Below are 114337 nucleotides of genomic sequence, written 5' to 3'. Positions count from 1 at the left end.
GGGAAGCAAAGGCGAAGCCCCCCCCCTCCTCCGCCTTGCCTTGCTGGCGCCAAGTGCCGCTGGCTGGGTCCTGGGATCCAGAATCGCGCGGCGCCAGCGCAATCTCTCGTATCTCTCTTGGGGAAGTTAGAAGAGGAAGCCGGGAAGATAGCGCGGGTCACAGCCGCGGAGCGGACGCCCTGGCTTCTTAAAGGGACAGCCTTCCTGATCTTTGGCAAGCGACCCCTCCTCCTACCCTTTGGCAGAAGAGACCCCCACTTAGAAGACCCCACGTTTAGGGTAGGAGAAAAGCAAAACCCTGGCAAACTCGGTTGGATTCCTGTCTCCTTGCAGAAAAGGGGAAATTGTGGCAGGTGCTGTCCCAAGGACCTTTTGGTTCTACCTGGGTCAAAACAAAAACGGGGACCTTGAGAACTAGAAACCTGGCTTGGCTGGCAGAACAATTCCTGGGTTCAAAGAGAGCTAGGAAAGATGGAAAGGTTTGGAAACGGTGGCCTTTGCCCACTTATTATCCATTTCTGTAATAAGAAGAGACGGGATGCTTCTTTAGGGCTGCTTAATGGGGGGGTGCGGGCTTTGATTTTTCCCCTTCCTGGGGGGGAGGTCAGAGGGGCAAGTGAGAACAAACCAGGATAAAGAGAAAAAGCTGGCTTGCCATCAGCCCAGAAACGCAGACGCTGCTCGCTTGTCCTTTTCAAGATCAGCCAGATTTCCAAAAGGGGTCAGCAGCTGGAATCCGAAGCCCCCATCCCTGCCCTAAAATTTACCCCAAGGCCTCCAATACTGACTCTGTGCCATTGCACTCAGACAAGCCCTGAATGGCCGCACATAAACACACCGGGCACTGCTAGCTGGATTTGTGTGCCCCAGAGTTCAGGGGGAGGGGGGAGCAAGCTTAAGAGGACCCAGTCCCAGCTTCTTTGTTGGTGCAAATCTAGTCGGGGGCTCCTTCCATCCAGCATATTCAGCCCTGACCTCAGCTCAGTCAAAACACGTCTGGACCTGAACCCAGCACCGGGAGATTGCAACCTCAAAGCTGGGGTGCAAAAGGAAGAAGGCCCCAGCCTTGACCCTCGGCAGGCCCCCTGCTAACCGCCCCACCCCTTCAAACCAAAGAAGTGGGGGGCGGAGGGCGGTTTGGCAAGCCTGGCTAAAGTGGGGAGAGACATGCCCGTTGCTGCTTCTGTTTTGGGGTGCCAAGCCCTGAACCGGCCTCAGATTTTGGTTGCTGTCCCCCAACACTGCCTGAGTAACCAAGATCTCCCCCAGGCAAACCGAGGTTACTCCAGCCCCCTCCCCATTTCCTCTCCCTCCCCCAGGGGCAGGGCCGGGGAAGGAGGAGGAGGAGGAGGAGGAGGGAACATCCAGCAAATAAAAAGATCAGGGCAGGAAACTTCTGGGTCCAGCCCTCCCGTTCTCCAGCCGACGGGCTGCATCCAGCGGAGACCTCAGCCCTCCGCTCTTACGCAGTGAGTTAATCCTTGGGGAGGGGGCGCTCACACCTAGGCAACCCTTTCACTCCGGGGCTCTCAACTTTGCAAAGGGGGGGGGTTAAGATATGGAGGCGAGCTGTACTGGAGGGTGAACTGGGGCATCCCTTCCAGGGACGGGGTTTTGCCTGGACTGTATCCTAAAAACCTGGACCTGGGTGTTTCTGCATTCACACGTATCTGGGGGGGGGGGTGGATAGGTGATGCATCGGTGTCCTGTTCTTCCCAGGTTGTGGGAAAGTGCCCTTGTCCGTCCTGAATTCAGTCTGTCCTCGGGGAGTGCTTGCGCGCGCGCGCGCGCGCGTGTGTGTGTGTGTGTGTGTGTGAGAGAGAGAGAGAGAGAGAGAGAGAGAGAGAGTGAGAGAGAGAGAGAGAGCTCCCTCCTTTGCACTCTTTTGCACAGATTAGTGCCGAAGCCTCTTCTTGTCGTAAGAGAAGGAGTTACTGGTGTTGGTGTGAAATCCCACAATTGTGTTTATTTTTGGCTTTCTTCTCATTTCACCTTTCCTCCTGGACAGAAAAGGCGTCCGGCTTTCCTCCTCTGCTTTCCCCTCTACTTGTGTGAGAACAACAACCCTGCAGGATAGGCTGGGCGGAAAAGGGAGGGAAACTTTAGAGGACATCTAGACCACCCCCCTCTGTTGGGATTCAGAGCTTGCCACCCATAGCCTCAGAACAGAGGCCTCCAGTGCTGTTACTTTAAAACCGAGAGAGGGGAGAGAAATTGGACAGCCATCCAGAAACAAGACGGATCTGAATCCAGGACTTTGTTCCTCACTGTGCCCAGAACTGAAGTTGTGCTTGTATCGGCCTACCTCGCAAGGCTGTTGTTCACTCGGAACAGAGCAGAAGTAAAATAATGGAACAATAAAGTCATCAATGATCAGGTTGGCGTTCCGAGTAAAAATGCGACTCCAAATTTAAAAAAAAAAAAAATTACTCATTACTCTCAACCACCGATCCTGCTAAGAACTGAATATATATTTTTAAAATAAAAGATGAACAAGATGTGAGTTCAGGCACCTTTTTTCTTACAAAAAAGGCACTGAACCAGACCTGCACAATTCCAGCAACCCTTCCTTACACGTTTTAATCTCCAGTCCCCCGATCATCTTAGTTGCTCTTCTTTGCACTTTCCCCCCCCCCCCGCCCCCAAAGTCTCAACATCTTTTTCTGTAACGTGGGGACCAAAACTGGATGCATGATTCCAGGTGTCTGTGGCTTTGCGAAGGCTTTGTAAAGCAGTGAGGAATGTAATCATCATCCTAATGCCTGCCGACCACTTTTAGCAAATAAAATAAAATATCTGATGCCTGGCTATTTATGTTCTCCCTCCCACCTCCAACCCCCCTCCCCCCCAGACTCATGTTCCGGTCTCGAAGAGCCAATTTGGTGCAACAGCTCTGGAGATTGCGCGGCATGACCCCCGGCCTGGATGACAACCACGGGGCCCTGAAGCCTGTGGCTCACGCGCTCTTCAAGAAACTGAAGGACAAGGAACTGGAGCTCCTGCTGCAGGCGGTAGAGAACCAAGGTGCCCGAGAGTCTGGCTGCGTTTGGCTTGAGCCGCGAGGCATCAAGTTGGGCCCGTCGGCATCGCTGCTTCTCTGCCGTCTGTACCGCTGGCCGGACCTCCGCCAGCCGCAGGAGCTGAAACGGCTGTGCTTCTGCAAGAGCACCGGGGGCGAGGGGGGCGCCCACTGCTGCAACCCACACCACCTTAGCCGGCTTGCTGCACCTGGGGGGTATGGGGTGGGGGAGGGAAGGGGAGGGGAGGTGGGGAGGAGAGGCTGGAAAGATGCAGGGAGGAGGTGTCTCACGGGAGGGTGTGCAAGGAAGTGAGTGGGACAGGTGATGTTGCTAAGCCCAAGGTGTGTGAATTGGGCCTAGGACAGAGTCCTTGTTAAGCAAACCTCGTGGGAATTGGGCCCTTGGTGGTTCGATTTTTATTTATTGAGCGTACGGCACCTGTAGAGGTCATGCAATCCCTGATATAGAAATTTAGTTTAGGTAAAGCATCAGCAAATATATCTATATCTACATCTATCTATCTATCTATCTGCTCTATATCTATCTAGCCATCCATCCATCTATCCATCCATCCATCTGCTCTATCTATATCCATCCATCCATATGATCTATCTATCTATCTGCTCTATATCTATCCATCCATCCAAATGCTCTATCTGTCTGTCTGTATGTCTGTCTATCTCTTCTATATCCATCCAACCATCTGCTCTATCTATCTATCTATCTATCTATCTATCTATCTATCTATCTATCTATCTGCTCTATATCTATCCATCCAGATGCTCTATTTATCTGTCTGTCTCCTCTATATCCATCCATCTGCTCTATCTATCTATCTATCTATCTATCTATCTATCTATCTATCTGCTCTATAGCTATCTATCCATCGATCCATCCATATGCTCTATCTATCTATCTATCTATCTATATCAATCCATCCATCCATCTGCTCTATCTATCATCTATATATATCTTATCTGTCATCTCTCCTAATCTGTCTGTCTGTCTGTCTATCTATCTATCTATCTATCTATCTATCTATCTATCTATCTATCTATCTATCTATCCATCCATCCATCCATCTGCTCTATCTATCTATCTATCTCCTCTATATCTATCTATCCATCCATCCATCCATCCATGGGGCCAAAGCTGACAATAACCGTCTCACTTAGCAACAGAAATTGGGGGCTCAGTTGTGGCCACAAGCCGAGGAGCACCTACACTTCAAAGCTTCTCATGGTCTTTCTCCATCTGTCCCTTTCACAGACAGCCCCCCTCCACCCTATTGCAAGATCTCGCCTTTTCCTGCATCTCTGAAGGGCACCAGCATTTTAGAAAACAACTGCAGAGGATGGCAAGGTAGGTAGGATGGAAGGGGAGGTGTTTGTGCTGTGTTTGTGTGTGTGCGCCATGGGGTTGTTTAAGTTGCAGCTAACACGCAATGGGTGCTGGGGTGATTGGCCTCAGCGTTTACCCAGATCAACAGATGCAATTAATTGAAACTTTTCCCACATGCTGGGGTCCCTCATTTTGGTCACCAGGTTACAAAAAAGACGTTCAGATTCTGGAAAGAGTGCAGAGAAGAACAACCAAGAGGATCAGGGGACTGGAAGCTAAAAATACGAAGAAGAACAGTTGCAGGAATTGGGGATGTCTAGTCTGGTCTAGTTTAATGAAAAGAAGGAGCAGTGGGGGGGGGCACGATAGTAATGTTTCAATATATTTGTGGGGCTGCCCCAAAGAAAAGTGGGGGCAACTCTCCTCCAAAGCCCCTGAAGGCAGGACAAGAAGCAACGGGTGGAAACTAGTCAAGGAGAGAAGCAACAAGGAGAAACTTCCTGACAGTGAGAACAATTAACCAGTGGAACCACCTGCCTCCAGAAGCGGTGAATGCTCCAACACTGGAAGTCTTTAAGAAGACACCCAGCCATTTGTCTGAAAGGGTGTAGGGTTTCCTGCCTGAGCAGGGGGTTGGACTAGATGACCTCCAAGGTCTCTTCCAACTTTGTTATTCTCTTATTCTGTTATTCTTCCTTCCTTCCCTTCCCTCCCTTCCTCCCTCATCACTGGAGGTTACAAGGTCCTTCTTGAGCGGGGGGGGGGTGGATTAGAAGACCCCCAAGATCCCTTCCAACTCTGTTATTCCGTTATTTCAACAGGCCATTAGATGGCACCCCCCCCCCCAAATTTTTTGCCGAATTTTATTTTGGTCATTTCCAAAGGCACACCTTCCTCTTCCCCCCACCCCACCAGGGAAAAATGCATCCTTCAGAGAGGTAAACCAGGGGGACACAGAGAGAGAGAGGAAGGAAAAAAAAATAGAGCAAAGGTTTGTTTGTCTGGGCGTGCCACGTTTTGTGGATTGTCCCGGAGAGGGAAAGGAACCAGGAAGCCCACGTTGGAGGCAGCGTTCCTCATTCTTCTCAGACAGACGGACGGTGTGTTTATTTCTAGCAAGAGGAAGTGGCCGCCAGAGAGAGCGAGACGCTCACAATCTCTTTGACGTACAAAGCAGGGTTGACCGTTGGCATCCGGCCACCCAGTCACTTCCAAGCCGCCTGGGCGCCCGGTCTGTTTCCCTCTTCTTCCAGCCGAAGACAGGGTGCCCCCAAAAGGTCCCACGCCTACGTGCTGCCCTGAAGCTCCGCCGCCGGTCTTGAGACCGTCTCTCCCCAGGGACGGTCACTATTGCGTCCAGTTTGGGTCGCCACGATATTTAAAAAAAGATGTTGAGACTCTGGAAAGGATGCAGAGAAGAGCAACGGAGATGTTCAGGGGACTGGAGGCTAAAACGCACGAAGAACGGTTGCAGGAATTGGGGATGTCTCGTTTAATGAAGAGAAGGACCGGGGGAGGGGGGACATGATAGCAGTCTTCCAATATTTGAGGGGCTGCTCCAAAGAAGAGGGGGAGGGGGTGTCCACCTCTTCTCCAAGGCACCTGAAGGCAGGACAAGAAGCGATGGATGGAAACTAATCAAGGAGAGAAGCAACCTGGAACTAAGGAGAAACTTCCTGACAGTGAGGACAATTAACCTGTGGAAAGGGTTGCCTGCAGAAGTTGTGGGTGCTCCATCACAACTTTGAACGGTGACTAAATGAACTGTTGTAAATTGAGGACTACATGTATTGTCCATATATGATAGATGGATAGATAGATAGATAGATAGATAGATAGATAGATAGATAGGAAAGAGATGATAGATAAGAAAGAGATAAGATAGATAAGAAAGATAGATTAGATAAGAAAGATTAGATTAAATAGATAGATAAGATAGATGATAAGAAAGATAGATAAATAGATAGAAAAGAGATAGATTAGATAAGAAAGATAGATAGATAAGAAAGATTAGATTAAATATAGATAAGATAGATGATAAAGAAAGAAAGATAGATAGATATGATAGATAGATAGATAGATAGATAGATAGATAGATAGATAGATAGATAGATAGAGTGAAAAATGGTCCTAAGCCACTTTTTTCAATGTAACTTCAAACAGTCACGAAACAAGCGCTGGCTAAGTCCAAGACCGGCTCTAAACACGCTTGTCTCCTTCTCTCCCGCAGACACCACCCTCTCCCGCTGCTCCCTGAAAGACGGCTACTGGTGCAAACTGGCCTACTGGGAGTACCGTCTCCGGGTGGGGAGGCTCTACCCCGTCCACGAAGATCACGTCTGCGTTTTCTCCAGCCTGCTCCAGGGCAATGGGCTCTGCCTGGGCCAGCTGGCATCTCGAAGCCGCAGCCAGGCTGTCCGCAGGACCCAGGCTAAGATCGGCCGTGGTTTGTTACTCAGCCAGGAGGCCAGCGGGGTCTGGGCTTACAATCGCAGCGAGCACCCCCTCTTTGTCTCTTCCCCCACTCTGGGGCCCGTGGGCAGCTCGACCCCTCCGGTGCACAAAATCCTCCCCGGTTACTCCGTCAAGGTGTTCGATTACGAGCGGGCCATGCACCTGGCCGCCAGGCGCCCAGCCGCCGGCGAGGGTCCCCATGATGAGCACACGGTCCGGATCAGCTTTGCGAAAGGTTGGGGTCCCACTTACACCCGCCGGTTCATTACATCTTGTCCGTGTTGGCTGGAAGTGCTGCTGAACGCCCCGAGTTGAAGCAGCTGGGAAAGAGTTTCAACCAAAACAAACAAAACAACCAAAACGAAACACAGAACGGGTTGTGGGAACGCACCATGCCCAAATTCATATTTTGGAATAGAGTAGAGCTGGAAGGGACCTTGGAGGTCTTCCAGTCCAGCCCCCTGCTCCAGCAGGAGACCCTATCCCATTCCAGACCACTGGCTGTCCAATCGCTTCTTAAAAACCTCCAGGGGTGGAGCACCCACAACTTCTAGTGGCAAGCCTTTCCACTGGTTAATTGTCCTCCCTGTTAGGAAGTTTCTCCTTAGTTCCATCTTGCTTCTCTCCTGGATGAGTTTCCATCTGTTGCTTCTTGTTCTTTTGCTGGAGAAGTCTTAAAGTTTTCAGGGGATCCTCGCATCCCTTTTTCTGAATTTACCTATTGCTTTTGCCACCTAAATACAGGCAGTCCTCAACTTAACGACCAGAATTTCCCTTGCTAATCAAGGCAGGTTATTAAATGAGTCGTGCCTAGTTTTGTTTTTGCTACAGTGGTTCACTGCAACACACACACACAAACACAGCTGGGAAGCTCACAAGCGGTGACCACGTGACTCTGCCACTCTGTGACCGTCATAAATACATGCCAATTTTGACCCTGGGGGGGGGGAATGCTGAGATGGTCGTAAGTGCAAGAACCCTAAGTCCTTTTTAAAAGCACTGTTCTACTTTCAAACGGTCGCTAAACGAAACAAGTCGTAAGTCAAGGGCTGCTTGTACCCTCGGGAAAATAGCCCCCAGCAGGCGAAAAAAAGATGCACTTACAAAGCAGGAGAGCCCACTTTTTTTTTTAATTTTGGGGGGAGCAAGAAGTCTCTGCCAAATTATAACGCAAGGATGGAGCAGAGCAGGCATCTCCAACCTTGGCAACTTTTAAGATTTGTGCACTTCAACTCCCAGAATCCCGCAGCCAGGAGGAATTCTGGGAATTGAAGTCCACAAGTCTTAAAGTTGCAAGGTTGCAGACCCCTCAAGGGGAAAGCTCTCTTGACTCCTTTACTGTCTGTTTTTTCCCATCCGTTCTTTTTCTTTCTTTCTGTTCCGTTTTCTCCTACTCTACCATCCGGCGTTCCTAAGCTTCGCGGTCCCAGCAAGTGCCTTAATTTTAGAGTCAGCCCGTTCTTCTTCCTCTTTTCCTCTTCTTCTTCTCCTCCTTCTCCTCCTTCTCCTTCTCCTCCTTCTTCTTCTTCTTTCTGGAGTTGAATGTTGAAAATGGAAAGGGGGTGGGGAAAAAAAGCAGATGAATGACGTTAGGAAAGGTGAGATAGATTGGAAAGTGGTCAGAATTGGTTGCAAAAAGGTTGGGGGAATAATAATAACGTTCAGGTTGTGGATGAAGAGAGCGTAAGTTGCTTTGTGGTTTGAGAAATGTTCGGAGTTCGGATTGTGATCAAGATGCGGGGGGGGGGGAAGGAACTGGACTGTTACATTTTTTTTCCCTTTTGGCATTCTCTCTGAGATTAAATCGCTTTAAAAAAAAAGTAAATAACCGAACGATTTTTGTGGTTATTGTGAAAGAAAAACAGAGTAAAATCAGTGTTGTTGTTTTTTTACTCAAAATCTTAAATGCAAATGCATGGATACAAACGTCTATTCACATAAATGTTAAATATTCTTACCCAGGAATCTATTCCATCGTTTTACAATTATCCCGTGCTCTTGAACATGTACAAGAGCGATAACCGATTGGATTTTTCCTCTTGGCTATTTGCCTGAATCAGTTTCCCACTTTGCAAGTTTGTAAGGCGAAAAACCTGAGGAATTTTTAAGGGGCAGGCTCCTGAGTATATGCAAAGGGCAATTCTTCTCCTCTATAGTGCAAACGGTGTTCCAGATTCCAAATGCATTGCATTTGAGGGCTTAAGGGGGGGAGAGGTCAAGGATCAGCAGAGGCTAAATCCCTTTGGCCAATATAAATAGACATTTAAATACTAGACAAATAAATATGTTTGTTCAACAAAAGCTGGCGTTTGCAGGCCTGCCAGCAGAGGGCGCTCGCTGTATTGTGCTGCTAATAAAACTTCAGTTATTTCTGGTTTAAGGTTGAGTTCATTTGTCCATCAATCCCTTTTTTGCTTTTCATAAGGGTTACTTGGCAGGCAGATACCCAACAGGTTATGCTTCCCCCCCCCCCCACACACACCTACAGGAACAGCTGGGGAATTGAATGAATTTATCTGCAAATTTTCCTGCATTCAATAAATCAGTTCAAACTTTCCTGCAATCCGACCTGCATTCAATCAAACTGAAATATCCAGTCCTGGGAATAGGATAGTTTTGTAACACGGGTTAAATTACTTGTGCGAATTGTGTTGCTTCCTTCTGGTTGGGGTGGGGAGGTTGTGTTTAACCGGTTGCGCAAATCCACCCGTTGCCCCTTGTCAACCCCTTTTACGCCCATCAAATTGCACATCCCTGTTGTGTAGACCCAACCGGGAGCGGTTTATGAAACCAGCCACGGTTAACAACAAACCATGGATTCCTGCAACGTAACCACCATTTGTAGTCGCATCAATGCCAGGCCTGGCCACAAGCTGTTTTGCAGGCAGCCCCCGACGTACGACAGTTGTGCCCCAAATTTCTGATACTAAGCAATACAGCTGTTAAGTGACTTTTGCCCCATTTTACAACCTCTCTTGCCACCGTTATGTGAATCAGTGCAGTTAAGTAATTTAAATACGGCCGTTAAGTGAATCCATTGACTTTGCTTCTCAGAAGGTCACAAAAGGCGGGCGGGGGAAATCGCGTGACCCCAGGACACTGCAGCCGTCATAAATCTGAGTCAGTTGCCCAGCGTCCGGATTTTGAACAGGGATCCCTGGGGGACGCTGCAACAATTGTTCCGGGTGCAAGTGGCTTTTTTCAGGGCTGTCGTAACTTCAAACAGTCACTGGGACTGTTGCAAGTCGAGGTCCAGCTGCAACTGGCAGATGGTTCTCCTGGCTCTCCTTGTGGCCTCCCGTCCCACGGAAGCCCGATGTTGCCAACTGGATGCAGCAATCAGCCAGGCCAATCGTGTGAATCTGCCTGCAGCTGGGATCTAGCTAGCCCAAACCCTGCAGGATTTCAGGTGGGGCTGTGGTGAGAGAGGGAGAGAGGGAGAGAGAGGAAAAACACACCACCCCAAAGCTTTCATCTGGGGTCTGTGATTGACAACTCGGGCACCGCCTTCTGCCTACCTGCGGCTTCCCGTGTCTGTCAACTCAGCCCATCTCAGCTGCAACATTCAGCCCGGGGGTCGGGTTCCTGTTGTGTCAACCACTTCAGAGCCGGTGGGGAAGGAAGGGGGGCACAGGCTCACCACACGCCACCCCCAAAACCGCCCTCCGCCTCCAGATCCCCACAGCCTCGCAACCCAGCCCTCGGTTTCCCATCCTTTTTTGCCAAAGCGAGTGGTTTCGTGCCCACTCCTAACCCTCGGCTTTTGTTCTCGGCTGAGATTGCAGCCCTTGGCAGGATTCGCATTCGGTTTTCCCCCGGCTTGTGACGACACGCCGCCAGTGGCCGAAGATGGGCTAGCTGGTTTGAGTTGTGCAAGGGCAGCACAGCTGCCATTCTGGATATTATTATTTTATATTTTATTTTATTATTTTTGTATTATTTTATTTTAGTATTTTTTCTATTATTTTATTTTCTTATTTTTGTATTATTTTATTTTTATTTGTATTATTTTATTTTATTATTTTTTCTATTATTTTGTTTTATTTATTTTTATTTTATTATATTATACTATATTTATTTTATTACTTTATTTTATTACTTTATTTTTTGTATTATTTTATTTTTTGTATTATTTTATTTTATTATTTTATTTTGTTTTTATTTTATTTTGTTATTTTATATTTTGTTTTATTTATTTTATTACTTGATTTTTTGTATTATTTTATTTTATTTTATTTTATTATCCCCTGCCCCTGGTAAGGTAGGCTTCGAAATGACACTCTGCTACGTTTGAATCAGCTCATGAGGACTAGAAGCTTGCTTCCTTTTGGGGAGGAAGCTGGCCTTCTCCAGGAGGGCAACACCTGGCTGGGAGGAGGAAGAGCATGGGCTTGACAATGTAAGCAAGTCCAGGTTCCTAATTTTAAGGCTTTCTTAAATCTCTAAATTCCACCTGCCTGGGGTACAAAATCAGCCCCAGAAACCACCCTTATTTTTTGCTATGACAGTGCTTTTATCTGGGAAGTGTGTGCATGGGGGGGGGGATTATTAGCCAAGACTCCTTGTGTCTCTGGAACTCCCTGCCTCAGGAAGAAGGAAGTCTCAATCTTTGTTTGTTTGTAAACAGGCTGTGCGGAGAGCATTCTCCGTGTTTTTAATAAGGTGGTGTATTTTTTTTTTTTTAAAATCCTGCTTCCATTGGGGAGCTCCAAGTTTTTAATTTTTCTACTTGGGTCCCGTCTTCATGTTGGCCCTTGCTTGGGATGGCGGGGGGGGGGGGGAGGAGGAATTTAAAAACAATCATGAAATAAGAGAATGGTAATATTCACATTCACACCCCACATAAACACAGACCTAAATGGTTGTGGGTGTGAACCCTTGGGATGTGAAAGAGGAACATAAGGTCAGTTTGCAGAAGGAAAATCTCTCTATCTATCTATCTATCTATCTATCTATCTATCTATCTATCTATCTATCTATCTATCTATCATATAGATAGATAGATAGATAGATAGATAGATAGATAGATAGATAGATAGATAGATCATCTATCTCGTCTATCTATCTATCCATCTATCCATCTATATCATCTATCATCTATATATAAATCTTAGCTATCATCTATCTCTCCTAATTTGTCTGTCTGTCTGTCTATCTATCTATATCATCTATCATCTACATATATATATCATCTATCTTTCTATCTTTGTCTATATTAATCTCTATCTCTGTTCTATCATATATCTCTTTTTCTCTCTTTTAATCTGTCTGTTCTATCATCTATCTCTCCTAATCTACTTTTCCCTATATATATATATCAATCTGTCTGTTCCATCCCTCCCTCCCTCTCTCTCTCTCTCTCTCTCTCTCTCTCTCTCTCTCTCTCTCTCTCTCTCCCTACCTACCTCCCTCCCTACCTATGCATCTATCTATCTATCCATAAGTAGCCGTAACTCAAGGGCTCCATGTAAAGGCAAGAGAAGAGGACTTGTGGAAGGGAGCAGGGCACAAGTCTGGCGTCCTGATGCCATCCGGGTGGCCTGAACTGCCCCCGATGTGACGCTGGCAAGCTGACACCCAGCTTCCTTGCACCCCCTCACACAGGTGACTGGGTGGGGCCACACAAGCACAACCTGTTCGGCCGCAATCAGGCAGGTGGGGAGAGCAACACAGTGTTCTTCCCGGCTCTCTGCTCACCTGGTCTCACCTGAGCCCCACCCGATGTGCAATAGGCTTTTCCTCACCCCCTCCCTCCCTCTTGATTGGGTTCCAGATCGCCTTCCCTCTTTCCAAACTAAACAAGACCCTTTTTGCGCCCCGGACCGGGTGCAGAAGAAAGCAACCAAATCCTGGAAATTGCCAGTTGCAACTCATTTCTTTTTTTAAAAATAAATAAATAATAATCTATATTTTTTTTTATTTTATTCCAGGCAAGGTTGCAATGAAGAACTCCAAAGCAAAAAAATGCCACAGAAAGCCGAAAAGAAAAAAAACAGAGCCCAAACACACAAAAACATTGAAACCTTTGGAAAAAAAAAGTGCATCAAAACAACAACACATGCACACACGTTATGCCCTCCAGTTGAATACTGGTGAGTTGTTGTTGTTAATTGCGAAGTCGTGTCCGACCCGTCGCGACCCCATGGACAATGTTCCTCCAGGTCTTCCTGTCCTCTACCATCTTCTGGAGTCCATTTAAACTGGTGAGTACATTGCTGCAAAACATTAATTTGTGCTTTTTTTTTAAAAAAATTGATTCTTCTTGGACCCCACGCAGCAGCTCACCCGAAACAACACCCAATTTTCACGGCTGCCAAAGGGGAGCCTTAAAAATACGTGGATAAATATTAGGCATTTCGGCGCGGTTTGGGAAAAGAAAAACACGGTGCAGGGTTCCTGAGAGAGTGCAGAGTGTTCTTTTCCCTTTTGTTTATGTTTTGTTTTGAGCAAAGGATGGAGCCAGGATGGAGAGACTTGATTGTTTTCCCTTTCTTGACAGTGAGGACAATTCAACCAGTGGAACAGCTTGCCACCAGAAGTTGTGGGTGCTCCATCACTGGAGGTTTTTAAGAAGAGATCGGTATGAAATGGTATGGGGTCTCCTGCTTGGGCAGGGGGTTGGACTAGATGACCTCCAAGGTCCCTCCCAACTCTGTGATTCTGTTAATGTTTACACTTTGGGCTGGACTCACTCACCCACGGGAATCCCGGAACCCAGGTTTTCTTAGGCCCCACAATCCGAAGTCAAATCTGTCGCCTTTCGAAGCCTCACCCACCCTTCCCGGGGGGGGGGGGTACCTAGGAAAGCATTCTGCCCCACAGCTATGGGGGATCCCGAGAGTGAGGGAGGCGCCCTGAACGTTGATTCTGCCGCTAAGCATTCAGATTTCTCTTTTTAAGAAAGCTGATCCTGGAAAAAAGCTCCTGTTTGGGGTGATTTTTAAAGAGAGTGTTGGGGTGTTTTTTTTTTTGAAGGTGGGGTGGGGCCTTGGGGCTGTCTGGGCTTGGTTGTTTTCTTGCAGACGTTTCATGACCAAACTAGGCAACATCCTCAGTGCTAGAAGGAAGTGGGGTTTGCAAGGAGGAGGAAGAGGAGGAGGAGGAGGAGGACTCTACTCCTTGGTGCTCTCTCAGCTTGCTTGTTTTCTTGCAGACTTTCATTACCCAGCTAGGTAACATCATCAGTGCTAGAAGGGAATGGGGGTTATTTACTGTTATACAGAGCTTGATCCAAGAGGCCGGGTCTGTGTTCAAAACCTCCCATCAATCAGAAACGAATTGAGTTAAGCAAACTGGGGGCTCCTCTGTGTGTGTGTGTGTGTGTGTGTGTGTGTGTGGTTGGGGCTTGTTGTGAGAACACACCCCAAAGGGTCAAACCTTTTCCTGACTTTCGGACCCCTTTAAAGCTCAGTACATCCCCCCCTCGCCCCCCTTCTAGCAAAATCTAAGAGGCAGGCTGGACACGGGAGGGAGGGGGGAAGGGAGGGAGGCAGGATTGCATGGAGCCGGGTGGGTGGGTGGGTGGATGGGAGGGAAGGAGGGAGGAAAGCCCCCCCTCCCGTCTCACCCCCCCCCTCCCCAGCGGGAAGTCCCATCTTCCGTCATCTTTTCCACCCGCACATCCTCTTCCGCAGTCGCCCGTGATTCAGCCCCTCCTCCCTTTGAAGTGACCCTCCCCCTCCCCCAAGCGCCCTCCCCCCACCCCGGCAGCCGAGGCAAAGGGGCTTTCCAGCCAAAGCCGGGCGCCCTGCGCGAAAGGGACCAAAAGAGAGTCCCCGAAGCCCTCGCTTCTTTCAGAACAGCGCTTCTTTCTCGCCCCCCCACCAGATTTCGAGGTGGGGAGGGGGGGGGAAAGAAGAACAACCCCAGCCCGCCGCCAATGGGAAGCCGCGGAGGCTCCCCGCCGCCCAATGAGAGCGCGGCGGGGGCGGCCGGCCAAGTGGGGCGCCCGGGCGGGCGAGGCGGCTCCGCAGCCAGGTGAGGCGGGGGGCGCTGCAGGGCAGGTGAGGGGGGCGGGGCCGGGCGGAGGTGGGGAGGGGTCGGGGAGAAGGGGGGGAGGAGTTGGGCTTCCCTCCCTCCCTGCGAAGGCGGAGGTCGCCTGCGGCCGCGGTGGCCGAACTGGAGGGGGCGGACAGGTGAGGGACTGGGGGGCGTGGCCAAGGAGGACAGGTGAGCGGGAGGGGGAAGAGCGAGAGGAGGGAGGAGGAGGAGGAGGCATCGCGCCCGACACTCCGCGAACCAGCCCGGCCGCCGCTGCCAGCAGGAGCGCGACCCTCTCTCTCGCCCCCCCCCGGCCCGCTTGACCCGACCGCCAGCCGACCCAGCAGCATCCGCCCAGGCGGGGTGAGTGTCTCCCCCTCTCTTGGGGGGGCGCCCTTGGCCCTTCTCCCCAACCTTGGCGTGATGGGGGTCTCCGCTCTCCCAGCCGGACCCTTCCCCTCCAACTCCGCCGCCTTCCTCTTCCTCCAAGCCGGAGCCACTCTTCTCTCCTCGCCCTTCGTGACTGGGGATGATGGAGGAGGTGATCCGGCGCATCTGGAAGGCGGGCAGCTCCGGCTGGCCCCTTCCGACCCGTCTCTCTTGGTATTTGGGGTGGGGGGAAGGGGTCTCTGCCTCTGGCTTTTGACTCTTATCTCCCTGGTCGTCTGAGGGGGTTTTTGGCCTGGGGGTGGGGGCTCCGGGGGTGGGGGCGGGGGCCTGTCCGTTTCTCCCTCTTCTGCCTTTTCTCTCCCCCTCCCAAAGACCCCCTCATCCCCCTTCACGTTTCTCCCCAGTTCCCATTAGCTTCCTCCTTCCTCACCCCTTTTTCCCAGCCTGCCCCCCCCACCCCTGCTTCTCCCCCCACCCCCTTCCCCCAAAAAGCCGAGGCGTTTGTTAAATGAGTTTGGTCCCATTTGACAAAGGTCCCGTTTGTGGAAAACCATCCAGTGTTGTTAAATTCCTCCAGTGGTTCTTAAGTGAATCCAGGTTTTCCCCCTGGATTCCGCTGGTCGGGAGGCCATAAAAAGAGGATCACGGGACCTTGGGATGACGCGACTGTCGTAAGTACGAGTCACTCGCCCAATGTCTGAATTTTGATCACGTCACCATGATGTGGCCGCAATGTTTGCAAGTGTGAAAAACAGTCCCAAGTCCACTTTGTAATTTTAAACAGTCACTAAACGGACTGTTGTAAATTGAACAGCAGTTGTAACTCAGTTGGCCTTGTTACACTCCCTTTCCTGGTTTATTAAACCCTGTCCTTTCTCACCATACCTGGTTAGCTTCGCTAACTCACTCCTCTCTGCAATCTACAGGGTGCCACGTTGAGTGATACCCTCTTGCAAAAATAAAATATAATAATAATAACAACAATAATAACATAATCCACATCTGCCTATGTAAGGACTTGATAGCCAAGCAAAAATGTCAGATCCAGTCGGAACATCTGACTGTGCGATGATCAATAATAATAATAATAATAATAATAATAGTTCTGTAATACCATCAAACATCCACATCTGCCTATCCCAGGTCCTGGGTAAGGACACAATAGGTAGACAAAATGCCAAATCCAGTCTGAACATCTGGCTGACTGTGTGATGATCCAAAATAATAATAATAATAATAAAATGGGTGGTAACGTGTTGCAGAGCTAAAACTCCCCAGATCTGTGTTTTTTTTTTTTCCCAACCGTCCTGCTGAGTCTGGCGGGCGTTATCATCCCGCCGTGATAATTTTGTGGCTTTTCAACTCTGGTGGGCACTTTGAAGGGGATGCCCACAACAGGGTGGGCACCTGTTTTTTTTTCCTCCCTTCTTCCCTCCTTGCCACCCTCCTTACCCGCTTCTTAGAAGCAGAGACGAAATGGCTTCTAATTGGCCAGGTGTAATTTTTTTAATGATTATTATTTTTAATCTATAACTCCGGAGAAAAAGCTGGATGCGCCCTTTGGAAGGGCAAAGTTGTAGGGGTGGCCAGGTTTTAAATCTTCCCCGCGATGGGTGGGTGGAATTCTTACGGAAGGATTTGTGACTTTCCCAGGGCAAAGTTTTCGATTGGACTCTGGCCCATGGGGCACACCCAGGCCCCACTGATTAGCCTGCCCTCCTTCACAGGGGTGTGTTTCCGTGAGGTCATCTTCCCCGCCGAACTGGCTGGGCCATTTCGGGCAATGGTTGGCACCAGCTGCGAATTGCTTTCGATGGGCGAACTGCTTTTTGTTTTCTCCGACCCTGGCGGTTTTTTAAGACGAGGCTGGACAGCCCATTGGTCTGAAATGGGATAGGGGTCTCCTGCTTGAGTAGGGGGGGGGTTGGTCTAGAAGACCTCTGAGGTCCCGTCCAACTCTGTGATGCTGTTATTCTGCTATTGTTTTCCTTCCTTCCTTCCTTCCTTCCTTCCTTCCTTCCTTCCTTCCTTCCTTCCTTCCTTCCTTCCTTCCTTCCTTCCTCATCACTGGAGGTTTTTAAGAAGAGACTGGACAGCCATTTGTCTGAAATGGTATAGGGTTTCCTGCCTGAGCAGGGGGTTGAGCTAGATGACCTCCAAGGTCCTCCCAACTCTGTTATTCTGCTATTCTTTCTTTCTTTCTTTCTTTCTTTCTTTCTTTCTTTCTTTCTTTCTTTCTTTCTTTCTCTCCTTCTTTCTTTCTTCCTTCCCTCCCTCCCTCCCTCCCTCCCTCCCTCCCTCCCTCCCTTCCTTCCTCATCACTGGAGGTTTTTAAGAAGAGATTGGACAGCCACTTGTCTGAAATGGTATAGGGTCTCCTGCCTGAGCAGGGGGTTGGACTGGATGACCTCCAAGGTCCCTCCCAACTCTGTTAGTTATGGTGCACACGAAGAAGTGCCAAATCGTTTTACAGTCTAGTAGGGAGGAGGACAAGGAGAGAGAGAAAAAGAGAGAGAGAAGCAATAAAACCTTGTTTGCAGTTTGCGGTGACCATTCAAACTTACAACGGCAGTGGAAAAAAGTCACTTGCCGGCTCCATTTTCCACACTTAAGGAGCGTGGCGGCCTTCCCCCCCATGGTCACGCCATGCAAACTCAGAGGACTGGCAACTGACTCACATTTACGACGGTTGCAGCGTCCCCGGGGTCACCTGATCCCCTTTGGACAAGCATAGCCAAGGGGGAAATTCCAGATTCACACGAGAGCCTTAAAAACTGAAGTGACTCGCTTAACGACGCTAGCAAGCCAGGTTGTAAAGTGGGACCAAGCTCCCTTAACAAACAGCCATCGCCCTTAGACTTATATACCGCTTCCCAGTGCTTGGCAGACTCAGCCTATTTGCCTGAACCACCTGGGTCCTGCTTGATATGTTTGTTTGGTTCCCCAGCTCTAACCCACAGCCCTGAAAAATTCCCTAGTGGTGCCCCATCCAAGCACGCACAGGGGCTTCCAAGGCCGGCTGGCACTGTCCCCCCCCCCAGGTCTCCCCTGCCTTCGCCCCCTGCACAGACTACAAGGGGAAGGCCAGGAGCCACGCGTTGGCACACCTGGCTTCTCTGCAAAGGTGAGTGCGGCGTGTCGCTAAGACGGCACCTGCTGACTGTCCCCAGGTGTCCCTGATGTGCAATTCAGAAAGGAGGGGGGGCAAATGAATGGGGGGGGGCGGCTTGCAAGGATCTAGAGAGAGTGCTGAAGGCGGTTGCTTCTGCTGGCACGTTTATGCATGCGTGCAACACCCCCCTGGGGAGGGGGTGGGGGGGGGGGAGAGGCCGTGCAAAGCTTGCAAGCTGCTGGCTTATCATCCAAGGCATAGCGGGAGGCCTGTGCTGCACCCATTTGAACCCAAGACCGGGGATATCCTCGCTCTCTCCCTCTCTCTCCATCCTCGTCTGGAAGTCGCTTTTTTTGTTAAAAAAAAAAAAATTCAAATTGACGTTGGGATTCCTGCTCTGCCAGACAAGCTTCAGCTTCAGGTTTTGTTCTTATTTTTTAATTTTATTTTATCCCCCCCTCCCAAGACTTCAGGTACTTAAAAAGGTCCTCTGGGGGGAGGGGGGGTTTGCAGGGGGGACGGGACAAGTGGGGAAAGGGCAGCGGGTGTCATCTTAGAGCATGTAAGTTCTTTAGCTCTCAGTGGTCTGTCGAAATACCCCCCCCCCATATGAGAAACAGCAGGCGCACAAATCTATATATACAGTGTTTTTTGAAGCTGTGACAAAATATAATGTGCACTAAAGGAAGTTCTCTTGGAGATATGAACAGACCAGGATAAGACTCTATCTATCTATCTATCTATCTATCTATCTATCTATCTATCTATCTATCTATCTATCTATCTATCTATCTATCTATCTATCTATCTATCTATCTATCTATCGTAGTCTGTCTGTCTGTCTGTCTGTCTATCTATCTATCTATTCATCCATCCATCCATCAATCTATATCTGTCTGTCTACCTCTCATCTATCTATCTATCTATCTATCTATCTATCTATCTATCTATCTATCTATCCCTCCCTTTTTCCTCCCTTTGCTTTCCCCTCCCTCCCTTTCTTCCCTCCTTCTTCCTTTCCTTTCCTTTCCTTTCCTTCCTCATCTATCTATTACATTTATAGGCAGAAATTCAACACTGCTGTAGAATTTCCCAATGCAACCCCCCCACACACACACACCCCGGTCCTTCCACCTAAGGAGCTTATTCTGAACAGGGCTGAAGTGGTTGCAGGCCAACCCAGACTCATTTCGCTGATACAGAATGGCAAGCAGGCCAAAGGGCTCAACTGGACTGGCCGGCCTCGCCGTCCCCAGTGCAGCAGGGGTTCCCACGTGGCATCCATGGGCTGGGAAGCCAGGCTGGAAGCCCACCGCCCATTTATCCAAGAAAGGGTCTCAGATTGTCAATTTGGTCATTTTATTTTTTTTAGCAAGGAGCCAGGATGTATGCACCCCAAAACATGGAGAGGTGGGCAGTTCAAAAGCCCCCCCCCCAGTTCCGCCAGCCAGCACGTCCCCCGCCACACAATTGCCCTGCCTGCTGGGAGGCAGCGATGCCTCCTTGGGGTGGCTGATGAAACCGCCACGAAATCGTCCTTTGGCCCCACCCAGCGCTTTGCCAGCGAGGCCCCCCCTCCTGGCTAGGGGGGGACAGGGAGAGCAGGCGGGCGCTCCATGGCAACCCCCCCTGGCCCTTCCCCACCCTCTTGCCTTGAAACCGGAGCCTCTTTTGACCAGAAAGCCAAACCTCCGGGGAGGTCAGGCGCACAGCCGGGCACGGTGCCAGCCAGCCGGCTGGCAGTGCCAAGAAGGAAGAAGGTGAACTCTGGGCTGGGGGAGATGCTGGGCACCGAAGGAAGGGGGAGGCTAGGGAGGGGAAGGGCCGAGGCCTCGCCCCACTGTTCGGGGGGGGGGGGAGTTGCTTCAGCAGAGCGGGAAGCAGAGTTCATGCCCGTTTAGGCCCAGCCCTGGGTGCCAGGGGAGCTGTTTTAGCTCTGAGAATGGAGCCATTCGGTCCTTCCTTCCTTCCTTCCTTCCTTCCTTTCTTCCTTCCTTCCTTCCTTCCTTCCTTCCTTCCTTCCCTCTACCTCCCTTCCTTTTTTCCTCCCTCCTTTCTCCTTCCTTCCTTCCTTCCTTCCTTCCTTTCTTCCTTCCTTCCTTCCTGTCCCCTTCCCTGTAATCCTCCCTCTCTCCTTTCTCAGTCTCTTTTTTTCCCTTCCTTCCTTCCTTATCCTTCCCCTCTAATCTTTCCTTCCTCCCCCCTTCTTCAGTCTCTTTTCCTTCCTTCCTTCCCACCTTCCCTCCTTCCTTCCCCCCCTCTAATCCTTCCTTCCTTCCCTCCTCCTTTCTCAGTCTTTTTTCCTTCCTTCCTTCCTTCCTTCCTTCCTTCCTTCCTTCCTTCCTTCCTTCCTTCCTTTTCCTTCCTGTCCCCTCCCCTCTAATCGTCCCTCCCTCCCTCCCTTCCTTCCCCTTCCCCTCTAATCCTTCCTTCCTCCTTTCTCAGTCTTCCTTCCTTCCTTCCTTCCTTCCTTCCTTCCTTCCTTCCTTCCTTCCTTCCTTCCTTCCTTCCTTCCCCCCTTTTCCCATACAGGGAGGGGACCCAGGGCCTGCCTGCCACCCCCCTCTAGAGGAAATGGGTGTTCCCAGCAAAGCCAACTTCCCCCTCCTGAAGGGGAGAAGAGAAAGCGGTGACGCGTCGGAAAGAGAAGCAGGTCAGGCCGGGCTTCTGGCTGCTGACTCTCTTACGGAGACTCTCTCCGCCAGCCCCATGGGCACCGGATGGGGTAAGCACTGAGGCACCCTTATTAGAAGGCAGCAAAAGTTCCCCCCACCACCTCACGAGCTTCCCCGGACTTTAAAGATGCTTTTTTCCGCTCTGAACGTCAGAAGCCGCCTTTCCAAAACCAACCTTTCCTTCCTGCTTCCTTTAAGGAGGTGAATTCGAATTCGGGGCCTGAGGGACGGAGCAAGGAAAGTAGCCAGATCTTCGTTCTGTGTGCTTTGTTGGCACACAGAACGAAGATCTTTAAGCCAAAAAAATATAGGATTTTTTTTTTCGGGGGAGGGGGGGAAAAAACTTCAGTTGTAGTTTCAGCGCAGGGGTTACTTCTCTGTTGCTTTTCAGCCTGGAAAAAAAAATGTCATTTTTTAATTTTCTTTTTCTCACTGCTGCTCGCCCACCTGCTGAAGGTTGCACGCTGGGGTCAAAAATCCCTAAAAAGATGTGTATGATTTAGAGCTCAGGATTTCAAGGAAGGATTTTTCGGGGTGTTGTTCCCCGAGGGGGTCTTTTCTTTGAGAGAGACCCCCCCCTCCGAAGGAGAAATACTACAATGGGGGCTTGAAGGAAGATTTCTAGATTTTTCAAAAGAGACTAAAAACATTAAAAAAAAGAAAAAGAAAAAAGGAGAAAAATGGCGATGCTGACCTGGCGGGAAAGATTCGTAGATCTTTTAAAAAGAAAAAAAAAAACATTAGAAAAGGGGGAAAAAAGAGAAATAAAATTGAGATGCAGACTTGCTGAGAGATTTTTTTTAGATATTTTGAAAAAAAAAACCTGTTGGCAGCATGCGTGCTTTAAAAGTGAATGGGTGGGGAAGGGTCTTCAGTTTTATTAGCACTGTTTCCCTTCTGCCCTTTCACCCCGACCCTATTCAAGAAAAGAACTCTGTGCGTGCTCAGAAACAATCTTGTTTATGGCTTGATCATGTTGAGAGCCATTCTCTGCCTTTTTTTATCTATCTATCTATCTATCTATCTATCTATCTATCTATCTATCTATCTATCTATCTATCATCTATAATATAATAAAGTTGGAAGGATATCTATTATCTATCTATCTTCTTTCTAGCTATCTATCTTCTATCCATCCACCTATCTACTATCTATCTATCTATCTATCTATCTATCTATCTATCTATCTATCTATCTATCTATCTATCTACCTATCTATCCACCCACCCACCCACCCACCCACCCACCCACCTAGGCTATTGGTACTCCATCCCCCCCCCCAAAAAGAGAATAAGGATGTGCAGCTAAAGGACCCTTTGGTGACATCTTAGCTGGGGACGATGGGAGCTGGAATCCAACAGCTTTGGAGAGACCTGGATTTGAAGGCCATCCAGCCTCTCTTGCACACAAACACTCCCCCTCGTACACAGCCCAACCTGTTGCATTGTTGCTCCCAATTCACGCCCACTCAACCGACCAACCCCACTCAGCTGCCCTGAGGGATGAGGTCCCACCCTGGATAATTTTCTATCCATTTCTCTCTCTCTCTCTCTCTCTCTCTCTCTCTCTCTCTCTCTCTCTCTCTCTCTCTCTCTCTCTCTCTCTCTCTCTCTCTTTCTCTCTCTCTCTCTTTCTTTCTCTTCCCCCTCGCCAACACTTTGCCGTCTTTCGGCGAGGACCCGGGGGATAAAAAGTTCAGCCTGGCCTTCTGGGCAGAACCAGGGAGGAGTGTGCCGAACTACAAGCTTTTTGAGCCCCTGATTTAGTTTGTGGATTTTCTCGCCTCTTTAGGAACGGTGTATAGACTATGTTTGTCGATGTTGGGCACTGTAAGAGGTCTGGACTTCAGTTCCCAGAATTCTCCAGCCAGCCGTGGTTGTTTTGGGGTTTTTTTTTTTCCTCCCGCTCTCTAGAATGGAGAGATTGCAGAGATAGGGATTGCGGAGAAAGGGATTACAAGAGAATAAGCAGGGACGCCATGGGAATAACAAATCGAAAGGGATGGGTTCTCGACAGGGAATTCTGGGAGTTGAAGTGGAGCCTCTTAAAGGTGCCCCAGGTTATAAAAGGCTGGCGTAAAAAGACAGGAACATGTGCATGGGAAACATTCCTGCCTCTTAACATTGTGGGAAGTTTTGCTGATTGCTCAAATTTTTCCAACCCCTTTCCTAGAATATTATTTTAGCCAACGTTCTTTTCATTCATTTTTCATTCCGTTTTCTCCTAAGGCGCTTTGCAAACCCCTCGAGAGAGTTTTCATTGTCACTACCATCCTTCCATGCGACCTCACTTCTTCCGGAACAATTCTGTCCCGCCTTACAAGGTTGTTGTAAGATTACTCTCTGGGCTGAAGGTTGCATGCAGAGATACGGGGCTAAAAGCTGTGGCTGTGTTGGGAAAGAGGGGAGACTGTTGGAGGCTGGAAACATGTGCCTAGTGGGGGGTCCCATTTCATTTCTGGCCTCACCACACCCCTGCAAGGTAGGACCAAGCAGAAACATGCCAGTGACTTGTGTCTCACGTTTAAGACTGACTCAGATATTTGGGGCTGGATTATTCACTTGAATTACAATATCCCTTTTCCCGGACTTGGAAGTCTTACAGCTCCCATGATTCCAAACCGAGGATGATGGCAGCTGTAGTCCACCACAATACCTGGCTAGCTTCCTCTTTCTAGTCTGCAAATCTAGCTGGGTCTCTAACCCACTCTTTTGCCAGCAGCTGCCTGCTTTGTTTTTTTTTTTTTCCCCCTCTATTTGACCCTGGATGCAGCTTGGCTCACTGACTCAATCTGCCTATAGTGCTGATTATCGGCTCCAGGAAGTTTTTTTCCCCAAATGTTTCTACAACGAGGCCAGAAGGGAACCCTCACCCTATAGAGGTGACATGGGGGATGTGGTGGGCGTAAAAAGAGGGACAATCTCCACTTAGTCACTATTTCAGGCAGGAAGTGGGGAGTTCCCCAGAAGTTGGGGAGGGGGGAGAGCACCCTTCTGGGGATGGGAGGGGCTATGCATTGGTATGGGGGAGGGGTCTTCAGTCCGGAGCCCTAACCATTGCAACCTCCCCCTTGGATGCCTCTCCCGAGACAAGACCAGGCTTTCAGGTCTCCCTCTGGGGTTTCCAGAACTCTGCGCATGCTCTGGCTAGCTCTCGCTTCCTGGCCACTGAGTCCTGTTTTCTCTCTCTCTCTCTTTCGGGCTGAGAGTTTGCAAAAGCCAAGGATAATAATAGCTTGGGTTTGCAACAGAAAGTGCCTGCAGGAGATGCCCCCGCCCAGGCTGAGTCACTGGCCTTCTCCACACACCCCCTCACGCGCACCCCCCCCCCATGCGTTGCAGCCCCAGCGTCCCTGATCCCAGCCCTCCACGCCCTGCCAAGTCTTGTTTTCCTCCGTGCCCGGCTCGCCCACCTTATCACTCGGCCGGAGCACCTGGATGCCAGGAAGCAGCGCCTGTTGCGAAGCTTCGGGGGGGGGGGACAGCTGGGGGGGGAGCGCACTGGGTGGAAGGACAGAGAACTGCTGCTTCTCTTGCCCTCTTTCTCTTTCCTTCCTTCTTTCTCTCACTCTCTGTCTCTCTCTTTCTTTCTTTCTTTCTTTATTTTTTTCTTTCTTTTTTCTTTTTTCTTCTTTCTTTCTTTCTTTCTTTCTTTCTTTCTTTCTTTCTTGTTTCTTTCCTTATTTTCTCGCTTCCCTTCCCTTCCTTCCTTCCACCTGCCTATCTATCTATCTATCTATCTATCTATCTATCTATCTATCTATCTATCTATCTATCTATCTATCTATCTATCACCTATCTATCTCACCTGTCTGTCTTTTCTGTCTATTTAGCTCTCTCTCTCTGTTTCTTTCTTCCTTTATTTATTATTTTGTTTCTTTTTTTCTTGTTTCCTTCCTTTCTCTCTTTCCTTTCCTTCCTTCCTCCTTCCTTCCTTATGCTTGCCTGCCTGCCTGCCTGCCTGACTGACTGACTGCCTATCTATCTATCTATCTATCTATCTATCTATCTATCTATCTATCTATCTATCTATCTATCTATCTATCTATCTACCCCACCGTTGTCCTTTTCTTTCTAACCCTCCTCCCCTTCCCTTCCTTCAGTCTATCTGTCCATCTATTCGTCCATCCATCTATCCATCCATCCATTCCACCTGTCTATTTCCTTCCTTACTTTTGTCTCCATCTGTTTATCTATTCCTTCTTCCCTCTGTATCTATATATTCCTTCCTTCCTTTATTCCATCTGTTTATCTATTCCTTCCTTCCTTCCTTCCTTCCTTCCTTCCTTCCTTCCTTCCTTCCTTCCTTCCTTCCTTCCTTCCCTACCTACCTTGATCTCCATAAGCAAATCTGGGCCACTTTGCCAGAGGAGAGAAGAGTGCTGGGCTTGGCTCAGCGGAGCCTCCAGAGTCAGGAGCAGACTATCCCCCAAATGCTAAGTGCTTGGCAACAAATCTTTTAAACTTGTAATAAGTGGCCAATCCACTGAATCCACATTGGGCATCCTTTCTAAGGAACCATAGCCCTGCAGTGTAGGCAGAGAGGATTTCCGGGTGCATGGAGAATTGGGAAATAACTTTTTGGGGCCCAGCCTGGAGATTTTTGGGCACCGGGCGAGATTCGAACTCAGTTTGAAGAAAACTGAATAGGAAAAAGGGGGGGGGGGAATGTGTTTGCAAATTTGTGCCTAGGAAACTTTGTGGCTCTGTTTTCAGCCAGTTGTGTTGTTGTTGACAACCGCCGCTCCTCTTGCTGCGAAAGGGGTGGGAAAGTGACACAATCGCTGTCCTCCGGAAACTGACCCCCCCTTCCTTGGTTCCCCTTTTTTCCACCCGCCGTTTTCTAGCGAAGTTTAGCTCCATTTCCCTCTTTTATTTTTCTGCTTTCTCGTTCCACCGTTTCTCGTCCTCCCTTCCACTCTCTCCTCCACGCAGCTTGTATAATCTTTTTTTTCTTCCTTTAAATTTCCTTTTTTTTTCGTTTTCCATCGAAAGCGGAACCAACGTGAGCAATTGACTCCGACATTTCTGTCACTAAGCGAGACGGTTGTTTGGAGGGTTTCGCCCCCGTTTTACGACCTTTCTTGCGACAGAATCTGTTGTTAAGTCAGTAACAGGGTTGTGTTAAGTGAATCTGACTTTCCCGAAGAGTTTCCCGGGTCAGAAGGCTGCAAAAGGGGATCGCAGGACACCACAGCCGTCGTAAATATGAGTCAGTCAACAGTCCTCAACTTACAACAGTTCTTTTACTGACCGTTCCAATTTACAACGGCCCTGAAAAAAGTGACTTTCGACTGTTTTTCACACTTACGACCATTGGAGCGTTCCCTCATGGTCACGTGATCAAAATTGAGACGCTTGGCAAACCGACTCATATTTACGACGGTTGCAGCCTCCCGGAGGGGTCACGTGACCCCCGTTTGCGACCTGCTGACCAGCAAATGGGGAACCCAGGTTCATTTAATGACCGTGTTGCTAACTGAAGCGATTCACTGAACCTTCCAACTTTATTATTGTTGTTGTTGTTGTTATTGTTATTATTATGTGTGACTGTGTAAGGAAAGTCCTAAAACGGGGCAAAACGGAGCCTCTGTCTCACTTAGCAATGGAATCTTTGGCCTCCATCGCGTTCGTAAGGCGAGGACTGCCTGCAATCATCCCATTTTTTAAATTATTATTATTATTATTATTATTTTCCCTTTCCAGCCTTCAAAGCCAAATTGCCAGGATGCCTGTTCTGGTTGGGCCACTCGAGAAAGTGAGTCAAGCTGGCATTTGTAGCCTGTCACTCGAGTCGGGCTGCTTCGCCGGGCAGGCTGTGACAAGCCGCCCTCCGCCCTGCCCCGATAAATGCCAGGATCTGGCTGAGAGAAATGGGCCGTGCGCGGCAAAGGAATTTCGTCAAATTGGCAGCCGGTTTCCTTGTCTTTCCTCATCCTGCTGGTTCCAGGAGCGGCGCTCGCTTCACCAGCCCTTTTGATCCCAGGAGATCTCCCCGGGCGCCCAGCTCCCCTTTGATGCCGCTGCTGGGGCAGGAGGGCTGGCAACGACTTCAGCTCCCAGAATGCAGCAGGCCCAGCGGGGGCTGAGAATTCTGGGAAAGCCGAGCCCTGTTTGAAAGATCCCTTTTGAATTTTTCAGGGGCTTGAAACAAAGGTAAAGAGAGAGAGAGAGAGAGAGAGAGAGAGAGAGAGAGAGAGAGAGAAAAGGAGAAATGAAAAAAAAAAGGGGTGGATTCTTCCTTTCCTCTCTTTCTCTGCCTTCCCCCTTCCTTCCTTCCTTCCTTCCTTCCGTCCGTCCGTCCGTCCTTCCTTCCTTTCCTTCCTTCCTTCCTTCCTTTCCTTCCTTCCTTCCTTCCATATTTATCCCTCCTTCCCTCTCTTCCTTCCTTTTCCTATTCTTCCTTTTTTCCGTCCTTTCCCTTCCTTCCTTCCTTCCCTATTTATTCTTCCTTCATTCTGTCCTTCTTTCCCTCCCTTCCTCCCTTCTTCTTTCCTTCCTTCTCTATTCTTCCTTCTTTCCATCCTCCTTTCCCTCCCTCCCTTCTTTCCTTCCTTCCCTCCCTCCCTCCTTCCTTTTTTCCGTCTTTCCCTATTTAGTCTTCTTCCTTCTATCCTTTCCCTCCCTCCCTCCCTTCCCTCTTTTCCCCAGCCTTTTAATCTCATTTTGAGATCCCCAGTTCAAATCACGCTTGACAGTTTTATCTTCTTTCTGCAAAAAAATCCGCATAAGTTTCCAATCTTGCAATATATGTATGTGTGTGTGTGTGTGTGTGTGTGTGTGTGTGTGTGTGTGTGTGTATAGGTCTTTGGTTATTCGGGTTTTCTCCCGTGTAAAATTGGAAGTGTCTTGGCGATGTTTCGACGAAGTCCCATTTGTCATCTTCAGGCTGGTGTTTTCAGCTTCGTGCTTCGAGGAGCACGAAAACCTCATATATATGGATAATGCCGCTTAGACGGCACGTCTTGAAATACGAATTGGTGCTCCGACAGTTGGGTTTCTGCGTCCCCCATGCGAGGGGTGGGGAAAGCACTTGCCACATGCTCAGAGGCCTCTTCTCCGCTGGACTATTTCCCTATGGCATTGCCAATGCAGGAACAGAAATTATTTTGATATGCAATGGATCAGAGATATCTTCGAAGCACGCTTGTTCCAGGGGTGCTGTGGAAGATCCGGAGATAAAATCCTGTCTCGGGGTGTGTCCGGTATCGGATTGCGGGGGGGCAGGAATTTTCTACCTGTCCCTCCCCCTTCTTAGCTGAAATCAATCAAAGTTTATATCAAATTTGCTTTAAAATTGGCTTGATTTATCCTGATGTCATGGTTAAGTCCAGACCATGATACCCTCTGAGCATATCTAAAGTGCTTCACACACCCCCTCCTCCAAACAGGAAGATCTAGATTTGCAGCATGCTTATTCCTAGACTGACAATCACTCCTTCAGTGACCGTTCAGTGACATTGAAAAAAGGGACTGACAAAGTTGTGAGTGCTCCAACACTGGAGGTTTTTAAGAGGAGGCTGGACAGCCATTTGTCCAATATGGTATAGGCTTTCCTGTCTGAGCAGGGAGTTGGACTAGATGACCTTTGAGGTCCCTTCCAACTCTTATTCCAGTCTAGTCTAGTCTTCATTTCTCTATTCTATTCTGTTCTATTCTATTTTATTCTTATTTCTATTTTTATTTTTATTTCTATTCTATTCTGTTCTGCATTCTATTCTATTCTGTTCTGCATTCTATTCTATTCTGTTCTGCATTCTATTCTATTCTATTCTATTCTATTCTATTCTATTCCTATTATTATTCTATTCTATTCTATTCTATTCTATTCTATTCTATTCTATTCTATTCTATTCTATTCTATTCTATTCTATTCTATTCTATTTTATATTCTATATTCTATCCTATTCCAGCATGGGTGAAGCTCAAACAGGGTGTGTTGAAATGGTCAAAAAGGCGTTTTAACAGGGTAGATTTGGAAGCCCTTTTCCTAAGTTGCTGACCCCCTTCCCCCTTCGCCCACAGTGAGGGGCTTTTACCGGTGGCGCTGGGGGCAGGAGGGGTTTTGTTCTGCCTGGGGAGGGTGAAAGGGTTAAAAAGAGGGGGGGGCAGAGGGGCGGGAACGTGGGAACGGTGCTGCATAACCGGGGGTGTGGGCGTTGCCCGGTTTTGAGGTGGTAAGAGAGCCGGGCTGTTGCTGTGCCACAGCATTTAGGTGTCATTGATTTGGGTTCCTGTCGAGACGCCGGGTGGAGGAACAGCCGTGGCGAGGGGTGAGTGAAGGTGGGGAGGGCACCCCGGAAAGTTTTTTGAGGAGGGGGGAGCAGTGTTGGAGAGAACACCCCAAGATTTAGGATTAAAGTCAGCCAACAGCAAATGCCCAGGATGCATGCCTGCTTGGCACGACGCTGAGATGGCCGACAGAAAAACCAACACGGCTTGATTCGGGGTGCTGCCCCGTTCTAGGACCCCCTTGCATAATTTTTCCTCTTCTCCCCCACCCCCAAATATTTTGTTTTCCTTTTCTCTTCAACCACCCCCATTTTTATTTTTATTTTTTTGCAATAGCCAATTCTCGAGGTTGGCTTGGCATCCATCCTAGAGAATTTGGCCGTCCAGGGATTTGTCGAGAGGGGACAAATTGAGTTGAGGGAAGAGGGGATTCAAAAAGAGAAGGGAGGGGTCTTCCCTTCTGGGAGATCAAGTCTGAGGGATCTGCTGACAGCGATCTAGGATGATCTTGGCACAGCAGGAGAGGAAAGGGAAAAAATGTATATTATTTTTTGACAGGCTGCAGCCCGGCCCGGCAAGATTCAAACCAAGGCAGGGTTGAATTTCTAGCCCGGTTTCCCAAGAGTTGGGAAAGTTTTGAGTTTTAAAACGCCCACCATCCTTCTAGTCCTCAGCGTTTTAGGAAGGAAAGCATCCAAAGATCGGTATGTTTTGTTATTGTTTTTTCCCTTTCAAATTTCAGAGAACCGATAGTGACATCATTTTTTCTTTTAATCATAATCGTTTCCGCTTCATTGTTCCTTTTTTTGTTTTTGCTTTTTTTTCGAAAAGGGGCAGTGGGTGAAAATCCAGAATAGCGCTGAATCCGAAAGGCGTAATCTCCGGTTATTTGTTTTTCCTCCTGTGCGAAAAACAACCAATCTCAAATGATTAACTTAAAGCTTAGCTTGACCTAGCACATTTCATAAGACCAGGTCAAGACCTAGCTAGTTAATTTATTAACCTGGGTTAATTCATCCTGGTTTGTTTGAGGAACAGCCTGTGCGTTTGGTCTGCTGGGTTAATCGGCGCTAAAGCCTTCTGCTGGAACTTTGTTTACTGGAATGGCCTGTGCGTATTGTGGAGTCTGTAGCTTTTGCCCAGAAGAAACGGGTGACTTTACTAACCAGGTTAAGAGGGTTGTCTGAATGCAACCAGGAGGGAACGCCATGCAGTAGTGCTAGCAAGCGTTCCGAGTATCGAAGAGAATCAGGAATGTGGCAAAACCAAACTTAGTTTTAGGCTTCCAATGATTGTGAAAGCAATTTTTGGGATGGTAATGATAATTAACAAAAGAGATCCAAGCTTAAAACAGAGTTTCTCAACCGTGGCCTTTTTTTTTTTTTTTTTACAAAATTTTATTTATAATACAATTAAAAAAAACATTGGATATAACATGACATTCCGGTATATACATTCTTATCAAATTATTCCACATTTTACCATCGGTTCTTCATCTCTGAATATGCATCTAAATTTTATATACAATACTTATTCTAAAATTACATATATTTCTATCTTAACACTAGCCTATAATCCCAACCGTCCTCCTTGAATCCCTCCAGCAGTAAAATTTATCCCAGGTTTCGAAATAAACTGATCTACATTTGTCTTTCAATACCATTGCAAGCCTGTCCATTTCCGCACATTGTAATATTTTACATAGTGTCTCTTCCTCTGTGGGAATTCCTTTGCTCTTCCATTTTTGCGTGAACACTAGCCTAGCTGCAGTCAAGACGTGTAACAGCAAATAGATTGTTCTCTTATTGTATTTCTCCATGGTTATTCCCAACAGGAAAAGTTCAGGTTTTAACTCTAAGTCCAACATTAATATATCTTTCAGCCATCTTCGTATCCTATTCCAATACTCACAAGCCTTTGGGCATTCCCACCACATATGGTAATATGATCCTATTGCTGTTTTACGTTTCCAGCATAAAGGTGAGATATTTGGACCCATTTTGGCTAGCCTTACGAGTGGGAAGTGCCATCTATAAAACATCTTGTAGAGATTTTCCTTGTACGAAGTAGTTAGAGTGAGTTTCCTATTTCTTTCCCACAATTCTTGCCAAATATTCAGATCGATACTGAATCCAAAATCAGCATAATCTCCTTGACCTGATCTTCATACATTGCCTGATCTAAAAGAAAGGGATATATTTTTTTAATCATTTTATCCTTGGGCCCTAATAATATTTTGTCTAGTTCTGTTGGTTCTATTTTTATACCCCACTCTTTTTTGTCTTTCCTATATCTTGCTTGTCATTGGAGGCATGCCCACCATTCTAATTCCATCCTTGCATCTTGAAGATGTTTCCTTGATTTTAATCCTCCTCTCTCGTCTAATATGTTTTTATAAGTTATCACATTCCCTAACTGGATAAACCTTGGGTGTATATACATTTCTAATGTTGAAATCCAATTGGGAACTTGTCTATAATTCTGTTGCCGGATTTTGGTCCACACATCTATTAATGCCTGGCGTCTGATGTAGTGCCTCCGGAAGTACTGGTGAACTTTATGTTTCTCATCTCATAACATGGTATGCCATCCAGTCTGCATGTCCTGACCTTCCAATTTTAATAATCTCCGTCAACGGTGGGTGGACTTTAACTCCCAGAATTCTGGGAGTTGAAGTCCAATTTCTTAAAAGGGCCACGGTTAGGAAACACAGACTTAGAGGGAGTTTCAAAAAAAGTTAACCTCGTTTTTCTGACGTCCACTTCCTCTCTCCCTAAATGTCTAAATATGCCAAGGTATTTTTTTCCCCAGAGCTTCAGAGCGGCTCAAGAGAGGCTGTTGAGCAAATCTTTGTAAACCGAGGATGATAGCATTAGAGGGCTGACTGGCTGGGGCTGCTGGGCTTTGTAATCCCTCAATTGGCATGTATGCAATCAGTGGGAGAGGCCTCGCTCATCCTCCAAAGTGCAGCCATCAAAAGCCGAAGGAAGAGAGCCTCAAATTGCCATTCCTAAACGAGACGGCTATTACGTAAATTTGGCCTCGTTTTTACGACCTTTCATTCCACCGTTATTAAGTGAGCCCTGTGGCTGTTAAGGGAGGAACACGGTTGTTAAGTGAAACACGGCTTCCCCCTTGACTTTGCACGTCAAAAGGTCGCAAAAGGGGGATCATGTGACCCCGGGATGCTGCCAACGTCATAAGTACGAGTCAGTTGGCAAGCGTCTGAACTTGGATCACGTGACGGCGAGGAGGCTGCGGCGGTCGTAAGTGTGAGAAAAACAGTTCTAAGTCTCGCTTTTCGCTGCTGTTGTAACTTTGGTCACTAAAGTTGTAAGGCGAGGACTATCTGCACAAGACGGTATCTGGAAGAATTGCTGCCGTGGAAATTGTAGCCCTCTAGTCTCTCATTCAATTGTAGCCCTCTAGTCTTTCATTCATTTAATTCCAACTTTGTGAGACAGTTTGGTGTTGTGGTAGCAGTGCCTTGGGTGAAGCCTTCGGTAGAAAGCAGGAGATCCTGAGTTCTAATCCTGCCTTAGGCATAAAGACGATAATTGTATGCCGGTCTCTTTCTCTCAGCCCTGGGAAGGAAGCAATGGCAAACCATTTCTGAAAGATTTAAAAAAAAAAAAAAACGAGCCAAGAAAATTGAAGTTTGTCTAGACTCTAGAGACAGTCTCCGAGAATCAGACAGGATTGAAGGAAAAAAGTCACTTTACTTTTTATCTTTTATGGCTGCCGGGTGCGGTGGCTCTCGTCTTCCTTCTCATGAAGACAGAAATCGTATATATATTTTTGACACCTCCCTGAAAAATTCAGCGACTGCAAAAATCACAGCCAAGGCCTTCTGAATTTCTGTTCTTTCATGGAGCAGTTGATATTTAGACAATTTGCAAATTTAGTGGGAATACAAAAGCAAGTTTCTTTCTTTCTTTCTTTCTTTCTTTCTTTCTTTCTTTCTTTCTTTCTTTCTTTCTTTCTTTCTTTCTTTCTTTCTGCTAAACGTTGATGTTTAAAAATCCCACTTCATCCCAACTGGATGGGCTTTGGGGGGGGTCTCACTGAAATGGGCATGAGTGGAGAGAGTTAAACCCAGTTAAACTGGACCTCGGTTCCAACTGGATAAATAAGCACCCCATTATTTAAAAGAGTATTTGGAGGGGTGAAATATCCTTTGGCTGAAACAGAGTTGAAGCTGGCAACTCTGGCCTTTACCACTAAAACCAACAAGCTGGCATCTAGCAGGGTTGACTCAGTTGGCAGTTAGAGAAGAGACATGCCGGGCTAATGTGTGGGTGCCTGCCATTGGTTGTTTTGCTCTGGCGTCCAGATGCCCCAATTTCTCCCCACCCTTAATCTTGCCCAGATAAAACCTCAGCAACCGGTTCCCAAAACTGACACGGGAACAAGGTCTTTCCCCCAGAAAGGGATGGTCAAGCTGAAAGAATCAATTGCAAAAAAATGCATCTCTATCATTTGGAGGCTAACAAGACTTTTTTTTTTTTCCCTTGTGAGGCGTATTATAAGTGCCATCAAAAATCCGCACGGATCTGAAAAGTTCAGGGTGGGGAAAAAAAAATCTTGGCCATCCTAAGACGCTGAGGACTAGCTGCATGACTCAAAAATGGGCTTTCTGCTCCCATGGGTTGGCATCTTCCCATCCAGCGTCTTTTCCTCTCAGATTTCTTCTTCTTCCCCCCACCCACCCACCCCCACCAAACTGGTAAATCTCATCCAGAAGAGCTGTGCAATTTCTACCAGACCTAAAAAATATTTTCTTTTTTCCTTTTCCCAAACTTAGGGTCCTCGTTACCCCAAGGAAAAACTGCATGTTCTCCTAAACCGGTTTGGGCATGCTGTTTTCCTAACCCACATCTTGCCTGGCACCATGGTGCCCCCCTTTCCCCCGGGGGCCTTGCAACAGAGGGTTTTATGGGCGGTGGAGTAAAAGCACACCCCGTTCCAGTTTGGCATGCTAATGCCCAGGTGATACCATCTCTCTCTCTGTGTGTGTGCCCTGTGCCCCATTTTGATGCCAGATGGGTAGCGTTCCCAGCAAGACTCCCCTTGTTTTCATTGGGCATCCAACTCTGAGGATTTGGGAGGGGCAAAATCTTTGAACTCAACCCATCTCCTTTCCCAGATACCAGATTTACATTCAAAGGAGTCTTGGAATTGACAGGAGGGCAGGAGAAAGATCATTGTACTTTAGAAGGCGTTCATATTGTATTCCAAAAGGATCTTGCCGTGTGCAAAGAGAGATTCACATATGCATGCACACCTGTGCAGGAGGAAGAAACATTGTTTGTTTGTTTTTTTAAAAACATCTCTAATGTGAAATTAACGTATTTGCAAGGTGAAATTGACATATTTACAAGGCGAAAATGACCTATTTGCAAAGTGAAATTGACTTGACTTCTATCCAGTTTTGGACCCCGAACACCTGCGTTTCATTTCCTGGTGATTAGTAACTTCGAATCCTTAGGCTTATGGTTCTGTTGTGTGTGCTTTAGGAAGCTGCCGTTGCCATCTCTAAGCCATGATTGGAGGCTGTGAATTTAGCAACTCTGGCTAGGTCAATCATTTTTTCTTTCCTTCTGTTAAATCGTGTCTGATTCCTGGAGAGAGCTTGGACAAATCTTTACAGTTTTCTTGGCAAGGGTTTTTTTTTTTTTTTCAGATTTGCCATTGTTTCCTGCTTAGGGCTGAGAGAAAAGGACTGGCCAAGCTGGTTTTGTGCCTAAAATGGGATTAGATCCCAGGTCTTTTGGTTTCTAGCTTGATGTCTTAACCCCTACCTCAAACTACCTCTCGCCCACACATTGTTATATCGTTAAAATCACTGTCACAATCTCTCCATCTAACTTTCCTTGAAAAATGCGTTGATCAAAAGAGGCCAAATGATTTTGATCAGGAATAGCGTGTGATAAAAAGATATAAATCGATTTCTCCTTCCTCCCCCCCCCCCCGCGCTGTGCCTAAGAAGGAACCCTTCTCATCCAATTCCAACATGTTTTCGTGTTTCGTTTACAACTTCCAATCTTTAGGCTTCTTAAGTTGAGTTAGGTGGGCAAGGTAGAAAAAAAATGACAGTCCTTCATGAGATCTGGCAGCATGTCAGGCCGAAGAGGACACAAAAAACTAGTGAGAACGCATCACACTTCCTGAGAGGCATGGATGGTGTTGTGCTAGCACAGCGGAGCACAAAGCTGTTAGTTCCTGCCTCTTCCCCCATCCGCACGGTTGCAAGGTCGGCCAAAAATTCAAAATTCAAATAGGTTGAGATCCGAAGACGGGAAAGTGGGGATACCCTAACCAGGTCTTTGGGATTCAGTTTAGGATTGAGTAAAACCTTTGTAAAATCTTGCAAACTCTTTGCAGCAATCTTTGTTGCAATCCGTGGTTCTGGGTATGTGTTTATCCCCTTTCCTCCAGCCCGGCGAGGTAAGCTAATACAACGCGTTCCTTTGCAAGGGGTTTAGAAGTACAAAACCGAATCTGAAGAATGATCTTCGAGGTTTGGTGATGAGGCAGCCTCGCCACGCCAGCTCTGCTGGCGGCTGGAGGCTCAATTCAGTTTCCCAGGAATTTATTCTTTCCCCTTAATTAAGTTGGCGGGGCTTCTGCGGCAATCCTCCGTGCCAAATTTGTGTTGCTGGAACAAAAGGTTCACCTCTTCCTGCGTTTACAGAGACACCCCAACCGCCCAGTTTGCAAAACATACGTGCTGGGTTCTAGGGTCTGGAGATCTCTTGAGGACTAGGAGCTTGGGGAACAGGCCCAGCAGCCCACAGCTCAACCCATCCGAGTGAAAGTTGCGAAATTGTCTTTCGGAGGCTTCTCTGGCTGAGGGTCCCCCAAGTCCTTCTTCTCCCCAATTGATCTCCTGAACCCACCCCAAAATGGCTTTATGGCTTCCTTATAACCAGGTTTTCTTGCTCTTCAGTCTTTTAGGCAGGGGGAAAACCTATCGCGCTTCCGGTGCGGGGCTGAACGTGGCCACAGGGTTGGGGGTGATGGAGACCCTGGTGTGACCCTCTCCCCAATTTGCAGAGCAGGCCACTGCAAAGGCCGGTTCCGATGCCCCAAGAGACTGAAAAGGGAGCCTCGATGGGAGGAAAGCGGGGGAATTTTCAGAGATGCAACTTTGGGTGACAAATCAGAATGCAGAAAGTCCCCATTTATTTAGATTTCCTGTAAATGTCTCGTGTCTAGTTTCTCGGCTCCCCTTTTTCAGTTTTTTTTTTTCTCGGCCTTATCATGTCACAGCATCTCCCCAGGGTGGAAAAAAAAAACCCACCTCCCATCCCCGCATCCGTCTTTCCACCCACACTTTTTTCATTTCAAATCTCTCCCCCACAACCTCTGAGGCTGGATTTTAGGGAGAGAAGGAGAGGGGGAAAAAAGCTATCGGCACATGCTCTGGAGCACCAAGGCTTTGCATCTTCCCACCGGGACACGCTGTTCTCGGTTGTGAGCGAGCTCCGTTTCCCGACGACGTCTTTCCTAAATTTGATTTTTGGCCATCGGCGAGGCATGCCACTAGGCCTCACCGAGGAGGCTGCCTGCTTAGCAAGCTTCAAAGAGTTGCTTCTTAACGGGTCACCTTCCAGCCGTTCTTGATTGGACGCTGGCCATATTGGGGTCTTCGGTCAGAGTGTGGGACACACACACACCGGAGTAGCACACCCACAATTCTTGGCGGTCCTTTTTTACAGCCTGTCCGTTGCCATCTTGAAAACTTTTGCAGAAAACAGGAAAAGAGGCTTGAGCCCACGTTGAAAGGACGAGTGGGAGGGAAATAAATCTGACTTGGAAATTGCTAGAGGTACATTTTGAGATTTCCTGTTTGCTACCCTCCTTCAATCTAAGATTCCTCTTTGGCTGTTTTCGTCAAGGTGGTTTAGCCTGGTGATTAAACTAAACCCAGTTTGGGCTTCAGCTACCTGAAAGATAGTCAGAAAAACGCTGGTTGGTTGGTTGGTTTTGTTTTAGCCATAAAATATTTTACTCTTCCTTTGCACGGAAATTCTTCTTCCCCTTTTTTCAAACTCTCCGATTCCTGGATTTTTTTTTTTTCTGCTGTGGATCAAGAAGGATTTCGACAGGCAGGAATGGAAGCAAACTTTGATCCGATGTAGGTTTCGTTTTTCGTACGGGTTTATTTCGGCCGAATTGCAGGAGAGAAAAAAAGAATGATACCATCGTTCTCATTTGAAACAACGTCAGATTCTTTTCCAAAATCTCTAATCCCGGTAGCACAGACAGGAGTAGAGTATCCTGTGGGCACGTGCAGAGTGTTTTTCTCTTGCCAGCAAGAAATGGCACACGGGTTTTTTCAGCCTTAAAAAAAACTAAACTGAACTAAACAAACTATTGTAAGTCAAGAGCTATCTGTACTTTAACAATGCTGGCTTGTTTCAGGAGACTGAAAACTGACCCCAGAGTCCAGGCAATTCCGGGAAACAATTCAAGCCAGATCTTGGATTTATTGCAAAATTAAGGCCAAGCCTGCTGGTCTCGTGCCAACAGGCAGATATTCACCAGGAGATGACATTTTATTTTTTTGGGGAGGGGGGGAAGAATGAAACCAACTTTGATTTCATGGACGGTTCTTTTCTGGACACCCCAAAACGTCTTTGGGGGCGCCTCCTCCCGGCTCGTCCCTTTTCCCTGTTTCTGTTGCTAAGCTTGGGCAAGAATTGGGTCAGGATTCTGAGTTCCTGGTAGGCAAAACTGTCCGGTCACACAAACAGGAAGGAGCCCCACTTCCTGCAGACTCTCCAAAAGGACCTTTGATTGATGGCCTCTTTTCCTTTGCAAAACTCCAGGCAGGAATTCCAAAGGCCGAGCCTCTGCGCCCAACGTAACCAAAACCAGGCAGACATTCCACAGGAAGAAGCTGTGAGAGCCGGGCAGATGGAGGGGAGGGGGGGCAGCACAGGCAGTTCAATCTCTCTGCAATCCGGCATGTCTATTTTTTTAAAATTTTTATTGGCATCCTGGGCTGAGCCTGGCGTGAGTTCGTGCCAGCTTGTGGTGTGCGTCGGGTTCCGAACAGAACGCCTTGTGCAAAAAAAAAAAAAAAAAAAGCCCACAATCTCAGGGGATTAAACTCAGGGGAAGCCAAGGACGGGCACGCAATGCCCCAGGCTTCCAGGGCGGGTGCCAACGGTGGGGAAAGAGTAGCCGGGCTGCCAACCAGCTAGTCTCAAAGTCTGAGAAGACTTGGGGGGGGGGAGAGAAATAAAATAAAACTTTCCCCTTTGCTTCCGTGCCCAGCCAGGGCTGCAGGCTGAGCTGGCATAGCTGGGGGTGTTCACCCTGCTCGGCGCCGCACCTAAACCTTGGGTCAGAGTGCCCTCGCTTCCCTACCACGCCCGGCAGTTTTTCAACCCAGCCTGCCCACCCCTTGCCCAGCCGGTCGAGCCTGCTTGGCAGAGAGGGGAGGGGCGGTCCTGTCAAAGCCCATTCCTGCCCCCACCTACCCACCCACCCCTTTCTTCCCCCTGTCCTGGCAAAGGCAAACAGCCCTCCTGGCGGGCACCCAAGATGCCAGGGAGTGGCCACCGCCCAGACCAAGCTGGTTCCCCCGGGCGAGAAGGGGCATGCCTCAGTTTTTCCTCCGCCGCCTCCCTTCCTTCCCGTCTGCCCCCCAGAACGCGGCCCCACCTCTCTCTCTCTCTCTGCATCCTTGCCCAGGGCACCTGAACAATCTGGGCAAAGGGTAAGGAGAGGAAGAAGGTGAGCGAGCCAACCGGGGGGGGGGACTCCCATCTTTTTCCAAGCCGGAAGGGTTTACTGGCGGCGCACACAGGGCCTCTGAGCATGGGCGAAGGGCGAGAGAGGTCGCCGAGTCGGCCTGCGGGTTCGGTCAATGGCGGCGGCTGTGTTTTCTCTCCCTCTGTGCCGGCCTTTTCATATTTGTTATCGGTTTTATAAAGTAATATAGTTCGGATTTGAAATGATTGGAGAGTGGAGGCGGGTGAAATGCCAGCTTTATAGCTTTGGAAGACCTCGAGGTGGAGGGAGGGAGGGAGGGAGGGAGGGAGGGAGGGAGGGAGGGAAGGAAGGAAGGAAGGAAGGAAGGAAGGAAGGAAGGAAGGAAGGAAGGAAGGAAGGAAGGAAGGAAGGAGGACCATATTTATTAGGGTCTTGTGTTCTTCAGAGAATTAAACATGAGCTATCCATGAACTTATTTGGAAGGAAGGAGGGAAGGAAGGAAGGAAGGAAGGAAGGAAGGAAGGAAGGGAAGGAAGGAAGGAAGGAAGGAAGGAAGGAAGGAAGGAAGGAAGGAAGGAGGGGCACTTTTATTAGGGTCTTGTGTTCTTCAGAGAACTAAACATGAACTATCCATGAACTTGTTAGGAAGGAAGGAGGGAGGGAGGGAAGGAAGAAAACAGGAAGGGAGGGAGGGAGGGGAAAAAAAGTGGATTCTCAACACAGGTTTCACCTTCTGGGGGATCCAATTGAATCTTGGCCTAACCATTGAGCCAATGCTAATTCCGATAGGATGTACATTTAATGGTTTGCTGTTTTAATAGGATTTTCATGGTCAGCTGTGAGTTGAATGGGAATTGAAGCCCACCCCTCTTAAAGCAGGCTGGCTGGAGAAATCTGGGAGTTGAAGCCAACCCCTCTTAATGTTGCCAAGGCTGAGTAACATCATCTTAGCTCTCCTGCATGGCACCATCCCCCCCCCCCCCACATTGCTCTCCTCTTGATGCTCAGCCCTGACATGGCTGGGCACAGGGGATCCTGTCGCAGCAGCAAGAACTCCATCTCCCATCTTCCCCAGCCAATTCGAGGGGAAGAGGGGGAACTACAGCTAGTATGTCATGACATACAACTCCTACGTCTCTGCCTCCTTCGCCCCAGCGGAGGTTCAAAGCGGCTTGCCTCCCCCAGAGACACCCAAGGCAACCGGAGTCAGGCGGGACCAAGTTTATCTTTCCTAGGAAATCGGCTTCTTCAGGTGGTTATCGAGGGACTTGATCTGCGCCCTGTAACCTCTAGCGCAACCTCTTCCTCCTGCGTGGAGGTGCAGGCTCTCTCAGTACGCACATCCTCCTTTGCTTGCCTGCCTCTGGTTGACGGCAGGACCCGGAACGAGTCCTCATTCACTGTCAGCCCAGCCAGACAGGAAACACGACAAGAGAAGCTAATCTTATTTAATTGAGTAAAAGCTACATCCACAGAATCTTGACACACAAGCACAACAGAGCCCAGATATCTGTGGTTCAGCCACGAAATGGTCTAGGGTTTCCTGTCTGAGCAGGGGTTGGACTAGAAGACCTCCAAGGTCCCTTCCAGCGTTGTTATTCTGTTATTCTGCTATTCTTTTCTCCTTCCTTCCTTCCTTCCTTCCTTTCTTCCTTCCTTTCTTTCTTTCTTCCTATCACTGGAGGTTTTTAAGAAGAGATTGGACAGCCACTTGTCTGAAATCGTGTAGGATTTCCTGCCTGAGCAGGGGGTTGGACTAGATGACCTCCAAGGTCCCTTCTGTTATTCTGTTATCCTTCCTTCCCTTCCCTTCCCTTCCCTTCCCTTCCTTTTTTATCACTGGAAGTTAAGCAGAGATTGGGCAGACATTTCTCTGAAATGGTTTAGAGTTTCCTGCCTGAGCGGGGGGTTGGACTAGAAGACCTCCAAGGTCCCTTCCAGCTCTCTTATTCTGTTATTCCTAGTCTGCTGAATCGCCCCACTGATATCGCTGACTCTTTCCCCCCCCCCCTGCAGGTGAGGCAATGGGTAGCCCTGAAGATGACCTGATCGGCATACCTTTTCCGGAGCACAGCAGCGAACTCCTGGGTCGTCTGAACGAGCAGCGTCGCCGAGGGATGCTGTGCGACGTCACTCTGCGAGCCCAGGGCTCTGAATATCAGAGTCACCGGGCCGTGTTGGCCGCCTGCAGCCGCTACTTCCAAAGGCTTTTCGCCGGCCCCTGCATGCCAGTGTGCGAGCTTGATTTTGTGGGCGCAGACGCCTTGGGGGCCCTGCTGGACTTCGCCTACACCGCCACCCTGACCATCAGCACGGGCAGCCTTTGCGATGTCTTGCGCGCCGCACGCATCCTGGAGATCCCCTGTGTCATCGCGGCTTGCGTGGAGATCCTGCAAGGAAATGGCTTGGAGGCGCCTGTGCCGGATGACGCCGCACGGGAACGCGCCCGGCGATACCTGGAAGCTTTCGGCACGCTGCCTAACATGGAAGGCGACCTGGCCGAGCCCTCCGCGTGCCCAGCTCCCCGCCGTAGTAAGAAAACGCGCAAGTTCCTGCAAGCCAAAGGCTCGCGACTAAACAACCACATCACGGAGGTTTCTCCGTCCTTGTCTCCGGCGTCAACAGAGACTCAGGAGCGCCCCAGTCCGCCCAGCCAGGCATCGCCTGCCCCAGCGCTGGGCCACCCCCGCGAGGAGGAGGAAGAGGTCATGCCCCCCTCGCGTACCTTCCCCTTCCCGTACGTTCCCAGTCTCTCTCTAGAAGACCTGGGTTCAGACGATGAGCCCACGGAGCAGGACATTCTATCCTACATGCGTCGATTAAACCAGGAGGGTCTGTCCGTGGGTCTCGACCCCCCAGACAAGTTGGTACGCAAGCGGCGCTCGCAGATGCCCCAGGAGTGTCCCGTCTGTCACAAGATCATCCACGGGGCAGGGAAACTACCTCGCCACATGCGGACCCACACTGGGGAGAAGCCGTTCGCCTGTGACGTGTGCGGCGTCCGTTTTACCCGGTAACGGTTGATCTTGTCTCGGAGCTATCGCTTCCCCACGTCCCCAAATTAATTCCAGTATTAAGAGGCTGGGTATCAAGTATTGGTTTCAGACAGACCAAGAGGGTATAATTTTGGGAGGAAGGAGGGAGGGATGGAGAGAGGAAAGGGAAGGAAAGGAAAGGAAAGGGAAGGAAAAAGGAAAGGAAAGGAAAGGAAAGGAAAGAGATAAGGAGGAAGGGAAGGAAGGAAGGAAGGAAGGAAGGAAGGAAGGAAGGAAGGAAGGAAGGAAGGAAGAAGGAAGGGAAAGGAAAAGGAAAGGATGAAGAAAGGAAGGAAGGGGAGGGAAGAAAAAGGGTGGGAGGAAATGAAAGGAAGAAAGGGAAGGAAAGGAAGGAAAAGAGAAAGGAAGGAGACGGAGACAAGAAAGGTTATAAAACAGGGCAAGTCACACTTAACAAATGTTTCCCTTAGCAACAGAAATTTTAGGCTCTATTGTGGTCGTAACTCGAGGACTACCTGTAATTGCATCTCAAAAATTAATTCCCTCTTGCTCACTCCCATCTCCTTGGCTCCCTTTCCATCCTCCTAAAGACTAAGCTAAATGTGAAACTCCTAGCAATGCACTCCCCCCCCCGAATTTACACCCCCATCTCTTCTTTCCCCAGGAATGACAAACTCAAGATCCACATGCGCAAACACACTGGCGAGCGCCCCTATTCCTGTCCCCACTGCACAGCTCGCTTCCTGCATAGCTACGATCTGAAAAACCACCTTCATTTGCACACGGGCGCCCGTCCCTACGAGTGCTGCCTTTGCCACAAAGCCTTCGCCAAGGACGACCACCTCCAGCGCCACCTGAAAGGCCAGAACTGTCTGGAAATCCGCACCAGGCGCCGACGCAGGGGTCCCGATCCGGAGCCCGATTCCCTGATACCCACCGGCGTTGCCTTGTCCACCACTCAACTCGGTTTGGCCAACGGGCGCATGGAGGAACTACACAACTACTGGCCTGCTGGGGCGGCCGTGAGATCGCCCGCCCCCAAAGAGGAAGAGGAGGAGGAAGAGGAAGAAGGCGCTGACGAGGGGCCAAAGGAGGATGGCCCCGTGGCAGCTGTCGAAACGGCCTAACCTCCTCACTGCAGAACTCGTTTGTGCACTATTTCTTTTCATCCGCTCGGCCAGACCGTCAGTGGCGAGATGATATACTATTCCCGGACGTTGTCGCCGAGACAAAATGCACTAAGACCCACTTCCCCACTCTCCAATTCCGTGCCTTAAGCAGCCTATAAAGCCAAGGAGAGTGGGGTCAAGCGGATGGGGGGGGGTGTATGGAGGGCACCAACGACCAATTGGTGCCTGTTTGCTCAGGGTGTCTAAAATAAGCATATATTTGCAGGGAAAGGAAGCACGGTTGAGTTTTTGCTTCCCCGGCCGATGAAAAGCGAAAGGGCTGTGGGGCAGGGAGGGGCAGCACTTGAGGGGGGGCTATTTTGGGGGGACATTGCTTCACATTAGGAAGGAGAAAAGAGTGAGAATGAGGGGGGGCGATTTCTTCTTTCCCTTCTCTGTTAAGGATATTGTTTGGGTCCTTTTTTTAGGATCAGGAAGGGAGAGGAGAAATAAACCCGATTCCCTTTCCTGTTCAGAGTGCAGAAATTCAATTCGAAACCAATTCTCTGGCGTCCATTTGGATGACCCGTCAGAGCTTAGTTGCTGCATTTGGGGGGGGGTTCCCTCCACCCCCCCCATTTCAGAAGGTTAAAAAAACCAAGAGAAGGTCTTTTTACCCCACCAGATCATTCCGAACGAGTCCCTCTCAGTCCCATCATCCCCAGATGTGCTGCACAAGGGAGACAGGTGTGGTGCCATTGTTTACCCCATGGACGTATTACAGTTAGTCCTTGACTTAACAGCCATTCGTTTTAGTGACCTTCAGAGTTACAACGGCATTGAAAAAGTGACTTTTTCACAATGGGCGCCCGTTGCGCCATCACGTGATTCCAAACTCGGATGCTTAGCAACTGGTTCATATTAATGGCCATTGCAGTGTCCCGGTGTGTGTGTGTGTGTGTGTATGTGTGTGTGTGTGTGTGTGTGATGTGATCACCTTTTGTGACTTTCTGACAAGCGAAATCAGGGGGGAAGGCGAGTCTGTTGCTAACTCAGCAAGGCAGCCATTCCCTACACAAACGGGGGCAAAACTCCCTGAACACCTTGTCTCGCTTAGGCACAGAAATTACGGGCTCCGTTGTCGTCGTAAGTCAAGGAATACCTGTACAGCTTGGGCCGAGCATGCTGCATCCAGTCGGCGGTGTGGACCCAGCGCAGAGAACCTGAGTCCAATTTTTTTTTTTCCATTGTGGGAAATTCAAATGGATTCAAGTTGATCCAAATTTGGGCCAATCTCTGCGCTGCTTTCTTTTTCCAAATCTCCTGGCCTGGACTTGGCCGCCCCCTGGTGGCTTGTCTTGCACACTGCAGAAGGCTGCTCTCTGCACACTGGCTCAGATCCTTTATATAGCTTTGCCCCCCTCCCAGCAATGAAGTGGTGGGGGGGTTGCAATGAAGCTGCAAAACTCCCCCCCCACACACACACACACCTTCCCCCAGCTTGTTGCAAAATGATTAGCACATAAATGTGGGAGGGGGGGAAGGCTTCTCCCTGTAATCCCCCCCATTTCCTGAACTAAAGGTACCCCCCCCAGGCAGTTTGCACAAAACAAATATTTTTTTATTTTTTAAAAAAGAAATGACCCCCCCCCCCTTTTTAGGACTTTTTTGAGCAACCTCTTTCCTTAAATTCCTGACTTGATTGCACTAAGATACGCCTTCAGAATGGGAAGTTTCTCACTCCTGTTTTTTTTTTTTTTTTTTTTTGCACAAGGGATTTTTGCATTTTCTTGGAGAATAAGAGAGATAAAATTGGGGAGGGGTGTGTGAGTGTGCGCGCGTGTGGAAAACCTGCAGGAAGCTCCCGCCCTCCGGAAGTATTTGCTGAGAGTTAATCTGTATTTAAGAGAGATAATATATTTTTACCCCCCCCCCCCTCTGATTCTCTTCCTCTTCAATCCCAATCTCCCCCCCCCCGCACTTCCACAAAGAGAGGAAATAACCCAATTTTCCTTAGCTTTAAAAGTGCCTTTGTGTTTAAACTTGAATTAGCTACTTGAAACCAAGAAAGAAAAGAGAGAGAAAGAGAAAGCCGGTTCCTGGTTATTTTCTGCAACGTTCCCTGTCTTAGTTTCCTCTTTTTCCGTCTTGTCGAGTAAGCACTCCGTCTCTTACAGCGTCCTACCTGGCAGCGGTAGTGCTAGTTGTGGGGGGGGGACAAAAAAAAAAAGCATATTTACTTGGACCATTTGGGAAAAGGAGACCGTTCCTGATTTGGTTTTATTTTTTTTTTAAACTATTGTTAATTGTTGTTAGTGTGCTGGAATTCAAGGGGACTTTGGATCTGTGCCGAGGGCTTGATAATAAAATGGAGAGCAGGGAAGCGTTGTGGTATGTGGGTGTGTGTCGGTGTATCTTTTGCTCGCTTTTTTCGTGGCACCTTCGCATCGCAACCTTCAAGGAAATTGTTGATTTGAAAACAAAACAAAACAGGCATGGCGAATGCGCAGCTGTGTTTGAGGTAAATCTCTTTGACCTGCTAGATTTCTACCATAAGATCCATCTCTACTTGACCTGCTAGATGTCTGCCATAAGATCCTTGAACTGCTAGATTTCTGCCATACACTCCTATTTATAAAATTCCTTTTTGATTTTGGGTGACCTCAGGGAGGTCAAAGGACCCATCCTGAAAGCCATCACATCTGAACTCTAAATCTAAAAACGAGTCGGGGACTAGTAAGTACCAAGAACGGGAGACCACCAAGAAATCTACATGCTGTAAAACAGATCCGAAAGCTTTTTTTTTCCTCCAGATTTTGCCAAAAATCTGAATTCTAAAAGATCCTCAAAGTCTCCAAGAACGTAAAGATTTGGGAGGGGGGTGAGAATAATTCCATATTTTGTCTCGTTGGATCGCTCCATTGAATACTGTCAGATAGATACCTTCTTTTTTTTCATAGACAAGGAGATTGGTCTATAAGGAAAAGGTCATTTTTTTCAGATTCTCTTTCCAACTTCGTCCGAGTCAGTTTTGACTTCTTCTAATTCTTCACCACTGCTTATCTCGGCCTCGTTTTGATAGCTGAAGTCAAGATGGCTGGGAAAAAAAAAAAAAAGGAAACACGCATGGATCTTTATTTTATGTTATGTTTTTTATTTGTTTTATTTATCTTTGATATTTTCTTTTTCAATTTATTTTTTACTCGATTGCGGCGGGATAGCATCTCCTGCCAGCGAGTCCCCGACTTGTAAAAAAAGAGTTTAAAAGTTAGTCAAAGACGCTGGCTTTTTTCTTGACTCAAAAGGAACGAGGGGGAAAAAGCATACGTTTTAAAAATATTTTTTGCAAATATATTTTCCTAATTTATCTTCACAAGCCATGACGTGGCCTGTCGGGGACCGACCCAGCAAGTCTGACACCCCCAGCCAGAATTTATGTACTAATTCAGGGGTGTCCAAACTTGGCAACTTTAAGACTGGTGGACTTCAACTCCCAGAATTCCCAAGCCAGTTATTGGGACTTCTTTCCAGGATTAAGCCACAATTCAACCAATGAACCATGATTAAACCCCGATTCAGCAATGATTAAACCTAGATTCAATGCAGAAATCCTACCAATACTTTGGCTGCACCCTCTGGCTGTTTGCTAGTAGAGTACAGAGAGAGAGAGACAGCTTCCCTCACCCTTCCACCCCTGCAGTGCGGTCCTCTCTGTTGTAAACGGTATGGATCAATTGTGGGAACGGCCGATGGTGGCGTTCACTTCTCACCTTGTGCCCGAACTCGACGTACTGCTCTCGTCTGAACTGGAGGATGAGTCTTCCTCGCTCTCATTACCCTCCTCTTCCTCCTCCTCCTCCTCTTTCAATTGTGCCAAGATTTTCCTTGCCAGCTGTGGAGCCAACGCGCGGCACCCGCCTTCTCCTTTCACCGCCCGCAGGATCCGTGTCTTCAGCAAACGGCGCTGCTTCTGCCGTTTCTCATCCGGGACGCCGCGCAGCGCACGGACCGCGTTTGTCCAGAGCACCATCGCCTCCTCGTCACTTGAGTCTCTAAATGAGGGTTTGAAAAGAAAAGCGCATCCTTTAATAGACGGGTCCCTGGCACGGAGGGTCCTGCGCTGGGTGGTTTCCTTGCAGACGTTTCATGACCCAACTAGGGAACATCATCAGTGCTAGAAGGGAGAAGGAGGACCGTGGGGGTTCTTGGTGCTCTCTGAGCTTGCTGGTTTCTTGCAGACGTTTCATGACCCAACTAGGGAACATCATCAGTGCTAGAAGAGAGTGGTATGTGGAGGAGGAGGAAGAGGAGAAGGAGGAGATGGAAAAGGAGGAGGAGGACAACAACAACTGTGGGGTCCTTGATGCTCTCTGAGCTTGGTGGTTTCCTTGCAGACGTTTCGTGACCCGGCTAGGTAACATCATCAGTGCTAGAAAGGAGTGGAGTTTGCAGAGAGGAGGGGAATGAGACTGTTCCACTTAACAACTGCCATAAGTGCAGACACTTACATTTCCTCGTCTATGTCACCCTGGTACGTGAGGGGGGCCATACAGATGGAACAGGTGTTATTGAGGATCCTGTAACATTCAGGGCAGTAGATCCCTGCCAAGGATAGAAAAATGACAAGTAACATGTGAATCCATCCACACATCTGCCCTGTTCTGGCCCTCTAGATGCTTGCTAAGCCCCAGCGCCCATCATCCCCAACCCAACGGGACTGTAGTCCACAGGGCCTTTAAAAAAACCCCATATTCAAGACATGTACAGGGTAGTCCTTGCTTACCGCCTGCCTTGTCTAGCAACCCTAGAAGTTACAACGATGTAAAAAAAATAGCTTTGTGGCTGATCACGTTTACCATTTGCCTCTAACGGTGTAGGGTTCCCTGTCTGAGCAGAGGGTTGGACTAGAAGACCTCCAGGGTCTCTTCCAAATCTTTTACCAATCGGTTCTTTACTGGCTCTTATTTCCCTCCTCTGCTGTCATTCTCCCTTGGCTCATTTACTTCCACACCTCGGCACGCTGGTGTGATGCACGTCACAAAGTCCTCGCTGTCAACCCCTCTCTGGATTTTTCCGCAGCCCATGCAGTATGCTTCATGGACCCCCAACTTCTTGACCAACCACCGACACAGGCGGAATCTGCAACGGAGGGCAAGGACGGGCGTTTGAGAGAGTGTGAAAAAATTCAGAGAAGAGCAACTAAGATGATCCAAGGCCTGGAGACTAAAACATACGAAGAACGGCTGCGGGACTTGGGTTTGGCTAGTCGAAAGAAAAGAGGAAATAGGGAAGGCAGGATAGTGGTGTCCCAGTATTTGAGGGGTTGCCCCAAAGAAGAGAAGATCACATTGTTCACCAAAGCATCAGAGGGCAGGATGAGAAACAATGGTTGGAAACTGATCAAAGAGAGAAGCAACCTGGAATTAAGGAGAAACTTCCTGACAGTGAAGACAATTAACCAGTGGGAGACAATTAACCAGTGGAACAGCTTGCCACCAGAAATCACTGGAGGTTTTTAAGAAGAGGCTAGACAATCACCTGTCTGAGACAGTATAGGTTCTCCTGCTTGAGCAGGGGGTTGGACTAGAAGACCTCCAAGGTCCCTTCCAGTTCTATTCTATTCTATTCTATTCTATTCTATTCTATTCTATTCTATTCTATTCTATTCTATTCTATTCTATATTCTATTCTATTCTATTCTATTTACAGAATTATGTATGACTGCCCTGGTAAATGTCTTACTTCGACGCAAAGACGAGTAAAATATTTTGATGGCCTTCATCTGCAGAATTTTGCCGTACAGCCTTAAGCACGGCGCTCATAAGCTTGGTCCTTCGAGTCAAAATCGTATTGTAGAGGTAACAGATCCGCTCCTAAATTTTGGGGGGAAAAGTTTCATTTTTTTCAAACCTCAGAGACTGCCGGTTGCAAACATGATACGTGATGCAACTCTTGGTTGCGTGGGTTTGCAGCTGGCTTTGAAGAGTCAGCGGCCACTTTAATTCAAGTTTGCCCTTTTCTGTAGCTTGCGCAAAAATAAAACACCACCTTCCTGATTGCGAGGTGGGCCACAGGAGAGGGGAAAAGCGGGGACAACTCACCCGTTCCCGAGAAGGATAATACCACGCACAGAGAACTCGCCGCATACGTTGTATGTACGTGCCAAAGATGGCGCTGAATAAACAGATCCCGTACATGAGACCTGGGGAAGAGGGAGACATGAAAAAGGCAGGTGAACATGCATTCTGTGTCTCGAGCAGGGGGTTGGAATAGATGACCTCTAAGGGCCCTTCCAACTTGATAATTCTGCGGTTGTCATTATGGCAGGGGAAACAGGCTTCAGTTGGGACCGGATTGGAAGCAAGAGAGGGGATAGGAAGTTTGGCTAAAAGGGAAAATATCTTAAATAGTTTGGCCAAACATCCAAGGCGCTGTATCTTCAGCCGGCTTTATGCTGGGACAAAGCAAGGGGTTTGTCCTCGCTCTTACGACCGTCGTAGCATCCCACCGTCCCGTGATCAGAATTCAGGCACCCATCAACCGACATGTATTTACGACGGTTTTGGCATCCCAGGGACACACCATCCCTCCTTTGCAATCTTCCCAGCCGGCTTCCGACCAGCCAAGTCAATGGGTTTGTTTAATGACGGCCTGATCCACTTAACAATGGCAGTGATGCGCTTAAGAACCGTGGCAAAAAAGGGTCATAAAATTGGGGCAACTCGCTTAACAACTTAGCGACGGGAGATCAAGATCCTAAACACGGTCGTGATTCAACAATTTCGCCGGGTTGACATCCTCGGCGTATTCTTCTTGGCTGCCCGAAGAATTTGATGACGGCGGGGCATGATTGATACATTTCCTCTCCCCTGCTGAGAATGATGGATTATGGTGTCTCGTTCCATGCCTGGCTGCTGCGTCTTATTATAGTCGCCCCACTTCTGTGAAAAGTGTTCACCAAGGGGGTTTTAAACTCAGCAAATTGTGCTGCTGGAGTGCGTGAAAACGGCACATTTGTCATTTTTAAAGGACTTTTTAGAGCTTCCAAAGGGAGCCTGTTCACATTTGAACGGAAGCACCATTCCCAAATTAAAGACTTTCCTGCTTTTTAATGCCTGCCTCTCTGCCTGGCGCAGATAAGAAACATTTCCATTGATCCCCTTCGCACTATAAGTCACGCAGTCACGTCCAACCGTCAACTCCGGCTTTTCACATAATCCCCAAAGCCTTGCTCTTTTAAATCCCTCTCTTTCTACCGGCGGTCCTTGACTTACGACCGCCCCAAATTTCCATTGTTCAGTGAGACATTTTTTTCAGTGAATTTTGCCCCCTTTGATGACCTCGTTAAGTGGATCATGGTTAAGTTGTTCAGCAAATCAGGCCGTCGTTAAACAAACCCATTGACTTGGTTTGCCGGAAGCAGGCTGGGAGGATCGCAAAGGGGGGATCATGTGATCCTGGGATGCCACAACCATCGTAAATACAGGTTGGTTGTCGGATGCCCAAATTCTCATCACGGGACGGTGGGATGCTACAAAGGTCGTAAGAGCGAGGAAAAAATATCCCTTGCTCCTTTCCGGCATAAAGCCAGCTGAAGATACAATGCCTTTGAGGTTTGGCCAACCTATTTAAGATATTTTCCTAACTTTTAGCCAAACTTCCTCTCTTGTTCCCCATCTTGCTTCCAACTCTGTCCCAGAGTTGTTAAGTTAGTAACACCATTGTAAATTAAATTTGACTTTGTTTGTCAGAAGGTTGCAAAATGGGGATTATGTGACCCCGGGGCCACTGCAACCGTCATAAATGTGAGCCTGTTGCCAAGCATCTGTGACTATCGGGATGTGCAATAGTCGTCAGTGGGAAAAACAGCCCTAAGACCTTTTTTCCAGGACCGTCGTAACTTTGAACAGTCGCTAAATGAACTTTTGTAAGTCGAGGACTATCTGTAAAGTCTCTCTTTTAAAGCTGTCTCGTTCTTCCCATCCCCACTTTCTACTTTAAATTTTTTTTTTTAAAAAAAAAAATCTCTTGGGGGAAACAACCAGTACAGGCAGAGGATCCGGTCAGTTTCATTGAAGACGGAGAAGGAAATTCAGTGAAACTGGCAGGGTTTCTTCCTCGGGGAGCAGGAAGGGAAGCAATTCCTGAAGTCCAGCTACCGATCACAAGGTAACCGTCGTAGTCGGGCTCCGATGGCAGCAGACGGCATTTTGGGGACACCACGCTGATATTCCCCTCCTGAAGCACGTCGAAGGCGGAGACCAAGTCGCGGTAGAGTTCACTGGTGTAGCCGGAGCCGTTCACACCGATAGTGGTCGACACCGGAGCTGCAGAGAAAGAAAATAGGGTGACCTCTCTCATTTTGGGATCATAGAGCATGGGGAGTTTGGAGGGTTTTTTTTCTTGGAGTCCTTTCCTTTCCTCCTATTTGTCTTCTTTTCCTTTCTTTTCCTTTCCTTTCTTCCTCTCTCCCCTTCTCCTCTAATCTTCCTCCCTCCCTCCATCCTCCTCTCTTACTTTTACTTTCACTTTCCTCTCCCCTCTTTCCCCTTCCCTTTCTTTTTCCTTCATCTCTATCCCCTTCCTCTTTAATCCTTTCTCCCTCCTTCCCCTCTTACTGTCACTTTGCTTTGCTTTCCTCTTCCTTCCTCCCTTTCCTTTCTTCCCACTCCCCTTCCTTCCTTCCTTCCTTCCTTCCTTCCTTCCTTCCTTCCTTCCTTCCTTCCTTCCTTCCTCTCCCACTTTTCCTTCCCTACAACAATCCTACCAGGTAGGCCGAGCAGAGAAAAAGCTGCCACCGACCCCAAACCACAGAAGCGTGCACCCTGATGGAGTCCAGAACGCACAATGCCCTTCCTCCTCCTCCTCCTCCTCCTCCTCCTCCTCCTCCTCCTCCTCCTCCTCCAGCCCCTCCGCCTTACCTCTAGCCACGATTTCGCCCACCAGATGGTAGCGCACCAAGTCGAACAGCCAGTAGACAAAGAAATCGGCCAGAATCAGCAAAATCACCAGGATAAACTGGCGACAGATCGAGACCAAGGCCAGAGCATAGGCAATCTGCTCCTTGCGCGGCAACACCAGGGAGGCTGCGTAACAACGCAAAAAAACCCCCTCATTCTCATTGTTTGCTAAATGGATCCCTCGGCTTTCAAATACAGGCAGTCCTCCACTTACAACAAAGTTCGTTTCGTGACAACGGCCCTGAAAAAAGGGACTTAGGAGCATAGGTTTTAAATAGTATGCTTTATTTGTGTGTGATGTACGTGTGTACACTTTGAGAGGAAGCAACTAAATTTCATTTTTAATGGGTGCCATCGTGCCCACAGGGGGAAAAAACCGACAATAACGGTTATAAAGATTAAAGGTTATTTTTCCCACGGCTGTTGCAGCATCACGTGATCAAATTCAGATGCTCAGTCGCTGACTCGCATTTATGACGGTCGCAGCATCCCGGGGGGGGGTGCCAGGCGATCCCCTTTTGCGACCTTCTGAGAAGCAAAGTGAACGGGGAATCCAGCCGTGTTGCTAACGTCACAACGTGCAGTGATTCTTTTAACAACCGTGGCAGGAAAGATGGTAAAAAAAATGAGACAAAATGGACTGAACGGCTGTCTTGCTTAGCCACGTAAATTTTGGGCTCAGATGCGGTCCCAAGCCGAGGACCCCCTGTAGTTTGTGACCTCCACACGTCTGAGACACAACGACAATCGCACAACACGTACCTGGCCGGATGAATTTGGCGCTTTCCTTCGGCGATAAAGGCAGAACGGACGGGCGCTTGCTTTTCCTCCGAACAGCGTCCATTTCGAGAAAGGAGTTGGTGATGTAGATGTTGTCAAAACTATCCTCGTGTAGATAATGTTTCCGGTACAAGAGAGCCCTGGAGAAGTGAAGAATTCCTCGTGGGGGGAAAGAAGACCCATACCAGCAAGGTCAAACTTCCCCTTGCTTCAGCTCTGGGGCCCATCGTCCCCAGCAGGATCCCCTGCTCGCATCCTATAGAGGATTGGAGACTAAAACATATGAAGAACGGTTGCAGGAATTGGAGATGTCTAGTTTAATGGGGGGAAAGGACCAAGGGTGATGTGATAGCATTGTTGTTATATTTGAAGGGCTGCCCCAAAGAAGAGGCAGTCAAGCTCTTCTCCAAAGCAACAGAAGGCAGGACAAGAAGCAACGGATGGAAACTAATCAAGGAGAGAAGCAACCTGGAACTAAGGAGAAACTTCCTGATAGTGAGGACAATTAATCAATGGAACAATTTGCCTTCAGAAGTTGTGGGTGCTCCACCACTGGAAGTTTTTAAGAAGAGACTGGACAGCCATTGGTCCAGAATGGGATAGGGTTTCCTGCTTGAGCAGAGGGTTGGACTAGAACACCTCCACGGTCCCGTCCGATTCTGTTATTCTGCACTCCTCCCCTTCCCAGCTCACCCGAGGTACATGTAGAGCATGACCAGCGTAGACATGTAACCAAAGAGTCCCACAGCTTCCCGCGCCGGTTGCAGACGCTCGGACACTTCCTCCATGATGTCAAAGGCCACCTGCGACAGCTTCTTGCTGGCGTTGACGTTCACCTCGTACTGGTGGATGGTGGTGATGTTGAATTCGAACTCGGCTCGCACCCGATTGAGCATGGCCACAACAGCTTGGAGTGGGAGAGAGAGAGAGAGAGTTTAAAAAATCTCTGGAATGGCTGAAAAATCCTTTTTTCCCCCCTTCCTTTCAAGGGCCACCTATCCTCCCAGGTAGGAGGGTGGGGCCTGTAAGAAGAGTGGGTGGAGCCTAAAGAGGGCGGGGATACATACAAGAGGGAGAATGCCGAGACTGAAAGGGAGAGACGATGATCCTCTGGACTTACGTTCTGCAACCTTGCGACGCAAAAACGGCACTATGTACTCCGGTATGATGCAGAAAACCAGGAGGACTGTGGAAGGAATGAGAAGAACCAGAGGGCAGCGTGGCTGGTATGATGTGGTGAAGGCAGATCGCTCAAGAACAGCCAAAATTCTCTGAGCTTGGTGGTTTTCTTGCAGATGTTTTGTTACCCAAACTAGGTAACGTCATCAGTGCTAGGAGGAGGAAGAGGAGGAGGATAACTATGGGATCCTTGGTGCTCTCTGACCTTGCTTTTTTCTTGCAGTGCTAGTAGCACTGATGATGTTCCCTAGTTTGGTAATGAAACGTCAGCAAGAGAACCATCATGCTCAGAGAGCACCAAGGATCCCACAGCTCTCCTCCTCCTCCTCCTCCTCCTTCTTCTCCTCCTCCTCCTCCTTCTCCTCCTCCTCCTCCTTTCTTCCTTCCTTCCTCCCTCCATCCATCCCTCCATCCCTCCCTCCCTCTCTCCTACCCAGTTGAGTCATGAAATGTCTGCTGGAAAACCACCCAGCTCATAGAGCACCAAGGACCCCATAGTCGTAGCCCTCCTCCTTCTCCCCATAAACCCCTATCCCTCCGAGCACTGATGATGTTACCTAGTTGGGTCATGAAACATCTGCAAGAAAACCACCCAGCTCAGAGACCCCCAAGGACCTGCCCCCATTTCAACTCTGAGCAACACATAGGAGCCAAAATTCCCTCTGCAGCCAGTAAAATCGGGCACGGTGATGAGATGGCTCATTTAACAACAACCAGATTGCTTAGCCACTAGTCAAGGACTACCTTATAATTTGGTTCCGATCTTTTGGGAAGTAACTGCGTCCTCTCTGATCCCAGAGAGCCCAAATCTAGGAAGGGAGCTCACTGTTAGCCAGTCCGCAGAGGTACTTGAAGAGAAGGACGACGTGGCACAGGAAGGAGAGGAAAGGAATGGCGCGTTCACACTGGTCCTTCGCGTTGTCAAAGATGCGGGCACATTTCTGATACGGCCTGCCCATCTCTTCGTTGCACACCTCACCCATGTGAAGAAGGAAGTACCAAACGTTGCGCATGCAGTGAGCTGCAAGACAGGAAACAGCCCATACCGAGCCCGGGATTGACGCGGCTAAGTGGAACATTGGTACACTGATTGGTTTGCCCCACCGGATGACTTTTCCTGCCACCGCGAAAGGAATCGCAGCCACTCGGAAATCCCTTTTGGAAATCCCTTTTCGTCTTCTTTTTTTTTTTTTTCACTTGTCAATCTTCCAGCACTCACCCACGTGCCGCACCGCATCCATGACAGACCGGAAAAGTTTTCGGACACGGTCTCCAACCACTTTGGCCTTCCTGGCAATATCCTTGATTTTCTTTAAGGCATCTAGGCAGAAGAGGAGAGGGAAGGGGACAGGTGCTGAGCGTGTTGCCTTCTTGGGACACCTCACTGTGCAAAGGCAAGATCATTCCTGGGAAATCAAAGAGGTGTTTCCTGGACATCGGCACATCCCGCACGCTATGTTCTCTGCAGTAGAGTTCATAGCTCCCAGCAATTCTAGAATGGAATGGAATGGAATAGAATAGAATTCTATATTCTATATTCCATTCTAGATTCTATACTCTTTATTCTCTCTGTACTCTATATTCTACATTTTATTCTACATTCAACATTCTACATTCTACATTCTATTCCACACCCTACATTCTACATTCTATTCTATTCTGCATTCTTTTCCACATTCCTTATTCCACATTCTATAGTCTACATTCTATTCTATTCTACATTCATTCAGCCGTGCAGATTCTCTCACTGATCAGAGGTTCGCGAGCTCGTTGCAGCATTTCTGCCGTCTGGTTGAGGGCCAGCTCGGCTCCACACGAGACGGTGTCAGCGCTCCGGTTGAAATTCCGGACAATGTTGGCAAAGGGTCCTTCCATAGCCATTCCAAACGCTAGGAGTATGAGGACCATCTTGCCCTCTTCTGTCGTAAGAGAGAAATAAGCAAAACGTTGCGGAGTTGAGTCCATTCTGGATTCACATGTGCCCCCCGCAACCTTCCGTGACCCCTGAAACGGCCACTCAAAGGGAATAGGGGACACCACCTCCCACAAATCAGCCCCCCCAGTGTCTTATTCTAGGGTTCTGCAAACTTTCAGGCATTATTGTGAAACCTCCCACCATCTTTCTACCCCAATATGGCGTCCAAATTTTCTTGCTTTCTCCAAAGATGTCATTCAGAGAGTTCCAATGCTGGATTCTCGTCAGATTGGGAAGTTAGTGTCCCGGCCTTGCTCCTTCAGCAAAGAAGCCTTTAATTTTTTTCTTTTCTTTTTAATGACAGTCCTGTTGTAGTCCTCGACTTACAACAGTCCATTCAGTCACCGTTCAAAGTTACAACGCACTGAAAAAAGAGGACTTAGGACCATTTTTCACACTTGTGACCGCTGCAGCATCCGTGTGATTCACGTGATCAAAATTCAGACTAGTATTTATGACGGTCGCAGTGTCCCAGGGTCACGTGATTTCCCCCTTTTGTGACCTCCTGATGAGCCAAGTCAGATTCACTTAACAACCGGGTCATTAACGTAACAGCTAGAGGGATTCATTTAACGACGGTGGCATGAAAGGTGGTAAAACGGGGCGAAATTCAACCGTCTCTCTTAGCAGTGGAAATTTGGGGGTCAATTCTGGTCATAAGTGGAGGACAGCCTGTATTTCCTCTTGGGGGGGCTTGGGGTGCAAAGGGCACTTACTCGAAAAAAATTGAGGCAGCATCAGCAGGACGGTCACCCGGACTTTGAAGGAGAACGCCATGCCGAGGCCGAGGGCCAGGGCCAGGGTGATGGTGGACAGCAGGCAGTACCAGATACTGTAGCCTTGGCCAAAAATGACCAGGGCCCCATAGGCTGTGGAGAGGGTCATCCCCAGGCCGAAGCCCCCCAGACTACGGACCGTAGCCCGGCCAAAAGTGTCCTCTTGAATCCGCGCAACCTCTTTTTTCTTCTTTCCTTTCTTCCGTCCCTTTCTCAGCCACGGGAGAAAGAGAGTCGGCCAGAAGCTCATGGCGGCTTGGCTGAGGGCCCTGTCGAGCTCTCGAAAGGAGCCGAGAGGCACCCAGAGGCTACCTAGATGGGTTGGAGAAAGGGTGAAGATTCGAAAGCGGCGGGAAGAGGGCGATTTCCCTACCCACCTGGCAAAACCAGGTTGTCATTGGCAGTTGGAAATGCCAGTTAAGGTCAGATTCTATCAGCTTCGTAGCCCCACCCCTTAATCTGCCTCTGTTTTGCATTGACTCCACCCACCGGTTGCTAGATTGGTTTTTCTCAGGGTCCTTAGCCCCGCCCATATTTGTTCTGGCTCTGCCCCCTCACCAGAGGTCTTTCTCAGCTCTGCTTTTAGCCCCACCCACAGCCCTCCTTGGCTCCTCCTATCACCTGCTAGCTTGCCACTAGGCTCCACTCCTTTTCTACCTTCGCTTCTTCCACTTCGGGCTTCCTTTGGTCCCCTGTGCCCCAAATCTGGACCTTGTGGTGCCCAACGTCCACTTAATCAACTCAATTTCATCTAGATTAATCAACTCTTTGCAGCTTGGAGAAAGCGATGGGAGAAGAGGTAGATCTCCAGGTGGTGCCCACTCCACATTCATTCCACCTGGCCACACAGAAGTTGGGTTTGGATGGCTCAATTTTCTCGGAACCGTGCAATGGGTGGAGTGGGAGGGGAGGTCTTCCCCAGTGGAAGGTGCACCATTCAACAAATAAAAGTCACCAACACCTCGCATGCTGAAATGTAGCAGCTCCTTCCCTACTAGCTTTCTCTCTGCAGGGAGATGGACGGATTTTTGATAAAGCAGCCCCTTGCATGACTATAGCTTCAAGTAACATAGAACAGCCTCGTTTGTGTTGCTTCTGTGATGTCAGCCTTCTAATCATGACCTTGCCGGAACTTATCCGTTTTTCTAGAATTCAGCTCCATTTTGAAGGTGACCATTTGTGCCTGGGCAGCGGCTTCGGATCGGTCGGTCCACCCACCCAGTGGTCAGATTATGGGAGGCAAATATCAAAAGCTCAAAGGGCAGAAAAGGAAACATTTCAAGTCACCCAACACGAGTGAGTCCAGGGGGAGGGGGGAATATATATATATCATTTCACAGACCAGATTTAAAATAAGCAGGGAAGATTGCCTCCTCCATGGTTCTAGTCCTCAAGAGAACATTGAGTAGCAGATCCATCCTTTGGCGGGTCAGACGGAAACGAAAGATGGTGATTGCAGACATTGATAGTTACCTATGAATGTGATCTTTTGCAGACCAATTATGGCTTCCGTCCCTAACACATCATAACCAAGATTATGATGGTGTTTTCTTTAAAATTGAAAATATTGCTTTTCAGTGGTGTCTTAGCCTGCTGTTTGTGCCTTTCTGCCACATGATTTGCAAATGTTCTACCCCGGGAATAATAATATCAATGTAATAATAGTATGATTAATACAGCTAATAATCTGACACTATGAACTGTATTTATCAATACATTTGATAACAATAACATGAATATACATATCCTTGATTTACAAGATAGAGATAGATAGATAGATAGATAGATAGATAGATAGATAGATAGATAGATAGATAGATAGATAGATATTGTGGGAAATCAGCCCCCCTAAAGAAGGACATATTAAAAAGGCAGAGAAATATATTTCCTCAAAGGATCTCAAAGAGGCAGAAAAGCATGCTCAGTTTTTCTTAATAGCCCCAAGTCTCCCTCCCCCAAGCAAAAACCAGCTCTGTAGAAATGCAGATGTAAATAATCCAGGAAGGTTGGAAGCCCCCAGCTAGAAGATTAAGAAGCCAAAGACCTAAAATCTACATACCCCATCCAAGACAGGACATAATAGGATTAACCCACAGATACCAAAAGAGCACACACAGACTCAGGTCAAAGTTCATGCCACAGAAACAGGAGACAAGACAAGACAAGACAAGACAAGATAAGATAAGATAAGATAAGATAAGATAAGATAAGATATTATTGTCATTTTTTTACTGTGGGCACAACAGCTCACATCAAAAATGAAATTTAGTTGCCCGCTCTCAAAGTGAAACAACTCCAAACAAAAGGCTCCAGAGGGTATAAACACCCACTCCCTGCATGGGCTCTCTCTCTCTTTTCTTTCAGAGCCATCTTCCTGTCTGGCTCTCTTCTCCAATAAACTGCAACCTTCTTTCTAAAGCAGTCGCCATGTTGTTTATTCCCGGCTTGGACTGAACCCCGATGAAGACTTTTCTTCCAACAATATAGACAGTATTTCACATCCTGCTCGAAAAGGCATCTAATCTCCAGCGTAAAGAGAACCCGGATACCTTTTAAATAAGGTTTTTCATTTGCACGCTGATGGTGACTTTCGTTTTTTCTGCACAGCCCTGAAGCACTTCCTCGGCTTTTTCCTACCCAAAAGCTTCGTTCACTTCCTGTGGAGTCAACCTGATGAATTTCGGCCTACCAAGTTTTTTCTCGGGGCTGGACTTGGGATTTTGTTTGCTTTGAGTAAGTCACGTCATCCGGGAGAGTTGGGAGAGAAAATACAAAAGAAAAAAAAATGGAAACAGAGTGAAATCTATAGAATCACTCAATTGCTGGGACTCTGAATAAATCTTGTTAAAGAATACTTGGAGAATCTGGCTCGGAAAAGAATCATTTTGAGGTTTGGGTTGCTGGGGGGAAAAAATAAATAAAATTGGATACCTGCTGTCTTTGCCCCCACCCCAAAGGATCTTTCTTAAAATCTAAAATTCTTGTTCTCCAGGTCTCGCCAAAATCCTGATCTTTCCCATGACCATCAGGGAACACACCAAAGTCGAATTGTTGGGCTGCATGACAGGTAAAAACTGTCAATTACAATCATGTTTTAACTCATTTGTGGCCCATTACAGGAGTGGGCAGGATTGTTGTAAATCAAAAATCAATAAAAAAATAAAAATAAAATAAAATCAAAAGCTGGATCTTTCGATGGATGGAGAGAAGCAACCTAGAACTAAGGAGAAATTAGATCAGTTAACCAGTGGAACAACCTGCCTCCAGAAGCGGTGGATGCTCCAACACGGGAAGTTTTTAAGAAGAGACTGGACAGCCGTTTGTCTGAAATGGGATAGGCTTTCCTGCCTGAACAGGGGCTGGACTAGATGACCTCCAAGGTCCTTTCCAACTCTATTATTATTATTATCTTTGTGCTGTGCCCTCTTTTCCCCAGGTGTGGCTGCCGTTGGATGGGGCACCTCTCCGCAATTCCGTTGTGCCAGCCTCTTGGTGATCCCAAAATTCTTGGGGAAGGAAGGACGGCTTTATATTCTCACCTACATGTTAGCCGCTGTCTACGATGGTACCGAGATTTTTATTCATTTTATTTGTTGGTATCCCCTGCCTTTATGGGTTTTTTTAAATAATTCAGAGCTGCAAACAGACCTAAATCTTCCTCCTCCTCCTGTTTTCCCTCCTTCAACAATGGCCCTGCAAGGTGGGTTGGGCTGAAAGAGAAAGGGACTAAACGAAGGTCACCCAGTCGGTTTTCATGTCTAAGGTGGGACTAGAACTCACTGTCGCCTGGTGATTGGCCCAAAGTCACCCAGCCAGCTTTATGCGTAAGTCAGGATTAGAACTCACCGTCTCCTGGTGATTGGCCCAAAGTCACCCAGCTTCATTCTTAAATGATGGAAAGAAGTGCTTTAAGATGGATTTGCTGCCCAGACACCCTGATCAGAATCAGTGTTATATATTAATTTTTGTTGTTGTTGTTTTTCTCCTGGGAAACGGATAAAAAACAGGGAAGAAAATTTCCACATTAAACGCCGAAGACCATTTATCCAGCCAAATGCATCTCCCTCTGAGATTGTACCTCTCAAGGCAAATGTCAGATTATATAAATAGAGACGCAGTCACAAAAAGATAACTCGGTTCTAGAAAAAAGAAATATAGTATTTTTATGAGCGTTCACTTTAAGCGGCAATTGCAGCATTGAGCTATTAGGGGGCAGCATTAAACTCCCGCTTTGGCATTTTAATATTGTATCTCCGTTTTGGGGGCATAGTTCCACGATCAGCCATCAGAGGGCAGCATTTCCTCACTTTTGAAAATAGCGTCATTGCAACTTTCCCCCGCCCTCTTTTAAGCTTCAGTTGCCAATGTGGACTAGCCCCTTTTCTGCCCTTCACTTGGGAAATTTGGAACAGCTGATCCCCCTACTCGATAATCTTTTTTTTTTTAATTTTTCCCACTGTCCCCTTTGGCAGGCCCGGTGGCAAATATCCGTCACAATCTGGGTGAAGTGGTGCGATCCATTAGCTGCACGGTGGAATTACAGATTGAAAACGCCAAAAAAGCTTGGAAAATTTCATTGGCTCCGATGCGGAAGATCCTCAAAGACATGGTGGTGAGAATAACACAGGGCTGACACTTGCCAAGTAGCTAGCCCTCTTCAGGGATCTTTTGTGAAAAGGCTGGGGAGTGGTAATTGAATGAAGGGGTCTTAATGCCGTTTCCATCCCTTGCTGTTAATGTTTAAATTTCAAAACGACATCGTAGCAAATCCGTCGGTGCCCATTTAGCTGCCTGGTGGTGCGTTTTGGGAGTTGTGTCTGCTATTAAAATGCTCTTCCGAGGCTCAGCTTAGTGCATGGATTAATTAAAAATCTTTGTCAATATTAATTGCCCTTTTTTATGCTAAAAGGATACATAAAAGAATTGACATCTTGATTTTTGCTTATCTGCCCAGCATGCTTGGTGGGTCAAATAATACCTCCTTTAAATCTGCATGGTTTAGCACTATATCTCAACCTTAGCAATTTAAGATGGGTGGACTTCAATTCCCAGAATTCCCCAGCCACTATGGTGAACTGAAGTCCACCCTGTCTTAAAGTTTTGCCAAGGTTTAGAAACACTGGCTTAGACTATGGTTGTGTCAAACCCTGGTAGTACGAAGAGCCAAGGCAAAGAGAAAGATCTCCCCAGAATAGGTTTCTAGTCCTCATGAAGTCACATGAGTGGTTTTAGGCCTTCCGCTTGGCCCTTATTGCTATTTCCCACACAGAGAAGCGGGAAAACTTTGAGAACCGAGTCCCAAGAGGTCTCGCGCTCCTTTACGGAGCTGAACAAGCAAGTGGCTAGCCGAGCCGGCACGGAGAGCCGTTTGGTGCGTGAAGCCGAAGGAAGCGCCTCGACCCAGGAAGTCTACGAGGCGAAGACGCGGATGCGTTGCCAACGTAAGAAGCGAAGAGCAGCCAGAAACTGCCTTTAAACTGCGTTTAAGCTGAGATTTCAAGCCCTAGAGAAGGGGGTCTCCAAAACTGGCCCCTTTAAGACTTGTGGACTTCAACTCCCAGAAGTCCTCAGCCAGCCAGCTGGGGAATTCTGGGAGTTGAAATCCAGATGTTTAAAGCCATGCAGGAAGAAGGAAGGAAGGAAGGAAGGAAGGAAGGAAGGAAGGAAGGAGAAAGAAAGAAAGAAAGAAAGAAAGAAAGAAAGAAAGAAAGAAAGAGAAAAAAGGAAGGAAGGAAGGAAGGGGAAGAAAGGAAGGAAGGAAGGAAGGAAGGAGAAAGAAAGAAAAAGAAAGAAAGAAAGAAAGAAAGAAAGAAAGAAAGAAAGAAAGAAAGAGAAAAAAGGAAGGAAGGAAGGAAGGTAGGTAGGAAGGACAATAGAGCTGAAAGGGGCCTTAGAGGTCTTCTAGTCCAACCCCCTGCCCACCATACCATTTCATACCAATCTCTTCTTAAAAACCTCCAGTGATGGAGCACCCACAACTTCTGGAGGCAAGCAGTTCCACTGATTAATTGTTCTCACTCGTTCAGGAAATTCCTCCTTAGTTCTAAGTTGCTTCTCTCCTTGACGAGTTTCCATCCGTTGCTTCTTCTCCTGCCTTCTGGAGCTTTGGAGAAGAGCTTGACGCCTCCTCCTCCTCTTCTTTGGGGCAGCCCCTCACATCAGAAGGGGGGGTGCCAATCCCCCCTCCCTCTCTTGATTGTGATTTCCCCCCCCCCGAAAAAAGCATCTGTAATTTGAAATCTGTACAACCCATATTCCTCATTGAAAAATTGAATTTTCCAATTGATCTGGAGGTGCGAAGGGAATGGTTTTTTTCCAAACCTCCCGCGCTGGCTTGGAGACCCTCAAATTCTTGCGCAAATGTGGGAATTCCTCTTTTCTTCCAGGCATCATCCAGCAGGCAGTCCGGCGTTGCCGAGCCTGGTTCCAAACCAAACATCGGTCTTGCATGCAGACAATCGCCGTGCCCCTGGTGAATCACCTCCTCTGCCTCCCCATGAAATTCAGCTTCCTTTGCTATTTGGCCAAGGGTGAGTGAGTGTCTTCCCCGCAGGTAGAAAGTTAGCCTTGCAAGGAAAGACTTGTCAGGATTCCTTCACCTTGAAACACTAGCTTTCTTCCTGCAAGGACATTGGAAATGGGGGTTAGGGTTAGGGGAAATCCATTCTGTTTACTCCTCTCCCCCCCTCCCGGTCCTGTGAAGTGGTACAGACTCACCCACCCCCTTGAAAAAAATATATATATTTGCAACTCGGCTCGCTTGCTTGATCTCTTCACCCGTCTTCCCTCTCTTCTGCAGTAATGAATACTTGGTGCCAGGACAAGATCCCCGTGGAAGGGAATTTTGGCCAAACGTACGACCGGGTGAACGACTCGGTGGAAAACTTAAACCAAGATTTCACAGCCAGCGTTGTCATCCAGGTCTGTTCGGAGGGGTTGATGTCGGCTTCAGCCGCTCTGAGCAACGCCTGGGGGTATCTCACCCACCTTACAGCTGTTTCGTTTAGTGACCGTTCCGAAATTATGACAGCCTTAAAAAAGCGACTTCAGGCTGTTTTCCACACGGTCCTGTGATCAAAATTCGGATGCTTGGCAACTGACTCGCACTTATGACGGGGATCACGTGATTCCCTTCTGACAATGGGGAAACCTGATTCGCTTAACAACCAGGTTACTAACTTAACAACTGCAGGGATCCCCTTCAGAACGGCGGCAGGAAAGGTCCCGCAATGGGTCAAAAGTCCCCCAAGTGTCTCACTTAGCGACCAATGTGGCCGTTGAGGCGAGGACTGCCTGTAGCTGAGTCCTCCTTCCTCCTTTCCCCCCAGGAGGAGCGCCAGGAGATGCTGGTGGGGGCCAACCTGTCCTCCCACAAACACCTGGTGGACGACGTCAATGAACAGGTGTACCAGAGCAGCAAACAGCTGGGCACGGCGGTCACCATGCTGCGGGTGCTGCTGTCCTGCATGTTTATCCTGGTTTTTGCCTCGTGAGTTGGGGGGGCGTCTTAGAAGGTGGGGGCTAGGGCAGGGGAAGGGGGGCTGTGACCTGCGTGTAGAAGGAGTCTATTCAAGCGTGGGAAAGAGACAAGAGACCTCTCTCAACTCACCTGTGGGGCTCCCCCATCCATCCCCTACAGCTGGTCCTTGGCTTTGAGCAGTTTATTTAGTGACCCACCTTCCTTCCTTCCTTCCTTCCTTCCTTCCTTCCTTCCTTCCTTCCTTCCTCCCTCCCTACCGCCCTTCCTTCCTTCCTCCCTCCCTTCCTTTTCCCTTCCTTCCTTCCCTATCTATCCATCCATCTCCTTCCTTTCCTACCAGGTCTCCTTCCTTCCTTTTCTCTCCCCTTCCTTCCCTATCTATCCATCCATCTCCTTCCTTTCTTCCTTCCTTGAGAGAAGCAACCTGGAATTAAGGAGAAACTTCCTGACAGTGAGGACAATTAAGCAGTGGAACAGCTTGCCACCAGAAATCATGGGCGCTCCATCCCTGGAGGTTTTTAAGAAGAGGCTAGACAGTCACTTGTCTGAGATGGTATAGGTTCTCCTGCACGAGCAGGGGGCTGGACTAGAAGACCTCCAATGACCCTACCAGCTTCTATTCTATTCTATTCTATTCTATTCTATTCTATTCTATTCTATTCTATTCTATTCTGTTCTGCTCTATTCTATTCTATTCTTTTCTTTTCTCTTTCTTTCTTTCTTTCTTTCTTTCTTTCTTTCTTTCTTTCTTTCTATCTATCCTCCTTGCTGAGAAAAGTTTCTGGACACCTCTCTTTCTCTTCCCAAGGGCTTATTCCTATACCAACAAATATAACGAAGATATCCGTTTCGATAACCTGTATATCTCCCGTTATTTCCGGCAAATTGATGCCAGACGCCGGAAACAGGTGAGCTAGTACGAAAGAAACTGGGGTGGGGATGGTGGGGGGAGAAACCTTAGGTGGGAAGGAGTCCCAGGGCCCTTAGGTGGGTGTGTCAGAGGGATGTTTCCCTTAGCCATCATGGCTAATGGAACTTCCAGCACCAGCAGCAGTCTATCTTGAAGTCTCCGGTGCAGAGGTTGCTCAATGAGAGGCTCCGGCATCGTTCCCTGCTGGGGAAGCCGGCTGAGGCCACTGGGTTTTGTAGTTCAGCCACAGGGGAGGCTCCCGTGTCCCGTTTTTTTCCTCCCCGAACGTGCAGAAAAAGCGGACGCTTCTTCCCCTGCGCCGTGCGGAGGAGAGCCGGGTCATCGAGCCCCTGCGCCTGGCCTTCCAGCCGGCCGAGACCAAGTCTGTGGTCAGTGCAAGCGAGGGGGGGGGGCAGAGGGCAGCTGGGGGGAGGCGGGGAGAGGGCAAGGGGAGACTGGCAAAGTGGGTGGGGGTCTCAGAGTGACGGCCCTACGGTTGAGGGCAATGTCAACCTGATATTCACTGACAGCCAGATCTCCCTCTGCCTTCGTTCTCCCTCTTCGTAATTTCAGATCTCAGCTGACTGATTTTTCCTTTCTTCCTTCCTTCTTTCCTTCCTTCCTTCCTTCCTTCCTTCTCCCTTCCCCTAATCCTTCTTGCCTCCCTCCCTCCTTGCCTCCCTTCCCTTTTTCCTTTCTTCCTGTCCTCTTCCCCTCTAATCCTTCCTTCCCTCCCTTCCCTTTTTCCTTCCTTCCTTCCTTCCATCCTCTCTTTCCCTTTCTTTCTTCTTCCCCTTCCTTCCTTCTTTCCTGTCCTCTTCCCCTCTAATCCTTCCTTCCCTCCCTCTCTCCTTCCCCCACTTTCCTTTTTCCTTCCTTCCCTTTCCATCCTTTCTTTTTCTTTCTTTCTTCTCCCCCTCCTTCCTTCCTTCCTTCCTTCCCTCCCTCCCTCCCTCCCTCCTTCACCCTACCTTACCCACCTCTCCCCTCACATCCCCCCCCCCAGATGCTGGAGCTGCTGGGCTGCCTGCCCCCACTGGTCTTCCTGCTGATGGCCTGTGCCCTGGATTCCCTGCTCTACACCATCTTCAGCACCATCCGGAACCACTCCTTCATCCAGTATTCCTTCCGCAGTGAGAAGCGACCTTCCACCTCCACCCCGCCCGGATGGATCCGCACCCGGGTCCGGAAGGGCGGCAGGTGGTTCTCCTCCATCCCTCCCCGCCCACAATGGCCCAGCCCTCAGTCCCTGAACAGAGGAGAAACCATACCGGAGTGACTCTATTGGGCGGTTCATTTCATGAAGTGAATTGACCTCCGTGGGGAAACCGTAGCAGAAGGACAGAGTTGGGAGGGACCTCGGGGGTCATCTAGTCCAACCCCCTGCTCAGACAAATAATTGGACAATTTCTTCTTGAAAACCTCCAGGGAGAAGGAAGGAAGGAAGGAAGGAAGGAAGGAAGGAAGGAAGGAAGGAAGGAAGGAGGGAAGGATAACAGAATAACAGAGTGGGGAGGGACCTTGGAGGTCTTCTAGTCTGACCCCCTGCTCAGGCAGGAAACCCTATCCCATTTCAGACAAGTGTCTGCCCAGTCCCTCCAGTGTTACCAAGTGCCAAGCTAAGCTCTGGGAAACCCGAGTTCAAATCCCCCCCATTAGGGATGACTTTGAACCTGTCTGGGTCTCCCTTTCATTTCTCCAAGCTGCCCAGGTTGAGAAACCATGGTTTAACCAAAAAATGGCTTAACCAAACCTTCCCCACAGGCAGCCACCACTTGGAAGTCAAGGTTGGCGGGGAAACCCTGATGGCCCGTCTCCTTCGGAGCACCATCGGGGCCCTGAACACGTCCTCCGAAATGGTGATGGAGACCAACAACCTGCGTAAGTGGGGGGGCAAGGGGGCGCTTGGCCCCAGAGGGGTGGGAGGGGACGGCTTCTGCTCAGCCAATCAAACGTTTCGAGGGTGGGCTTATGGACAGCTGTTTGACACCTGCATTTTGCTGCTGGACTTCCTCTGCTGCTGGAGGCTCTACCACCTGGGCAGTTTTAAGATGGATGGACTTCAACTCCCAGAATCCTCCAGCCAGCACAGGTGGACTACAACTTCCAGAATCCTGCAGCCAGCACAGGTGAACTACAACTCCCAGAACCCCACAGCTAGCACAGTAAACTCCGACTCCTAGCTGGGGAATTCTGGGAGTTCCACCTATCTTAAAATGCCCAAGATTGAGAAACCAACAATGTTTGGTGACCGTGATTGGGCGGGTCTAGTTTGTATTCCTTGTCTGAAGGATCTCAGCCCGGCCAGAAGCAGAAAGCCAGGATCCCAGACCTCCCTTTTTACTTTGTCCTGCCCCCCCAGAGTGTTTGCCAGAGCCACGAGGGATGAGCCGGGACGAGTACGTGAAATGCGCCACCCCACTAGGCGCCTTGGTGGTGTTATGCTTCCTGCAAGTCTACGTTTTCCGTCTGCGGAGGGTCATCGCGGCCTTCTACTTCCCCAAGGTGGGGGGGAATTGACCAGGGTCCATCTCTCCCGTGTTTGCCCCTCGATCAATGCAAAGCCCCCCCCCCAAAAAAAAGGTGAAGGGGACACTCCAAAAGGATGGGATGCTGGTGCAACAGCAGTGGTGGGATTTGAGGTTACAGAAATGCATCAGTTGGTGTCTTCTGGATCCTCTATGTCTTTGAGCTATAAGAAGGGCAGAGTTCAACTCCCAGAATCCCCCCAGCCAGCACGGGTGGACTACAACTCCCAGAATCCCCTGGCCGGCGGGTGATCGGATCCTTATTTTTCCCCCCTTTCCGACAGCGTGAGAAGAAACGAATTATCTACCTCTACAATGAAATGCTTCGTCGGCGTGTGGCTTTCGTCCTTGTGCAACGCAAGCGCATCATTCTGCAAGCGCGGAGGCGCAAGAGAGTGGTGAGTGAGCACGCCAGCCCTTCGAGGTAGGCCGCCTGAGGAAACCAGCCCTAGAAGAAGCGCCGGTTTTTTGTAAGCGATTCGCTGAACCATTGGGGGCAAGGAAGGTCGTAAAAGGGGGCAGAACATAGCAAATGTCTCACTTAGCAACGGAAACTTTGGGCTGAACCACGGTCGTAAGTTGAGGATGTCCTGCCCTTGGTCTGACAGCCTTGACTGATGCTTCTAGGCTGCTGAGCCAGACCTGCTGACCTTCTGCCCAGCTATTTCCGGCTGAATTTCTGCTTCTGCAAATATTTTTGGCACGTGGAGCTCGGCTTCCAGCACGGAGCGGCATTCGAACTCCCCACCCCGCCCTGTTAGCTGGCAAGCAGTGTTTTCCTTCCTTTCTCCTTTGGGTCCCTCCACCCTTGGGCAGCCCCGGGACCTTCAAAGCTTCCTGTTAGCCTCCGATGGGTGTCTCCCTCCCTCCGCAGGGTGGGTTTTCGTGCCCATCCAAGCCGCTGCCCTCATTGCCAAATCAGGTTGATTGGACAGCCGTTGCCGATTCTCACAGTCAGCCTCCTTTTGGGACTGGTCCAGCTGTAGAAGAATCCTCAATTTACGACAATTGAGCCTGACGTTTCTGTCCTTCAGAGAGTTTTGCCCCGTTTTATGACTGATCCTGCCACAGTTGCTAAGTGAGTCACTGCTAAGTTGCTAAGTGGGTCACCCTGCTGTTAAGGGAGACAGGCTTCCCTCACTGATGTTGCTCGTCCAAAGCTCGTGAAAGGGGGTCACATGACCGCAGGGCACTGTGACCGTCATAAATATGAGTCAGTTGACAAGCGTCTGAATTTGGATCACGTTGACCACGGGAGATGCGGCCACGGTCATAAGTTTGAAAAAGGGTCCTAGGTCACTTTTATCAACCCCGTTGTAACTTTGAATGGTCACTAAATAAACTGTTGTAAATTTAGGATTATCTGTGTAGAATAGAATAGAATAGAATAGAATAGAATTAGAATATAGAATAGAATAGAATAGAATATAGAATAGAATAGAATAGAAAATAGAATAGAATAGAAAATGGAATAGAATAGAAAAGAAAATAGAATAGAATTAGAATATAGAATTAGAATACAGAATTAGAATACAGAATTAGATATAGAATATAGAATAGAATAGAATATAGAATAGAATAGAATATAGAATAGAATAGAATTAGAATATAGAACAGAATATAGAATATAGAACATAGAACATAGAATAGAAAATAGAGTAGAAGCTGGAAGGGAGCTTGGAGGTCTTTTAGTCCACCCCGGCTCCAGCAGGAGACCTTGCTCCACTTCATAAACCTCTTTCGGAGGTGCCCATTGCCTTCCCATCTCAAATCTTCTTTTGGGGGGAAAATTAAGAGTGAATTTGGAGCTCGAATTTGTCTCCCTTTCAGAGGAAGCCGCTGCTGAATCGGATCGGGCGCTGCTGTCCCTTCCTGAAACGGATCCTCCTCCGGCGGTGCATTCTTTGCAACCGGCCCGAATCCCACCATTCGCTGATGTGCTCGAACCCCGAGTGCGAAACCGTTTACTGCCAAATTTGCTGGAAAGACATGGGTAAAACCTGCTTTGCCTGCCACCCCGAGGACCTGGTCTCGGAGGACGAGAGCAGCGAGGGAGAAACGGGCTACGCCGATTAAATGGTGGTGTTTTTTCCTGCCTTTTGTATTAAACGGTTGTTTATATATATATATATATATATTTGGAACAGGTAGTCCCCGTTTAGCGTCCGCCTCGGAGAGCGGCTGCATCATTGTAGTCGCAACGATGTTGAAAATTTCACTTTGCGACCCAGTCCTCGCTTGAATGACCTTCATGGCTCTGTCAAGCAAAGCTGAAATCAGACCCTAAGCACAGTCCTGGCTCACACTTAGCTTTGCTTAAGAATCAAGGCGCTAGTCCTCACTATAGTCACTAAATCAGCATGGCCTGCATTTTAAGTAATTATGAAGTTTTAAAGAAGAGACCGGACAGCCACTTGTCTGAAGTGGTATAGGGTTTCCTGCCTGAGCAGGGGGTTGGACTAGATGACCTCCGAGGTCCCTTCCAAGTCTGCTATTCTGTTAATTCCAAGCCTCTAAGGCAGGAAAAGAGGAGGCAGGGAAGAAAGGAATAGAGGGGAAGGGAAAAGAGGGAGGGAGGGAAAGAAGGAAGGAAGGAAAAGAAGGAAGGAAGGAAAGAGAAAAAGGAAGAAAGGAAGGATAGAATAGAATATAGAATATAGAACAGAAGAATAGAATAGAATATAGAATAGAATAGAATAGAATTCAGAAAGAATGGAATGGAATGGAATAGAATACAATAGAGTAGAATAGAATAGAATCTGGAAGGGACCTTGGAGGTCTTCTAGTCCAGCCCCCTGCTCAAGCAGGAAGACCTCCTATACCATCTGACTCTGCTTTTGAAAGACCCATGGAACCCCCCCCCCCGACCTTGACAATCTCTCCGTCTTGGCCAGGACCCCCCACACACACCCTCTCCCTTTCAGCCTTCCAACGGGGGTCCCCCCCAATCAACCAGGCGCTCCAAGGACGCAGCGTAGGACGCAACGCCAATCTCTCCCTCCCCTCCCCTCCCCTCCCCTCTTCTCCGCCAGGACCCTCCCCTCCCCCGATCGCAGCCCCCTCCCACCCGCGCCAGCGGAGCAGGGAAACCCCCTCTCTCCCTCCCCCCTCCCTGCCCCTCTTCCAGCTGCTGCGACGCGCGCACAGCAGCGGAAGGCGAGGGCTCTCCCCTCTGCTTCTGTCCCGGGCCGGGCGCGCCCCTCGGGGACTTGGCAAGGCGGGCGAGCGGGTGGGTGGGTGGGCGAGCGCGGGGCAGGGGCCGGGCTAGCGGCGCAAGCGGCGGGCGGAGGCCCGGGAAGGGCGGCCGGCAGGAAGTTCCCCTTCTCGGGCGGGCCCAGCAGCTGCTTGTGCCGCGGCGGCGGCGGCGTTGAAATGCGAGGCGGAGCGCAGGAGGAGCAGGAGGAGGAGGAAGAGGCGGCCGCCAGGGCTCAAGAGCCGCCTTCTGCTCCGGAGAGCGACCCAGGCGCAGCCCGGCACGCAGCGCCCCCTTCCCGGCTCTCCTGGCCAGGCCGGCGACCCCCGGGGAGACCCTGCGCGGTGCGCAACGCGCGTGGAGGGGCGCTGACCGGGCATGGCGCTCTGGAGGGAAGTCGCGCTGTTGCTGCTGCTGCTGCCTTCGTGGAGATGCGTGGCCGGCCCGGGGCGCGCAGCAGGTGAGACCCCGGGCCGAGGGGAGACCCCCGCGAGGGGGAAAGAGCCAGGCTGCACCTTGGATGGGAAAGAGGATCGCAGCAGCTTGCGCCATCCTGCTGTCCGTTTGGCTGCGCCTGATGGGCTACGGAGGGCATGCCCGGAGGCACGGAATCGGGCCGGGCCGGGGTGGAGTGGGGGGCGTCGGGGTCGTGGGAAAAGCTTTTCCCCCCCCCTCCCTGATAGCTCGCTCGGAGGCGAGGAAGCGGATGGGGGGGTGTCGGGATGGTGGGCAAAGTCTGGTGCTGTTTTCTGCCCCGGTTTCTCCGGCGCACAACTCAGAAGGACAGACGAGGTTCCCGGGTCTCTGAGCATGTGCAGAGAGCGCCGGGCCTGTCCGAGGAGTAGCGAAGGGGTGCCCACTCCTGTCAAACGTTTGAGCAAGTTTTAGAACAGATATAACAGAATAAGAGAGATGGAAGGCACCCTGGAGGTCTTCGTCTGACCCCCCCCCTGCCCAAAGGGAGATCTTGGATTGATTGGGGTTTGCTGGCGGGTGAGAGAAGAAAAAGGGGTGACTCGGGCTTAGAAATGGGTCAAAATTACAGAAATAAAGAGGTTTTTGGGGGTGGAGTAGGAATAAAAACAGGTCAACGGCGGAGGCAGCTTCCCGAAGGGGATGAGGCTCCGATTTTCCTCACCCAGCAGAAGCAGGGGGTCAGACTAGATGACCTCGCAAGGTCTTCCAGCACTTCCAAAGTCCTTGCCTGAACTCCCATGAGTGTCTTTTGCCTTTCCTATCCACCAATAGCCGATGTGTGGCAGTTTTTAACCGAGGGGGAAAAAAATGGACCTGGGATTGGAGATCTGTGATTTTTATTTCGTCCTCAAAAACTCAAAACTGTACAGGGGGTCCTTGACTTATGACCACAACCCAAAATTTATGTTGTTGAGTGAGGCATTTGCGGAAGGGAGTTTTGCCCCGCGTTACGACCTTTCTCGCCGCGGTCGTTAAGCAAAGCGTTGCGTTTGTTAACTTAGCAATCACACAATTGTTAAGTGTGAATCCGGCCTGCCCATTGATTTTGGTTGATGGATCTAAAAAGGGGAATCCTGTGATACCCGGAAGCCGAGACCATCATAAATACGAGTCAGTGGCCAAGCGGTTGAATTTTGATCACGTGACCACAGGGGACGCTGCCACGGTCGTTGAGGGTGAAAAAAGGGGAATTCTGGGAGTTGAAGTGCACCCCTCTTAAAATGGCTCAGCCTGATCTAGATTTCCCCAAAATCAAATCAAATTGCACAAGGGGTCTGCGAGAATGTACTTCTGGGGGGGGGGAGAAGGGGGCACAGATTCATATCTGACTCCCCATGGAGGAGGCATCCAACTTCTGGGAGGGGGACAGGAGAAGACCACCACCACCCCACTCCCCCCCCAAAAACCCCAACACTTTTTAACCTTTGCAGATGCCCCCGACTCGCGACATGAGCGATGCCCGTTGCTGATGGCCGGTCACGCCGAGGATCGCATCGGTAAGGCGCCCCCCCCTTCCCCAATTTGTGAAAGAGACGAGACAAGGCATAAATCACACGCCTGTTTTGGCAGCTGCCGGTTTAGCCGGTTAGATGAGCTCATCTCCTCTGCCTCACCCCCCCCCACGGTGTGCCCCCACCCGTGGCACGGATGCTGGGTGTCTCCGAAGCATTTCCGTCCATTTGTGCAGGGCAGGAAAACCCTGGGTGGGGTGGGGAAGGGTATGTGGCAGACACCTTCTGCAGATGCTGGCGGAGACCCCACCCCAAGGGGAGGGGGCTTAACGTCCTGAAGGCAGCTTCCTTCAGGGGTGGTGGGCCTGCGTGGACCCCCAAGCTCCCTGCTCCAAAATCGGGGTCTCTCCCAATCCTTATTCCTCCCCCCCCCCCAAATCTCTTCTTTTTAAGGTTCCCACAGTTTCCCTGCTCAGCTGCGACTTGTTTTTGAGATTGAAGGGGAACGCCTGCGTTTGGATTTGGCACAGAATCGGTGAGTTGGCAGGGGGGTGTCCCAGAGTCTGGGGGTTGGGGTCTCCCCACTTGGAAGGGCCCCCCCAATCCTATTTGCCCTAGAGAAGGTCAGCCTGTCGCTCCTAAAGCAAAAAAAAAAAAAAAAACTTAAAATCAAAGTGATTGGAGGTGCTTGAATGGGGAGACCTGCCCTGAGCTGGGGGTTGGACTTGATGACCTCAAGGGACCCTCTGATTCTGGGGTTCTAGATGCAAATATAAATTTCAGGTTTGATTTTAAAAAAAACACAGAACATTTGCATAAAAAAAGAGAAAGCCACAGGAGGCCTAAGACACCAATGCAATGGAGACACTCCAGCCCTGAGCGTTCAGTAGAGCTTCCTTAGGCAGGAGCAGTCTCTCTTAAACGCCCTGGAAGAAGAGTTTGAAGGAGATAAAAGCGGTATTTAAAAAAGCGCCTTTCTCTGCTGTGAGCTTTCCTCGCAGCATGCCGGAAACGGGAACAGATCTGGAGAAGCCCAGCGGAGCAAAAGCCAACATAGCAGGCTTGCTGTTGCAGCATTTCCATTCAATGTTGGCTTATTCTTCCTTCGCAGGGAGCTGATGATGGGCAGCTCAGAGTTAACCTATTATCTGCCAAATGGGACAAGAACAGTGCATCCAAACAAGCCGGAGGTAAGAACCAGGTTTATTTTATCAGTTTCATATGCTACATATCAGCATTCAGTGAAACGCAGTCCAGAGGTAGACTGTTTCTAGAACTGGAGGTTCCATTTAGTTGTCTTAACAGCCAAAATATGGTCTGTTTGTTGAATGTATCTATAGTAGCTACTTTGACATTAAATGTCCCATTAGGATGCCTCAAAAATGGGTTTGGGTACCCTACAGATTCTGATAGGAGAGGTAGCCTTTAGCAGATCTGGTGGTCAAACCTTGGCTTATCCACTCACTCTGTCTGGCCTTGAACAAGCCTGGATTCCCTAAATTAAACCCTGGCTTGTGTGTATTTAGGTGTCTTTGCAAAAGAGGAATTGGATGGTCTGTTGCAGCTGAATCAAGATTTAAGCTGTTGATTGTTTTGTTTTGGGTTTTCTTTTAGAGCAACTGCTGCTATTGGGGTCGCATTCAGGGGTACCCCGACTCTTGGGCCAGCATCTGTGTTTGCTCGGGTTTAAGGTAAGAATGGGCAAAATTTGGGGCGGAATTGAACTCTCCTCCCCTTCTATTTTCACTTTCTCCTCCCTCTCCTCCCAGTTCATTTTCACTTTCATTTTATCCTTCCCTTTACTTCCTCACCCTTTGCTTTCGCTTTCAATTTCTCCTTCCTCCCATCCCTGTCCCATTTTCACTTTCGTTTTATGCTTCCCTTTACTTCTTCATCTTTTGCTTTCCCTTTCCCTTTCTCATTATCGCTTTCATTTTATTCTCCCTTTTCCCCCCCTTCCTGTTGCTTTCACTTTCACTTTCTCCTTTGCTTTTCTGAGGAGTTGAGGTCCATGAGTCATAAAAGAGCCGAGGTTGCCTTACCTCCCTGCTCTACGCCAAAGAAATCCAAAATATTGCACTTTAAAACATGCCTCCTTCTTTCTCTTTTCTCTGATCACCCAGTGGTCTCCTTACCGTCTCCCAGTTTAGAAGCTACAGCTTGGAGTCTAGCCCAGATGGGCAGACGAGGGCCTACAGACTCCAAGGAATGAAACCGGTGACCGGGATTTGCAGACAATTTCACCCACAACTGCAGTCAAAGAGGACACCGCTGAAACGGGTAGGGCTAAATTACTAGGACTGACCATCCAGCCTTCAAATTAAAAAAATCTGCATTTCGTTCCAGAGGTTTCCGCGGACCACGATGATCCTTAGAAACCTTTTAGCCCCCAAACTTTCCAGTGGGAACTGTGTTCAATCAGAGATAACAGGGACTTTTTGCCCAGGACCAAATCATCTGAAAAGACTTGACAAAAACTGATGGGGAGGATAGAGGAAAACGGTCATTAATTGTGGCAAGCGGTCCTAAGTCCCCTTTTTTTCAGTGCCGTTGTAACTTTGAACGGTCACTAAATGAACTGTCTGTATTTAGCCTTAAAACGGGAAAAATTGGGAGTCTTTTTAGCTCTAGTTTTAGTTCTTTATTCATTTTCACCTGTGCGTCTGTTCGATTTTCTCCAGCTTGGTCTCGAACCCAGCACTTGGGTCTCCTCTTTCTCACTGCTCCATTGTTCCTCCCAGGTGAAGCGAGAAGCAGAGGCCGAACGTGGTTATGTGGAGCTGGTGATCGTGGTGGACCAGGCTGAGGTGAGGACTGTCTCCCCCCTCCCCAATTTGCCCCCACAACCATTTTTTTTTTTGCAGGCTGATCAAGTCATCTCCAGCAAAAATTTGCAGGAAAAAAAATGGCAAGCAGTGAATTGAGGGGATAGCTAGTGTAAACTGAAACCTCATGTTGCTAGATCTCAGCGAGTAAGCTCTTCTTCCCCCCCCCCTCAGCTCGCCCCACCTTCTCACCGTAGACACAAGTTTTGATTCCCTCCAAAGCCTCAGGAATCCCACAGATGTACTTATCCCTCCCTGAAAACTCCCTTTGGATCCCACGCTTATCCCACTGCTAACACCAATCTTTCTGCCTTGAAGTTCAAGCTGAACTCGAACCTCAACAGGATTCGAACGCGGATCTTCGAAATCGCCAGCCACATGGACGGGGTGAGCTGCGATTCCAACATTCCCTTTCCCCCCCCCCGAAATTGGAGCAATTATTCGGCTAGATGTCATCATATTGTTGGGATACCGATTTTATAAAGACCAGTTAACCCCCCCAGGAACAAAAAATATCCACAGTTACAATGATTTCTTAATTTGTTACTCTGTGCAAAAATCTGTTTTTGTCGTTGTTGCTGCTGTTGTTCCAGTTCTACAGGCTGCTGGGTCTGCGGGTGGCTCTGGTGGGCGCCGAAGTCTGGAATAACGGTAACCGTGTGCCGACAAATGGAACCGCAAAAGAGATTCTCCAGCGGTTCCTTGAGTGGAGAGAGAAAGATTTGCTGCCCCGGATTCCGCACGACAACGTTCAGCTCATTGTGTAAGGTGTCAGGGGTAGCCGGGATCTTAGATCAGCAAGAGGACTAGCAGCTTGGTTGTTGTTGTTTTTTGTTATTGTTGTTTTAATGTTTTAATTAACTCGATACAAAGAGAGAGAGAGAGAGTTCAGCTCATCGTGTAAGACATCAGGTGCAGCCTGGATCTTAGATCAGCAAGAGGACTAGCAGCTTGGTTGTTTTTTTTTTAAATATTTTTTAATTAACTCAATGCAGAGAGAGAGAGAGAGAGAGAGAGAGAGAGAGAGAGTATAAACAAGTCCTTCAAAGGGACTAGCCACTTGGGTCAGAACCCTGAAGCTGGGGGGGGTGGAGCCATGCAGAGGGGGGTTGTTACAAAGCCAGGGGGAGGAGCTACTGAGTAGTCCTTCCCCTCCTATCTCCTCCCTTGCTACACTGAGATTCTCAAATGGGGGGGGTTCCCCGGTGTGTTAAATGGGGGGTAACCCCTCCCACCAAGCCCCAAATTCTCATTAGGGCTCCTCCCCTCAAAGGGGTTTAGCCTCCAATTCATTTAAAATTATTTTAGCAGGATTCCTGCAAAACCAAACAACTCTGAACTTTAATTTTTTGCATTAATTCGTGCAAACTTCCTCTGCTTCCTTTTCGCCTGTAGTGGTCCTCCGTTTCCCGCCGGCGTCATTGGCGCGTCCACCCAAGGGTCCATCTGCTCTAAGCGCTCCGGTGGAGTCAGCATGGTGAGTGGAAGGGGCTTCTCAGGCTGCGAACGCCGACAAAAGCTTGCAAATTTTTCCCCCGGAGCATCAACAGGTGTTTAGCAAGAGGATCAAAGATCCCCCACTAGGAAAGATAAATTGAAAAAAATAATCTAAAATGAGCATCTCCTCTTGACAAGATTGCTGTCAATTCATTCTTCTTGTCTTTCAATAAATCTGGTTAAAGAATAGAATAGAATAGAATAGAATAGAATAGAATAGAATAGAATAGAATAGAATAGAATAGAATAGAATAGAAAATAGAATAGAATAGAAAATAGAATAGAAATAGAATGGAATGGAATGGAATAGAATAGAATAGAGCAGAATTTATGACAATCATGGGGTCACAGGGTGGTGTGATCACCACTTACGGCCTTCCTCACTGGCTTCTGATTTACGACTATGTGGGTGTGGGGATGCTGTGATGGTCGTAAGTGCGAGGATCGGCTGTAAGTCACTTATTAGTGCTGGTTTTGACTTTGAACGGTCGCTAAATGAATTATTATAAGACAAGGGCTTAAGAGCCTCTAAGTTCAGAACAGGCTTGTTTTTATGGGGCTGGATCGGTGCAGTTCCCTTTCCCGAACCCTGGTTTGTTTTCCTCTAGGGCCATTCCGTTAGTTCTTTAATCATGGCTTCCACTCTTTCACATCAACTCGGCCACAATCTCGGTCTCGCCCACGACAGCGACGCCTGTGGCTGCAACACTTCCATCCGTCCCCCAAGCCGGAAGTGCATCATGGAAGCACCAACAGGGTGAGCGAAAACACCTCCGGGCCAGCTGAGTAGGCTTCCGTTTTTCTACTTTGTTTTCAGGGAGCTGGAGAACTTCTCGCTGTTTTTTTTTTTCCGGAGTGATTTGAAACTTCCTGGATGGCTGGAAGCAAAGAATAGAATAACCTAGTTGGAAGGGAACTTAGAGGTCTTCTAGTCCAACCCCTGTTCAAGCAGGAGACCCTATCTCCATTTCAGACAAATGGCAGTCCAGTCGCTTCTTAAAAGCCTCCAGTGATGGAATGAATGAATGAATGAATGAATGGAGGGAGGAAGGAGGGAGGGAGGGAGGGAGGGAGAGAAGGAAGGAAGGAAGGAAGGAAGGAAGGAAGGAAGGAAGGAAGGAAGGAAGGAAGGATAGCAGGGTAAGAGAATTGGAAGGGATCTTGGAGATCTTCTAGTCCAACCCCCAGCTCAGGCAGGAAATCCTATGCCATTTCAGACAAATGGCTGTCCAATCTCTTTTTAAAAGCCTCCAGTGATGCAGTGATGGAGCACCCACAACTTCTGGAGGCAAGTAGTTCCACTGATGAATTATTTGAGCTCTCAGGGAATTTCTCCTTCGTTCTAAGTTGCTTCTCTCCTTGATGAGTTCCCACCCGTTGTTTCTTGTCTGCCTTTCTGGTGCTGAGGAAAATAAATAGACCCTCTCTTCAAAGACTCAAATAAACTCTGAACAGCCAAGCAAAGATCCACACCCCTCCACCTCGTTTCCCATGCCTGGAAAATCAGGATTGTCCTGAAAAATCTTTCTTTCCTTCGCTAGGATTATGCCCGGGTTAAGTTTCAGCACCTGCAGCCAACAACGTTTCCAGCAAATCCTCCAGGGAAACCAGGTTAGCTGCCTCCTCGACCAGCCCGAACCAGCCCGCATGGTGAAGTCCCACTGCGGGAACCGCCTGGTAGAATCTGGAGAGCAGTGTGATTGCGGCCTTTTTTTGGTAAGGAAGGACAAAAGACAACAAGCTCTTTCTCGCTTATCCTTGTTGTGTTGAGGTGGCATGGTTGCCTTTATTTGTTTCATTTATGCCAGCAGAAATGGGGTGTTCTGTTTTGTGCCAGCCAGTCCCTAAAACAGAGACTCCATTCCATTTGGCATTCTCCTTCTCCGTCCTAAGAGGCCCCTCTAGGCTCAGTGGGAATTTTCTGCTGCTAAGGGGGACATTTGTTAAATGAGTTTTAACAAACCCCCTGAGCAGGGGTTGGACTAGAAGACCTCCAAGGTCCCTTCCAACTCTATCATTATTGTTGTTGTTGTTGTTTGTTGCTTGTTGTTTTGTTGTTTGTTGTTGTTATTGTTGTTATTATTATTGGTATTATTATTAGCAGTATTAGTAGTATTGGTATTATTATAGGTATTATTATAGTCATTTCTATAACAACACACCTATCTAATCAGCAAAACCAAAAAATCAAAGTTCCTTTTTTTCCCCACCTCGAGCACAAAGTCCAGAAGGGGTTTCCAAGCGGCAACACAACTAATTGTATTCTTTTCTTTAATCAAAGCAGTCAAGTTAGTCCTTTAGAGCCGTTCTTTGTAGGACAATTGTTTTTTCAAAATTACAGTTTTTATTTCCTTTTCCATTTTTTCCCTCCTTCCTTCCTCCAGGAGTGTACAGACCCTTGTTGCAACGCAACGACGTGTCAATTGGTGGCTGGAGCCCAGTGTGCCACTGGTCAACCATGTTGTCACCAGTGCAAGGTAAGGTGCCACCCCCCCAAAATGCAGGATAAACCCCTTCTTTTCGTTCTTAGCCCTCTTCCGATACAAACCAGGATTCTGCTGGTTGGTTTGTTCCCCAGATTTTGTTCTGGTTCTCCATCCTCAACTGAAGCTCTTGTAAATTTGAAATTTCCAGCTCTGCCCGGTTTTGCCTAACCTCAAGTGGCAAATTTTTAACAATTAGGAAATAGGAATTAGCCACCAAGGCTCTGAATTTTGATCACCTGAGACAGGAACACCAGAACTGTCACAGGTCCAAGCCAGTTGCCAAGCAATTTTGATCACAGGGATACTGCAATCGGTTATAGGTGCAAAAAATGGCACCGTCTCTTTTTTTCCAGTGGTGTTGTAACTTCGGTCACTAAACCCAAACTGTTGTAAGTTCAGAATACCTGCACAGGTAACTCCACCTGTTCCGTTCTCCCATGTGTAGCTGCTCAGTGCTGGACACACGTGCCGGGCAGTCCGGAACGAATGTGATCTCCCGGAATTCTGCGATGGGACTTCTCCACACTGCCCATCAAATCTCTACAAGCAAGATGGCACTTTATGCGAAGGCGGCAAAGCCGTGTGCCATGGGGGGACCTGCCCCACTTACTCCAGCCAGTGCCAAGCCCGTTGGGGTCCCGGTAAGCGGAGGTTCGATCCACCCACAGTTCTCGAGTTACGTCCAGAAAGGGGACCAGGGTTTCCGTGGCAAACCAAAGTCTTGGTTGAGCAAGTCACAACCCGATTTTGTGATCATGTGTGTGTGTGTGTGTGTGTGTGTCACAGTGTTTAAGCAAATCGTGCGGTTGTTAAGGGAATCACGTGGTGGAGATAGTTGAGAGCTAGCTGTAGATTAGATATGTTCGTGTTTGATTCGAACTCACTGCTAGAACTCAGCGTCTCCTAGTGATTGGGCCAAAAGTCACAGAATAAGCTTTCGTGCCTAAGGCAGGACTCGAACTCACCGTCTCCTGGTGATTGGCTCAAAGTTACCCAATCAGCTTTCCTGCCTAAGGCAGGACTAGAACTCACCGTCTCCTGGTGATTGGCTCAAAGTCACCCAATCAGCTTCCGTGCCTAAGGCAGGACTAGAACTCACCATCTCCTGGTGATTGGCTCAAAGTCACCCAATCAGCTTCCGTGCCTAAGGTGGAACTAGAATTCACCATCTCCCACTTTCTTAACCACTAGAAAGTTTGTTTTTTATTTACCCTGTCTGATGATACTTTATCCTATTTTAGTTGATCTTTTAGCCTGTGAAGTGCTCAGCTTGGGAGCCCTGCATTTATTTGCAGTAATTCCCTTTTTTTAAAAAAAAAAAATAATAATTTTTTCGTCCAGATGCAGTTCCCGTGTTGGAGGGCTGCGTGGCGTCTCTGAATCAGAGGGGCGACGCACGGGGAAATTGTGGGCAGCATCCCAACGGTTCCTACATCCCCTGTGCCAAGAGGTAAGCGCTTCCCTTTTTTTCCCTACAACGGTGGGTTGTTTTCACACACCGCGAAGGTTGATTTACTAAAACGACGGGGGAAAAAAATAGTTCTGGATCAGAAGGCCAAACTCTCCTTAAGAACTGTCTCGTTTAGCAGCAGAAATTTTCGGCTCAACTGTGGCCGTAAACCGAGGACTGCCCGTAAATAAAATAAATAGTTGGAAACTTTTATCACATTTACGGCAACTTGCACAAAAGGTCACACAATATTTACAGCAGCAGCAATTCAAACTCTACGGCTAGGAAATGTACGGTGAACGTTGGCAGGAATGGACATTTTAACTCGGTGGGGCCGAGTTATTTATTTTAAAATAAAAAAACTGAGGACTAGGAACATGAAGGAATGGTTTCCATTTCTTTCCCACAGCGACGTCCAGTGTGGGCAGCTGCAGTGTGAGAGAAGACGGAACGGATCGGTCCGGACGTTCAACTGCCTGTGGGATGCTCTTAGGATTGTCGTTGCTGCTGATGTTGTGGACGAGGCTGGGGTGTCACCCGGGACCAGTTGTGATCCTAACAAAGTGAGCGAGCCTCAAATGGGCTTTTCTGGCCGAGATTTTGGGAGACAGAATTGCTTCCCTGCCTTGGGACAGTCATGAAATGAAGTTGTAAGTTGAGAACTACCCATGTTTTTGTTTATAGGTTTGTATCAACCAACGATGCCAGGATGTTTCCTCCATCAAATTCCCAGTATGCCAGTGCAGCAGGCATGGGGTAAGTGAAATATATTTCACACATACACACACACACACACACACACACACACACCCCTCTCTCTCTCTTTCAAAAACTGTTTACCTAACATCAAAAGACCAAAAGAAATGTAGGCTGAAACACTGGACCATTTTTTTCTCTCCCGCTCCCCCCCCACAACTTTTGTGCAAGAAGTTGCTAGTCCTCAACAGAAAGTGTTGAGGACCAGAAACGTGCAAGAAAGAGGGAAGGAGGCAGCGTGGGAAACTCGCCTTGTTTGATATCAGCCCAAAGACCTCTCTAAACCCAGAACCAGTTTGATCCTGGCTGGGCTAACTAAGGCTTCTCTTTTCAACTTGCAGGTTTGTAACAACAAAGGGCACTGCCATTGTGAGCCCGGGTGGGCGCCCCCTCATTGCCAGACCAGTGGCCTTGGGGGCAGTGTGGACAGTGGGCCCCCTGCCCCACAGGAAGGTAAGGCAAGTGGGGGTGGGCGCAGAGTAAGGGCTTAATTGTGTTGTTTGTGATGATATGAGTACACAAATATATTTATTAACGATTGCAGATGATTGTGTCGTTTGCAGTTATAGGAATGCACAAATATATTAACGATTGCAGATCATTGTGTCGTTTATACTTATTAATGATTGCAGATTTGCAAATGCATGCATACCTTTCTCCCCCCCCCCAGCTCTCCCCTTCCTTTGTTCCAGCCGCCTTTTTCTTGCTTGCCACTTGTTCCTGCGAGGTGTGTCAATTTGCAGCAATTTCCCCCAGCCATTAGTTTCCCATTAAGGAGAGCTTTCTCCTGGGTCATCAGGGGGTCTACCTGACGAAAAGAATCAGCTGGTGTCTCATTTACAGCCCCTCCTCCCCCTGGAAAGACTCAAAGCATCTTAACGGATTAAGGAGGGGATGGGGGGGGGATTGCAATCCCAGCCCTCAGCGGGTGGGGTCCGGAAGAGTCACCATACAGAAGGAAGATGGGATGGGGAGGGAAGAGGAGAAGGTAGGAAGGTAGAGGAGAGAGGCAGGATAGATAGATAGATAGATAGATAGATAGATAGATAGATAGATAGATAGATAGAGATGAGATAGATAGATAGATAGATAGATAGATAGATAGATATAGAAATATATAGATATAGATGAGATATATAGATATAGATGAGATAGATAGATAGATAGATAGATAGATAGATAGATAGATAGATAGATAGAGAGGAGGGAGGGACATACAGCAAGATGGATGGATGGATGGATAGATGGATATAGGTAGATGGATGGACAGATAGATGATAGATAGGAATGGATGGATGGATGGATGGATGGATGGAGAGAAGGGAGAGAGAGAAAAGATAAATAGATAGATAGATAGATAGATAGATAGATAGATAGATAGATAGATAGATAGATAGATAGATATAGAAAGAATGGAGGCAGGGAGGGACAGACAGACGGAAGGACGAACGGACAGTGGGATGTATGGATGGATGTAGGCACATAGACAAGTAGACAGACAGACAGATAGATGGTATACAGTCAGATAGCTAGATAAAGATAGAGAGACCGAGAGATGGATGGATAGATAAGGAGAGAGAGAGAACATATAGATAGATAGATGATATGTCATCATCCTGGTCCAGCGTCTTCCCTATCCTCAGCTCGGATGCAAAAATCTCTTAGATTTTTTTTTTTAATCGATTTATCGTCTCCCTCTCCGGCTAGGACTTAACCTCAGCTCAGAAATCCAAAGTAAAAACCAGGAACTTCTTTCCACCGTGTGACGAAAGCAGAAACGAAATCGCCAGGTGTATTTACGACTTTAGGAAATGCATCTTTTCCAAGTCAGCCACGGGGGCTCGGCACCCGCCGGAGGGTGCCTGAAAGGCCCGCCTTTGTGAAACGGGACACAAGGCCTCTTTTGTGCTAGTGAGATGCCCAGCTGCCCCCGCAGTTCGGCATGCGCCGTCCAGCCTCGCCACGGCCTAACACTCGCTCGCCTTGTCTTTTCCCAGCGAGCCGGGCAGCCTCGACGGCGCTGGTGGTGATCTCCCTGCTCCTGGCGGCGTTGCTGGTGGTCGGCCTCTGTTGTGCCAAACGGCTGGGTCTCCACAAGCGCCTCTGCCAGTTTGGCAAGGGCACAAGTTGCCAGTACAGGTAAGCCCATTCTCGCTCCTCACCGAGTGACGCGCTCCTTTAAGGGGAAAAAAAGTAACCCTTGTTTTTTGTGCGCTCACTCTGTAACCCTTCTTCTTTAGGGCTGAGCCAGAGTTGCGGGTGCAATTCCTTCACCCAGCCGAAAGGTGCGAGGGAGTATGGGTTTGGGGGTACACGCGCCCCTCGCTCTGCATGTGAAAGGATTGGGGAGGGGTCTTCCTCAGTTGCAGCAATGGTGGGCTGCTTGGGTCTTGGCTCTGTGAACGGTGACAGTGCTGTTTGGGGCGCCTCAGCCAGTAGTCCCGGACTTACGACGGTTTGTTTAGTGACTGATAACCAGTCCTCACACTTATAACACCCCCACAGACCTGGGATCGAAATTCACCCCCTTGGAGGTCATCTAGTCCAACCCCCTGCTCAAGCAGGAGACCCTATACTGGACAGATGGCTCCGGGCATATCTTAGTGACGGTGGCAGCATCCCGGGATCTCCTTTTACGACCTTCCCACAATGGGGGATGCCGGATTCATTTAAGGACCCCTTCATCCATTGAATGACCGCAGCAATTAACACATGAGGCAAAAAAGAAAAAAAGGGTGGTAGAATCAGGTGCCGCTTACCAAATAACTGGCTTGCTTAGCGATGGAAATTAGGGTCCCCCCAAAGTGGTCGTTAAGGTGAGGACTGTCTGGAAATCCTTCCTGAGGCCAGATCGCTCCAGATAGTTGACATATTTTTCCCCTCCCACTTTTGCAATCTTAGAGGCTGGAGCTAAACGTCCAGCAAACTTTCTGCAGGGAAAAACAAAATGCCGTCTAGGATAGTAAGCAAATCGTGGTTTGTAATTGTGGCTGGTGGCGAAGTCCTCCACCTTGTGATCTCTCTGCTCTCTTAAGCCTCTTTTTCTGCCTGGACTGTCCCTCTGCAAGACACACCGCTCTGCTTTCTAAGAGAACTGATGGTTTTTCGGCTGGGTTTTGAGTTTGTCTCTCATCTGAGTTTGGCCAGCTGCGGCTTCCTTGATCATGGCTTAAAAATGGCTCTTGAAATTGTGGCTTGGCAGAACCTCTTCCAGGAATCGGACTCGCAAACAGCTCGGAAGCGTGGATGGCTTGCCTTGGGGTGTTTCCCATTTTCTAGGTGGTGGGGTTTTATCTCCTTCAAGCTTGCCCGCCAAACCGGGATTAAAATTGTCTCCTGTCAACCCCAATTCTTCAGGATCACCCAGCTGGAACCCCGAAGTTTCGGCAAAGATCCGCCAAGCCGTCCGCGGCGCCCCCAGTGGAAACAAAGCACGGACCTTCAGCTTATGCCCTCAAAGGTAAATGGGGAGGGGCTTAAAAAGCTCCCCCCTTTTTCTTCTGCTCATCCCTCCCCCCCCAAGAAGCCAATATTGCTTTCCGCAGAACCGGACAGCGTGAATCCCAGGAAAGATTTAAAGTTAATTTAGGATGTTTACAAGGCTGCAGCATCCATCTGAAAACCAAGAAAAACCGTTGCAAAAGAGAGAGAGAGAGAGGATTCTCCTGTCTCTTGCCCCACTGTAGTTTTGGGGGCTGCCAATTTTAATATCGAGGAATTGGGGTCTCCCAAAAGGAAGGAAATCGAAGACCTGGAAAGAAGAAGATGGTTTGATCTCATTTCAGTTTTGGAATAAAGCAGCAACTCGTTTTTCTAAAGTTGCAGATCGAAGGGGAGAATAAAGCAGCCTGGTTACAACCCCTGTGGGGTTGTATTTGGGGGGAGAATTTTGTGGGAAGGGTGCAGCTGGATAAAACGGGGGATTCCTCCCCTCTTTGTGTGAGTCCTGGGGCTAAAAACCTGGAACGCTGCAAATCTAAAAGTACAATTCTTCCGCTGTCTCTTTTACAGTCTGAGAAACAAGGGATGTGAGTTTGTGAGTTTCTTGCTCTGCCTGTTATGCAGCCGAGGGCTCAGCTGTCTCATATCCAACAGTTCCCTAAGGAGTTTCTCTTCCCAGTCTCCCAAGTCCATTCACCCCGAAGATGAACTAAATGTACTTTATTGTAGGGCTGACTTTAGCCGAAGCTTGCAAGTCTGAAATTACGAATCCCCCGCCATCTCTTTTACAGCCTGAAAAACTCGAGAGGGTTCCTTTCTCTAGCCATTAGGCAGCAATCTCTTCTCCAACAAGGTCCAGTTGCCTCTCAAAAAGACTTTATTTTCTTTTTTCCTGGAAGACATTTCACTTCTCCTCCAAGAAGCTTCTCCAGTTCTGACCGAAGGGTGGGGCATGGAAGGGTGTATATTCCTTCCAGTCATCTGATCATTAGGGCTCTTCCTGAGAGTCACTGGGGCCAATAGAAGCGGACACAACTGCAAGGAATATAATTCCTTCCACTTCCCCCACCCTTCGGTCGGAACCGAAGAAGCTTCTTGGAGGACGAGCGAAACATCTTCAAGGAAAAAAATCAAGAATTTTTGGGATAATTCTTTGGGATAATTCTACTTTATTGTAACTTTACCAGAAGATCCTGCTGTCTCTGAACCTGATAAACTAGAGACAGTTCCTTTCTCCGTCAGTTAGGCAGCTCTGGGGCCAGCAATCTCTTATCTAACTGTTGGACCCAAGGTCTTTCCCACACACCATTACGGGGCATGGACAGAGTTTGCCCTTTCTTAGACGGGCACCCCCCCCCAGGCGATCTGTGGCCGAGTGGTCAAACCGAGGAAGGATTAACGGGGTGACACAGGTCAAGACCCCTGACTTCCCCGTAAAATCTGGGTCGCTCTCCTTTTTCTGCCCATCTTTTCCTCCTTTTCCCACTTGGCGCATGGTGCATGGTTCCCCCCAACCACGCATGGCATCGTCTGACTTAACCTCCAGCATGTCACCAGTCCCATGTTTAGGCTTCTTCTCCATTCTTTCTCTTTCTCTTCCTCCCGTCCCTCCCGGGCGCTCCCTCTCTCTCCGTCTCGCTGCAGCAGCCCGTTGCGTTGGGTGCCCCGCGGCCCGACCCACCTTCCAAGCCGCTGCCGCCTGACCCGATCCCGAAGGATCCACAGGTAACTGAGTCAGGAGAGGGAAAGGGAAACAGGGATCTTCTCTGTACGTTCCTCAAGGCTGTGGCATGTGCCCCCTTGCATGGATAGGCATGAAAGGAGGAGGCAGGAAACCTCCCCCAAACGCTCCTTCACATGGTAACCCATTTTTCCTACTCCGGATTAGCAAGAGATGGAGTGAGCGGACACCATGGGCAATCCTCACAACGCCAGGCGTCCGCTCTGCTTGTGTTTCACTCTTTCCAGAAGATTTAAAAGACAGGAAGTCCTTGACTTACGAGGGTTTACTTAGCAGCCGTTCGCAGTTACAACATCACTGAAAAAGTGGCTTGCGACCGTTTTTCACACTTACGACCGTCACAGCCTCCCCACGGCCAGGGGATCCAAATTCAGACATTCCTATTGACAAGGGTCACAGCGTCCCCTGGGGTCACGCGATCCCCTTTTGCGAACATCTTACTAACTTAACAGCTGAAGTGATTCACTGAACAACATGGACAGGAAGGTCGTAAAAGGGGGCAAAACGATGAATGTTTCACTTAGTGACAAAAATATCGGGATCTGTCGTCATAAGTCAAGGATTACCTGTCCAAGGTCCATTAAACCTAGCAACAAAATTGGTTGCTTTTTCCCTGAAGATCCTGAACTATGAGCTGATGTTTCTCCCTAGTTAATTATCATTTCTTATCTCCTTTCTGGAAAAAAAATAACCCCTCTTCAACCTTGCATGTCGTTCTTTGCTATCTGAACATTTTCTGCCCAGGACTCCGCTGGGGATCGACCCGGCCCTCCTATACGCCCGCTGCCTCCTGACCCCATTCCTAAAATTCAGGTAATTGTTTACCCCTTTTGACAGGGAGATGAACTGACCCGGGGGGGGGGGGAGCAGAAGGGGGCAGAGGGACTCCGTTTGCAAATGGAAAAGTGGGGAGAACAGCCAGAGTAGCGTTTAAGAGGGATGGACTTCAACTCCCAGAATCCCCTGGCCAGCTTGATTTAAGATATTTGGACTTCAACTCCCAGAATCCCCAAGCCAGCATGTTTTAAGCTTTGTGGACTTCAACTCCCAGAATTCCCCAGCCAGCCTGCTTTAAGAGAAGTGGGCTTCAACTCCCAGAATTCCCCAGCCAGCATGTTTTAAGCTAAGTGGACTTCAACTCCCAGAATTCAAAGTCCTCCTATATTCAGGGCACCGTACCCCTACCCCCCTTCTAAGATGGCCTTCAACTCACAAGGGAATTCTGGGAGTTGAAGTCCACCCCTCTGAAAGTCACTAAGACGGACACATTCTGTCCCCCAGAATGGTGCAAAGGAAACATTTGTGGGGTGGGCCCTGCCTTGATTCAGGGCTTTTTGTTCACGCAATTTTGGCTTTTCCCCCCCCAGTCCCCTGGCCCCACCAAGCCACCCCCTCCTCCCCAGAAGCCGTTGCCTTTGGATCCGCCCCGTGCCGTGTCCAGCTGTGATCCTGAGGTCCAGATGTTGCCATCCAGGTGAGCCCAAAAATAGGAAGTAAGTAGTATTTTGGGCAAAAGAGCCAAAGGAAATAGTGGCTTCCCCACAAAATGACACATTCACACGATCACAGGACAGTGCAAACCGACTTTCACACTTAACATTTAACATCCTGATCGTGGTCACGTGATCAGAATTCAGACGCTCGGCAACTGACTCATATTCATGACGGTTGCCGCTGTCCCAGGGTCAGGCAATCCCCTTCTGCAACCTTCTGACAAAGGGGCAGCCAGTTTCACTTAACGACTGTATGACTAACTTCATAGCTGCAGCGACTCACTTAACAACAGTGGCATGGAAAGCTGTAAAATGGAGGAAAATGCACTTAATAAATGTCTTGGGGTCAGTTTGGTCGTAAGTTAAGGACTTACCTGTGTCTTTTCTTTCTCTGCTTTTCTTCCAGACCGGCCCCCCCTCCCCCTCCCACGCTGGCCGGTTCTTCCGGACACACTCGCAAAATATAACCTGGCTCGCTCCCTCGAGCTGCACAAGTCACTTCTCGCGGAAAGGACCCTCCGCCATCTTCCCCGTGGCTCGCTTGGCTGAGTTCGGCTGTACATTTTGCAGAGCGCCGCCCTCCTCCGTCCGTCACAAGCTCGGGACAGCGATGGCGGCTTGTCCGGGATGGACATTGGATAGCTGGGAAATTTGCGGCCTAGCAGTCAGGAGTTCTAACTTGACTAAAGGGACACCATTTTGATCTGCTTCGAATTTTTTTCCTGGGGGAATTCTGGGGAAAAAATATATATTTGCACTAGCAAGGCGAACTCTCTGTGGCGCCCCCTGGAGGTGCAACTCTGGACGTGTGCAAGGGGAGTTGCACACCCACAGGTGTGCGAGAAGAAAGCTATTGGATCCATCTCCACTGGAATAGATTCACCGAAATGGCTGGGAGGCCATGGTTTTTTTTTTCTTAATAAAAAGAAAGCAACTCCCTTGATTTGGGGGCAAATTCTCGGTTTTTCGGCGAGGGAAAGAGTTTATTGGAAGTCTTCGATTTACAACGGTTCGTTTAGTGGCCGGTTCAAAGTGACAACGGCACTGGGGGGAAAAAAAGCTACTTGGGACCGGGTTTTTTTTTGGCTCTTCCGTTGCAGCATCCCCATGGTCATGTGACCCAAATTCAGCCACTTGGCAGCTGGTTCTTACTTAACGACGGTCGCCGTGTCCCGGCCTTCTGACAAATCAAGTCCAGAGGGAAGCCAGATTGACTTAGCAACCGTGTCAACCGAAGGGGCTCGCTTAAGGAACGTGGCGAGAAAAGTCGTCCAAAGGGGCCAAACTCACTTAGCGACAGAAATAGGGGGGTTCGTTTTAGTCGTAAGTCAAGGGCTCCCTATATTTTTCCTCCCCTTCCTCAATCTCTGATTTCTCCACTAGATGGCGCCTCGGTCCACCGTCTCCTCTCCCAAGCCCTGCCTTTAATTTAATTAATTTGATTTATTAAAGGAGTGGGAAGCAGATAAAGAGCAGCCAGATCAAAGATGAAGCCAAAGACACTTCTTTTCAAAGGTTCCCCCCCCCCGCTCCCACCCTCAATTTCCCCCCTTTTTCTTAATATAAACCACCATTTCGGGTTTGTTCAGAATCCCTTGCTAATATCACAAGACCTCAGTACAATGTGGAGATTCGGTTTCATCCAGATAGACTGCCTTTGGAGCTGCAGGCTCTGGCGGATCCAGCTAGGCAACTCCTCGCCTTGCAGGTGACACCTGGCCGGCTCGGAAGCAGGTGGCACTCTACATAGATAAACGATATAAATAAAGATTTATTTATCGGTTAAAATGCATCGGCCGTCTATCTCGCCGCAAGGACTATTCCAGGCAGCTTCCAATAAGAAAAAAGAAAAATGAAAGGAGAGACAACAGAAGCAAAACAATAGAATTATAAAATAAACAATGACACCCTGAGACTAGATGACCTCTGAGGTCTCTTCCAGCTTTCTAATTCTGTCTTTTGAGCAGAGGGGTGGGACAAGATGACCTCCAAGATCCCTTCCACCTCTGTTATTCTCTCTTTTGAGCAGGGGGTTGGACTAGATGACCTCCGAGGTACCTTCCAGGTCTCATTCCGTCTTTTGAGCAGGGGTTGGACTAGATGACCTCCGAGATCCCTCCCACCTCTGTTAGTCTGTCTTTTGAGCAGGGGGTTAGATTAGATGACCTCCGAGGTCCCTTCCACCTCTGTTATTCTCTCTTTTGAGCGGGGTGTTGGACTAGATGACCTCCGAGGTCCCTTCCAGCTCTCATTCTGTCTTTTGAGCAGGGGTTGGACTAGATGACTTCCGAGATCCCTTCCACCTCTGTTATTCTCTCTTTTGAGCAGGGGGGGTTGGACTAGATGACCTCCAAGGTCCCTCCCAGCTCTGTCATTTTGTCTTTTGAGCAGGGGGTTGGGCTAGATGACCTCCGAGGTCCAGCTCCATCCTGATGGCTTGAAGAGGAGCAGGAGCAGGCGGGAATGTTGACACCCCCCACCCGCCCCTTCTCCCACCCCCTCCCCTCCCCCCTCCCTTTTAGCTCTGCGAATGAATGGACGCAGCGCGCCGCGAAGAGTTAACTCCCCCCCCGCCTCCCTCCTCCCCCCCCGCCTCCATCCTCGCTCCGAAGTTTGGCTCAAAGTTTTGTTTTTCTTTTGGGGCCGGAGCGCGGCTGCTGATTGGCGGAAAGTTGGGAGCGAGGTGGGGAGGCGGGGGCGGGGCTCCGTCCGGGCTTTCTCTCCCCTCCCGCCGCGACTCCTCCGGCCGCCGCCGCCGCTACTGCGCCCCCCTCGTCCCTCCCGGCGGAGCGATGCGCCCCATGGAGGCGCTGCCTTGGGGGCTCTTCGTGTTCTGGGGCGCCCTGCTGGGCCGGCAGGTGCGGGGCCTCCGCTACAGCGTCCACTGGAACGGCAGCAATCCCAGGTAGAGGGAGGCGGGCGTGGGGAGGGGGCGCCGGCGGGGTTCCCTCGCCCATCCTCCCCTCCCAGGGCTCGGCAGTAGCCAACGCAATCCCTTCCTTTCCTTCCTTCCTTCCTTCCTTCCTTCCTTCCTTCCTTCCTTCCTCCAATCCTTCCTTTCCTCTTTCCCTCTCTAATCCTTCCTTTCCTTCCTTCCTTCCTCCCTCTAATTCTTCCTTCCTTCCTTCCTTCCTTCCTTCCTTCCTCTAATTCTTCCTTCCTTCTCTCCCTGGGGGTGGAGGGGGAAAAACATCCTTCCCCCTTGGGGCCCTTGCAAGCCCTTCGGCCCTCTGCACCCCAGAGAGGCCTCTTCCTCACCTCCTCCTATTGCTAAGACCCCCCCCCTATAATCCAACATCCTTGCCCACAGGAGGATGGGCAGCCCTTTGTCCCAGGGCAGGGAGAAAGTGCAAGAAAAAAAAAAATCTCTTTCCCCCCCCTTCCAAAAAAGCCCTCCCAACTCAAGCTCCCACCTCCCCTTTCATCTCTTACACACACACACACACACACACACACACACACCCGCCTGCTGCGCATCTCCCCTTGAAAAAAAAAAGTTTCTCAAACTTTGCTGGTGGGAAGGAAGGGGTTAAAGCAGTGAGGTGGGGCGAGCTGAAGAGGGAGGGATGGAGGGGGGGGTCGCGGGGAGGAGAGCTGGGCCAGGGGCTTCGGCTCCATGTTGCCCGCGTTCAGCATCTTCTTTGTTTGAAGGCCGCCCAGGTGCCCCCCCCCAAAATGCCCTTTTCGCTTTCCTCCATTGGAAGCTCAGCTTTCCCTTTGATCTCACCTTTTTATTGGGGAAGGGGCTAACTTAGCCCCCTCCTCCCCCCCTTCTGCTCCACCATTGGCAAGGGGGAAGGGGGCAAACCTCCCCACCTTTGGCAGTTTGATTTAATTTAGCAATGGGCTGGTGGAGAGGAGGCTGAGATTCAGCTTAATTTGGGGGAGGGGGCTGTGAAGCAGGTTGCTGTTTGCACACAGAGACACACACATCCTTCACTTTTCTTTCCAAAATCTGCATTTCTCCCCCCTCCAAATAGTTGAGGCTGGCTGGCATCACTTCCGTTTCTTCATTCTAACAGTTGGCTGATTCTTACTCTTATTATTCCTTTATTCTCATTATTATTGGATTCTTATTTGTTCGTCATTTGGATAGCTTGCTTCTTTTCCAGCCTTATTTTTCTGGAAATTTATTTTACTTGGGTCTGCTTGTCCCCCCCTTCCCCCCCCCCTCGAGAAGGGTGGTGTTCCCAGACACCTTTGGAAGGCCACGATTGCATTTCTTCAAACAAACTGGGGTCAACTCCCAAAGCTGACTGCAGATAGGCAAAACGGACCCGTTTTTCCATATCATAATTTAATTAGAAAAAATCCTAGACCTTCCTCTGAACAAACTCTGAGTTTACTTGCTGTGCAAAAATGCTTAAAAACTAGCAAAGGTGTGTGTGTGGGGGGAGAAAAATATCACAGTCCATCTCTGTTTTTCCACAAGCCCAGATAGCCCTGGGCTTCAAACAATCCGTTTAGTGACTAATTCCAAGTTACAACAGCACTGAAGTGAGGGTCACGTGATCAAAAATCAGACGCTTGGCAACTGACTTGTACTTACGACAGTTTGCTACCTTTGGACATGCAAAGTCAGTGGATTCATTTTACAACCGTGTCACTGACTTAACAACTGCAGGGATTCACTGCAAGAAAGGTTGTTGTAAAAAGGGGCAAAACTCGCTTAAGGACGGAAATTTGGGGGGCCCATTGTAGTCATAAGCCCCTGCAAAGAAGTGTGTTTTGGTGGAAACCCCCCCACACAAACACACAGATTCCGATTACGAAGCATTAAACATTCCTGGGGGGTCACTCGAGGTTGGAATGGACCCCAACATCTGGGCACCGCTCTCCAGTAAAAGGCCCAGCTGTTTTCTTCTGGTGGGTGGGAATTGGGTCCTGAGCTAGTACTTTAATTTTTCTTAATTTTCCTTTTTTTTTTTTTAATTTTGGGAAAGGCGATGGGTGGCGGTTGTGTTCCTTCCTGGGAGATGCATTCCACCTTGTTTTTGCTTTTGTTTTTGCTCAGCGTGGGAGAAGTTAGTTGGCACCTAGTCTGAGTCCTGGTTAAAGCCACTCCAGAAGACTGTGGGAAGAGCTAGCCAGCCCCTCCCACTATCTCGATAGGAGTTGTTGACAGGTGAGAAACTCCCCAACTATTTGCTCCCGTTGCACAATATCGGGTCCTTTCCCTGCACCGAGAAATCTAGTCTCTCAGAGAGAAGGTCTCTGTTCTCCTCTTTTCCTTGCAAGGCCAGCTTCCTTGACGCATTTGGTTTGGAAACTGTATCTGTGTGGAGCTTGCAAGGAAAAGATAAGATCGGAGGCTTTCTCCCCAAGAGACTAGCTTTCTAGATGCAAGGAAGGGAGCGAGGAGGAGGAGGAGGAGGAGGAGGAGGAGGAGGAGGAGGAGGAGGAGATGTGTGCATTTTTTAATTTATGCTCCCCTTGATCCTAGCAGGGCACAAAGCAGCTTGCAATCAAAGCATTGAAATAAAAACAAAACATTGAAATAAAAGCACGCAGCAGAATAGAAACATTACAACAGAAACAGGGTTCAAAATGATACAGTGGGAGCATTAAAAGCCACACAAATAAGATGCAAACATTAAAACAGAAACATAGTTCCCAAAAATATAGAATGCCAAGTTAAATTACGTTGTTATTGGATGCAATGGTGGCAGAAAAAGATTTGGTGACAAGGTTGTTGTTTTTTCTCCATGCTGAGCTTTTGCAGTTTTAACATCTGCGGCCGAAACAGCAATCGGCAATTTTATGTACTCATTCATTCCATTTCTTCAAGAATGCCACGATCCTAAGTTTAATTACAATTGTTTTGCCCACATTTGTTTTTTTAAAAGCCTGTCACGGTTTCAAATCTCCAACGCTTGGCAATACAAAATCTCCCGGAAAAGTTTGCGGTCGCCCTGGAAAGTTTACAAGCCCTGTTTTATCATTCTGATCCTCTATGTCCCCCCCCCCAAATCCTGTTCTAAGAAATATTCTTGCACCCCAAAACTCTTTGGCGGTGCATGAGAAAAAGGCTATAAGGGAAACGGAGGGATACTCCACTTTTCAGTCTGTTTATTTGCTGCAAAGGCCAACATGACCTTGGGATGGTTAGGGCTCTGGTTACAGAGGTTGCAAAATGGGGATGAAAAATGACATTTGTTGGATGTTTTGCAGAGTGGATTTGGAGGGGGTGATGTTAGGAAACATCTTCTATTTTATTCTATATTCTATTCTGTATTTTATTCTATTCTATATTCTATTCTACTTTATATTATGTTGTATGCTCTATTCTATATTCTATGTTCTATTCTATTCTGCTTTCTATTCTATATTCTATTTCTATAGTCTGTTCTATTCTATTTTCTATTCTATTCTTCATTCTATTCTATTCTGTTCTCTTCTATTTTCTTCTATTCATTATTCTATTCTGTTCATTATTCTATTCTGTTCTCTTGTTATTCTGTTCTGTTCTATTCTATTTTCTATTCTGTTCTTCATTATTCTATTCTGTTCTCTTGTTATTCTGTTCTGTTCTATTCTATTTTCTATTCTGTTCTTCATTATTCTATTCTGTTCTCTTGTTATTCTGTTCTGTTCTATTCTATTTTCTATTCTATTCATCATTCTATTCTATTCTGTTCTATTTTCTTCTATTCATTATTCTATTCTGTTCTTCATTCTATTCTGTTCTCTTGTTATTCTGTTCTGTTCTATTCTATTTTCTATTCTATTCTTCATTCTATTCTGTTCTCTTCTATTTTCTTCTATTCATTATTCTATTCTGTTCTTCATTATTCTGTTCTGTTCTCTTGTTATTCTGTTCTGTTCTATTTTCTATTTTATTCTATTTTCTATTCTATTCTTCCTTATTCTATTCTATTCTTTATTATTCTATTCTATTCTGTTATTCTATCCTATCCCATCCCATCCACAGTGGCTTTTGAAGCTTACATGTTGCCCTTACATATTGTGGCTTGGAAAATACAACCTATTCCGGACTCTACGTCTCTTAACGCCGGATCCGAATGTGATCTTCGGAGGGCTGATTGCTGGCCCGGATTCCCAAACTCAGTTCAGGGAGAGGCCTAGAATGTCTCTCAGAGGGAAAACCTCCCTGATGCAAAATTCTGGTTCTCAACCTCCTCCTGCGTTGGGAAGCGATCTCCCAATTTGCTGGCGTTTTTGGACTTCGCTTTGCGATTGCAAAATTTCTCCGCCTTGATGGTTAATCTCAGCTTGGGCTGTTTGCTGGTTGAGTCACTGCGGCCTTGTAATGAGAAACGGCGCTTTTAATGTGGGGAGGATATTGCAAACCTTTTTTCAAGGGAAGAAAAAGGTGGATTTAACTCGCCGGCGCCGTTCCTCTGGCGGCGGGGAAAGGTGTTAATCTCAGCAAAAGCCAGCCAAGCCACAAAAACCTTTAAGTAAAAATAATAATAATAATAAAAATGGATGGGAAGCAGGGTTCTCCAGACCACGTGCAGAGTGTAGCTGGCGAACCAGCTTCGCGTGGGTGGCATGGTAAGTTTCCCGAAATGAGAACGGCCCATCCTAAAGCATGTCTTTGAAGGGGATGTGTTAAGCGAGTTAATAAATTTGCAGTTAATAAATTCGTAACCTGGTCGTTGTGAATCCAGCTTTCCCCATTGGCTATTCTATTCTATTCTATTCTATTCTATTCTATTCTATTCTATTCTATTCTATTCTTCATTCCATTATTCTATTCTATTCTGTTCTATCCTATTCTCTATATTCTATATTCTGTGTTGTATTCTATGTTGTATTCTGTATTCTATATTCTATTCTATATTCTATTCTTTCTAATTCTACTTTGTTCTATTCTATTATTATTTATTTTCTATTCTATCCTATCCTGTCCTATTCTCTATATTCTATATTTTATATTGTATTCTATGTTTTATTCTGTATTCTCTCTTCTCTTTTCTTCTCTTCTCTTCTCTTCTATTCTATTCTATTCTATTCCTATTTTCTCTTCTCTTCTCTTCCATTCTGAGCAGAGGAAGAGATACTAATCTTTCCATCTTCACAAGATCCAAATAGGTCATTGGCGTATCTAATTATTTAGCAGCAGCCTTTTGTCTCTTAAGGACCTGCAACGTCTCCACCCCGATGGCCCACTTCCGCTGAATCGCTTTTCTTGCACAACTGTGTTTGTGCATCGTTCTTCAAAGCCCGCATGTCAAATTCATGGGCCACACCAAGAATGCCAGGCTGGGAAGTCGCTGGCTTCCTTTTTTTCTCTCTCTCTCTCTCTCTCTGTAGGGCTAGGTTAATCTCAGGAATTTAGCCCAGGAGAACCACTGCTAGTCCTCAATTTACAACAACAATGGAGGCCCAAAATTTCCACTGCTAAGCCAGACAGTTGTTTAATGCCTCGTTTTACGACCTGTCTTGGCACAGCTGCAGTTGCTGTTAGTAACGTCGTTAAATGAATCTTGTCTGAAGGTCACAAAAGGGAGTTTTAAGGGACTGTTTGAGGGTCTGCTTTAAAGATGGAGAGGCTATATGTTGAGAAGGAGTCTGCCTGTTGCTTCCCAGTTTGAGAGCTTCCCCTCATTTTAAAGGTGGGAGAAGTGGATGAATAAAGCGGATAGGTAGAAAAGTGGAGTCCTCCCGTCGCGTCCCTGTATGAATTGTCGCTCCGTCGTTTAAAGGTGTGAGTGGATAAATGGAGGAGTCTGCCTGTTGCTTCCCAGTTTGAGAGCTCCCTCTCTTGTTTCAAGAAGGGGACAAGTGGATAAATATGTTGGTTAAGTGAGAAAGAGTCTCTCCGTTGCTTCTCGGTATGAGCGATAGATCTGCCGTTTAAAGGGGAGAGGGAATAAATTGAGGAGTCTGCCTGTTGCTTCCCGGTTTGAGAGCTCCCTCTCCTGTTCCAAGTGGGGACAAGTGGATAAATATGGGGGTTAAGTAAGAAAAAGAGTCTCTCCATTGCTTCCCTGCATGAGTCGCTGCTCTGTCCTCCTTGCAAGATAAATCCGGATTTTTTTGAGGAGTCACTTGAAGCTGTTTCTCCTTCCCGCTTCCAGGTTCTTTGATTCAGACGGAGGCTACGCCATTCAAGTGTCCATCAACGACTATCTGGATATTTACTGTCCCCATTATGAACGGCCGCGGGCCACCGGAAAGCCGGAATCCTTCACTCTGCTTATGGTCAATGCCGAAGGTTATCAAGGCTGCTACGAAACTCCGGGAGCTTTTAAACGGTGGGAATGCAACCGTCCTTATGCCGCCTACGGGCCGGTCCGATTCTCAGAGAAAATTCAGAGATTTACCCCCTTCTCACTGGGCATCGAGTTCCAGAGTGGCCGTGAATATTACTACATATGTGAGTCGAAGCCTTTTCCACTTATTCAATCCATCAGCTGATAAACTCCTAAAACACAAAATACCGTTGTCTGAAATGGTACAGGTTCTCCCGCTTGAGCGGGGGGGGGGGGGGGGGGCTGGACTAGAAGACCTTCAGGGTCCCTTCTAGCTATTTTATTCTATTCTAATTCCTATTCTAATTCCGTTTTCTATTCTATTTTGTATTTCTATTCTATTTTGTATTTCTATTCTATATTCCATTCCGTTCCATTCTCTATTCTATTCCATTCCATTCCATTCCATTCTATTTCCTATTCTAATTCCATTTTCTATTCTATTCTGTATTTCTATTCTATTCTATTCTGTATTTCTATTCTATTCTATTTTGTATTTCTATTCTATTCTATATTCCATTCTGTTCCATTCTCTATTCTATTCCATTCCATTCCATTCTATTTCCTATTCTAATTCCTATTCTAATTCCATTTTCTATTCTATTCTGTATTTCTATTCTATTCTATTTTGTATTTCTATTCTATTCTATATTCCATTCTGTTCCATTCTCTATTCTATTCTATTCTATTCACGGGTTTATTTTAATTGGATTTATTTAAAATACAAGTTTATTTAAATGTATTTCAATATTTTTTTAAGGGTGTTGAGTTAAACTTATATTTCTGTTTGTCTGCACAATGAGCCTTATCCATGTCATACAGGCAGTCCTCGACTTACAACAGTTCATTGAATGACTGTTGGAAGTTACGACGGCACTGCAAAGAAAGACTTAGGAGTTTTTTCTAAGTTTTTTACACTTATGACCGTTACTGCATCTTTGTGGTCACATGGCTGAAATTTGGATGCTCAGCAACTGACTTGTATTTATGACGGTCGTAGCACCCTGGGGTCACGTGATCCCCTTTTGCAACCCGCTGATAAGCAAAGTCAATAGGGAACGCCCGAACCGAGTTAAAATTGTGGTTTATAATTGGCGGGATTGACGCAATCATGCCACATTTCTTTTTTTTTTTTTTTTTCTTCCCGATGTCCTGGATGGCTCTGCTAAACACCAAGCGGTCCAAAAAAAATCAGACCTGCCATTGCTTTTAGCCTGGGAACAACAACCCTGCGGGGTGGGTGAGTTTCAGGATTGATCCCTAAGCTAACTTAGTTTTCCTCCGTCGTTAGCCCAGATTTTAACCGCTGTTTCTCACGGATGGCAAAACAACCTGCCCGATTTTGGAATTTATAACGTTCCGTCTTTGCGCTTCTGATAAAAAAGCTGCCGATTTGCCGTGCTCCATTAAAAACATGAAATAAAATAAAAAAATCAGAGACACACACTAAGAGTGTCACGGTTCTGGGGCCGAGTGTCGCTCGGCCTTAAATCGCCATCATGCTTTTTACGGACGGCTTTATTGAAATAAATACGCCTGTTAGCGGATCCCGGTCCACAGGCCGGCTGCTTCTTCCAAGTGCACAAAATGAGGAGGGAGAAGCAAAAATTGTCATTGCCACAACCTGCATTTTGATGTCCGCAAAATGCCAGGCTCATTTGAAGTTGGCAAATGGCATTTTTGTAAGCCATGCACACCTGTTATACCATTGTGGTTGCAATCACCAGTAAAAAAAAAACACCCTTTTTTTGGTCAATTGTGTGTCCCGGTCTTGGAAGGTGTGCGCTGTACCCACACACTTACGACTTAACAACAGTTCTGCTTAGCAACAGTAAAGTCACAAGTCAAGGACTACCTGTGTATCGGTGATGGCACCGATGCCACATGCAGATCACAATAGTTTTGCCCCATTTTACGACCTTGGCTGCTACGGTCATTAAGCGAATTGGTTGTTAAGCGAGTCACGCGGCTTCTCCCGTTGACTTTGCTGGTCAAAAGGTTGCGAAGGGGGATCATGTGATTCCTGGGATGTTGCAACCGTCATAAATACGAGTCAGTTGCCAAGCGTCTAAATTTGATCACGTGATGCTGCGACGGTCATTAAGTGGGAAGAACGGTCACTCACAAGTCCCGTTTTTCAGTGCCTTTGAACAGTCCCTTAAAGAACTCTTGTAAGTCCAGGACGACCTGTGTTTAAAAAACCGAAAGCTCTCTAAATAAATAAACCGGCTTGATCTTGCTTGGTTAACTTGGACATTTGATCTTCTAACCACCATTCGTGGTCTCTTTTTTTTCTTCTTCTTCTGACAGCAATTCCTGCACCAGAGAGTCCTGGCCAGTGTTTGAAGCTACACGTTTTGGTCTGCTGCAAAGCCACCACCAGTAAGTCAGTCTGTCCATGCAGCTGGTGGGGAGGCAGTTCTTGAGACTGTGCGTGGGGACCGAGGGAAAGGAGACCACCGTGTGATTGCTGCCTTATTCCTGTTTCCTTTCTAGCCCCAGACCTTGCGACGGAGGCACCCAAATCCCAGCCTCGAGGGAGAGGCGGTCCAGAGAGTGAGTTGGAGAGCATTTCCGTCTTTTAAAATGCAGAAAAAAATGGCGTATTAATAAGGAGTTATGCTGCAACGGTTGGGTGAAAAAAAAACGGTCTTAAGTCCGAGATGGTGTAGGTTCTCCTGTTTGAGCAGGGGGCTGGGCTAGATGACCGCCAGGGTCCCTTCCAGCACTATTCTATTCTTATTCTATTATTCAATTCTATTCTTTATATTCTATCTATTCTATTCTCTATATTTTTATTTTATTATTCTATTCTATTCTTTATATTCTATATTCTATTCTATTTTATTTTCCATTCTATTCACTATTCTATTCTATTCACAGGTTTATTTATTTTAATTGGATCTCCTTTCTCTCTCTTCTGCCCCTAGAAGCAGTTGTCATTCGTGGACGTGGTCCTGCCCCGATCCAGCTTGGCCTCGCCTGCCTGGGTCTCCTGGTGGTGCCCTTTCTCTGGCTCTGACGGCAGGGAATTCGGATCGCGCGTCTCCCCCGCGACTCGGGCCGGTTAGGGAGCGCTGGCAGAGGGATTCCTCCACCCCATTGTTATCCCCACTGCAAAGATGCCGATCGATCACATGACACTTTAGAAATAACCAGAGACTCCTCTTCAACTCAACTTCAACTCATCACAAAGCTGCTTTTTGGACTGATGGACAGACAGCGTTCCCGATACTGGACGTATAGGGTGCACCTCTTTAATCTGACATGATCCTCTCTGCTCCCAATTCAGACTCTGGAGGATCTTCAACGAGAGCGTATGTTTTGTGAAAAGAGGGGGATGGATGGATGGATGAGAGGGCACTCTGGAGGTCATTTAGTCGAACCCCGGAGGTGGGGACCAGCATCTCTAATAGAGGGATGTTTTCTTCTTGTCAAGGATTAAAGTCTGCTCATGGTAAGGGGTCTCCTGCTACAGCAGGGGATTGGACTAGAGGACCTCCAAGGTCCCTTTCCAACTCTGATGACGTTCTATTGTTTTGACTGGCAATTTCAGCACTGTCATAACTTGGAAGCGGCGGTCACTAAGCCAATACGCCTGTAATGTACAGCTACCTCAGGGCGGCAACCAGTTCCACCTAACCTTCTGAGCCGTGACATAAAAAAGGCACCGTTTAAAAAAATAAATAAAATAAAAATTTGAGCTAATGGCGAAACGGCCCCAGCCAGCAAAAGGCCAACCACGTTGCAAGGGAGAAAGGCAGAAAATTAGAAAACAAATTGGATAATCAGTCGAGGCCGAGCCGAAATCAAATAAGCCAGCCATGAAAATGTCAGAAGTCAATATCAAAAGGTGGGAAGGAAAAAGAGGCCGGCGCGGTGTCAGCAAAGGACGGTCTTAAGGACCGTAGCCAGGGGAATCAGGGCGAAAATATCTATACATATTAAGAACGCGAAGAAAATTCATTTGGGTCCCTGCAAACAAGCCGGCTTTGTTCGCCCGCCTTGCTTGTTGTTGTTTTTTTTAGATGCAAACGTTAAATTCATTTTTTTTTTTTTTTTATTGCTTGACAATGATTTTTCTTCCAGATTCGGCCCGGCAACTTTGCTTCTTGCAAACCAAAGGAGAAAAGAGCTTGGCGGCCGTTTAAGCAGCTAGTCCTCAAATTACTAAGCACTAAATCGAATAAATTCCAGAATACCCAACCTGTTTACTGTCCTCTAATACAGGCAGTCCTTGATTTACGACCACAGTTGAACTCACTGTTTTTATTGCTAAGCGAAACATTTGTGAAGGGAGCTTTTGCCCCGTTTTACGACCTCGCGTGCCGTTGTTAAGGGACTCGTCGGAGTTGTTAAGTTAGTGACCCGGTTGCTAAATGGATCTGGCTTCTTTCACTGACTTTGTGCCTTGGAAGGTCACAAAGTGGGACAGTCACGTGACCCCAGGACACCACGGCCGTCATAAATACAAGTCACCTTGCTGAGCATCCAAATTTTGATCCCGTGATGGTGGGAGATGCTGCGATGGTTGTGTGAAAAACATCCGTAAGTCAAATGCAGCACTTAACAAATGTCTCGCTTAGCGACAGAAACTTGGGCGTCGGTGGTCATCGTAAGTTGAGGACTGCTGGTAATTGAGGGCAGAGTGCAGCTCTTCTGTCGGAAAAGAAAAAAACGGGAAGGACCTCACTGCAATGTGGAAGAACAGAGCAGCTGAAATGAAAAAACCTTGAACTTTAACTCTCTCAAAAAATGAAATGTGCTCTCTTAACAATCCCTCTTTCTCTGTCTTTTCCCTCCAGGCGTTGCGTCTTGTTCCCACCAGATGTCGAAGCTGTGCTTTCTGCCTCCAGGACCGGATGGAGATGTCCCCCCCCCCCTCCGAACTGGCTTCCTCACCCCGACAAGAAAATTCAAATTTGAGTCTCTTCCAGATTTTGGGCTGAAAATGATCTCTCCGGGATTGTACGCCAAAGATAGGAGATTTTTTTCCCTGTTTCCCCAGTTGGCGATGACTTAAAACATTGCTACTTTAAGAGAGAAGGTTGGCTTTGTATACCCCACCTCAAAATTTCCTCTTTGGGGTGATGTTTGCCCACCCACCCCATACCCCTGGACAGTGTCAGCCTCCCCGTGCTTTGTTCTCGACGAGAACGGACAGCTCCACTTTTTATCTTCTGTGAAGAGACCAACTTCCCGTAGCTGGTGCGCTGCTCTCCTTTTTTTTTTTTAAACATGTTTTTAAATTGGGTGGTGATCCCGCTCGTTCCGGGACCATCAGCGACTGAGCCAAACAATAAACCCGTTTTAGAAATGAAGGTCCTTGTTTGCACTCCCGGGCTTCCTTCTCCTTCTCATTGTCTCCCTTCCTGAGTCCTCGAAAGAAAAAGTTGGGAAATGTGTAGGGAGGAGGGTAGGAGAGACAGGGAAGATATTGGGTAGATGGTGACAGTGAGAACGAAGCGAAGAGGATAAAAGAGAGTGTCGTTGATAGCTCCGAATGGGTATTGCTGGTTCATTGACTGACCGTATTGCAACATCTCTGCTTTTCTAGCCGAGGGGTACCCCCCCCCAAAAGTGGCAAACTTGCCAAGTTGAACCTCCAAACAGCCATGCTGGTCTGTTGGGGGGGCACTATCAGGGTTTGTCTCCTTCTCTAATTCAGGCTAGCTGCGGCCTCTTTGCCTTAGGAGATCCCAGCTGATCAAAAGCAAAGCCATTTTCCGTGCATCTCAAACTGGGATTTTAACCAAATTCTTCCCTTTATTAGAATCTCTTTTTTCCCCATCTGGGGTGTTTTGCAAAAATAGCCAAAAATTCAGATTGGGGAGGGGGCCTCGCCCACCGCACTGCTGTTTGGTTTTTTCCAAGCAGGTGCCCTGTGCTGCTGCAGCTTGCAAAGGACCAAACTTGGAAAGAACGCAAATAATGGTTTATGCAAACGTGGTTTGCTTCTCCCCCACCCCCCTATGCCTGCCCAACGGCCCCCTCCACCACCACCCCTCTCCTCCACAGCCTTGTTTTGCCGCTCCCCGACCTTCCAGGCGGCTGGGATTAATTGCCGTGTTTGATATTGAGATGTTAGGAAAATGTCGGGGTGGAAGTTTTAATTACAGATCGGCTGCCAGCAATTAGGGTGGATTTTGCATGCACGACGGGGACTGGCGGAGATGCCAGCGCGGGGGCAACCACCGGACCCCGATTCTCTCTTTGGCAAGTCACATGGGGAGGGGGGTCTCGCTGTGGAGCATGGGATACAGTCCCTGTTTTTCGTACTTTGCCAACGGTAAAATCTTCCTTTCCATGGTTTTGTCCTCGTTCTTCCTGGGGAGGAAATAAATACCTGTCGTAAAAAAACACGGAAAGAAGGGTGTTCCCATCGGCGAAGTAGAATACAGCTCGACTTACAACCATCAGTTCTGTTGCTAAGCGAGACATTTGTGAGGGTGCCCCCTTTGACGAGCTTCCTGCCCACGGTTGGCAAGCAAACCCTTGCTTGTTAAGTTAGCCACGCGGTTAGTAAGTGAATCCACCTTGGCTTGGCAGAAGGTCGTAAAAGCGGATCCCCTGAGCCCGGGACACAACGACCGTCGTAGGTCTGAGTCAGTTTTCCAAGTGTTTGCATTCTGATCGCATGACACAGTGCAGTACAGTATAGGCAGGCGCCTGGCTTACAATCATTTGTTTAGTGACTGTTGAAAAGTGAAAAAAGGGACTTTTGTGAAGCTGGATTCACATTAACGACCGCCTGATTCACTAAAGCACTGCAATGATTTGTTTAAGAACCATGGCAAATAATAATAAAAAATTGCAAAATTGGGACACGCCTTGCTTAATGACTGCCTTGCCCAGAGACAAATCCCGGTCTCTGTTGTCGTAAGTCAAGGACTGCCTATGCAGCTTCTTTGAGCCTAGTTGAAGAAATCAAAAACCGGTTTTTTTTCACTGCTGAGTAAAATGTATTGGCCAGCTGGCGCGTTGTCGGAAATGCAATGGGTTGTGTTCCAAAGGAAAACCACACCTTACCAGCTGTAGAATTTCTTCTTGAGCAATTTCAGGCCTGCTTTGCTTGCAAGATCAAGTTACTAGTCCTTATTGTGGCAAAGGAAACAATCCGGGGGGGGGGCGAGCAGAGCCTCCCGGTGTCCCAAGGAGACGGGGCCGTTATCAATTGTGTTTGCATTTTGCACAGGGAGTAAAACAGGAATAAACCAGGATAAATTGTCATGGGTTTTTTTTTTGCCCGGAGTGTGTTCCTCCTGCCTTAATTCTGTAAAAAAAAAAAAAAATTCAAGATTTTGCAACAGGAATTCTTCTTATATTCTGTCTGCTTCTTCCGCAGGGAATCCCCACGTTTTAAATCATACTTTTGCGATTTGTCGTCGTCTGCCTGGTTCTCTATTGGACCGTTGTGTTAGGATGGGAGGGAAAGGCGAGCAACAACTGGGACTCCCCACACAAAGGGGGTGGGGGTGGAAAACGCACACACGCCGCAATGGGGTGATTGTGCCAGGATCCGCCCTCGACGCCGAATTCTCCGACACCCCCTTCCCAACACCCATTCTGCACAGCTCGGCATTGTCGTTAATAGCTCTGGGTACCTTCCTGGACCTAAACATGCACACACAAAAGCAATTGCGGCAATATTTCCCCCCACACACCCAAAAACCTTCCGACACAAATTGGGGGTGGCCGTAAAACACGCAGGTGGCGTTTGTGTCTGGACTGCGCCTCCCCCCCCCGTCCCCCCTTGAGCTTTGCAAAGCAAGAAAATCAGCCGCACTGCAGATGGTGGGGGTGCGTGTCTGCGTGCACGGCGCGCCGGGAGGGGGGGTAGAAGAGGACACGCCTGTCGCAAAAGTGTTGTCGCATTTTTGTCTGGGATTCCAGTATTGGGTCTTTGCTGGGAAATTGTGCATAGAAATGGCACATTCTAGCCTCTAGGGGGCAGTAGGAAGAGTCTTTCATAGACACCCCCCCCCCACAGGATGGAACATAGAACATTATCAGAGTTGATAGGGACCCTGGAGGTCATCTAGTCCAACCTGCTTGCTCTAGCAGGAGACCCTAGACCATTTCAGACAAGTGGCTGTCCAGTCTCTTCTTAAAAACCTCCAGTGATGGAGTGCCCACAACTTCTAGATGGAAGCCGTCCCACAGATTAATTGTTCTAACTTTCAATAAATTTCTAAGGGGCCCTTGAGGTCTTCTAGCTGGGCCCCTTTGCTGGAAGATTTCAACATTTTTGCACTGCCCCCATTGGTGTTTTGCGGTTGGTACTTTGAAAAAGCAACACAGTGGATGTGGCCTTTTATTTACAAGCCTGAACACTGGCGGGAGACACCGATGCCGCAGGATTTTGTATGTTTTTCAAAATTGGCAAACAAAACTACTTGCTAAAATGCTTAAGGGAGCCCCCAATTTTGATTTTCTAAGTCTGGATTCCCTAGTGCTGCGTTTTCAAAGACATCTGGGTGGGGTTGTTTTCTCACCCCTGTCTGGGTTTCTAGCTTTTTTAATTTAAAATCTTCCCAAGTTTTTCTACACCTTCCACCATGTGTTAAATACAGGGAAAAGTAATTTAGTTCACAATGGATTTATTGTGCTTTGTTATCTGGGGTTTTGGCCCTGTGTGTAGAATCTGGGTGGATTTAAGCATGAAGCCCTGGTTAAATAGGTGAGAATAATTGAGTTTAAAACCAATTTATTGCATTTTAGGTTACCGGTGTGTATGTGGAATCTGGGCTGATTTGAGCATGAAAGGCCTGATCAAATCAGTGAAAATAATTTAGTTTAAAACTGATTTATTGCCTTATGGCCTATCTGGGGAGGGGGTGTCCTGTGTAGAATCTGGCTTGATCTGAGCACAAAATTTAGGTGGTTTTGGGTTGTTGTTTTTTAAGGAAAGCCTGCTGTCCACCCTGATCTGACATGCTTGGAGTTTTAATCGGTGCTTGGGGTGCAGGAGGGTGAGCTGATAAATGGCTGTATCAGCGAGAGCTAGGCACAGCGTGTTGATTTCACGGTCCTTGATATATACAAACTCAGCTCACTTTCCTTTGATAGCCACCCAGCTGTGGGAGGGGGCTTCGCTGCAGCTACCTAACTCAATTCCCAACTGGAAGGTAACTGGAATAATGTAGCCCAAAATCAGAGTTTCTCAACCTCAGCCATTTTAAGATGTGGGGACTTCAACTCCCAGAATTCCCCAGCCGGCTCACCAACTGATTTGGGCTGCTTCAGTATCCCCCTCCCCAAAATCTGAAAACTGACAGCTCTTCTGCCTTTTTACAATCTCTTCTCTGCAAAAAATACCCAGTTTGGTTGGCTCAGCAGAATCTGACCCGGTAAGGGGATGGAAAGGAGACCACCAGGCTATGCCAGGGCAATAGATCAAAGTGGGAGCTCCCTAAGAAGAAGCAGTTTTATTGCATTGGCAGATAGAGAGAGGAGGGAAGGATGGATGGTAGGTAGATAGGTAGATGGATGGATGGAGATAGATAGATAGATAGATAGATAGATAGATAGATAGATAGATATTGTGTGAGAGTAAATATCAGTAGAGATAGATGAGAGAGAGAGATCAATAGATATGGATGAGAGAGAGAGATCAATACAGACAGACAGATAGATTCCAACTTTATCATTATTATTATTATAGATACAGGTAGATAGAAGATTGATTGATAGATGGTAGTTGACAGATGATATATAGGCGGGAGAGTAGAGAGAGATGAAATTGTCAAGAGTTGAATTTTGCTATTTGACAACCGGAAGCCCCAAACTGTTAAGTTTTTCTTCCCTTTTTTTCTCTTCGCTTTTCCTTTTTTCCCGTTTCCCTTTCCCCCTTTCTTTTCCTTTCTACCCATTAACCCCCATCACCCCTAGAGGGCGCTCCAGATAACGCCAATGGGAACGCCGATAAAAGCGTTCTGTTTCCTCCCTCCGTGCCAGCTGACCGAGAACAGCCAATCCGGTGCTGCTGCCTGCTCTAAATTCCCAGGCCTTGGCTCCGCCCACATTCCCACAGCCTTCCTGTACTGCTTTTCTCTTTAGCTGCCGCTGAAGGTAAAACTTTTCCCTTCCTTGTGGTGCAACGCCAAGCCTAACCTGGTTTCGGCTACAGAGTCCCTGTTGGTGGGGACTGGAGGCTGCAGGGGCGGGGCTTGTAGAGCTGGGGGCGGAGCCCTTTGCAGAAGGACCAACCACCGCTTTCCACTGGAGGCTCAAAAGAAAATACCTTAGACAGGTAATCCTCGACTTGCAACAAGTTTGCTTAGTGACCAAAGTTACTGGAAAGATGACTTATCGTGGTTTGTCACACTTAACGACCGCTGGCAGCGTCCCTGTGGTGGTCACCTGATCCAAATTCAACCACTCCTATTTACGACGGTCGCAATGTCCGTGTGTGTGTGTGTGTGTGTGTGTGAGAGAGAGAGAGAGAGAGAGATGTGACATGACCCTTCTTTTGTGACTTTTGGGACAAGCCCGATTCATTTTACAACCATCAATGTGGGAAGCCTGATTCACTTTACAACCGAGTCAACGGGGGAAGTCCGATTCACTTTACAACCAGGTGTGACTACCTTAACAACTGCGGCAACTCCTTTCACAACTGGGGGCCAGGGAGGTCATCCAAAGGGGCAAAACTCCCTTAATAACTGTCTCACTTAGCAACAGAACTGGGGGGTTTCCGTTACGGTCGTAAGTTGAGGACTGCGGTCCATGCACAATGGCGTTTCCCGCCCAATTGACAAACTTGCATTATGGGAACGTGTGTGTGTGTGTGTTTGTGTGCACTGAAAGTCGTTCAGAAACCCGGTTTAAATTTAGCTCCATCCTGGGCAATGCAAGGTCAGCTACTTTTCCGAGTTCGCCTCAGCCCTTGCTTGCTAAAATGGTGGCCTGCCATAAAATCTCCCCACTCCCGCCAGTGGTAACCTCTGGGTTGCAAGGGGGGGTGTTCCTGCCAATATTAAGAGTGCAGGCAATTTTAAATTTATTTTAAATTGCTCCTTCCTGTCTTAGCAACGATAGAATCGTACTGCAGAGAGAGCCGGGCACCGCTGGAAGGTTTTATGGTTTTGCCTGCAAGCTGCTGACGTCACCGAGGGCCGCCCAAGGTGGCTGGTTGCCGTGGGGTCTTGGTGGCTGCCCACCCACCTACCACCCACTGCCAAAATAAGAGACAGGCAGAGCTTTTGTGGGGGGGGGGAACAATTCTGCAATTTTTCCCACCAGGGGAAAATTCTGGAGGCAGAAGGCTGCAACTCTGGCTGCTAAAAGGAAGAATTTAACTCTGCATTTCTGAACGGGGAGCCGATCCTGGTTCCTTCCCCTGGTTGGCTTGCTGACCTGGTTTGCAGGGCCTAAGCTGCAACCTGGTTAATTGAGGTTGGCTTGATGAGTTGGGTTACCGTGGTTTAGCTCCGACGGTTTAAACGAACCCAGAGAATGACAATTTATCCGAGAAAGGACGTTGTATGAATGTAAGAACGCTTGGGTTCCAAGCTATCGTGGTATCTTCATGGTTTATAGGAGAGGGGATGCCCTCTGTTCATGCTCAGAAGTCTTCATGTTCACAGGGATGGGGAGCTTTTCTGCAAATCCGAACGCCACGCCAGCCACCCCAACTTAACGCTGCCAGGAAGACATCCAACAGGTCAAAAAGTGGATTAATTTGATGCAAGTCAGGAAAGAAAACCAGTTTGATTTGAAGCAAGATATCCAACAGGTCAGAAAACAGATTTAATTTGAAACAAGATAATCCCACAGGTCAGAAAACAGAATAATTTGAAGCAAGGCTGGGACCCTCTCTTTTTCAAGCCCTCCCCCTTTCTTCAATTACAGGCTGAAACCCAACAGGTGCAGCTTTGCAGGCTGCTAGCAAACCCCTGGTTTGCAGCATCATCAGCCTGGGATCTGAAGCCTAGCCGGTTGGTTTCCTGTCTGCCCCTCCAATCTGGGTGCAATTTACCGGCTTCCCCCCCCCCCAACTCTCCAGAAGAGAAATGGCCTCAATAAAAGCTAATTGGTGGCAGGGCCTGGTAAATCGAATTGCTCCCCCCCCCAAATAAAATAGGGGGGGCAGTTCTTCCACCCTGCCAGCCTGTAGCTGCCCAAAATTGAATCTATTAAAGGCAAATTACGCCATGAAGCTTTCCTGCCTGGGTCTGGGCCATTTAATGCCGCCCCAGGAGACGCCAGGCTCAGAATTTGTATGTGAGCGTGCAAATGGACAATGTGCGTCGTCCTCGGGATGAGGGTTTTGGGGGTGCAAGGAGAAACACACACACACACACACAAAAACTCTCAGCAGGACCAACCTGGTGGTAGCTGTGGGTTGGGGGTTGAATTTCTCGAAAAAAGGGGTCGAGTTCAAGCTGAACTTGATCCATTATAGCCTGAAATGGGACAGGGTCTGTGGCTTGAGTATGGGGTTGGATTAGAAGACCTCCAAGGTCCCTTCCCACTCTGTTTGTTATTCTGTTATTGGGCGCCCTCTGTACAAAAAGGAACCTTCTGGCTGGGTTTTCCTTTGCTGGGGTAGACTGCCTTGCGCGCTGGAGGCTCTACTAAGCGGTCAAGAGCACCAGGCAAGGCCTACCTTTGGACAGGTAACAAAGATCTTCTTTGGAGCATTGTCCAGGCTGGGATGTTCCCGGCCAGAACATTTTAAGGTCTATAATATTTCTCAGTAGCTGCCTCATTGAGCTGGCTCTCCATTCCACTCCTAACAATGTCATTTATCTCCTTTGTTGCCTCTGACCTTAGGGAGTCTCTGAGGTTTGCAAGGCATCCTGCACCAACGTGCCTCTTTCTCAATTTTATTTTTTTTCCTGCATTTGTTTGCCCCCAGGTTCGTTAGTGGCGTGGAGGAGGGCTGGATAGCCCCCTACTCTAAAGGGGGTGGGGGTGGGAGTGGCAGGGAGCCAGCAAGCCCCCTCCCATCCCATTTCTCCTTGATTCCCAACTTAGGAAATCCATTATTTTTTTAAAAATACAAAAAAGGTGGTTTTGAAAAGTGTGTATCGTTCAACGTTCCAGTTTTTGCTCAGGTTGACTGCTCCTGACGCAGGCTGCTTTGTAAAAAGGTCTGCTTGCTACAATATGGTGCAACCAAAATGAGTGGACTTCAATTCCCAGGATTCCCCAGCCAGCAGGCTGTAAGACACGTTGGTTTCAACTAGAATTCACATGCTGGAAGGGGAATTCTGGGAGTGGAAGTCCACCCCTCTTAAAGCAGGCTGGCTGGGGGATTCTGGGAGTTGAAGTCCACCCCTCTTAAAGCAGGCTGGCTGGGGGATTCTGGGAGTGGAAGTCCACCCCTCTTAAAACATTCTGACTGGGGGATTCTGGGAGTGGAAGTCCACCCCTCTTAAACCAGCCAAGGTTGAGAAGCTGTGGTTTCGTAGCTCCCTCCAGCACAAATTCAATTTTTTCTCTCTCAATTCCCTCCAGATGAGGGAGGGAGCTTTCAACCCCCCCACCCCCAGACCTGCCTCTGGTCCCTCCCAAGTCTGAATCTCTCTTATCGATTTTTAATTTTTATTTCTACTTGGTCTTCTCAGCCAAGCTGGATTCGCAGGGCCACTTATAACAATTAAAATCCTAGGCAGAGATATTGACAGCTCCGGGTATGAGACAGAGCTGGAGAGAGAGAGAGAGAAAGAGAAAGAGAGAAAAAGAAGGCTGGGGTGAATTTCACCGCCTGCTAAAACACGTCTTTCCCGGTCAATTGCAAGAGACTCGGGAACGTGATCGGACGGTCAGCCGCGAGAAGCCGAAACGCCCCAGCCTGCCCTTGTTTGCCTTCCAAAGCCCCTTTTCCATTCAAAAAAGGAGCAATTTCTCACACCTGCCTTACATGCAGAATAACAGCAACAATACAGACAATTCTCGGACTTAACAATACTTCGTTTAGTGACCATTTGAAGTTACGACGGCATTGAAAAAAAGGCACTTATGTCCCCTTTTCACTCTTACGACCGTTACGGCCTCCCCAAGGTCACGGGATCAAAATTCGGACGCTTGGCAACGGACTCGTATTTATGACGGTTGCGGCGCCCCGGGGGGGGCAGGGGATCCCCTTTAGTGACCTTCTGACAAGCCGGATTCGCACAACGACCATCCTACACATTTAACAACCGCAGGGATTCGCTTCAGAAGCGGGGCAAAAAGCGGGCAAAAGTCACTTTGCTAACGTCTCGCTTGACAAGAGAAATTTTGGGATCGGTTGCGGTCGTACGTTGGGGACGTGAAGCTTGCGGAACTCTCCGCCACAAGGTGATGGGAGTTAGGCTAATTTTAAGGGGAAACCAAGGATTTTTCTCTGTGATTTGAAATAAAAGCGGCCCCCTTTTATTTAATGTGGAAGCTTTTGATCCCACAAGCCCAGGGATGGCTCGGGGTAACCCCCCCCCAGTGAAGAAAAAGCAGATTAAATCTACACCTCCAGACTTTGATCTCCTGCAGCAGGAGAAAATCACTTTGTCCCCAAGCCCTTTCCTTATCTTTATTAGCCCTAAACTTAATGCTTTTTTGGGAGGCAGATTCCACACACCTGGAAGGGGCCAAGACCTTCCCTGGGTAGGCAGCTGCTTTCTGCAGAAATCGGAAATAAACGACGTTAAAATAAAATCGAAGAGCCAGAATACTCAAACCGGCTGTACGTCTCTGATACATCTCTAAGTCCTTGATTTGTGACCACAAAGGTTGGACCACCTTTCCTGCCACAGTGCTTAAGGGAACCAGTCCTTAAGCGAGTAACGACGACTTTGCTTGTAAGACCGTCACAAAAGGGGGAATCGCCTGACGCCGGCACCCCACGACCATCTTCAACACGAGTCTCTCGCCCAGCGTCCGAATTTTGACCACGTGACTGTACCACAGTCGTAAGTGTGGAAAAACAGTCCTAAGTCCCTTTTTTACCAGGCCCGCCGTAACTCCCAACAGTCACTAAATTAACTTTTGTAACTCCAGGGCACATTCTCCATCATCAAACCTGCAATTCAGACTTGGACTCCGGGCGTGTTTGCAAAGCATGCCAACGCGTGTTTTCGGGATGCGGGAATGTCGGGTTCGCCGTCAGCCCAACCCGGTTTGCGGCTCGCGCATTTAGCTGGAGGGTGGGGGGGGACACAAAGTGGGCCCACCACGGTGCCGGTGGCTTTTAAAGGCTGACCTTGCGGGGGGGGGGGACAGTTTGCCTCCGAAAAGTGAGGCCTGGCAAGGCAGACAGTGGTGCCAAATTTGTTTCTTCCCGGCACGTTTTGGCTGTCTGGCTCCCCGATTTCTGCAGCCGGTGCCCCCCCTCTCTGGGCTAAGCCTGATGGACAGTAATCTCTGGCAGCCTAGCTTGTCCAGCCCGGTTTTTTATCTCCGGTTCTGCCACTTGCATGCTAAAACCCAGTTTTCATTGCCCCCAAGAGGAAGAGTAAAAGTTGCCGCAGCACTTAAGGCCAGCTTTATAGCATCCTTGGTCTGTGTTTGTGTTTGTGTGTGCCTGCTTGCCAGTGCGTTTCCCTGGACAAAAAGGTGGTGTGTGTTTTTCTTTTTTTTTCTTTTTCCTCTTTGGGGAGATGGCTGGGCGAGGAATTCTGAGCATCCCCCCACTTTTTCTCCTCCCTCTGAACGCTGTATTTGTGCTGGGGGGGTTTGGTGTTTTCGGTTTTATTTTATTTTTTTTCAACTGTTCACCAATCGTGCCAAAGCTACTGGGGTGGGTGGCTTCATTCTCCTGGGTTGAATTTGGATATCCACTGGGGTTTTTTTTGGGGGGGGGGGCTTGTCCAGTTCCCTTTCTTTCAGGGGATAAGCAAAAAGGGGTGGGGGGCTAGGTCAAAAAGGGAATATTGTAAAGTCAGAGGAAGAGAAATAAATGGGAAGGTGAAAGAAGATGGGGAAATGGGGATAAATGGAGTTGGTTTGACTGTCAAATTTAAGAGCTGAAAGATGGAGAATAAACTAGTCTTTCTTCTCATTCATTTTCTCTCCTTCCTTCCTTCCTTCCCTTTTTCCTTCCTTCCCTCTTTCTTTCTTTCTTTCCTTCCTTCCTTCCTTCTCACCCATTTTCCTTCCCATTGATTTTTTCCTTCCTTCCTTCCTTCCTTCCTTCCTTCCTTCCTCCCTCCCTCCCTCCCTCCCTGCCTCTTTCTCTCTTCCTCCTCCAATTTTGCTTCCTTCCTTTCTTTCTCTCCCTTTTTCACTCTCCCTGTCTCCAGCACCTCTTCCCTCTCTTTCTCTCCCTCCCTCTCTCATTCTCTCTCTCTCTCTCACACACACACACACATACACACACAAACACACTTTTTCTAAAAATTGCACTGATGCTCCTGCCACGGAATAGCATGGGGGGGGGGAGTTTCCCCATCTGTAAACAGGCCCCAACCCTCCGCAAATTGGTTGTCAAGGGAACTTATTAAAACCAGGAACTACCTGTGTGGAAATGTGACTCCAGGCCCTGGTTTGCTTGCAGAACTTGGCTGCAGCAGCCCTGCTCTCACTGGGGCAAGAGATGTGTTGATTTCTGCTGCTGATTTGAATCAATTTCCCTAATGCCTTCCTCCTCCACCATCACCTCCCCCATCCCCGCCCCCCCCAAATCAGCTAATTTTGCAGCCTTTAGGAAGCTTAGCATCTTGCACAGGTCCAGCTCCCGGTGCAAAACCAGAAAATATGA

At 48.3% G+C, this 114337-nt stretch overlaps 6 protein-coding genes across 22 annotated transcripts; 5 read left to right on the top strand and 1 right to left on the bottom strand.

Annotated features, from left to right (window-relative positions):
- Positions 1-1363: 1363 nt before the first annotated feature.
- On the top strand, positions 1364-7354 carry LOC120317122 (mothers against decapentaplegic homolog 6-like). Its single transcript, XM_039363455.1, has 4 exons — positions 1364-1469; positions 2852-3231; positions 4290-4382; positions 6592-7354. The coding sequence occupies exons 2-4, from the start codon at positions 2856-2858 to the stop codon at positions 7128-7130; spliced, it is 1008 nt and encodes a 335-aa protein (XP_039219389.1). The 5' UTR covers positions 1364-1469; positions 2852-2855; the 3' UTR covers positions 7131-7354.
- Positions 7355-14531: 7177 nt separating this feature from the next.
- ZBTB7B (zinc finger and BTB domain containing 7B) lies at positions 14532-43377 on the top strand. Of its 7 annotated transcripts, none has more exons than XM_039363404.1 (3): positions 14532-14792; positions 40946-41942; positions 42590-43377. In XM_039363404.1, exons 1-3 carry the CDS (start codon positions 14726-14728, stop codon positions 43050-43052), a joined length of 1527 nt encoding a protein of 508 aa, XP_039219338.1. In that variant the 5' UTR covers positions 14532-14725; the 3' UTR covers positions 43053-43377. The 7 variants fall into 7 exon arrangements, with proteins under 7 accessions (XP_039219338.1, XP_039219339.1, XP_039219343.1 ...); XM_039363405.1 differs by lacking the exon at positions 14532-14792 and adding an exon at positions 15000-15158; XM_039363409.1 differs by lacking the exon at positions 14532-14792 and adding an exon at positions 18582-18718.
- Positions 43378-44780: 1403 nt separating this feature from the next.
- Positions 44781-57146, bottom strand: DCST2 (DC-STAMP domain containing 2). Its single transcript, XM_039363501.1, has 15 exons — positions 56645-57146; positions 55702-55872; positions 55173-55274; positions 54780-54974; positions 53895-53960; positions 53468-53681; positions 52757-52914; positions 51956-52120; positions 51194-51361; positions 49136-49236; positions 48777-48907; positions 48046-48173; positions 47543-47636; positions 46805-47086; positions 44781-46131 (listed from the first exon to the last, which is right to left on the bottom strand). The coding sequence occupies exons 1-15, from the start codon at positions 56952-56954 to the stop codon at positions 46032-46034; spliced, it is 2385 nt and encodes a 794-aa protein (XP_039219435.1). The 5' UTR covers positions 56955-57146; the 3' UTR covers positions 44781-46031.
- Positions 57147-57654: 508 nt separating this feature from the next.
- DCST1 (DC-STAMP domain containing 1) lies at positions 57655-69718 on the top strand. 4 transcript variants are annotated; one of them, XM_039363337.1, is made up of 16 exons: positions 57655-58000; positions 59312-59437; positions 59697-59771; positions 60141-60269; positions 61177-61316; positions 61974-62145; positions 63091-63234; positions 63504-63625; positions 64033-64193; positions 64993-65092; positions 65388-65483; positions 66101-66227; positions 66859-66975; positions 67457-67599; positions 67907-68020; positions 69453-69718. In XM_039363337.1, exons 1-16 carry the CDS (start codon positions 57937-57939, stop codon positions 69696-69698), a joined length of 2076 nt encoding a protein of 691 aa, XP_039219271.1. In that variant the 5' UTR covers positions 57655-57936; the 3' UTR covers positions 69699-69718. The 4 variants fall into 4 exon arrangements, 3 of the variants coding, with proteins under 3 accessions (XP_039219271.1, XP_039219273.1, XP_039219272.1); XM_039363339.1 differs by having other exon boundaries at positions 67907-68046; positions 69453-69616; XR_005559128.1 differs by lacking the exon at positions 67457-67599 and having other exon boundaries at positions 69453-69481.
- Positions 69719-70915: 1197 nt separating this feature from the next.
- On the top strand, positions 70916-89387 carry ADAM15 (ADAM metallopeptidase domain 15). Of its 8 annotated transcripts, none has more exons than XM_039363447.1 (25): positions 70916-71275; positions 72723-72788; positions 73197-73278; positions 73855-73933; positions 74358-74434; positions 74867-75023; positions 75485-75550; positions 75887-75955; positions 76162-76331; positions 76964-77045; positions 77674-77822; positions 78607-78781; positions 79450-79542; positions 79997-80192; positions 80893-81001; positions 81411-81564; positions 81686-81757; positions 82099-82210; positions 83755-83896; positions 83998-84042; positions 85115-85217; positions 86846-86923; positions 87684-87752; positions 88307-88413; positions 88839-89387. In XM_039363447.1, the coding sequence occupies exons 1-25, from the start codon at positions 71194-71196 to the stop codon at positions 88897-88899; spliced, it is 2595 nt and encodes an 864-aa protein (XP_039219381.1). In that variant the 5' UTR covers positions 70916-71193; the 3' UTR covers positions 88900-89387. The 8 variants fall into 8 exon arrangements, with proteins under 8 accessions (XP_039219381.1, XP_039219380.1, XP_039219383.1 ...); XM_039363446.1 differs by having other exon boundaries at positions 86843-86923; XM_039363449.1 differs by lacking the exon at positions 83998-84042.
- Positions 89388-91120: 1733 nt separating this feature from the next.
- Positions 91121-104666, top strand: EFNA4 (ephrin A4). The gene is made up of 6 exons (XM_039363125.1): positions 91121-91337; positions 97480-97778; positions 99964-100035; positions 100150-100209; positions 100584-100970; positions 102459-104666. Exons 1-5 carry the CDS (start codon positions 91225-91227, stop codon positions 100673-100675), a joined length of 636 nt encoding a protein of 211 aa, XP_039219059.1. The 5' UTR covers positions 91121-91224; the 3' UTR covers positions 100676-100970; positions 102459-104666.
- Positions 104667-114337: the final 9671 nt, after the last annotated feature.

This window comes from Crotalus tigris, unplaced genomic scaffold, assembly GCF_016545835.1.
Source record: "Crotalus tigris isolate CLP2741 ecotype Arizona unplaced genomic scaffold, ASM1654583v1 scf7180000019553.37968852642:3898890, whole genome shotgun sequence".
In the NCBI taxonomy this organism is placed as follows: Eukaryota; Metazoa; Chordata; class Lepidosauria; order Squamata; family Viperidae; genus Crotalus; species Crotalus tigris.
The sequence above is the reverse complement of the archived record's forward strand: the minus strand, read 5'-3'. Positions and strand labels throughout refer to the sequence as shown.

What these genes read in the sequence shown, in the direction of transcription:
- EFNA4 (XM_039363125.1), top strand. Translation starts at nt 91,225, where the DNA reads ATGCGCCCCATGGAGGCGCTGCCTTGGGGGCTCTTCGTGTTCTGGGGC. An exon ending in CTGCTGCAAAGCCACCACCA is followed by an intron (nt 100,036 to 100,149) that starts GTAAGTCAGTCT and finishes TTTCCTTTCTAG; the next exon opens with CCCCAGACCTTGCGACGGAG. An exon ending in AGGGAGAGGCGGTCCAGAGA is followed by an intron (nt 100,210 to 100,583) that starts GTGAGTTGGAGA and finishes TTCTGCCCCTAG; the next exon opens with AAGCAGTTGTCATTCGTGGA.
- LOC120317122 (XM_039363455.1), top strand. Translation starts at nt 2,856, where the DNA reads ATGTTCCGGTCTCGAAGAGCCAATTTGGTGCAACAGCTCTGGAGATTG. An exon ending in TAGCCGGCTTGCTGCACCTG is followed by an intron (nt 3,232 to 4,289) that starts GGGGGTATGGGG and finishes TCCCTTTCACAG; the next exon opens with ACAGCCCCCCTCCACCCTAT. An exon ending in CAACTGCAGAGGATGGCAAG is followed by an intron (nt 4,383 to 6,591) that starts GTAGGTAGGATG and finishes TCTCTCCCGCAG; the next exon opens with ACACCACCCTCTCCCGCTGC.
- DCST2 (XM_039363501.1), bottom strand. Translation starts at nt 56,954, where the DNA reads ATGAGCTTCTGGCCGACTCTCTTTCTCCCGTGGCTGAGAAAGGGACGG. An exon ending in GGATGCGGTGCGGCACGTGG is followed by an intron (nt 54,975 to 55,172) that starts GTGAGTGCTGGA and finishes CCTGTCTTGCAG; the next exon opens with CTCACTGCATGCGCAACGTT. An exon ending in GGTGACATAGACGAGGAAAT is followed by an intron (nt 47,087 to 47,542) that starts GTAAGTGTCTGC and finishes ACCCTCATTTAG; the next exon opens with AGACTCAAGTGACGAGGAGG.
- ZBTB7B (XM_039363403.1), top strand. Translation starts at nt 20,872, where the DNA reads ATGGGTGTTCCCAGCAAAGCCAACTTCCCCCTCCTGAAGGGGAGAAGA. An exon ending in CCCCATGGGCACCGGATGGG is followed by an intron (nt 21,023 to 40,945) that starts GTAAGCACTGAG and finishes CCCCCCCTGCAG; the next exon opens with GTGAGGCAATGGGTAGCCCT. An exon ending in TGCGGCGTCCGTTTTACCCG is followed by an intron (nt 41,943 to 42,589) that starts GTAACGGTTGAT and finishes TTCTTTCCCCAG; the next exon opens with GAATGACAAACTCAAGATCC.
- DCST1 (XM_039363337.1), top strand. Translation starts at nt 57,937, where the DNA reads ATGGGAGGCAAATATCAAAAGCTCAAAGGGCAGAAAAGGAAACATTTC. An exon ending in CCTTTGCTATTTGGCCAAGG is followed by an intron (nt 63,235 to 63,503) that starts GTGAGTGAGTGT and finishes TCTCTTCTGCAG; the next exon opens with TAATGAATACTTGGTGCCAG. An exon ending in TTTATCCTGGTTTTTGCCTC is followed by an intron (nt 64,194 to 64,992) that starts GTGAGTTGGGGG and finishes TCTCTTCCCAAG; the next exon opens with GGCTTATTCCTATACCAACA.
- ADAM15 (XM_039363446.1), top strand. Translation starts at nt 71,194, where the DNA reads ATGGCGCTCTGGAGGGAAGTCGCGCTGTTGCTGCTGCTGCTGCCTTCG. An exon ending in CCAAGCCCGTTGGGGTCCCG is followed by an intron (nt 80,193 to 80,892) that starts GTAAGCGGAGGT and finishes TTTTTCGTCCAG; the next exon opens with ATGCAGTTCCCGTGTTGGAG. An exon ending in CGATCCCGAAGGATCCACAG is followed by an intron (nt 86,924 to 87,683) that starts GTAACTGAGTCA and finishes TTTTCTGCCCAG; the next exon opens with GACTCCGCTGGGGATCGACC.